At 42.1% G+C, this 102,932-nt stretch overlaps 2 protein-coding genes, 1 long non-coding RNA gene and 2 other non-coding genes across 13 annotated transcripts; 2 read left to right on the top strand and 3 right to left on the bottom strand.

The window, feature by feature from the left end:
• The first annotated feature begins 3,081 nt into the window (after window positions 1–3,081).
• On the top strand, window positions 3,082–57,886 carry TEX2 (testis expressed 2). Of its 5 annotated transcripts, XM_055726748.1 has the most exons (13): window positions 3,089–3,239; window positions 3,864–3,993; window positions 26,460–28,114; window positions 35,590–35,790; window positions 37,447–37,783; window positions 39,012–39,259; window positions 41,688–41,834; window positions 43,231–43,330; window positions 47,981–48,113; window positions 52,545–52,667; window positions 54,432–54,641; window positions 54,876–54,996; window positions 55,856–57,886. In XM_055726748.1, the coding sequence occupies exons 3-13, from the start codon at window positions 26,486–26,488 to the stop codon at window positions 55,976–55,978; spliced, it is 3,372 nt and encodes a 1,123-aa protein (XP_055582723.1). In that variant the 5' UTR covers window positions 3,089–3,239; window positions 3,864–3,993; window positions 26,460–26,485; the 3' UTR covers window positions 55,979–57,886. The 5 variants fall into 5 exon arrangements, with proteins under 5 accessions (XP_055582714.1, XP_055582723.1, XP_055582697.1 ...); XM_055726739.1 differs by lacking the exon at window positions 3,864–3,993 and having other exon boundaries at window positions 3,082–3,239; XM_055726722.1 differs by lacking the exons at window positions 3,089–3,239; window positions 3,864–3,993 and adding an exon at window positions 3,570–3,746.
• An 853-nt stretch (window positions 57,887–58,739) lies between these two features.
• LOC114016395 (small nucleolar RNA SNORA76) lies at window positions 58,740–58,874 on the bottom strand. The gene has a single exon (XR_003560826.1). It is a non-coding gene; the product is annotated as a small nucleolar RNA SNORA76 (small nucleolar RNA).
• Window positions 58,875–59,055: 181 nt separating this feature from the next.
• LOC129735298 (small nucleolar RNA SNORD104) lies at window positions 59,056–59,118 on the bottom strand. Its single transcript, XR_008730723.1, has one exon. It is a non-coding gene; the product is annotated as a small nucleolar RNA SNORD104 (small nucleolar RNA).
• Window positions 59,119–61,093: 1,975 nt separating this feature from the next.
• ERN1 (endoplasmic reticulum to nucleus signaling 1) lies at window positions 61,094–102,314 on the top strand. 4 transcript variants are annotated; one of them, XR_008735125.1, is made up of 23 exons: window positions 61,094–61,267; window positions 71,007–71,118; window positions 81,421–81,454; window positions 82,466–82,538; window positions 84,148–84,220; window positions 85,304–85,426; window positions 86,229–86,330; window positions 86,855–87,116; window positions 87,746–87,824; window positions 88,595–88,757; window positions 90,049–90,167; window positions 90,502–90,693; window positions 91,288–91,543; window positions 92,312–92,402; window positions 92,774–92,963; window positions 93,487–93,586; window positions 94,020–94,219; window positions 94,462–94,609; window positions 95,044–95,171; window positions 96,398–96,521; window positions 96,758–96,825; window positions 97,031–100,052; window positions 100,087–102,314. XR_008735125.1 is itself a non-coding variant. In XM_055726761.1 (22 exons), the coding sequence occupies exons 1-22, from the start codon at window positions 61,196–61,198 to the stop codon at window positions 97,235–97,237; spliced, it is 2,916 nt and encodes a 971-aa protein (XP_055582736.1). In that variant the 5' UTR covers window positions 61,094–61,195; the 3' UTR covers window positions 97,238–102,314. The 4 variants fall into 4 exon arrangements, 3 of the variants coding, with proteins under 3 accessions (XP_055582736.1, XP_055582745.1, XP_055582751.1); XM_055726761.1 differs by having other exon boundaries at window positions 97,031–102,314; XM_055726770.1 differs by lacking the exon at window positions 85,304–85,426 and having other exon boundaries at window positions 97,031–102,314.
• On the bottom strand, window positions 88,736–93,540 carry LOC129737369 (uncharacterized). 2 transcript variants are annotated; one of them, XR_008735142.1, is made up of 3 exons: window positions 93,420–93,540; window positions 92,651–92,896; window positions 88,736–89,877 (listed from the first exon to the last, which is right to left on the bottom strand). It is a non-coding gene; the product is annotated as an uncharacterized LOC129737369 (long non-coding RNA). The 2 variants fall into 2 exon arrangements; XR_008735144.1 differs by having other exon boundaries at window positions 88,736–89,874.
• Window positions 102,315–102,932: the final 618 nt, after the last annotated feature.

The following is a 102,932-nucleotide window of genomic DNA, read 5'->3' as shown; positions in this document are numbered from 1 at the left end:
GCAGCAGCACTGCTGGTCCGGGGCTGGGGTCAGTGGGTGGGAGAAGTGACGAGTCGGAGGCCAAGGTGGGCAGATCTGCGGCTTACAGAATTCAGGTCCAAAGGCTGGGCAGGGAAAGAATTGGGAGGTGCTGAAGCCGCTATTGTATTGGTGTTTGACAAGCACAAGATAGGCACACAAGCACTGTGGAAGGAGTGTGGCATTTGGGAAGTTCACACTCTCCTCCATACCTGCAGCTGGAACCAGCTGAAGCCCACTGGGAAGCTCTGGCCTTACAAGGGCTTGTTGGGTTGCTGTACGCATTGAGTGGGCTGGGGGACTTGTTTTTTCCATGCTAAGCCTCTTTCCATTGCATTTCACATTGTACAGATAACAAACAAACAAAGTAACAGTAAAGCTGTTCTGGTATACACAAACCCATGCGTGCCAAGATTCACATGTTCAGGCGCAGCTGCTGCCTCATTTGTTTTAAAGCTGCTCAGCACACAGCCGCAAGCGGGCCTGTCCTGCGGTTCTCGGGTCTTCCCCAGGAGGTCTGACGGCAATGAGAATTTTGTGAAAACCATGTGGAAACCCATATCTCATGTAATGTTATTTTCTCACAAAAGTACAAGCTTTAAACTGTCCTGAGCTGTGAAGTTCTGATGGGGGCATTACAGAGAAATGAACTGAGCCTCACAGTAGCTCTGGGAGAGAAATATTACTTCTTATTTTACAGCCTGCTGAAGCACTGCTTTTAAAAGACATTTAAATGTCTCCCTCACATAGTCCAAAAGATTGAAGTAATTTTTTTCAAAAGCAGCTCCTGACTATAGATACCTATTTCTAGAACTTGCACGCCTGTTGTTTCTCAGACTGACTGCATATTTATACACAGGACACTGAAATATTAAAAATAAATAGGCATTTTACTTTATTCTCTTGTCTTCTCGTAGGATGGGTGGGAAGATAAATTATCCAACAAAAGGATGTACTCTTACGGCACTGAATGATTCAAAAACTCAGAGATTATTCCTTCTTCCCTCTGCCATCTGATCAGGACTTGCCTTTAGAAGAGGATTCTCAAGAGGCCATATACACCACAAAGCTCAGAGGCAGGTAACGGGGTCAGACAGCTTGTGGCTGGCAGGCTGGCTCCAGCCTTTGCTCAGCATCTATTGCTCTATGGAAGAAGCCTCTGCTGAGCACCTAACTTCAGGTGCAAAAATATTCCTTTTGAGGTCAGGCCTTTTAGGCCTTATGTTGCCTAAGTCAGGTGCAGATAGAGGGGAGAAAAAGCTTCAGAAATTCTAGTGAATTGTTTGTCGTTTAACACAGCTAAAACCAACCCCCCAGTCACAGTCTCTTTCCTGTGGTGAAAACCTGCTGTTAAGAAAACACCCGTTATCTTATCTTTAGACTTTGGAAACATTAACATCAGCTTTGTATAATGATTCAGAGGTCTGCCTACATACAATGACAGCTATGAAAGGAATCATATCCTAGATGATTGCATACACTTGTACATGCATCTAAAATACAATGTTGTCTTTTTAAAAATTAAAAAAAGACTGCATAAGAAATAAAAGGTGATGCAGTGATGCTCACACAATGCAGTCTTTTGTTGGGTTCCTTCAGCTCAGGGAGACTTAAGACTGCTAAGCTTAGTGCTCGGACATCCAACAGCTGGAAGGATTCAGCCCTCCGTTGGGTGAGCTCAGGCCTTTCCTTACTGAAACAGATTTTGCTGGGTGCTGACCACTCCCAGTACCTCTGGTTTCACAGTTACATGCAGGAACCCTGGTTTTAAAAACAGTTACTAAAAGCGCTGAAGAACTCCAAGATGCCTGGTAATAATTCACTTCCACAAGCACCGAGTTGTCCCTGAAAAGTAAAGAGAAAAGCAGGATGAGTGCTACCTGCACCTACTTTTTAGCCAGACTGCAAAACCTACCATCTACTGCATACATAACGCTTAGTGTAACAGGACCCCAAACCTTGGCTGAGCTAGAGCTGTAGATAAGATAGTAAATTATTTGAAAATCAGTATTATATATTTAACTCTTTGCATTAGCTAGTTTGGAGCAATTTGAATTGCGCTCACGTCTCCCATTAAATGTTGGCTAGTAAATACATTAACTTGTGCCTCATCACCTCATAAAGTATTGTACATTGAGCACCGGTGTGAAATAGCGTCTGAAAGACCTCGTAGAATCCTTCATGTTTTAATTCAAACTGAAATTGTTAAAGCAAAGGGAATTGACACAGCCAAATTAATCCACGGGGCAGCTAAAGACACCTGGGCGCTGGGGCCGCCACGGCTCTGACCCAGCGTGGATGTGATCTCATTAGTAACTGTCTCCAGAAGCAAGAGCAATTAAGCGAAGGGTAAAAGCAGTGGCAAGGCTGTAATTTATTGCCCGAGACCATTACTGGGCAAGCAGCCTTTTGACAGAGAATCCATTTTTTTCCCCTCAGTCTGCCGCAAACTGGGGAATAGGAAGGGTAGCTGCAGTGGCCCCTGACAGGACACGTTCCCAGGATAAGGCCGGGCTGGGCGGCAGGGAGCGTTTGCCCCTCTGTAACGCTGTGGTGCCCGCCAGCTCCGCTCTGCCCGCTGGCACACCCGCATCCTGCGGGGCCCGCCCGGGACCGGCTGCCGGGGAACGGGCGGTGACACCCGCCGCGGCGGGACCGGCACGCGGCCCCCGGGGCACCGGCTCTGCGTGGGGGCCCGTCCGGCGGCCGGGAGGGGACAGGATGTCGCGGCCCCCGCGCTGCCCGTTTAACCGATCCCCGAGCGGCTCCTTGCCTTAGGGAGGCGTCGCCCCTCACCTCACCGGCCGCCCGAAACTTTGGCGGCGGGCCGCCCCCCTGAGGGAGCGGGTCAGCCCGCCGCCCCCGCCGCCCCCCTGAGGGAGCGGGCCAGCCCGCCGCCCCCGCCAACCCCCTTAGGTAGCGGGCCAGCCCGCCGCCCCCCTGAGGGAGCGGGCCAGCCCGCCGCCCGCCTGACGGACCGAGCCGCCGCGCCGCCCGCCCGGCCCAGGCCGCAGCCCGCCTCAGGCCGCCCGCGCCCCGCCCCACCCCTCCGGCCGGCGCTGCGGCGGCTCCGGCAGGCCCGGCCCACCGCGGGGCCCGGATTGGCGGCGCCGGGCAGCCCCGCCGCCTCTCCTCCCCCTGCTGCCGCCCGGCGCGGCGCGGGTGGCGCGGGCCGGGGGACGCCGGGGCCGCGTCGGGCAGTGCCATGAGCCGCCGCTAAGGTAAGCGAGGCAGGGCGGGCCGCGCCGCGCCGCCTCGGCCCGCTCCGGGCAGCGCCCGCGCTCCTGGCCGCGCCCGCCGGGGCGGGAAGCGCCGCCGCAGCGCCCGGCGTGAGGAGCGGGAGCCCGGGGCCCCCCGCCGCTCTCGGGCTGGCGGGAAGGGGCGTCCGGCATCGGCGGGCCGGGCCTAGGGCAGGGGGGGCGGCGGCGGGCGGTGCTGTGGGGCCGGCCGGCGGTGGTCGGGCGGGCCCGCGGTTGCGGGAGCTGCCGCCGGGCGGGCCGGGCCGGGCCGGTGCGGGTTGGTTTGTGCCACTGGGCACGGCCGGGCGGGCGGGAGCTCTTTCCCCCGCACGGGTGTAACGGCGCCGGAGCCTTGCCGGGGGGTGCAGTTCGGCAGCAGCGCAGCGGGAGCAGCAGCGATGCCTGAACAAGCAGCAGCAGGGCAGCGGCGGGAGTGCTTGTTCTGGCCGGAGCGGGGGGGAGGATTCCAGCTGGCTGCTGGTGTCAAAGGCGAGAGCTTTTCTGTCTCCTGAGCTTGTTTCCTTCTCCCTTGCCCTCGCTGTCGTGCCTCTAGCTGCTGCTTCCCTTGTCACCCTCGGTGTCATTTGCATTTTGCCCCTCTTGCAGCCCAGTGTCAGTCCGTGTGCGCTGAAGTTCCTCCCGAACGCCCGTGCCCAGCTCCCCGCCGTGCGTGTCTGCCCGCAGCCGCCCGGGGTGCGGGGGCTTCGCTGGACGGCCGAGCCTGAGCTAAACTTCTGTATGTCGCTGTCATATTGGAACTGGGAGATAAATCAGTGTGAGACTTCGGTGTTGTAAGATTATCGCCTGTTAAGATGCTTTGTCATACTCCTGTGTGCTCGCACAACTCCTCTTTCAAGAGGATCTTGCCCGCATAACCCAGGAGGGGGGGAAGAAGGCAGGGTCGCGGCCTTGGGGGCATATCTTTTTACAAGAAGATGTTTGTTTTGGTTTTTTCTTAATTTTTAAAACAATGTCACGTTCCTAAACTGAATAAAATTCAGGCAGTTTGACTGAGTGCCCTGTTTCACTTTCCTCTGAATTGAAAATGTGCTGAACTAGAGGTAAAAGCACTTGTAACTTAAGCAAAGGAAAGCAAGCTAATGTTTTGGATGTCAGAATTGACTTTTAAGGACTCTCACATCATGTTCTTTTTTCATGAGAGGTTACTGTTCTGATTGACTTTGAAGCTGATCCAACAAGCTGTTCTGTTGTGGGTGGCACAGTAATAGTAGATGCTGAGGTCTGAGGTAGCAGGGCAGGGTAAGGCGCTTTCTCTCTTGAGCAAAAGACTAAAAAGGTAGTTTTGTGCTCTTTTTACACTGAACTCCCCTGGGGTAGGGTGTCCCCTGTGAATTGCATTTCTCTGAGTACTCCTCTTGTGAACTTTGCTTTTGGTCCATGCAAAGAACTTCTTTAAATTACATACCTTGCTTTTATTTCAGAAAAGAAAATCAGTTAATGAAATCCAAAGTGAAAACTTTTAGAAGGATACAGCTCAGTAAAGTATATATTAATTGCATAGTTCTTTTTGCATGGGAACGACGTTTAGTAGTTTCAAATATTAATAGCAAAAGCTTAGTTGTTTCTAACTAAAGAACTTGAGGACAACTGTTTTACAAAGTAAAGAATGTGGAGCAGGAAACCTAGACAGACTATATAGTGCCAGTAATTTCCCTGTTGTGTTAGGTGTGTAAACAAAGTAATGGGAGATAAGGAAACTTACCTAGTAAATAAGAGGTTAGTGTAACTGAAATGAATTCAAAATTGTGTAGCTAGAGGTCTGCACAGATGCATTGTTGTATTCAAACAGCTTCTTAGTTGGTAGATGTGGCAGCTGCGCAGGTCTAACCTCCTCTTTCTGTGTGAACTCGACCAAATCCATTAGATGAAATCAGAAGACTTCTCTCGTAGCATGTCTGAAAGGCCACCAACCTTATGTTGTGTGAGCATACGAGTGACCCGTAACAAGCATGGCAGGGAACATACGTAAGGATGTGTGTCATGTGCTGTTGTTCCCCTGCCCTGTTCTCCGTGCGGTGTGAAGGACAGAGCTTTAGCCTGCGCATGGCCCATGAGGTGAGTAAACTGTGGTGCTGAGTGCGCAGAGTGTAGCTGATACCTGCCCAGGAGCCCAAGAAAAATAAGCGCTGTTTATTGGGATAAATTGTAGGTTTCAAGAGAGTAGAAGAGGTTGGTCTTAATTCTGGTCTTAAACACGTTCTTGGAGCTTGGAAAAATCCTTCAAACCTCTGGATTTCTGTTCTTTTGCTTTGGTAAGCTAGAAATTGGTATCAGATGTCCACAGTAATGTTAATTCAGTGTGCTCTAAAACACTCTTGAACAAAGATACCGTGTTCTGGAGGCCCTTGCTGCCCTAAGTGAAACAATCAGATGACAATGTATGTTGGAAAATAAGAGTGTAATATAGGCTTAGAGATTAGAGAAGTAAAGAGAAGAGTTAATACTGTGACCTTTTGTGTCTTGGTATTAGAAGAAATGTAATGTATTCAGAGTAGAAATGAACTCTGGAAATGTGTAAGGCTGCCGTGTGTGCCCAGTAAAGAGGATGAACAATGACTTTTCTTACTCTAGGTAATGAAAGGGGATGCTAGAAAGGATGTGTTGTAACTTCAAGAGGGAGGAAGGACGGTAGAACAGTGAAATACTGGGAGGACAATGCTGCGTCTCGGGACAGCTGAAGAATGCAGCATTAGGGGGTAAATGAGGGGGTGAAGTAAGGCAGTGTTGGCTTTGTGCCTGCTATCTGGCGAGAGACCTGGTTGAAGAAAGGTCTCCATACAAAGTCTAAACTTTGACATACTGTCTTGCGCTGATGGCCCAAGTTCTCTGACAGAACAAGACTTGCAATGCTCCTACAGCTGACCTTATTCCTGGTGTCCTCTCCTTGATGTAAGGCTAGAAGTTGACTCTGCTTTGAGCAAGAGGTTGGACCTGACTACTTCCAGAGGTCTCTTCCCATATAGATTTTGTTTGGATTCTACAGCAGTTACAGGGCAGAAATGACGAGCATAAAAGTAACTCCCGAGCTACTTGCAGGGCCAACATATTTGTCAGATTTTAACATTCCAGGTAATAAGCAAGTAAGTTGTTGATGTTAAACTTTCACTTTTGTTTCTGGGGAGAACAACGTATTTGCACTAGCATGTGACATCTTAGGAACCTTATTCATGAAACACTTGCTGTTTTCCAAGGTGCTGTACAAGGATGGGGAAAGATGCTCTCTTCTCTGAAGAGCTTGTATTTCAGGAGACAACAGATGACTAAATGAAGGAAATGGTGACACAATATGGACAGGCAGTGATTTCAGCGCATTAATAATACAATTACTAAGCTTTTTAAAGGCAACATGACAAAGGAGAGACAAGAGAATTTGGTGGAGAGCAGTTTAGTAGTATCTTTATTGATTCCTGCAGTCTATCTTCTTCACTACCTGTTGTGTACAGAAAAAACTCCTATTCCAAGTGCCATTTTTGATTGGTTATTAGTGTTTTTCAGATTTTTTAACCTCTTTGTGAATTTTACAAAGCTAAGTTTACTTGAAGGCTTGCTCACACTGAGTAGTCTTTCTTACCAACACCTGCAGCTCATATGGCTGTAGCTCACCAAAGTTAAGAAAACAGTTTGCAGTTTGAGATGAAAATCACTACATTCACAATGTGATGTAGTGCAAAAAGCATCTTGTCTGTGGATTTACAGAAACCATGCTAATCAGCTTTTCAAGGGGAGTGTGTATTCTGTAAAGGAAGATCTTCTGTGGGCTTTTAGTTTTGTTTTTTAGCAGTGTACTTGAAGATAGGAAATGCTACGTTCTGTGTACCAGATATGTGGTTTCTGGTACACTATACTGTTAAAACAGGATGTTTAATTACCTTAGTTCCATCTTCATCTCCCTTTTGTTTTATGATAGAGATTTGTCAGTATGCCACATAAAAATCCTTCAATGCTGGTGATTAGGAGAATGCACGGCTCAATATGGTGGGAGAAAGGACTCCGGCAAAGTGATGAAGCAAGCAGAGTGGTCCATCTTCATGGTTCTCAAACCATCCTGATGTGAAGGCATGGACATCTTGTGCTATTTCTTCCTAGTGGAAAGCTGGGTCCCTGTTCTGAGAAGTAAGCAAACAACTGGTATGTGCTGTGGAATTAAGTGTTAGTGTTGAGGGAAGGAAGGGATATGAAGGAGAGGAGGAGAAATGAGATTGCTCAACTAGGTTAGGCAGGAATTATTTTTTTTTAAAGTTATTGTTTGAAGAGGTCCTCTGGAGGACTCTTCTGAGAGTCGGCTGGTGGGAAACAACACACAAACTCCAGGTCTGCCAGGCTTCTTCATGCTTGGGATCTTTTTGTTGATGTCTCTTGCTGTCTCAGATATGCTATTTCCTGTCTGGATGTTGTATTTTTTGGAAATTGGTAAAATTTGTGACACAGTGACAGTTGTCTTGAGTATTTTCTATTGTTGCTTCACTGTTTCCAAGTGTTTTCTGTTGTTGCTTTATGCCTCTATTGTGCAGGTCTGTAGGGGAGGCAGCATCGTCATTAGGCATACTGGAAACAGACATAGAATACAGAAATAGGCTTGTATTTGCAAAATCTTTTCTTATTGCAGACTGGGATGGAAACTGCAGTTTTGAAGATACGTGCAGACTGGGAACAATTTTTCTAAATTCAGCTGAGTAACACAATCCTAGCTTGAGGAAAAGCAGTATTTAACATTTAGGGAGCAAAGGCAAAATGGCAAAGTAGAGAGTTGTCCTTGCGAAATCTCTCTCTAGTGTAAGAGCAACTTGGAAGCCCTTCAGAGGCACTAAGGTAAATAGTGAAAGCTTTAGGATTATCAGTTAGTACTCCCCATTCTGTGTTTATTCCTTCAGTGCACTGGTGCATATCGTTATGGCATGTGTAAAGCTGTTGTTGATTGCTGATTTTTTCAAAAAAGTGTGCCACTTGTTTCATTGTTGTAGAGAATTGTGGTAAATGGTTCAGATTCACAAAGTAAAGGGTCTGTTGTGGTGGGTTTTTTTTTTTTTTTTTGTAATAAAGGGGTTGAATTCAGCTTCTTTTCTGGATGTGTAGGGACAGTCCCAGTTATTGTGTCATAAAAATATACGCCCCACTGTTGGCAGAACTGTGAATGATCTGTCCTTGGACAGCTTAACTTTTTTTTTAAGCTTCTGTTATCATGACAAGCCCAGAAGGTTGAAGGCAGAAAGTTAATAATTATCGATCAAGATCCCATTTCCAGCCAGAGCCAACAAAACATGAAGATTGCATGTTGGCTAGAAACGTTTAACTTCACCCAGCAGCCTTAGCCTCTGTGCACCTGGTCACTTGGGAGCATTGTGAGGATGAAGATTTAACTACCCGGAGACTCAGCACCTAAGTATTGTCTTCTTCTGAGGAACTGGAAGTGAATAGAGTTGTGTAGGTCCAAAAATACCTACTTGGCAAATGAAATTTTAAGTCTTCTAAGATGATACTTAGGTTCTTTCACACAAGTCCTTTACTGGAGTAACTTTGCACTGGAGGCTGCCTTACGCTAACTTTAGTTTCATGAGTTTTGAGTATGCTTACAGAGCAAAATCCCCTCTTTTTGGCAAGCATAGTAACCATATGCCCCATCTAGTGTAGGACTTGCAGTCAGACCAGTTCTGTAATGCAGTATTTGCCTGCATCACCATTTTCTTTAATGGAGACCTTGACGACCAGTATCTCTGGAAAATAAAAAGCAAGTGCCTTAAGTTGAAATTACTCAATTAAGGCATCTGAGAGGAGTTGCTGAGAGACTTCTGTGTTAGCCAAGGCTAGTCTTTCCCCATTGGAAATCCCGGGAAATAGGAAGCAGAGGAGCAAGTTTTGACAACAGAGAAGATTAGAGTGGCTGAAATATCGGCAGTGTGCAGTAATCTCTGTCAGTTTTGCAGGTGTTCTTTCTTCCAGCTTCACCCCCTGCGAGGATAGGAGTTCTAAGGTGTTGGGTTATTTACCAGTCATCTTTTTTCTCTGGATACTCAGAACTATTGTCTCTGATGAAGCCAATTGTTAAGTGTCTTTGGAGAGACATGAGAAAGAATATAGTAGTAAAAAAGGGTTTATTCTCTGATCTTGCCTGTCTTTCCTTGCTGCTTCTCAAAATTCTGAGCTCTCAGTGTGCTTTCTTTCCTATTTAACTGTCTCCTTTCCAGACAGCAAGGTGTGTTGTTCTGCTGTGCAAAGTCCAAATCAATAATATAGCACAGCTTTTAAGTTAGTGTTCTAAAAGACTAGGTGACTGATGGACAAAGGATAACAGAAGATCAATAAAACATACTTAAACAGTGGTGTTTTCTCATAAAAGCCAGGAGAGTAGCACAAATGAATCGTCATTTGAACTGGGCTTTAATATTCATTACCTAGTGTCCCTGTGGTTTGTAAACTGTTGTGGTCTCTGACCCCACTGGTGTTGGATGACGGGAACATTGCAGAAGAGTGTCCCTTAGTGCTGGTGAACGTATTGCATGTCCTGGACCACTTACCCTGTCAATGTGGGATTGCTGTCCTGAAGCTGTGAGAAGATGGGGATGGTCAAGCTTGAAAGAGGATTGCTTAAAAGAGTATGAAAATGCATATTCAGGAACTGGGGATCTCTTCTAAAAGAGATGTTTTGAGTCTGAAACATTGCAGTATTGGGTTTTAGTAGTACTGAAAGCTGTAAGACTCTAGATCTTACTCTGGATTTCATGTGTTTTGTTTCAAGTATACTTCAGTTATGAATTAGGGTGCAAAAATATAAGCACAAACCAAGCTACGGTGTCCTTTCATGCTGGGAATTTCAAAGCAGATGCCAGAGGATGAAACGTAGGCACAGGCTGTTGTGAGCTGCAATGAAGTTCCAGTCTGGAGTTAGAGAGCTGCAAAGAGAGTTTTGTTTTGCTGGAGGTCTGGATTAAGACAGAGGAAATAAAAATGTCTCTTTTATGAGCCCAGACAGGCTCAAAAAATAAGGCTTCTTATTTAAGAAGGGAGATAGTCATGCTCAGACACTTGTGACTGTGGTAGCTTCATTAGGAAATACTGCTTGTGATACTAAAGGCAGACAGTGAAAGTTGTCATCTAAGTTTGGTGTGCTCTGCCTGTTGACTTTAGTTGCAGTGTGTTGTGTTTCCTTTTCTTCTGAAACTTCTGAGTATTGAGAACCTGCCTGCACGGGGCTCTGCCAGGTTTCTGGGAGCATCCTCTAGATGAGGCCGGGCATGATAATCTCACAACCAAGTCGCAGAGTTCCCATAGCTTTTCCATACCCCCCGCTGCCTGCCCACCGGTCACCTCCCACTTCTAGTTCCTGTCCCCTTGCCCCAAAGTGGCCAATACATGATTAAGATTTCTGATCTGGACGCCTTCCAAGCTGGGTATTTCCATTCTGCTTGCTTAATACGTATCTGTAACTTCTGTTGCCTGGAGGGGCTTCACTTTCTTTCCTAATACTCTTGTGTAATGTTTGGGCTTGGGCGCATACATAAATGTATTTTTGTGGTAAATGAAAGTGATCCCTACGTTTCTTCTCCTGTTTGTAGCTGCTGTGAAGTTTGATAAGGCTTATCTTTGCAAGACTTTCTCAGTAGCAGTTCTTTTTGTCTAATCGCTTTCACACTTCTTCCTTTTCAACTTGACTTGAAATATTAAACAAATGAATTGGGACAAGGGGGAAGAACTCAGGAGGAGATAATCCGAAACGTCTGTCAACTCAGAAATATGCTAGTTAAATAAAGGATTTGCCGGGTCTTTAATAAATGTTCTGAGCAAACGTGTGACAACTTTACAAAGGTGTTTTTATGGGGGCAAAAAATTGCTACTATTCTCTTTATGTTATTTTAGTGAATAACAAGAGATGTGGCTGTAGAAAGGACCAGCTTTCTGTGCGTGCAAAGTATCTCGAGTTTTGTAGTTCCCTTGAATTACAAAATTACTCCCTTTATGACAACAAGCTGAGTTTTCCAAGATGCCTTAACACTGTCTAGAGGCTATAAGTGAGCTGAAGATCTGTACTTAGCAGTTTTAGAAAACTCTGCGAGTGTCTGAAAAGATTCTTCTAGAGGTGTGTTGTATTTAAGAGCATAAATATTTGGTTGTATGGATCTCGATTTCTTTTGATGTGCAGCTTTGAGATGTGGATGTTTTTTGATTATTGAACTTTTTTTGAGCCCTTGCTTTCTCATTTATTGGCCAGATTTTAAAAAAATCTAGCTAGACATTTATTATTCTTTCTGTTGAGCTGAAACTTCACAATCAAAAAGACAAAAAATGAGTAAATCACTGTGCTGCACCATGAGTGGTGGTGTAGTACTTTCTCAGGTTATTATTTTTTTAAAATCTGCTTTTTGCATCTAGATGCCCTAAGCGGTGTATTTACCAGCGAAAACTGCCATGGGTTGACTGTCCTGCGAATTCCTTTCTAGTCACAAAACAGGTACGGTGCGAACAGTGGCTTTTCAGGGTTGTTCCAGTACCCCAAATCAAACAAATGCGGGTTTGTGTGACCCGTTCAGGTCTCACACTGTTCAAGAAGGCACCGACTGTTGGGATCGCACCTCTGACTCCCTCATGGAGTTCAGGAGAACTCTTGAGGGGGTGTGGAGGCTGTTCCCTGGTTGAACAGAGGAGCTTGTCTTGTGGTGTGGTGGTGAATGCGAGGTGAAAAGATTTCCGTCCCATGCCTGGATTTCCACTTGTACTGTGTTTTTCAGTTTCCCCAAAAGAGCAAGCAGGCTTGTCTCTAAAGCCTTGTAGCACACAGCGTGGCGCAGACGGCTCTGAGGGATGGGTGCAGCTTCCTCGCACGCCAGTCATTGTGGTTTTGTCACTGTATCCTGGAGGACAACTGTAGCTGCCACCTAGGCTTGGCTTCTCTGACTTGACCTCCCTCAGCAATTAAAAGCCTCTCTTAAGCAGCCATGCCTCTGATGGGTGGGGATGTACAAGGACGTGAGTATGTATATACTCACAAACTTATTAACGCTGTATGTAATTCAGAGCTTCTATAGCTGCATGACTCTATTTGATAAACAAATGCGTGGTGAATTTATTAAGCATGTGTATAAGAACATTGCCACGTGCGTGAAATTAGAATTGCCTGCATAATGCTGTAATTGAAGAAGGCGGGATATGGCTCAAAGACACTTATTTCCCTTTGCTCTTTTGAATCCATTTGGTGGCTTTTGCAGTTCTTTTTATCTCCCAGCAAATCAACACCTGAAAACTGATGACCTAAAATTCATTTCCTTGAAACTACTTTAATGACACTTCTTTCTGTGGATGTGCATGCATAAAATGTAACCCACATACAGTGGAGTTTATTTGTTCTTACCTATTTTACCAAGTAGTTGAGACCATAGACATAATTTCTGTCTGCAATAGCAGAAACTTTTACAGTGCTAAAGGCATTTGCTGGACAACTGTAACACTGATAATACCTGGGTATGGAATAGCAAATATCATAGGATGAGAAAGGAAAGATTTTAGCCCTTTTTTACAGGGAAATAACTGCAAAGGAGAACAACAGTGGAGAGCTTGCATGAATACTACTTGAATGTAAAGCAGAACTGGGATTCTTCTTAGAAATTCAGTAAAAAACATTTTTAATATCTTTTTTTTTTTCATATTGTGTTATGAATTCAGCAGGCAACTGGGCAATTAGGGTATGCATTGCCACAAGACACCCACCTCCTGACCTTTTAATTTTTAGCCTGTGGGGTTATCCGATGAAATTCCTGGAGACAGTTACATTATCATTTGCAAACGTAGATCTGTGTGCGTGGAGCATCAGCTCTATATGTAGCTGATCAGAATTTAGTATGTGCATCTCTGAATTAAAGAGGCCTGGAGGAATATTTTCATTTACAGATGATGTCCCATCGTACTAGTCTACCTCAGGTCTACTTTCCACTAAGATAAGGATCTCTGTCTGTGTCTGCATGCTGTATGAGTGAATTATACTGTACAGAAACAAATAATTGCTTTCTGAGCTAAGAGAGAATGAGTAATGAGTAATGGCTGTGTTCTTTCCTGCATTATTGATCTTTGGAAACTACTTCTCACCAGAGGCAGTGAGAACACTTTTCAAGGAGTACTGAGTTCAGAAAACTGTTAACCAACTTGAACTTTGGGTTTTTTGATTGTTTTGTGCTGTGTTTTTAACATTTGTGGCCTGATTCATACAGTGAAAGACCATGCTGGGGTAGATCCCTGCTGCCAGAAAAAAAAGAGAGCACTGTTCGTTGTCTTCCTAATCTTTACTCTCTTTTTTTTTTTTTTTTTTTTGAGAGTATGACGTGACAAATTATCTTTCTAGGTGTGTTAACAGTACCCACATTTTGAGAGAGAAAAGCAGAGTAGGAAGGATCCTCTCATATTCTTGTTGCTGAGGGGTGTGAACAAAAGGGCTTTAAGGTGCATAAGGACATCACTTTGTCATCGCAGTATACGTTCTTCTTCCTTATGAGAAATGTGATATCTTTATAGCTAATTTTATGTGAAATGATCCTGTTAATTCAGGTTGCTGTTGAAGCTGTTTTTTTCTTTCATGTATCTACCTGCCATAGTTTCTTAGCGATTAGGGTTGAAAAATATGTTGTGGGAGGTGCTCAGAATTTTCTGACTCAGTTGATTTCAGTAACAGTCAAGCCTGTAAAGCAGCTGTTAAAGGCCAGGCAGTCTGTGATTGACCTATCATATGTTGCAATTAAAATGTATCACAGTTTTTGGAAGCAGGAGTTACCTCAGGTGCTCTTGGGGGAAAAAAAGAGAAAAAAACCCCAAACACACAACAAACCACCAGAAAGCTTTAATACATTAAACTGACCCATTAACTATTGCTCTCTTCTGTGTCTAATGCAAGAAATGGAGGAGAATACAAATCAAGCTAGTGGCTTTGATTTTAGTAGCCTGTGTTTGGCAGGCACCTCTTTCATATTCTGGATAACAAAGTCCAGGGAAGATTCCTGCGGGTGTCTTGTCAGTAAGTTTACACCTTGAATTGTTTACAGTTATAAATATTGTATGAAAAAAAAAAATTGAAATGAGATCCCATGTGGATACTTTTGCCACATACTTCTACTTCTTTTGCATTCATACTTTTGTGGATTTTGTATGTACTGTAGTAGATTGACTAGGAATTTTTTGGTTGCCTCAGCCCTGTGCACTTGAGTGGGTTTTTTTGCATGTCTGTCTCTCATAGTCCAATATTTTAAATCACAAAATGCTTAAACCACTCTTTAGTGCAAAATTAATCTTTGAGAGACTGTACTGAAATGTATATGATGGCTGCAAGGCTCTAAAAGCTTTTAGACAAGTTGAAAAATACCCAAGACCCCTTATGTCTTGATAGTGAGTTGGGAAGCTGGGAAAGTCTGGGTTGTCTGTCCTAATGGTTTTAATTAAGCCTCACTTAATAGCTTTGCTCAGTGATGTTTAACAGTGTTGCTGTGTTGTGCATTTGGGTTTGTGTTTGGTTGTTCAGGGAGTTTTTTGGGTCTTTTTTTGTGGGTTTTTTTTTTTGTTTGGTTGGGTTTTTTGGTTGGGTTTTTTTGGTGGTTTTTTTTTTGTTTTACAAGCCAAAATTTTGTCTTTAGCATGGGAAAAATTTGGGTTGTTAAAAGGCTGTCTAGGTTCTGTTTCAGTCTTGGGAAAACTTTGCTATCTTGGATGTTCTCCTGTCCCCATCATTCTATACTGCATCATCCAGTTGGAAAGCTACAGTGCTGCTGAACTCTTGCATTTTGGTTTCTAGGTATTTGAGCTGGACATAAATCTGAATGAAATGAGATGAATGTTGCCTTAAGCAGAGAGAAATGTCTGGTACTTGCCTATTTCAAGTTTGACATTTTGTTTTCCTGCTATTCTTAGGACAAGGTTTCTTCAGAGTTGACTTTACATTTTGTTATCCTTCTATGAATTAGAAGTTAAAGGAATTTAAAGCATAGAAGCTGTTGTTAGTGGTTTATGATCTCTGCATGTTTCTTGCTAGCATAAGATGGGACGTGTGATTTTTCAGCTGGTTTAACTCCTCTCTTAGTCTTTGCTATTGCCGTCTTAAGGAGTCAGTGATTCTGTACGGTCTTACTTGTCCAAAGTGCTGTGTGAACACTACTCTTCAGTGAGGCAAGTTAAAGCAAAATTTTTCTCACCCTCCTAATAATAATAAAACTCAAAATAACGTGGTTACCTGCTCAGGGCTTTGAGGAGTCTGGAAATGCAGTCCATAAGCCATTTCCTTCCAAAATCAGATCATGAAGAGCTTTTTTGTTCATGTGGTGCTGATTTACGTTTCTTGCCTTTGCAGTTTCCAGGTGGTAGGGAATGCTGGCGATACCTTTCTCCATTAATTTTTCATGGAACCGAACGACAGGCAAGACTGCGGAATGAATGGCACAGAGCTGCTGGTGGGACTGCCTCTGAGTGCTGGGAGCAATTCTTTTAAGAAACCTTGCAGAACAGTCTGAGAAGTGGTGGGACAAAAGTAATTCAACCTAAAAGTCAGACTGGAATGCAACTCTGCAAAGAGTTGAATGTTACGAAGTCCTATTTATTGACCTTTCCCTAAGCTTTTCGGTCCTTTGGACCCAGTTGGGGATTGTGCTTGCAAAAACTTCTGAAAAATCTTACTCTTTTCTATCTGGAATGCATTTTCTGCATTTATCAAAGGCACTTTTTGCTTTCCTTGGGTAGATGAGAGGCAAATGTAATCAATATGCCCTCTAACAGTAGTTCCCTGTGTTAATAGTTGTAGCTTGCTATGTATTTTCAGGTACCTTAGGTTAATTAATTTTCATGTGTAGTACATGAAGTACAACTACCTCTCTAGTTAGGTATGCATACTTGTTTATTTGTATTAAATGCGGGTGTAGCCCTCCCCCTTCCCATAAACAGTTCAAGCTCTCTGAAAGTAGCCTTGCTTTGATTAGTTGTTCTGGTTTTGCTTTGTTGCCAACTGCCTGGGGATCCAAAAGTTGAAATCAAGTACCACCAGAGCTGGAGGATGAGAAAGATCAGAAAGCAGATAATCATGGCATAATGACTGCATTGTGCCTGGGGCATGCCAAGGCACTAGGCATGTGAAGTCATCTACATTTCTCTGGGAATTCTGTATTTCTTGCATTTCTCACAGGGTCTGGCATGGTTGTAAAGGCAGCAGCAATGACGTGGCTGAGTTGGAAGAGCTGGAGATAACGTGCTGCTTCTGGCTGAGGTTACCTTGGTAGAAACCCAGCAGACGTCAGTGTGAGTAGCCCGCAGACGACAGCATAGACGTCTGTCTTAGCTGAAACGTGTTGACCCATCCATTCCCAATACGCCTGCGAAGGTGCATTCACAGGCGTGTGGCACTGCAGGGTGGCAAAAAGTCCTGCAGACAATGAAGCTGTAAGGACTTTGCTGGTAGAGAAGAGGGCTCGTGGAGTGTCGTGCAGTGTTGCAAAGCTACTCCACTTGTTTGAGCTGGTTTGTGCGAGGTTGAGTGGAAAGATTCCCCACCCCTTGTGCCTCTTCCCTGCTCTGCCATTGTGACGGTGTGGAATATGCGGCATCACTGGTCCATCATGGTTCTGTGGTTTTTTGGGTTTTGTTTTTTTGTTTGTTATTTTTTTAAGAGGTACTACCTCGCTGCTTAGGGATACATGCTTGGTCCAAAGCTAAATACTTTCAAGTATTAAATGCTTTAGTCTTTTTTAGTTAAACCAGAGAATACCCCTTTCTCTAATGTTGAAAACATCTCTCAGAAATAAGGAAACTATTAATTGTGTACTATGTTTTGTCCTGTTGGGTAAAAAAGCCTTGAAGCAGCACCTTCCATGCTAATCCTCTACAAAACATGAAATTAGAATGAAGGTTATATATATGAAATAGAATATTTGATGAATCATGACAAATATTTTGAAAAAAATTACCTCTTTAGATACCTATGGAGTATGCTTTGTAAATCTGTGGATTTCCTTTTTTTAAAGATCTTTCATAACTACATTTTACATGGGGACCTAGAGTTTGAGTTATTAAGTGGTGCTGCTCGTCTGTGTTAAACTTCATGTGGACAAGCATATTTTTAATATCTTTTTTGCTGTTTTCATATGAAGGTATACGATAGTTGTTTTAACTTCGCGGTTGCTGTGAATATTGCCTGATATTTTTTTTTTTTTAGTGAAATGAACGCAACTGTTAACAAAAAAAATAATAATAAAAAAATCCTGGAAGGCTCACTTGCTACCTGTAGGCAGTTTTACCTATTGATGTGCATTTGAATTGTTGGGAAAAATGAGCCTGTAATACACTTCTGATAAGCCTTTTTTAATTTAGGATTCAAGGCAGCTTATTTTACTTCATTTTGGAAACATGTTTTTCTATAAGTCACTCTGTCAAAATTTCCCCTAAAGATTGTATAGTGACCTTTCATTTAATCAGTTATGTGGACAGCATTTTCAGCTGTGGACTAATCCACAGAGGTTTTAGATAATCTTTCATCAGATTAATGACGACTTGATTTTTTTTTTCCTTTCCACCAAGATAAGAGAGAGTTACAATGCTACATAGTTTTATATGCCACCTCACCATTTACCCTCTTGATAGGATGTAATTTTTTGAGTAAGCTTTTGATGTTTTATTTCTGTAATAATAAAATGTTTTCTGTCGAGATGCAGAACTTCTGCAGCACCTGCAAATTCTGATTTAGTCTTTCCTCCCTTTCAGAAGAGAACAAATGCAGCAGTTATATATTTATTGCTCAGGATTGCTAATGAACCAGTGGTTTTTTTACTCCCCTTTGGCGTGTAAGAGTGACTCTGAAGAGAGTGCTTCAGCCATTGTAGTGTAGCAGTTTAAGAAGAGGAAAGTGGAAAAAGCTGGCTTTAGACTGTGACAAAAGTTTGCCTCTCCATCTGTGAGTATGCTCTGGTTTTAATGCGTTTATTTCTAAATCCCTTACGGCAGCAGTTTCAGATCTAAGTCTGTAAACCTTTGTTTTTCTGAGGCATTCCTCATCCCACCCACGACCAAATTAGTTTTTTTGGGTAATTTTGATGCCAGCAACTACTTACCTGGAAAAATAAGTATTTGAACCTACTTCTTAAAGACAGCAGTACATGATAGAGGAAATGACTAAATCTCCAAAATCTGTGATGGAGGGAGGGAGAGGGGATTTGGTTGTAGTTTTGTTATTATTTTGTTTTGTTCTGTTGTGGGAATTGGGGAACTAGTAAAGTAAAAGGTCCCTTTGAACTGTTTAATGTTGAGTGTGTTGGAAGGAAATGATGCTACTTGTTGCTTGCAATTATGAGTGATAAATAAAGAAGAATAAAGTAGTTCATAGGAGGCGAACATGTGAATGAAGAAAGTATAATGTGCTAGAATTTTTATTTGTTCTCTATGTGCCCACTGGGTGTAAATGTTCTTTAATGAAATTACACTCTGGTGCAGTTTGAATCTACTGCAAAGAGCAGAGGAATAGTTACTGAAAGTGAGTAATCTGGAAAAAAATGTATTGTAGTTTATGAGTTGACTATATGGTAAAAGCAGCTCTTTCCCGTTAGAACAGTTCTTTTCACAGTGGTTTACTAACACTTATAATACTCGGGGTATTGAGGAGCTTCACCAGTAGTATTGCAGTTCATTGGGAAACAACCGTTAGTGGAGGTTTTGTTGAAATTGAGTTCTTGAAGAGCTGCACATTAAGAACCAGTTTTGGGACTCAGCTTCTAGCTAACGTTACCGATACTTGCACCATACTCTTCCAGCTTCTCCCTTGAATTTCACACAAGCAGTTCTGTTGAAAAATAAAATTAGACCTATAGCAACTGAAGAGTGCTACGCTGATATGATGGCAAGGCAGGAACCTCTGTCTGGGCGTGCCAGCAGGTTTGTCAAACCGCAGAAGTCCTTCTTGCCTTGGCGTTGACAGGTTCCAGCTCCCAGCCCTGGCAGCCTGGAAGCCCTGTGCTGGCTACCCTGGGCATGTTCTGCTAGCCGCTGGTTTGTCTCACACTGGAGCGGAGCTGCTGCTGCCCTGGTCTTAACCTAGCGCTGATGCATGTTGCTTTGCTGGAGCTGGGTCCCCTCGGGACCGTGCCAGAGGGACGAGGAGCCTGTCCTGCAACTGCGAGTCGTTCTCTTTGCAGGAAACTGCCATTTCTGTGCTTCTGTATGTTCTTTTGAAAAGAATAAATGTCACAATATGTAGCAAAATAAAGTGACTCTTCTCTGCCCACTGTTCAGTGTTCTATGAGTTACTCCTTGTTTTGTTGTAAACCTTGATTTAAATTCTTTTCATTTTCTGTTAGGGGAAATGTTCAATTTCTTGTAAATGTCTCTTCACAGTCTTCAGAAAAGCATTAAATAGGAAGAAGTTAATTTTTTCTGAGTTTCTGGACATTTTTGTGTTTGTCAAACACAAAATGTACTGTTGTAGTGCAGCCTTATGAAGTTTTTGGTGTAAGTGATGTGTCACGGAAGGAGACTAGGAAAGAATAACAATTAATCTTTTATCGGTGAAGACAAAGAAACTAATGTGGTAGGTGACCTTTCTTTGGGGAAAGTGTTAATATAGAATAGACTCGCTTAGCTAATGTTAAACCATTTTAAAATTATTTTTGAAGCATTGTAAATACAGGCTTGTATTAAGGACCTTATTAGCAGTGCCTGTCTTCAAAAAAATTCCAGTAATTTTGAAGACTCCTTAGTTGCCCTTGCAATTTTACTTGACGTTTCTGTCCTAGACTTCAGTAAACAAGCCCTCTTATTTGTCTTTTTGATAGGTTTATATTTTTCATTAAAAGTATCATCTCATTAACAATACTTAAAAATCTTAAGATCTTTCATTTAAGTATCCCTAAGCATACCTAAGCACTGGTTATTTAAATTTGGATTATTCTTACCTTGAAAGCATTTGTACAAACTGGTGGAGGTATTTTAGCCGTTGACCAGCTTGGTTGTGATAACCTGGTTGACCTCCGTTAGAGGTCCATGCTGTGGAAGGTCTGTGTGTGTATATTATAGCCCCTAGTGGGGGGCATCATCTGTTTTGCTTCTGGTCCTAGTGTTGAATTCTGTTGAACACAGTGGACTGTAGTCTTTTAATAGTACTGGACATAAAATTTGTCATTTCTGTGCTTAGATTTAAAACAGGTTTGGGATTTCCTTCTGTGTCTGAAATCCAGTTCTGTGAGCTTGAAAGGTGAAACAAAACTTCTTACTCTTGTTGCAAAGTCAGCTTTAAAGTATTATCTTCAGGTGAGGTAACTGGATCCCTGACACGAAGATCTCGCAGGGCTATTGTATGGTGGTAATTACCAACACTGGCTATGTAGTTCATTTAGAAGTAATGAATAGTGGATGTAAAAGGAATAAGAGATGTTAACCATGGAATACATTAGCTTGTGGAGATGCCAGGGGAATTTAATTTGTCGTACATAGAAATTTGAATGGGTATAGGAAAGGATGTTGACATTTGGGTTTTGTATCATTTTTTGTCTCTTATGATATAAATCTGCTGAAGGAGATGGAAATTTACGTGACTGATAATGTCCTGCTAGCTGTGCGCTCTGCTTCAGTGAGGTCGTTCTGGGCGAAGTGGGAACTGACTTTCTAGACAACTGCTGTGGCAAAGTAGTGGTTGCAGATTATTGGAGATACAAACTTCCGATGATATAAAGCACTTCTTAAATAAAGACTGTCATTGGTAAGGATCAATAATACTGTGCTTTGTTTTGAAGCACCTGAAGTAAAGGCTTCTAGCTCTTAACAGAAGTTTTATCTGATGCCGAGAGCTCTGTTTATTTTAAGTAAGTATAAAGAATAACAACAGTCCTTCCATATCTCCCAGTGCTGGAAGGAAGATACTGGCTAGGCCTTAGTAAATGAAGTGGAATCTATAATTTCTGAGAGCAAATACTAATTTCAGATCGCATTGGCTTGTGCAGGAACTCCCAAACAGGACGATTTGGCATGCTTCTAGCCTGGTTTGGGAACAGTGGCTTAATGCATTAGGGTGGTCCTGTGTGTTAATGTACAATCTTCTGTAGCTCTTCTGTCACCCCACGTAGGGTGGGGTGTGGGTTTGTCCGCTGCAGGGAAAAGGAAGAGGGTTTGCACTCCTGGAGAAGGCTGTTTATGCTGCTGGGCAAAAGGATGGGTTGCTTGCTTGGCTGTTGCTGTAAACATTCCCAATTAGTCATTCCTCGTGTAGATAAGGGCACATGTTGCAGAGGGTGTCATGGCCTGACCCGACGCAGCACTGCCCAACACCTGGTCTCTCCCGGGGTGTCCCTGTCTGTCAGCCCCTGCGTCACGGCGTGGTGGGGACTTCTTGTCATCTGGGTAAAAGCCCGTCCTCAGCTCCTGTGCCACGCTGCCTGGCTGCCCAGTGGGGCAGGCTGCCTGGGAATAGACAGTATTGCACTGTTGGCCTGGTTTGCTGTCTCTTGTTGTTGTAGCGCTTTAAAAGCAATGCTTGTAGGTGAGGATTATAAACTGCTGTTATGTGGGTGATGGGGGTGCAGTGCCTTAATGTAAGAACTGGAAGTGGCAGCTCTCTCGTTCCACCCTGCAAAAGCATCCAAAGTTCAGACCTTTGGGGGAAAGGAATTATTTTCCCAGCAGCCTCCTTCCCTTCCAGTTAATGTTTTGAATCATTTGAAGCCTGAGGATCTAAGATTATTATTCAGGCCTGCCTGCCACATAAATAAAACTGATACCTTACATCTTGAGAATCAGCAATAACCAGAAAAAAAAACCCTAAAGTGGCAGCCAGAGAAGGTGGGAGCAGTGTGGCTTTCAAAAGAAGGATCAATGAAAACCTATGTTTCTGCAAGTATCGGTGTCCTCTGCAAGCAGTGGCTTTGGAACCGTGCCTCTTCAAGCAGCGAGACCCGGCTGGGAGCGCCAGGTCTTCAAACAGCTGGGAGAGGAGCTGAAAAAGGAGCAACGAGTGAGGAAAACATAGCTGAAAATCAGTAAGAAGTGAATCTGTTAGAATGATTTAAGGGATAAAAACATATGGTTCAAGTATCTGATGAAATATCTTTGTTACCAAAATGGAACACCTAGGGGAAGAGCTGTCAGTAGCAGTAGCAGCAGCAGAAGTCAGGGATGCTATTGTTGTATTCTCTATGGAAAAGCTTCAACATCTACTTTGAAAAAAACCCCACAACCCAGCCACCAAATCCTTTGCAATAAAAAAGAGAAATTGTGCTCAGGAATGGATTGGAAACATGGGTCTACCCAGAACAGGGGTAAATTTCTCCCCCACAAACACAGGATGGGGGAGCTTAGTAGGGTATCTGGTGTGTTGAGGGGTGTTAGAGTTGTTAAAAGCTTGGAATAATGTAGAGAGAGAGCTACTGCTGTAATCCCAACTGATATGCAGAATGCCTGTAATGAAATATCTACTGTTAGCCAAAATGCGTGTGCTCTCTTAAGTAAATAGCGTTACAGCATTTCTCCTCTATTTGTACAATATTTTTTTAAATATACCAATTGTTTGAAGATTTGATACAAGATACAGCTTTGAACAGCTGTGCTTGGGAAATGCATGAACTGCCTGGCAGCAAACCCCACCTGTAAACAGGGTTGACTTAGAAAGTTCCAGCAAGATCAAAGGTGGCTAAAAATTACTGTTTGGCCGAATAGGAATGGCTGTTCCTAGAAACGAGTCCCCTCAACAGAAATATCAGTTGGGCCAGATGTTTTGGGCGCTGGATACTTCAGAGTTTTCTTGTAAGTCATGGGCAGAGGATGCCAAAGTGCAAGCAGTTGGTTTATGTTAATGTTTTGCTGCTGCCCTGTTGATCGTGCATTTAAGAATGTGCTTTTATAAGACATAATTCATAGTGTAGTAATACGTTTAAGAGTAGACAGATATTGGCTAATCAAGAATTTCCTTCCTTTTTGTGTTAACTACTTAATCATGATGTAAAAAGACCCCTCACTTGTTCAGTAAGCAGTGAAATCTTTTTTTCAGTGTATTTGGTGTGTGCAAGTAAACTTCATCTGCTTCAGGTAATTAGCATTGCATTAGCACAACATGGCAACTGGTGTTTAAACACAAGGTAATTAACTGTACAGTGTAAACATAGTGTGCTAAAGAGCAAACCAAACCCATGAATTTGTAGCTGATCGAAAATAACACACTAGAAATGTTATTTGGAGGTGGGGGAGTAGTGAATCTAGCAACACAGGAGAAAAATATTATTGATACGCAGTTAGTGCTGAATGGGCAGAAGAGAAAGAGTCAGACATTTCAAGCTGATGCCAACAGCATTATGTGCAAGTGCAGCTCTTGTGTTGTTTTTTTGTCGTTGTCTTGTTTTTTCCTTCCTTATAACCTGGAATATGTGTAGTGTTTTTTGTACTTTCAAATTTTGGTTTGCTAGTCTTGCATTTTTACAACTGGCACAAAATGCTGCAGATGCATGATAGCTGATGGCCCAGCACTAGGGAAGTGGAGATAGGGTTGGATACATATCTTCTCCGGTAGGAGTGTTTTCTCTCTCCAAAATAAATGTGGGTGCATTTGTCTAAAAAACTGGGACGTTTGTGGTTTGAACTACATGAGATAAACTGTGCCCATAGGAAGCATGGTGCTGGTGGTTCCCAAGTGTGCTAATCCAACAGGGAAATGAAAGACCAAGTTTCTTACTGACTGTAACGCTCACCAAGTTATATATACATATGATTGATAAATGCATATCTAAACTTCTGAATAACTGAGAATTCTGACTGTTGGGGTAAATAACTACTTAACCCACAGATGTAATAGGAAAGGTAACTGCTGAGCCCTGAGTGGGCCGGAGGTGCATCGCTGAAAGGGAGTTCTCCATTTAATAGTGCTACTTGGATGTGTCAGATGGATTTTTGGGGAGGGACAGAAGAAAACAGTTCCATGATAAATGCTGAAGCCAGAAGTTGAAGCTGATCTTGAGACAGAATTTTTCCTCAAGCAGTTTGTCAGAAAAATAGTTAGGTGTCAATCGAAAGCATGACTGAGGTCTGAAAGCTGCTTTTGGTTCTTTGAACCCCAGCTGGCTCCCTGACGAATGCAGCAGGACTGGGACTGAAAACTGAAATTAAAATTTCTGGCAGCTTTGCATGGAGCAGGGTAGAGTCGAGCTCCTTCTGCGCAACCTGATCGGAAGCACACAAATGCTAGAAGAAGCAAGGAATAAATGAGTCAACAATTTAGGAGCCATAACATGGACAACTGTAGTGAGTAGGAAGTTGTGGACAGATAGTCGCTTCTGTTCGAACATTACTGGATGAGCTGGGTGGCAACTGTGGTTTTAAAATGTTTAACCCAGCTCATTTTACTGACAGGGTAAGAAATGTTTCATGAACAGCTCCATTAGCAAGTGTAAAGGGTTACAACCTTTAGTAGGAAGATGATGGCAAACAGGTGGCACTGGCTTGCTGGATAGTACAATGTGATATCACAACTGCTTGTGAAGTGCACATTTCTTCACCACCACATCCTCATTCTTCTGAACTGCTCTTTAAACGTCAGCAAGGGCCTCTCATTAATTCAGCTTGACAGTTTGATTACAGCATTTTAACAGCTTCTGAAAAATAATTCAGTTACTGAAGTGGTAAACTTGCTGTCTTGATAATGAAGATAAAGTGCTGCCTCAGAGCCGGGGAGGCTGGGCTAATCTTGTAATTCCAGATCGATCTTTGTGTGTGGTCACCAGTGCCTTGCTTTAAATGTGTGATATTTCCTCTCCGTGTAAATATATGCAAAGTCCACTTTCTTGGTCAATAAAATGCTTGAGATAACATGTAGATATAACTGATGTCAAAGGCAGGTATGTTGGTGTATCTATTACATGTATAGCAGTCTGCGTGCACCCATGTGAGCAGGGATCAGTGGTTTCAAAAATACTATTGCTGTATCAGTGAGAAGAACGGCTGCTTCTGCTAAAGTACTTTCTTACAACAAAACTGCTAGCAGTAATACATTCTTCGGGTATATATGTTATCTGAGGTAGATCTCAAACATGCTCTATCTGAAAGTCTGACATCTTTTTGACAACAGTTAGTGGATGCAGTCCGTTACTGAAGTGTTTGAAGCTACTTCATCTTGCTGTACTGGGATTCTGCTACAGTACGTCTGTGAAGGGTGTCTAGTTGTAGAATTCGGGAGGATAACGAAGTTCTGTCCGTACTGTGTTTTGCCTGCAGTTACTGGACCATTGCGTATCCTGATTGTTTGTCCATAGCTTGCAAAACCTGGAAAGACAAAGGCTTCATAGAATCATTTAGTTTGGAAAAGAGTGTTTAAATGTGTGATAGAGTCCAACCATAAACCATGGTAACAGGCATGATAAAATACAATTTAAATCTCTACTTCCTATAGACCAAACAGGTATACAAGAGGAGGTACTGTCCCACACATGAAGACTTTTACATATTTCTGAGCTTCCTTTGAGTTTCAACTTTCTTTTGTTTAAAAGAAATAGAAAGCATTGATTATTTTATGTAGAAGGAACTGAGAGTTAGTGAAGAATTGCAGTATCCTGGGGTGAGAAGGGTCTTGAACCCAAAAATGCATCTAGTGGAGAAAGTAGGAAGGTGCATGAGAGATGAGCTAGCATTTTAGAACACTTGAAGGCAATTTTAACAGCACAGCACTTCTTAATATCACCATTCTGTGCTATGTGGAAATATGTTAACTAGCAAACAGTAACCTAGATCTGTAATTTGGAGCATAAGTGTCTTCTGCTTATTGTTTTCTTGTGTGGGTTGGTTTTTTCCTACCTAAAATTGTGTCAGATTGTTCCTTCAAGATCATCTGAGAGGGTCTAACGCTCTCCACGCCTGTCCATGATTGCCAGTTGTCCTGAGCATGTTTTTCTCCTTGTCTTTCTTTGAATCTATTTTTGCATTTGGTGACAGTAAGAATGAGGTAGTTAAGCAGATGTGAAAGGGATATTAACTAAAATACAGGTACGTTTTCGGTGATGAAATAAATCTACCGTCAATTTCTTTAGTGCAAGTCTATAATTTGACTAGACAGCTTTAAATCCAGTGAGATCAAGAGTGTCCAGAGGTTTTTAATTTTCAACTGACCGACCTGTTGCATGTGACCTATCTCTTGTGTTTGGCTTAATGCTTGAAAATAAGGGTGTTAGAAGGGGGAAAAAATGTGTTTAACATAGTACTGCGTTTTCTTTGCAGACTCTGACACATCTCTGGGACCTGCAATGACAAGTCAGAACAGTAGCCATGCAGAGAAAACTGGTGAAATGTCCTCAAAGCAGTCGGCACCAAAAGTGCAGGTCCAACGATCTGTCTCCCGAGAAACCATCACTATTCATTTCTCTGCATTTGGGAAGGAGGAAGAAGAGGAGGAAGAGGAGTTTAAGGAATTTCTCGATGAGGAACTAGATGACCAAAGCATTGTAACAGCACTTGAAGCCAAGGAAGACCTCTGCTTTGAGCATACCGGCCATGATTTTTCTGGTCCAGCTACCTCGCTTAACGTGGCCAACTCTGCATCACTGCTGTCCTCATCTCCTGCAGTTCTGCCAGCTGCAGAGACTGTAAAGCTGTTGGATTCCCCTTCCACATCCCAAGTATTCACTGCAGTGCCACTAGCCTTGTCTCCATCGTCATACTCATGTCATACAGTTAGCATGTCAGGTGCATCACCACCTGTGGAACAGAAATCCAGCCTGTCGTCTTCCCCATCCTCATCCCCTTCCAGATCAGTTGTCTGCTCTAGTGGATCATCCACGGTTTCTAGTTCAAAGCCTTTTAAGGGTTTAGTCAAGTCCCTTTCAACAGATGTGGAACCAAAAGAACCCACCCCACCAATGCGACATAGACAGTTAATGAAAACCTTAGTGAAATCTCTGTCTACAGACACTTCTAAACAAGAATCTGAAGCTGTGTCTTACAGGCCACCCGACTCGAAACTGAACTTGCATCTGTTCAAACAGTTCACTCAGCCTCGAGCCACAGGTGGTGACTCCAAAACTGCCCCCTCCTCTCCATTAACATCTCCCTCCGACACTCGTTCCTTTTTTAAAGTACCTGAAATGGAGGCTAAAATCGAAGATACTAAAAGACGCCTTTCTGAAGTAATCTATGAGCCTTTTCAGCTGCTCAGTAAAATAATGGGTGACGAAGGTGGTAGCCACAGGCCCAAAGCCTTATCTTCAAGTGCTTCAGAACTCTCGAACCTTTCCAGTTTGAATGGCCATTTGGAAAGCAATAACAACTACAGCATTAAGGAAGAAGAATGTGATTCTGAAGGGGACTTCTATGGAAGTGACTCTCACCTGAATAAGAATGATCAGTCGAAAGTGGCTGAGGAACATGCAAAAGAGACGGAGACCAAAACCTCTCAGTCTGCAAGCACAAAGGACGTGAGTTCGAAAACTTCACTCGTACTTGAAAAGTGTTCGTTGTCTGCACTAGCAAGCAGAGAGGATGAGGAGTTTTGTGAACTGTATTCTGAAGACTTCTCCTTGCTAGAGGATGAAAGCAAAACTGAAAAACCTGCTGAAACTTTGCTCGATCCCGAGATGACTGAGGACAATGGTACTATGCTCAGTAGTGAAGATGAAAATAATCCGGATGTGCAACAGCCTAAAATACCAGTGAAAACTTTATACTTCTTCACGCTGTTAGTCTATGCTTACTTTATTATCCCTCTCCCTGGCTACTTAAGTGGACTATTATTTGGAATGGCTCTTGGATTTATGATAGCTGTTTGTGTGATTTGGCTTCTTACTCCACGTACTCGTGAATATCTCACGTTGCATAGAAGTATGAAAAAGCGATGGAATACAGGAGCTCTGGACATCAAAGAACCTGAAATACTGAAGGTGAGGTCATGGCGTTTTGTGTGTGTGTCTGTGTGTGTTATTTTGGGCAGAAGTAGTAGACTAGACTTATTCTGAAAGTGTAAATGAGCTGAATTATCCCCTTTTGTAAATAAGAGTAACGTTTTAGGGTCAGGTAGCTTTGGCAGGGGCACAAACGGTTTTGTATCCAAGAAATATGTAAGACTTTGGTGTCCTTAAGGATTAGTAAAAAACCAGAATTGCTTCAAAAATAAAAGGGCAGATGGTTTTGCTGATGGGTTTGAAATGATCCAGCTGAACTACTGAGAGCAAGTAGCGTCAAAGTCTAGTGTGTAAAATAATATTTGTGCTTGAAGCCCCATCTTGGGTGATGGGATATTTTACTGTCTAGGCAGTAATTTGTCTTGTCTGCTCAGTCAAAGCAGATTCTAAAGTGGTGTGTTCAAGTAAAGTGTAGATAGGATATGGATTCTCCTCAAATGTTAGCTAATGAGAATGGGAGGAGTAATGAGTGATGAAAGGGACGTACTAATGGGTTATGTTGTCTGTGGTTCTGCGTGCTGCTGTCTTGAATATTGTACTCATAATATGGGTTACAGTTTGGTACAGTGTGTGCCTGAGAGCTGGGGTTTAAATCAAGCTTTTGGAAAATTTATCCTCCCTCCTCTTTGCCCTTCCCCATCTCCACTTCTTGTACAGATGCTGCAGGTTGCTGTCACTTCGTACGCCTGGCATGTTGCTGTCTGTCCAGTTGTGATCCATGCAGCCACTCAGTTGCTTGAGTGGCATTGTCCATCTTGTCCCTGTCCTGCCTCTCCTAATCTCTATCTGTGGTGAATTAAAGTAATATTTTCCCAGTTACAGAATTCTGAACAATAAAGCATCTGCTAGTTTCTGATGTGCAGCAGAAGTATTTCGGAATGACAGTGGTACGGCCTTTACTTAGTATCACTTGCTTATCAGAGGATTTGTGAATGCTTTCTTCTAGTTGTGTAAATATTAAATCCATCCTGAGCTTTCTGAAGGTGCATCTCCAGTTGTGTGTGCATGCAGCCACACACTGGTTGCATGAATTTAAATTGAGATGGTATTGGTTATAAGCTGTAGAATGTGTAGTGTATTGATAGCTAATCTCATGTATCTTTAGGTAACTGAAAAGTTAGAGAAACAGGGCATAAACCCCAACTTTTGCTGAATACAGGCAGCAATTGCACACCCAGCCCTGACGCTACCTTGGTGTTCCCTTTATTTTGAATGGTGTGAGTGGTGGTCTTTATTTGCTGTTGCAGATGCAAACTGAACACGCCTGTCTGCCCAACTGATTTATCTGCTGCTTAACATGTACAGATCCTGACAAACTTCCAGTTCTGTCCTTGTTAGCTGGGTGGTGAGACCATGCATATAAATTTGCCTTGATACGTGAAAGCTGGTAAACATCCTGGTACTCATTATTGGCTGGTGTTAAGCCGGCTCTTTGAGATGTTAGCTCTTATTCAGGAACCTTTAAACCGTTTTTTAATGCTTTTATCCAGGAGATACATGTTATGAGAATGGTTGTAGGCAAGAAGTGAATTGTGTGGAGAAGACTGTATGAATGGAGATTAATGTTTTGTACGACCTGATAAGTATTTCTTGCACTCATTAACGTACAAATTGTCCTTAATATGTAAAGCCTTATAAAAGGGCTTTGTAATGCTCCAGGAGTTTAAAAAACAGCTCAGTGCCTGTATTGTAGCGGAACATAATGTAACGAGATTGAGCAGATTGCAAGTTATTATTCCCACCTCATACAACTATTTTCTATTTGCATCTGTCAAAATGAGCACTGGACAGTTTAGATCCTCTGAGAAATGAGATAAAGACTTAGTCTGTAACAAAACTCACATGAATGTAGGAAAAGCAAACTTGATGCTTTTGCATAAGATGTTATCTTCAGAACTTGTTGGTCTTGTATTCTGGCCTGGCCTGTTTTCATGTCATTATGATAAATGCTATGAGTAAGATTCCTTTATGGGGCTCGAGCAGTTGGGATTCTGCCAGACTGCTGTCAAGCTATTTTTGTACAAGTATGTGTGCATTCTCCCCCATGTAAATATTATTTGAGAAGTTTGCATTTCCCTGGTTTCAAGAACGTGTGGAAAATTACCCATGGCAATCAGCTGAAATACATGAATGTGAAGTCTCCCCCAAAATTGTTCCTTTGCAATGTGAAAGAATAAAACACTTGCGCTGGTTAGTGTGTGCTTCTGTAGATTTCTGTGCTTACTTTACTCAGATGTCTTTGGTATTGGAAGGAGAACATCCCCCTAACCAGAAAACGCACACAAAACCGCAGCATCTTCAGTGTATGTTTTCTTATCTTCTTATTCCCTTAGTTTTCAGTTCTCTGGCTTCCTCTTTTTTTTTTTTTTTTTTTTTTTTTTTTCCCTTCCTCTGCCCACTGTTGTTTTTTTCTTCTGTAATGCATTAGTCTCTTCTAACATATTGGCCTTCTCAGGTGTGCATTCCCTTGGGTTGTGCTGGCTGATACAAAAAGTTCCAAGTAACAGCTAAGATAGAAATGATAAATTTACCCTTTCTATGAGAAAGAACTTCGATGGGAGGGCTGTTTGATTTGAGGGATTGACAGTGCCTGCTGCAGAAGCAAAGCTCTCTGAGCCCCAGCTGTACAGAAAGAGGTGGCTTTTCACAGCATGCTGTTCCTGAGTATCACACAAGGGATTTCATGTTTGGTGGTGGCCTCTGGTAGACACAGGTGTCTTCCTGTTAAGGTGATGGTCACTTCTGCCTACTTTAGACCTTTTTTATCTTTAAGATTCCCCGTCAATAAAAGCTTGGGAAACTGCATTACATTTTTCCTCATTTATCAAGGAAAATACTATTGAAGTATATAAAGTATTATAAAGTAGTGATAATGATACAACTAGTGGGGTCTGAGGGATCAACAGTCTTTCAAGAATTTTGGTGCTGGAGCATTTGATTATATCATTTAATGATAAAATGGGTATTACTGATCTCTCAATATCACTAAGAAGCTCTGGGGGCAGTTTTAATCCAGATTTTGGCTTGTGTCGTAAATTTGACTTGCTGATTCTTTTATTTATGTATTTGAAAATATCATAGCAGTGATATTTTATATTTATATATATATATATATATATATATATAAAACATTTTTATTTTCACTTGCAGGCTTGATCTCTGCCCCCAGCTTTCTGGGTCTTTTGTAAGGGTCTTTTGCAAGGGTCTTTTGCAGTTGCCCCCAACCTCCCTCTCTGGTTCACATTCTGAGATCTTTAACTGAGTAATATTAAAAATTGGTGCTCTGCCGTTCTTACCAACATGTGTTGTTCTGCTGAGCTGCCGTTTGAATGAAAAATTTGTAGCCCAGAGTCATGAAAGAGGACAGGTGAGCCAGGGCTGGCCTTTTGAAGCTGTTCTATGCACACGCCTGTGTTGCCCAGCCCCACGCTCGTGGCGGGCAGTGCCGTTGGTGGCACCGCGGTGGCCGAGGTGCTGAGCTCCTCTGAAGCCAGCTCGGGCGCTGCTGCTGAGCACGGACGTACGGGTTTGTGAATAGTAGCTGTGACTTTGCTACAGAAGCTGTGCCACCCAAGGTTCCCACCAGGCACTTTTCCAGGTTAGTTACCAGCCTGATGGTGAAGCGATTTCTCCTGATCTCAGCCATGAACCCGGAGCCACTGGTGACCTTTATAAACGGAGATCACAGGATCAGTGTAAATGGGAAACAGCTGCGGAGCAGCATATGACTATGGTCATTGTCCTCCCTGAATTACTAAATTTCTTATTTTAACAACTTCACTAGTACAAAAAAGACCCATCATACAGTCACTCCTCTCCTGCACAAAGAAACGCATTGTTGTTTCAGGAGTTTGGGAAAATATATTGGTTGCTAGCACATTATGGTAACATAACTTCTCTGTTTAGATGCATTGCAAAATGGTTTCTGTAGGCTGGGAATCTTTTGTTCCAATTTCTTTTTGCAAAGAGAGGGGTGGAGGTATTTCTGCTAAAATTGTTCTTAAAATACAGGAATGAGTTTTGGAGCTTCTTGGATAACCTTCTCAATGTTGTTTTTTTTTTTTAAGCTAAATGAAACAATTTACAAAACTGAAAATTGCTGAAGTGAAAAGGTAATGGTATAATTTTCCCCTTTAACATTGTTAGATATATGAGGGGGAAAAAAATTCCTGCAGCTGGCACACATCTTCAGATTCATTAATAGACTAGAAGAAGCATCATTTGGTGAAGTACTAACATTTGACTCTCAGCCATGCAGTGTTTCCCTGTGTTAGAAAAAGAACCTGGAAGTTGAGTGCAAAAAAGCAGCAGTGCATCCTTAGAAATTGGGAAACTAAAAGTTTAGGGACAAGGAGGTTTGCAGTAATGTGGTATCTCTGTCATCCTGTTGGCTAGGTACTGTCTGACAATAAAACCCAAATGTTTGAATTTAAACTTCTTTATGTTTTGGGGTTTTGGGCTGTGCCTCAAATACATGAAGCAGCAATCTCTTCCTTGTAAACAAATCTCTACGTAGGCTGCTGTTCTAGATGATAAATGTACTTCTGTTCAGTTGGTTCTAGATTTTGAATGTTCAATACTGTAGACAGCCAGAAATTGTTGTTAAAAGTTTTGGACAAATGATTCTTCAGCTGCTATAACCCGATGGCTGTGGTATGAGAAGCAGGGTTTGTGCGGGCAGGCGCCGGGCAGGGTTTGAGAGCTGTGTGTTCGGCAGATTACGCAGCTAATCCATTTGTTTGAAGTGGAAAGCCTGGGCGCATGGTAGGGATCAGAAAAGCAGGTGGGACTTTCCAGGGCTCCTGAATGCTTAAGCAGAATGGGAATATACAAACTGAGGAAGCACAGAGATTCTCTTCTGTTTATTTTTGTCCTTTAAATCCAGTGTGTCTTGCTGCTGCTGGGAAGAAGGTGGGAATCTTCAAAAGGACCTTGTCTCTGTTGTTTCATTATGTAGGGCAAGGAAATCTGGCAGAAAGGCTGATACCGGCACTGTTAGAGAAGAGACAGGGTAGGAAAGGTGCTGCTCTAGCGGGTGATGTTGTCATGGATGAATTCAGACCCCTGTGCTACCAGAGATTCACTGGACTTGGTTAAGTCACTTAATATGTGGCTGGCTCCTTTTTATCGCAGATGGCTAGCTCAGTGTGTGCTGGAGGGATAAAATTAAATGTGACTCTAAGGGTGTTGGGTAACGGTCTTATAGCTGCTGGGAAGGTACAGCAACGTTTGTGTGTCTGACGTGTGTCCCAAGGTGTTCCAGTCATCTCCACTCTTCATCTTTAAAGCTATGTTCATGGATTTTTTTACTTCTTACTATGGTACATGGCTGTCAAGGGAGTGATGTATAAATCGCTTCTTGTTATCACTGCGTGTCCTCTGCTCAGCTCAAGTGCTGGTGCCAGAAACTCCAGCCAGTTCAGTCTCAAGCAGGACATTAAAGAAACTTCCAAGTGTGCTCTGACCTTCCTTCTTGGGTATCTTGTATACCCGGAGGTTTCAACCCTCCTACCGAAAATAACACCATAGCTTATTACGGTTACAAGAAGAGCTTGTGTGGCTAAGCTTCATACAAAGATCTACTTGCCGAGTGTCCCTTTCCCTTTGTGGCAGCTCGTGTGATCCTCGGCCGAACCACCTTGCAGAAGGTGGCACTAAACTTTGGAGGCAGCACATTTTCATCTGTACGCTTGCCCGGCTGCAGGCTCCAGACTTCGGAGTCTGAGCTAGAAATAGTTTGGAGATCTGACCCAGGGAGCAGGTGGGAGTCTCTCCAGAGATCTGAGGGCCATATGGATATTCCAGTTCTGCAGAGTGAATGGTTCACGGTGCTTTTAGGCAACTCACGTGATGTCCTTGTGCTTCAGTAAGTCCAGCTGGAGTTCCTGGCTGAAAATTAATTGCTGTCTGCTCAAAGATGTCTTGGCTTGATAATTTCTAGGAAGGAAATGGGATGTGCTCAAACATACATGAACCCTGCTGTGCAGAGCCTTGACTGTTTATAGAAGACTCTTCCTCATGCATTGTATTTCCTATATGGTAGTTGTATATAACCCTGTGTAAGCAAAAGAACCCAAACACAAAGCTCCTTCAAAGAGCATGTGTCGGTGGAGGTATTTCTGTTAATAAAAGAGGTAGTGTGCTTTGGAGCCGAGCAAAGATGATTGTCGTAATCTTTCCTGGATGTAAAAGAAATGCTAATTTATCTAGGTTTTTCAGGGTTTATAGTGAAAACAGAGCTTAGATGTTGGGGCAAGCAAAGCATAGATATCACTGTTACTATGGCACCTAAGAAAGTTTATGCTGTTTATTCTGAGAAACTGTATGGCAGTGGAGTAAATGAGCATTAAAATTTACATTTCTCTTTCTGAGTGGAAAATTCTTTAATAAGTTAAAATGTTGCAGTAATTTCTGGGATGTTTTGCATAAAGTAGTTAATTTTTTTTTTGTTTTGAAGAATACTAGGGGTGCTTATTCAGCTCTCCCCACTTCCCAGCAGTGGATGCTCTCCCCCCTGCTATGCTCTTCCCACCCCCCACCCCCCCCAGGTCTTTGTAAAGATGCCATTTTACTTTATGCTCTAGGGTACAGCTGTTTAAAGTCTTATCTCCTTCGCTTTCTGTTGACATTAATGAATACTGAGTATGCTGAATTAAGGTTTTAATGTGCAGGTAGAAGTAATTATCAAAGTATGTTGTATGGCAGGTTAAGAGGAAGATGACTTGCCCTCCATGAATGAGTCGTCTGGCGTGTCTTTTGCCCCATTTTATCATCTTGCATTTTCTGTAATCAGTTGTTAGAGTAGTAGTATCACGTACAGGCGTGTTACAGCAGGGCTGGTTTGTTTGTTCTGTTTCTTTCACTGTACAGAAATGAATGAAATTTAATCCACACGTATGACTCCTGTGTGGTGACTGGGCAGTTACACAACATGTTAAATAATCTTAAATGGTTATGATGCATTAAAACAAACTCCATTGTGGTCTTCCACTCAGTCCTTAATTGTTGGTGATTAAAATGTCAGTGCTGTCTGTAAGCAGACAGACTGTTTGCTCTGCCTTGGCTGTTGGTGATTAAAATGTCGGTGCTTGCTGTAAGCAGACGGGCTGCTCTGCCAGCGTGCCCTTACCAGCTGCCTGGTGGCTTTTCCCAGCAAGCCTGTGTCCGCAAAGCACACAGTGTTTCCTGGGGATGAGGTGAGAGAGCGCCGTGTTACCTACACAAAATGATTTAGTCAGAAAAACAAAAAAAACATTGTGCGCTTGGAATATAGTCCTCATATCACGCTCTGTCAGTTTGGTGCTACCTCATTTATGGCGTTTACTGCTTCATTGTATTTGTGCAGTAGGTAAAATTCAGCAAAAGCTTGGAAAATTATTTAAAATTTTTATGTACACGCTGTACATGGCTTTCCCACAGCTGAAAAGCCTGTTAACAAGTGTTTTCTTCTCTAGGGATGGATGAATGAAATTTATAATTATGATCCAGAAACGTACCATGCTACTTTGACTCACTCTGTCTATGTGCGACTTGAAGGAAGCACCTTACGACTGTCAAAACCTAATAAAAATATTTCCAGAAGGGCTGTGTACAATGAGCCAAAGCCTGAAGTCACGTATGTCAGCCAGAAAATTTATGAACTTACAGAGAGCAAGGTGAGTGTGCCTTACTTATATCTGATTTTAACAAAAAAAAACTTGGAAGCTTTTTTAAAATTTTGAAGTCTTTTTCAGTCTTCTAGTTTCAAGTTCTGTCATTATGTAAACAAAACTGTTGTGACTAACTTGCAGAAGATTGTGCTGGGGAGGAAAATGGAGCGGGCTTTAGAAAAATTACATATTTACACAGTAAGGGGAAAGCATGATTTCCCTCTGTTGGTTCAGAGCAGGAGTGAACACGTGGGAGTTCGGAGGATTGTTCCCCACACATTAGATTACTGTGTGACTCTTCTGAAGCTTACACCAAAATACATGATCTTTGGTGGTTGTCTCTGTCCCAAGGCAGTTCAGGCAACTTCGGCGTTTCACTCAAAGAGGGAACATGCATTTTATAGAAACGGAACAGAGGAGAGCAAGAGCTGGCTGGGACAGACACAACTTGCTGTTGGTACCCACCGCTTAGGGAAGGAGATAAGGATTTTTGCAGTTGGAAGAGTGCATCAAGAGTAATGCTGGGATGTTTTTTCTATGTGTTATTTGCCTCCCCCAAATCTGTGAAGAGTCGCCATGTGAAGTTGATTCCATTGGCATTGCATTAAGTAATACATCAATACCTCATTATTAAACGAATGGATTTTTTAAACGTGCTGCATCAATAAAGGGTCTTGGCAGTACAGACGTAGACGGGAGCTGTGCTTCAGCTGAAGGTGGAAGTTAGAGGGAGAGAGGGACCAAGGCAGCCGTGAGGAAAACCTCCCTTTGTTTCCCCGAGCCGCTATGGGAAAGCAGCTGGCTGTCAGCTCCGCTTTCCAGTAAAGGAAGGCGATGGAAAAGATTAAGCAAAAGCTTAGATTACTGCCTATTCCAGATTTGTTTTCCCATAACCAAGACAAGCGAAGCTATCACATGCTACCAGAGCACTTGAGTGACATTGGTTCCCCATGGTATCTTGGAAAAATTTCTAGTACTTCCCCACCAGCCCAGCCACATTGGTTACAAAACTGTCGAAGTTACAAAAGTCTGGAGTACCCTGACTGTAATGAACTGATGACGGCTATTCTTCAAGGTATTTACCCACAGTCCTTGGAGAACATGGGCAAGTTCAGCCCTTAGATAAGAATTTTTAACGCTTACCACTCTTCTCATCACTTGCATTGTCTGGGTTCTCTCTGAAGCTACTGAATTCGGAATATAATTGTCTGCCAGTCACTCTTACGGCTTGATTCGTACTTGATGTGACTGTTGCCAACTTCAAACACTCCGTTTCCTGAGATGGGCCTGGAAAGTTGAGTTTAAAACTCAGTTTAGATTCTCATTATCTACCCCATGGTCACAGAAGTAAGGTCCTTGGTTTTTCTGGTTTTTCTGCGTATCTATTGAGAATAAGATCTTCTAAATGAAAACTGAGTTTCTAATCCGCATGATTGTAGAAGTCTAAGCTACTTAAATGGTCTTTGTTTCAATTCCAAGGCGATGGCTCAGCAAAGACTTAGCGATAGCAGTGGATTGGACATCAACCAGCTGTAAGTTAAGAGTCAGTTAAATCCAGCAGATCCAGTATCTCCTGCATTCCTATGTTCTTTATATGAGTATAGAAACATAGAAGATACAACTGAAAAATAAATTAATTTAATCCTTTTGTTTGTTCATCAGATTTCCCTGGTTCCTAAGAGTCTGGCACGAAAACGGATTTGGAATAAGAAGTACCCTATTTGCATCGAACTCGCTAGGCAGGATGACTTTATGGCTAAGGCCCAGACTGATAAAGAGAATGTGGAGGAAAAGTTACCTGCTGAAAAAGTGGACTTGAACAATGAAGAATCCAAGAAACCTCCGGATGGAGCAAAGTACGCTAGCCAAAAGGATCAAGTGCTTTATCTCTTTGGAAGGACGGGTAGGGAGAAGGAGGAATGGTTCAGAAGGTTCCTTCTCGCATCCAAGCTGAAGTCTGAAGCAAAGAAGTCATCCAGTTTATGTGGAAGCAAGCCAGGTATTCAAAAATTATGTTCTAGTAAAAGTGTCTATTAAAAGAAACAAACCAAAGTTATGTTTTCACAGTGGTAGTTATAGCAACTGTGCAGCCATCGTGGCCTTTACAGACAAATAATCCTAAAGATACTTCTCGGCTCCTTATCTTGGCCTTTCGTTCCCACTTTCCCACCCTGCCTTTTCCTCTCTCGGCTATATACTTGGCTGTATGCCCTCAACTATTCTTACTATTTTTAGACTGTTTTATGTGAATACACTATTTTTTTCAGTGTCTGTAACAACTTCTGTAGTTTTTGTAAGGATGAATTGTTACAGTCTTCCCCGCCCCCCCCCCCCCCCCCCCCCCCCCAGTTGGAACTGATGTCACATTCGTGGTATTAGACTTAGTCCTCGTTACCTGTTCTTTCTTCTCCATCCTTCCTTCCTTCCACTCCAGTCTCCTGTAAACAATAAAGAGCTTTCTCATGGGTTAATGTCACAAGAAAAAACCATGTTACTGTTTAAATAAAAAGTCCTGTGCTAATACATATATCTGAACTAACAAACATGTTAGTCTGCAGTATTCAAGTAGTGTAGTCTACAGTATTCAAGTAGTATATCAAATGTTTGAAATATTAATTTAAAACCATGCTGTGATATAATTTAGAATCTGAATGACTCATGCTTTTCTGTCTTTATCTATTCTCTGGGAAGCTCTTTAAAAATTGGTTAACATCATTATTTCTGGCACATAACTTCTTGAAATGCAAATGCAAAATTAATGGCTAATTAAAATTCTAATAGTTAGATGTTTTTGACAGTCCTTTTAATTGTAACAGGTTATAATTAAATATATTTTAAAAAGTTTAGTTATAGGTACATTTTAATCATCTGACTTTTATTTTAGGCGTTCCCCAGCAGGGCTATTGGGGGTTCTGCCATATGTTATACATATGTGAGTGTCCATATTTAAATATGCTGTTGATCAGCTGAGTTTTCCAGTCCCACATCCTGCTGAGTGCTGAATCATACCAAATATTGACTGATTTGGGTTTAGGACCACCTAAGCACACAATAGTGGAATTTACTTTTACCCTTGAAAATGAGAAAGCGCTACTCTGAATGGTCTTTTTTCAGAATAAATTATATCTGCAAGCTGATTTTGTTCCTTTAAGTGTTTGATCATACTCTCTGCTATTTGACACTCAGGTTCCTTTTCTGTTAAATGATTATTATTCCTTTTAATTTAGGGATTTTGCCAACACACGGTAGGACCGATAGTCAATCTGGAGTTCTCACACACAGCCGAAGCAGCAGCAAGGGAAGTGCAGAAGAAATTGCATCCCAGCCAAAGCACAAGGATCTGGTTGGCAATGTGCGGCAGAAAATGCTTCTGGACTACAATATTTATATGGCAAAATGTGTTCCACACGAGAAGAAAAGCCCTTCAGGTAGTCCGGTACTCAGTGCAGATAGCAGCCCTACAGCTGTGAAAAAGGTAATACTTCTCCCCTGAAAGATGTGTCGGAGGTGGTGATGTATTTTATCTTGTTAACTGCTACTTTAAGGATCAGTTATGTAGAAAAAAAAATTAATTTCTTTAACTACAGGTTGGACCTAAACTTTTTATAAAGTCAGTGTGAGTTTTCATGCTTGCCAGTTCCCTGTTGACCACAGTTTCTTCTTAATGTAATATACAAGTTTTCCATTTATTTTAGTTTGATTTCTTATCTCCCAAGAACACCTGTGTTTTTTCTAGACTTTGCGTGTCTTGTACCGAAAAGATTGTACAGCTGAAGGAAATACGGCCGTAAATTTTTTTCATTAGGAATGCACAGGTGTGTTCTAAAAAACATTGGTCCCAAAAGAGCTTGTATCTTATGCTTAAGATTAAAACAAAACAAACAAAAGATCAAACAAAATTCCACAAATGTCATTTGCCAGTAGTAGTAAAAAGCTAAGTTTTTCTGTGTATATTCTGAAGTAGATTGAACTAAAAGTCTATTTTTGAGGTCTTGGCTTGTTAAAAACATTTAAGTGGAATTTTTAGTACTTGGTAGTAAAATTGATCTTCATTTTCTGCTGCTTGTGTGGAGCTGAAGACCCTCTGCAGTTCCTCAGTGCATCTGAGCACCTGATTGGGACAGAATTGTCATGTAACACAAGTATGAGTTGGATGCTGTCTGTAGCAGTTTTTCAGTGCAGATACTACGCTATAAAATCTGTTTTCAGCCCCACGTCTGGCTTGGCTCATGCACTCTGGATCACGTGAAGCTGTGCTCTTTGTGCTGGACCTGAGAACTGTGTTTCTGTTGCATGCTTCAGGAAGCCCTTAACCTCTTCGGTTCTTCTCAAGAGTGATTCCTGGCCCTGTTGCCATGAATAGAGTTAGGAATTTGCCTTCAGGATGTATCTGATGGTCCTCTGGCTGCGGCTTTGGTGACAGTGGGACAGTGTTTACTCCAGTGTATCTGCTGCTTGGGTTCGTTGGGGAGCAGAAGTGGAAGCGGCTCTTGGATGGACTGCAGTTGGATTTGCTGTAGCCTGTAGACAGCCCTGCTCAAAAAGGCACAAGAAATGGATGGATGGGTTGTCTGGTTTCTGGTTTTAGACGTTTTCTAAAGCAATACTAAATGGCTCATTTGTAAGTATTGTGTAGTATGTAAACAGCATAATAGTAAACAATGTCTATAGCCCTGATAGTATTAAAGTATGGCACTCTTAATACATGGATCCTTAGTGTTAAGTACAATCAAATTCATTTAAAAGATGTAATTCATGTCATGCATCTTTGTTGCCAGGCTTTCATACGATGCCCCGAAAGGAGAGGTCATCCTTGGTATACCCTAGGAATAAACACATCTTGTGTTCCTCCAGGAAAAAGTCTATTTCAGCCCCCAGCAACCCCTGAAGCAGCAGTGAGTTTGCTGCTGAACGTGGCACGTGTCTGAAATCATTCTATAAATAGCTCAGCGGGGCTGGCAGGGAACCTGCGTCACAGCAGCAGCTCCTAACGCAGCAGTGCTGCCTGCGTGAGGCTGCAGCCACTGGGAGCAGGCGCTGCCAAGAAACCGTGTTCAGAAACATAGCGTCTACCTGACTGCTTCTAGAAAGCACTGCTTTGCTAGTGGCTTCAGGGTTTCTGCTTGTAAGAACGAAAGGTGGTGAATTCTCCTGTCATTGCAGGCAGTTGAGAGATGTTAAATACGTCTTTCCTTCATGGAAACCTCCTGATTTTAATGAAATACATGGTGGCATGTATGCACTCAAAATTATGTCAGCTGCCTTTGCTTCTGTGTCTGTAGTCAGTGTTGCAACATCCGAACAGGTAATACCTCGAAGTATTTTGGAATTGTGCTCAAGTAAACTGAGACTTAATCTCTTGGACCGTAAGCAAAACCTTCAGCGCAGCAGAGGGAACAACATATATCCTGCGTCCTATATACACACATTGGAAGGAAGACGGTGTTTCCCTGTACTTTGTTTATCATCTGTTTGTGATGTTTCTGAACTGGATTTAAGGATGTAAGATTGGATCTTGCTTTGCTGTTTTTTTGATAAAGCAAAGGAAGAGTAGAGTAGCTGTTCTGGATCCTGTTGGGAAGAGCGTGTCTGCTACAGACACATTTAAATTCTGCCCACTCTGGGCTGATCTGCTTTTTCTGCCAGAGGTTAAATTACACACAGCTTTCTCATTTCATTGCCAGAGGTCAATCTATATCTGTGTAGTCCTGTTCACTCTGTCGCATGTCAGGATGATGACAAGCAAGCTCATGTCAGGCCAGCTGATGTGGCTGTAAAGCTGCACTCTGTGCTGGACATTGGCGTTACTGGCTAACCCGGGCTGTAACACGAACTTCCCAGTATAAATGAGGCCTTTTCTGACCTGGATTTGTAGAGCTGAATAACCTGCTCTGTGTTTTCAGTTACCGGATGCCCATGCGGAAGCTGAAGAAGAACAGGAGGCCTGGGTGAATGCTTTGCTTGGAAGAATATTTTGGGATTTTTTAGGAGAAAAGTATTGGTCTGATCTAGTGTCAAAGAAGATCCAAATGAAACTTAGCAAAATAAAGGTAACTGCTCTGGAGACTTGCACTACACATTCCTTACGGAGGAAAACAAGCACATAGTCTTTGAGTTTTAAAATAGTGGAAGAAGCACTGATTTCACACTTCTATGTAAAAGATAAGTAGATAGATACGATACAGAGTTCCAGTTCAGCTCTGCTCTCTGTTTCACAGTAGGATCTCAACATGTTTTTGAAGCAGTGTTTGCTGCTTCAGTTTCAAATGAACTCCAGCTACCACTGTTTGTGAATTTTTTATGTAAGAAGCAGAAGTATTATTTTATTTACTTTAGGGATAAGTAGAACTGTTTATAAATTATGAAATCTGCTTTGGGAAATAGTAGATTGCCTTTCAGATGGAGGAGATCAGGGAACCACAGTTCTGATGTGTTCCTGCTAAGACATACGTTACTTGCAGGAGAGGTCATTGGGTGTCTGTGGGGTGGTAGGATGTAATTGTGCATCAGCTGCATAAGCTCAAAGCGTGAAGGGAGGAGTGGTGCTTTTGAATGACTTTTGGGTCTTCCCTTTGCATTCGGTAACTCTTCCGAGCAGCAGCAGTTAATCACAGGCCTGTTCAGCCCCTGATGTTCGGGGAGGAGTTTCCCTGTTCCTAAAAGCAAAGGAAGATGTAGTCTTGCTGACAAAAGCTCTGAAACTTAGCTGGCAGTACCAGCTGTGAAATAGTGTTGCTTGTGTTTTGGGAAATAAGTGGTAACCTAATTCCACCCTGGCTGTTTCCACAATTATGACAGCAGGGTACCCAAACATCTCATTGGAAACAGCTTAAGCAAAAGACTGGGAATGGGGGATAGATGTGTTTTTGGTAGGTTAAAGCACTGTCTGTTCACAGGAGAAAGAATTTCTATCAATTGGGAATAATTACAGTAAATGGATACCAAAATAATTGTGATTCTGTGCCTCTCTTACACTAAAATTATGATACAGTTTTAAAAGCTAATGTGTTATAAAAAAATTTGCCAAGGATAAAAATAGCTGAGACATTGATGTAACTGCAACTATAAAATACGTGACTGATTTTAAAATCCAAACAAGTGTTTGATTTTTATTCACAGTAAAATAAGATTTACACTTCATTCTTGAGCTTCTTACATGTGTTGACTAAAAAGCATGTTGGAAGTTTAAGGTCAGCATCTGAACTTCAGCATAGTTTTAAAAACATTCCAAGTTCAGATGCTGAATTTCTCCCTAAAATATTATTTTGAAACTGATAACTGCAAAATCCTAGAATTGGAAGAAATTTATGTAATCATATTTGTGGTCTTTCACTGGTGGCTTTTCAGCTTGATCCATTCCTTAAGTTTAATGACCTTTCTTGTCTCAGGAAACAATGCTGTTTAGTTCCATAGCGTGGATTTGATTTTTACATTCTGTTCTTCTAGCTGCCGTACTTCATGAATGAGCTAACGCTAACTGAGCTCGACATGGGGATCGCAGTGCCGAAGATCCTTCAAGCCTTCAAACCTTCTGTTGATCACAGAGGTAAAACACATACTTCGTCTTCTGCTTTTGCCGGGTTCATGCCTTCACACCTGTGGAGAACAGAATTCTGATCTGTTTATCTTGTGGGTGTTTTAATCGGAGGAAGGTACGCTTAATAAGAGCTTATTTTGAGGAGATGCTTAGTGGTCTCTATCTCCAATAGTAGTAGCATCAGGCTTGGTATAAACATAAATCTGTAGATAATGGAAATACAATCATGTCTTTCTATTGGAGATAATTACTGAACTAAATTAAAATTTGCATGCAATGGAGATCTGTATCTGATACAGTCATGGACGACAGAAAGCGATGCATATCTCAGGACATCTCAAGATCTGATTCTGTTACCATAGCAGAAAACAGATTTGGCATTTGGCCCTCTTCAAGAGAAGTGGCCTTGTTCTGAAAACAGCGATTCAGAAAATACAATTGTAATAACTTAGAAGACAAGAATACAGTGTTGCTTTGAAAAGAAGCTTCAAAGTACAACACTGTTTTATTTCCTTAATATTAAATATGGATTTTGCTAAGCTGAACGACTTTCACACTGCTGCTTTACGAATTGGAACTGGTTTTTTTCTTTTTTTTTCTGGCTTGTGTGTGGTCACAGGGGTATATTTGAGGATACTCTTGTCACCTAAGTAGCTTCGCAGAAAGACAAGCTTGGGTTAGTGTTTTTTTTAGCTTCAGAAGTATTTGTTCTGCATGCTGAGGAGAGGTAGATGCCATCTTTCTTCTAAGACATGTAATCAGAGCAGTCCTGAATTTTAAATTGTTTCTGAGTTATTAAGGGTTTCTTGACTTGTCTCCTCTCACTCTATTGACTCCTTTACTTACCATATTGTTACACTGGGCTGGAGAAGTGAAAGAGGTTATTTAACTCAAGGTGGAAAAGTTTGTAATTGATCTAAAGGGAAATAAATCCTTGGAGGACCTGTTGTGGTGCAGCTATGGATTGCATGGCAAACAACTTATTTTTGTTTTAAACTGCTCTTTCAACTCTTAGGTGAAGATATCAAAGTCATTTCTAGACGGTGCTGAAACCAATAAACTGGTAGCGAGGTGGCAGGAATTTAATGAATTTGCAATACTTGTTCAGTGTTAAGGCCAGCAATGAGCCGAACTTCAGCAAGTCTCAGTAGCGCGTTTAGAACAGTAACAGCGAACATGGACAGAGCAGAGTTTGAACAGATAACTAGCTGAAAATCTGCACAGGATCAATCTTCACTAGCTCTCCTGTGCGCAGTGTTTCTAAGTGAGGAAAGGCTATCACGTTTCTTTATGTAGTACCTTCTCAGAGTGTGAGGGTATTGGACACACAGCAGGTATGTAGCACCACGTCCTTTCTTGCAGTACTGACCCTGGGGGTTTGAGGGGGGGTTTCTCTTCACTGGGGTGGTTCATCTCTTCAACATCTTAGTTCTGCTTGCTGTTCTTAAAGGTCAAGCAACCCAGGATGGAGAATTTGTGGTAGAGTTCAGCTGTGCACAGTTTCTGGCACAAGCCAGTTTCTGCTTAGAAGCAATTGGGGCTTCATCTCTGCTCCTGTTATGTAGTTTGAACCTGGTCTGTGTAAGGTTTATTTAATGTAGGTTTGATGTAAGACTCACTTGTCTGCCACTTATTACAGGACTCTTCTGTAACAGTTATCATCAGACCTTTGCAAGAATACCAGGTGCATGAAATTTAGGAGGACATAAATAAACTTTATTACTAATATTAAAAATGTTGTTCCACTCAAATCACTGACTAAAAGCATGAGAAGGTTAGTAAGCTGTAGCCTTTCTCTCGTAAAAGAGTGAATAAAATGAACTCTGGGGAATCATTACAATTCTCTTGGACATACATAACGTGTTAACTAATGCTGCCTGTGGTATCCAAACGCTATTGTTTGCCCTTATCTCACTTGAGACTTGCTGCTCTTTGGGGAAAAGCCTTATCGGTAAAACACTGGGTACTTTGCTGCCAGCTTCTTGAAAGTATGTTTTCCACTGAGCTTGATAAAAAAAGCATATTTGAAAAGAGCAAATTGTTTTGTTGTCATGAGGAACAAAAACTGTCTTTTAAGAGAAATCAAAATTGAGTAGATGGAATAAGCTCATGTGCCATCAGTATTCAGGGAACTAAAAAGTATTGCTGCTGCTTGTCATGTGCTTCCTGGGTGGGACAGCAGGTTCTCCACAGTGCTTACGACATCCTCCGGTGTTTCCAGTAGCAAAGTGGCTTCACCACTGGCAGAAATTTTATTTTGAATTATTGAAAACAAAGTGAAAACTCTAAAAATTATTACACGTATGATGCTTGCCAGGTGGTTTCATGGTTTGATTTTAGACGAACTTGCACTTTGAGGTTCCTGTCGGAGTGTTTCCCTTTGCCTAGATTTACACTTTTTAAATAATGTTCTCTGTTCTCATAACTTTAGTTGTAACCAAAGACTGTCATTCTAAGTCATGAGATGGTATTTAGAAGACTGCTGCACACTTGGCTTCAATTAATGACTGACAACTGCAGGGAGAACAATTAACTCCTTCAGTTTCTTGTTCGGTTAAACTGATAAGCAAACATTTGGGGTAGAATTTGTAATCCGTGCCTCATATTGTCGAATGACATGTGAACTCTTAGTATCTGAGTTTTTAAGAGCTTGCAGTGAATTATTACTGAAATAACTTGTTTTGCTGTTATACCTAAAAGACCATAAATAAGGGAATGATAATTGGAAATGCATGTTTTCATAAGGATAAATGTATTTGTTAGTAAGTTGACCTATGAATAAACAACACATGGGGCGGGGAGTGGGGAATCCTAAAATTTCAGGTCATTATCCAGAGCAAACACTTATAAGAAATCTATTTTTTTAAGTGTTTGAGACAGTCAGTCATTTGAGGTAGCTTTTTGTGAGGCTTTAAAATGCAGTTACTAATTGTGACAGGCTTTGTTTTGTCCATGCTTTTTTACCAGTGCTCGATTACAAGAAAATATTTTTTGATTATGTGGCTCCTCTAAGTAACTAAATTTGTTAGCAGACAATGTTAGGAAAAAAATATCTTGTTTCTGTTAATACAGTCCTATTTGGGTGACAGCATATGCTGTACTATTTACTGTACTTCTGTTGAGGCCAGGGAACCAGATAGCTCTGAATCGAGTGTACCATCTGCCCAATTCTTCAACCCCCCCCACCCCCCAGCCTTTTTTTTTTTTTTTTTTTTTTACTCGCTGGAAAATGTGTATGAACGTTTTGTGGCCAGAAGGGATTTTCCCTCTCAGTACTGGCATCCTTTGCTTAATTTGATCTTCTGTTAAAACAACATTGATGTTTCAAGCATGCTGACTCACTGGTTATTGCAAATGTCTGTTTAGCTGTGTTCTTGTTTCCGATGATCTTACTGCTGCTTGGTTACTCTAAAGAGGAAAAAACTATATAAGCTTGTGTTTGAGTTCTTGTGTTTTATTTAGAACAGCAGTGGAAAAGCTGTATGCTAGAAAAGAGTAATTTGGGTTAGTAAAGCAGCAGCTGGCCTTCGGTGCTGTTTCCACCATGTAATCTCGTGGTGTACCAGTGACCTGGTCTTTGGGAGCTGTATTTCTGTTAATATAAATGGGTGGGATGGGGACAGTGCCGTTCTGATACATTTTTGCAGAAAAGAAAACAGTCGTTCCTTAACTAAAAAAGCGTGTCTTTTCTAGATCAATCAAACCCAAAGAGTAGTTACGATTAATTGCTTCTGACTGAGTAAATAAAAGTAGAATGCATTAGTGGTTGATGTGCCAGTTACTGGTAGGGCATCATGTGTGCAGCTGCAGTGTCTGGAATAGGAAGACGCGTAATCTGTTTAGCAGCATCTGATTTCTGATCTCTGGATCACAAATACCCTACAGGTTTCTTTAATCGGTGGGACCGCAGGGTGTCATTTAAGAGGCAGGACCTAATCTTGCAGTTATTCCCAAGACAAATCTTTTGGTGATTGCGATAAGCAAATAGTCTGTCCAGAGAATAGGATTTAATTTAATACTACGCATCTAGAATTGTTCTAAGTAACGACCCTGACCTGTGAGTCTTAAGGAGAATGCCTATAGCTGAGTTACTGAGCGAACCTTTTCATACTTCTTCCATACACCGTTGTCGAAAGCAAAAGAGACCGCAGGCTTTGATGCGAGACAGGCAATATTGCTTTGGGATTTCAAGTTTTGCTTCGTTTGGACGGCGTAAGTAACATAGAGGAGTGTCCTCTTACCGTTTGGCTTGGAGCAGTACTGTAAATAGTTTTGAAGTGAATCCCTGATTGTGTTCCATTTTCTTTATCTTGATTCAGGTCTCTTAAGTAGTTTAGGTCTGTGTAAATATTTTTCTTTTTTTTTTTTTTTTTTTTTGATTGTTACCTGTACTTACCGATGTGTTTTTCAGCATGGCTTTGATTTATATCTGCACATTCAACTTTGTTCCACAAGCTTAATGTGAACAGAAAACTGGCTTTGATAAGCTGTTGATTATTTGTGAATTAATGACATAAATCAGTTGACAAAAAAGAGTTTTTCTCTTTGGAAAAAAGTGTGATGTATAGACTTTTTTAAAATGAGTTTTGGTTTGACATTAAAATAAAGTGATTGTGACTGTTCTTAAAGTGACATCTTTGTTGTTGTTCTTAATTTTAGGACTTTGGATTGATTTGGAAATGTCCTACAATGGATCTTTTCTAATGACCCTAGAGACCAAAATGAACTTGACCAAACTTGGTAAAGAGCCGCTTGGTGAAGCTCTTAAAGTTGGAGAGATTGGCAAAGAAGGGTAAGGTATTACCATGGTGGAACGAAGCGAGAGCTTTCATAGTGAAAAAGTGGGATTTTCCTTGTGCGCGTGCAGCTTTGGCTCTGCAATCGATTGGAAGGAGTTGAGGGGGTTGCACACATGTGAGTGTAGAACTTGGCCTTTCTGTGCCACTTTAGTGGGTGATTCCACCATTGATAATTGTCGTAATATAAGGTTTTTGTAGTACAATCATTTTTTTAAATATGTATTTTATTAGGATTTTAAGATGTTGTGTGACTAAAATTTAGTTTTGTCTTATGCTTGACTTAGTCTTAGCCAGTAGGACTGGAATACCAGAGATACACACCTGCAGGTACGGCGGTAGACACATGTAACATGCTACTACAGCGTGGCACAGCTACAGTTGTAAACAACTGTAAACTGTAAACAACTGTGGAAGGTAATAAGCTGTAATTGTTATGCAAAGACTTTTTAAATAGTTTTTTGGCATCGTGGGAAAAGTCACACCCCTGCTTTAGTCTCCAGTCCCACTTCTGTTTACCAGCTATGTCTAAGTAAAATGCTTTGTAGAGGAACTAATTAGAAAACACACATATTGTAACTTAGCTAACTTCTATTTGTGCTTTCCCTCTTATTTTTATAATGTTTGAATTTCATCAGTCTGTCCATTTGTATTAACCTGGTGACACCTGTCAAATATCCATCCCGTCAGCTGTGGAGTGTTGAGTCTGTTTGTGCTCTTTTTTCTTTATACTTAAGAAACCTGCAGTCCCTGAACAGTAGGTGGTCTCTGATGTAGTGTACAACCACTGCCAACAAATCAAGAAAATATTCTCTAATTCTGGCCATTTTTTAGATATGAATAAAATGTTGCGGTCTTTGAGAGTTAAGAGATGCTTTGTATACTCGTGTCGTAGCTCTGACCACTTATTTTGAGGTATGGTGAAGTAATACTTACAGCAACGGTATTTTATAGTGCAGTCATGACAAGAAAATAAATGTGAAAGAACTAATGGCTGAATGATCTCATACACTGGTAGGAATGCAGAGGATTTAAAATCAACCTGCTCGAAAACAAATATCACTGCTTGAAATGTTTCTGAATTTGTGTCGGTATAATTAGTGGGTGTGATTTTTGAAAATTCCATTTCATCTTTTCCATCCAAAAAATGGGGCACAGAGAATGAAATGTCTATATAAGTTGAATTCTTGCTTTTCTTCCCCATCCCTTCAGGATTTTATTTGTGTCTTTTTTTAGATCTGTCCAGTGAAAGAACAACCTCAGAAATAATTAGTGAACCCATTGATTTCATATTTAAAAATCAGCTTGATGCTAGCTGAGCAATAGGCCCCCAGCAACACAAATGTAAATGTCTGTAGCTAAGCAACCAATTACTTGAAGGTATATCCATGAACCGTATTGCTCCCTGCACATGGCTGGGATGTTGCGGATGCTCGGGGCAGGTACCATGCCAGCTTTACATAAAGAGCAGTCTAATGCATTCCGGTTTTGCATGTGGTTTTTTGGTTGCTTGGTGGTTGTGGGTTTTTTTTCCCTTAAATAAAATGAATATTATAAACAAACAAACAAAGACTCTGAGGAGTATAGAGCAGTTTGATCCTTATCTATGCTTTCCATTGTGTTAGTTAATTTTACTGACTTTTTTAATTATCAGCTGACAATTGCTATGACAAATCAAACTATTCTGCACGTGCTTGCATCCACAGTCGCGATGTCTGTAATTGATGCATGTTGGTTGCTTACGCTCATTTCTGTCCCTCAAGAGCCTGGAACAAACCGCCTCTTGAGATGCAGTAACCACGAACTCGTGTGAGAAAGGCATCTTCTCATCCAGAAAGGGGGGGGAACAGCACTGGGTTTTAACTGGACTTGGATACTGTCATTGTAAAGAGAGACAAATGGTTCAGTGTTGCAGTCGATCCCATCGTTGCTGTTGTGTTACTGTTTGAAATAAAAGTGAAGTGAGCTGGTGTAGTTTGATAATGCTGTCTGGCATGCAGTCTCAGGAAAATGCAGCTCTCAAAAAGGTTGTAAAACCATTTAATTGCCTATTTTATAAAATTAATACAGTAGGAGGTTCTACTGTACTGGAGATTAGGCAAGTGCAGGCAGGCTAACCCAAAGTTACTGCAGTTTCTTACCCCATCTTTTTTTTTTTTTGCAATGTTGTACCATGTAAAAACAAACTGACAAATGGCAATTCATAAAATATTGTGCAATCTGCTCAGGAACAATACTGTAGCTGCAAATTGTTTTTCTGCCAATGTTTGTGTCGTATAAATGGTCCATTGTGTGCGGAGATCCCCTGAAATCTCACTCAGGCTTATTTATTGTTTGCTTTGTTTAATGCGAGGAAATCTTGAGGTTTTAGCCAGTCAGTGCGTGCTCGTGGAGGCACTTCAGAGAGCCCTGTTACCTGACAAATGAAACACCTCCTTGCAAGAAGGTGCCACCTTTGAGAGCCTTGAAAATGCACTGGGCATGCTTTGAATGGGGTGGTGTCACATGCACAGGAAAGGGAACTGAGGGTACCCCCAGGTAGATAATGCACAGTTTGAATCTGACCTAAAAACATGAATTTCTCTATGAGAAGCTGCTCCAGCATTGCTGTTCGGGTCAGTGACGTGACCCATCCACACACCTCCCGAAGTCCTCGGGGAGGTGGTTCATTTTGGTGTGGTGCTCCACTCTTCTGCAGGTACAAAATGCATCTGCGGGTGAGAAGAGATTTACCGTTTGGATCCCATAGCCTGGGCAGCAAATCCTTTGGTGTAGAGAGGTGATGGGGTTGCTGCTTCAGTCCTTAAACAGGCAGTTAGGAAGGAGTGTTGTGCATTGTGAGATGTACTTGAACTGTCCTTTTACATTAGGACTTTGTGCAGCAGCTAACGGTTTGTTCCACGTAAGGAATAGTGCAGTAGTCTCAGTCCGTGCGCTGTGTGAAGTTAAATGCTACAAATAAATTTCCAGGAACACATGTGCGCGCGCGCACACACACACACAAAAAAAAAAAAAAAAAAAAGAAAATGCAGCTATAAACTGTATTCTGAACAGGCTGTAGAATATTACAGTCCTGGGTATAGTCCCTAGGGCTAAACCCGTGTCCTTTTCAAGCTTGTCATGTGTAACTCTTTCAAGCTCTTGCATTCGGTAGAGATCTGTTAATACTGAAGTTTTTTCACTGCATCCTTCCCTAATTTTAATCTGTTTGAAAGATTTGAAACCTTTTCTGTGATTGTGTACATAAATTCTTCCATAGTCGAAGTCTAGGAATTAGTTGCTACTGTGTGATATTTTGTACCCTAAGAGCAGCACTTGTTTGATTTTATTACTTTATTTTTTTTCCCCTTTTCCCTGTGACATTCTTTGCTTTATTCCATCTTGGACCATCCTCAGAAAAAAACCCACAAAATCTTAAATCCTGTAAACAGCATTCATTGTGTCAGAGGAGTTTAAAAATTCACAACCCCACAGGTCTATTTCCCCACAAATACAGCAGTATTTCCAGCAAAGCTACTGAAGGGAGATTATAGCCTAAATTTTTATGGGACAAAAGTATCTCTGCAACACATCTGAGAGATACTGCTTCCCAGGGTTATATTAGACTACTTCTGTTTGTAAAATTACCTTTTTTTCTGCATGTAATTGATAAGTGATGACACACACTGTAGCTACAGTAAGGTGAACTGCTAGTTTGAGACAATTTTGCTCTGGCAGTGCGAGCGTTGTGCATTTCCTTTTGGAAGCAGATGACAAAGATCGATCCCCTTGTGCTTTGCATGTGTTACCATTGCTGGAGATACGTCTATGTTGTAGAAATTGTGTGTGTTGAGTAGACAAAATGGAATTTATTGATTTGGGTTAAAAGTGCCGTGAAGATAAGGTGTATATATATGCTAGTACCTCATTTAACATCTCAGAGGGATTCAGGGATTCAATTCGTAGACGATGTCATTTTAAGTTGGAGTCCTGTGTTTGCTTTTAGTACAAGACAGAATCACATGTTCTCACCTTTCAATGTAAAAGCATGTCTTTGTCAGAGTTTTAAAAACAAACAAAAAAACCCTGTCCAGCCTACATACTGCTCAACTTCCATGGAAAGCCACAAGCAGCAACAAAGATGCTTTCAAATGTATTTTGAATGATCTCCACGTTTTATTTGAATATGTAGAATAGCCATTCCCCTGCCATCCTTTTTATGCAGGATTACATTCCAACAAAGAAAACAAATGTTCTGTTTTGAAGCTCGTTCTGACAGACTGGTTTCAGAGTGATTTTGGTTTTGCTGTTTTAGATAAGTTTATAAAAAAAGAGGAGGGGACATTTCAAAGTCCCCAGTAGAAATACATGTAATGTCAGCCAAAGCTGTATGTGATGAATAGCTACTTAAGAATGTTACATTTGACCTGGAAATCGCATTGTTTCAGTTTCAGACCAAGGGCATATTGCCTTGCAGACAGCGATGAGGAATCCTCCAGCGCAGGGTCTTCAGAAGAGGATGATGCTCCTGAACTGGCAGGAGAGAAGCAGGTGACTCCAGGAGCAGAAGGGTGAGCTGTTTGTATTTTTCTCCCAGCCACATTCCTAGACTTAGTATAACTGATACCTTGTTCCCATCCTACAATGCTCATTGCCAGGCAGGATGTCAGAGTGCGAGTATATCCAAGCAATTAAGCATTTCTAGAGCAAAGAACAGCAATCAAACCTTGTACTACAAATTGAAAGGAAGCTGCTGTGCTGAGTGTTTCACCATGCTGGGAGCGTTGTTCGCCATACAGTGCTCCTGCACAGTGACCTGTACAGAGCTCTCTTTGACACCTAGCTTCTTCACTCTTAAATTACAGAGAGCAACAAGTCTTTGGGCCAGAGAACCTACAGGGACCTTCCCCAGTGGGTCATGCCTGGTAGCAGAGCCAAGAACAGGATTTTGTGTGTCAACTTGAAACAATCTGTTTGCATGCAGCATTATACCCGTGCTGATCCTGCTGGTCCCTGATTTCCAGTGTATTCTTTTCTTTAAGAAAACAACTGTTATGTAAGCCTGGCTGTCTTGCTCTGGGGTTTGGGTTGTTTTGTCTTTTATTCTTTTTTTTTTTTTTTTTCCCTCCTTGAAGGGCTTTGAGTGTCTGGGCTATGCAATACTGCCCTCTGATGCTGTGCAGGAGTTTCAAAGAAAATTTTCCGACATGAGTTTTGCCACATCATTCCCTGTTTTGGTTTTGCCACATCATTCCCTGTTTTGGCTGCTGCTTTGATTTTTGCTTCCTGCATCTGATTGAAATTATGCCATGCAATGAGAAAGCTGGAGTCAGCCTGGAATGTCTCAGACAATCACAATGTTTCCTATGTCTGAACGCATCTCAGTGATTTTACAGTGAATATACCAAAAGGCTCCATGACATACTCAAAATGTTCCTTAGAGTTTTCAAAAGGGTTTAGGAGTAAATAGCTGTAAAGAATTGTTGGAATTATTTTATGAGATGCATTTGATATCTTCTAAAAATACAGAGATCATATCAAGAACTCTTTTATCAAGAGAACAAAGAAGGAGAACAAAGAATTTTTAAGGAATTATTAATTGGGAAAATGTAATTTCCTTAGCAAGGCGCTCTCTGCTACAAAACATTAAGAGCCACAATTAGGTATAATATGGTGTGTGGAAAATACCAAATATGCTGTTAGAGTGTGTATTTCCAACATGGGATAGGGGTGAGAAAAGACATATTCAGTCCTTAAAGCATCTGTTTTGGAAGCTAGGATGCTATCTGACACAATCGCCAGGAAAAGCAGCTTCTTTTTTGGATTATCTTCCTGCCCACTGCCAAAATTTTCTTCCCCTTCATTTTCAGTGTCTTTATACTTGTTGTAAATGCAATAATACCTTAAAATAAAAATCTCTTTGTTCAGCATACACTGTTAACTAGATTACACATGATGGCTGGGCTTTCTATGCTGATCATGTGTGCGTATGTCTTGGTGCATCAGTGTCTTGACAGTTTTGTTGGAATGGTAATAGACAAGTTGTCACTTCTCATGCCAGCTTGCTGGCATAAATGATGTAAGTGTGTTTGCAGTTTTGAAAAGTGCTGTTTCCAGTGCCATGTGGGAAGGAGTGTTCAAACTGGACAGAATATCTGCCAGACACTCACAGCTGACAGAATACGGCTACTGTGTGCAGGTCCTGGTGTAGGTGCTGCTTAGAATTTTTAGATCAGATACTCTAATGACTTTATAGGAAATTCATGGGTGTCTTAACAAACAATAGGGTTAAGAAAATTACCTTGATGTGCTCTTTTTCTGCTCTCTATCTAAAGGTATGTAGGAGGACATCGGACAAGTAAGATCATGAGAATTGTGGATAAAATCACAAAGTCAAAATACTTTCAAAAAGCAACAGAGACTGAGTTTATTAAGAAGAAAATTGAAGAGGTCTCCAATACTCCATTGCTGCTAACAGTTGAAGTACAAGAGTGCAGAGGAACACTAGTAATTAACATTCCACCTCCACCTACTGACAGAATATGGTAAGAGGAACTTAGTGCAGAACTGGGCAATGTTTCAGGTGTGTGCTACCCAAGGGATTGCAACTGAGAAAAAAAGGTAAAGTGTAGCTGAAATGGGTTCTGCAAGAGGTGCAGTACAGACTAGTTGTAAATGAGGTAGGAACTGCTATTAAGAGAAAATTGACAGTTAAGCCACGTAAGTATATGCTTTGTAGGAGTGTTTATAATAAAACCTGTTCTGTGTACTCTCCTAAGGTATGGCTTTCGAAGACCTCCCTACCTGGAGTTAAAAGCTCGGCCAAAACTTGGTGAGAGAGAAGTGACTCTGGTTCACGTAACTGACTGGATAGAGAGGAAACTAGAACAGGAGTTTCAGGTGTGTTTCATTTACATTTTCATGTCACTAATGATAGTTTTTGTCTATTAGCGGGGTGTTTCTTTTAAATTTTTGCATGTCCCTTATGTCATTCAAAACTAGTTGGTATCCTCCACTGCTCCTGTTCAGTGGAAAGGATGTTAAGAATTCCGCTGAAACTGACTTCTGGGATGGTCTCAAGACCATGTGTAGACATGGATGGAAACCTGTTTTAGCACTTGTCAGAATAATTTTAGAGCCAAAAATGCCCTTTCTTTGAAATAGGTACCATTTGTAGTACTTAAATAAAAACATGATCCTAGGTGTTCTTAGATGATAGAGGGCCAAACTGCTGTCTAAAATTTAGAACAGATGAGGCAGTAAGGCATCCCGTTACTATTTCCTTTAAAACAATTTTAAAAAAAATCACGTTGACTGTAGTGCAAAACAGGAAAAAAACCCTCCAAATTTACAATTACTTATAGGACAGGGAAACTGTTTACTGGCCCAGATTCATTCTGGATCTCAACCTGTACCATCGACCAGAAACCAAAACCGCTTATTTCATTAGAAGCAGTTTGAAAAGTAGGTGGGTAAGAGCTGAGAAAGCAGCATAGTTAAGAAAAGTGGTACATTTCCTGTAGTGCTATTTCAGTTGAACAGAAAGTGCAGAGAGCTTCATTTACAACTGTAACGTTTACAACTAAATGGCTCGAGTTAATGGACAGGGTTACGGCTTCAGTACCGGCATTAACTCAAACAACGCTGAACTCAAGAACCTTTTATTTGCAAACTTGTTGCATTTTTTAACTAAACAAATCGGAAAACTAAGGTTTCAAGTGGCATATGGAAATGTAACTTAATTGCATCTTTTTCACAGAAAATCTTTGTCATGCCAAACATGGATGATGTTTATATTCCTTTAATGCACTCAGCCATGGATCCCCGCTCCTCTACATGCCCTCCTAAAGATCTGAGCACGGAGGCCCCTGATCAGCCATGACATGTGAAGACTTGCAGTTTACAGTATTATAAAAGTTATTCTCATGGTTTTATAAACTGTGCTGTAGTTCTCATCCTTAACTTGTGCCACAATGCAATTCCCCCCCGCCCCAAGGACTGCCTATAACCATACCTTTGTGCTCACTTGCCTGGTTATTGTTCCTGTGTACTTCAGCTACATGAAGTTTCATTCCATTAAGCAGTTGATTTATTTTTGTACTGGCTGCCATCAGGATTTTAACTCAGAGGCTAAGATGACCTGTTCTTTGGGGGAGGGAGGAGGAACCTAACTGTAATAGATCAAGGAGCTTGTTGACACACCTTTTGTTCAGCTTATGTTTTCATGCTAAGTTAATGTGCATTAAAGCATTGAAAGGTTGTTTGGCAGCAAAGGAACTGTGTGCCAAATGGAAAAAATCCTAAATAAGGAATGAATTTATAAAACTGGAAGAGTATTTTTCTTTCTCAGGCAGTTGGAGGTGTAGAATGAACTGTTTTATGTTCTTTCACTTCTGCAGTCAATAGCTTGTGTCAAGCAATCGAAATATGAAATGATTTCAGGATAAAAGAATGTAAATTGGATGTATAGGTAATATTGTGATTCAATGTGGTATAGACATATTACTTTTTTTTCATACAGAACCTTGTGCTTTTTTCTGGGGAAGCAAGTAGCCATAAAACACACACAACTATCAGTGAAGGTGGGATTGTCAGATTTTTTGTAAATGAGTAAAGCCATGAGACCAAACATTAGCAAGCCGCCTTATAGTGAGGTACAATCACCTTGGTTCATGATTAATTCTGAATGTTTATAAAAGACATGAGCACACACAAAATGTCAATACTGCACATTACCAGAAGTACTTAGTTACCCTACTGTGTATAGAGCCTCTTGCTACAACGAAACACCGAGTTTTTCTTCTAGGAGAGTTTGTTGCTGTCTTTTCCATTGCACTGTGTTTACACGCAAAGCATGGGACCAAATTCTCAGGTCACAGCTGTGCTGCTCCGGGCATCAGATGACTTTGATAGTGGAAACAGCCGTGACCAACAGATTTTGGTGCCCATGCACTGGTTTTTTGGACTTAGTGGAATAGGAATCCAAGCACTGCAGTTATCCAAGCCGATTGTGATTAAAGACTTTCTGCTAATTAATGGCCAAATCCAAGGGGGGAGGGGGAACTGCCTTTTACTTCTATCTGGTATAATGATTTAAGACTAAACGTATGCAGTAAATTCAATATTTGAACACTACATATCCACTATTTAACACATGTAATATTTTTCTGATACTCAGTGTTGCCAACTGTTCATGGATGTCAGAAAATGTTTTAGTTTACAAAGGTGAGTTTTGGCTCTCCTTTTATAACATGATTTGCTTTTTTTTAGAAGTAATTTTTAAGAACTCTTTTGTACATTGTGTTGTCACATTTGATGCAAGTCAAAATTTCCATGTGTAACTTGATGATTTACCATCTCTAAATGAAGCTACTATATTGAAGGTTTTTTAAACAGCACCTTGCCTGAAACATAAAAAGAAAACTAGCATTTAATATATTTAAAATTAATTCTATATTTGAACACCTATTTTGGTTACCTTTAATTGAAATCTTAGTAGGTTATATTTGTTACCTGAACTCCTCCTTGACCATTCCAGGCTGTGTATATTCTGGGGTTTGCCGATTACATAGGCATTATTTGCCTTTCATGAAGTCTGCATGTCTTGTACGCAGGTCTTTTATAGGATTTAATTTCTATGTGCAATAACTAAAAGTCAAAGGACTAGATGCACTAATGTGTAAACAGATTTAGACTTATTACACAAGATTGTCATATTGCACTTCAAACTGTGGGTAACTACAATCTGCTTGCTTTGTTTTGTTAAATAAATTTATCCCATGTCAAATGATTACTCAGTTAAATTTTATTTCTGCAGAGTGCTTAGCCACTATTTTCTGCAAGTTGTTTCGGTAACTTTATTAGAAAGGCAGCTTGCCAAGATGACATAGCATGCCATTTGTTTTTCAGATTTTTTTTTATATGCCTGGAGTTGTACTTGGCAGTTATGGCATGTGGCGATTTTAGGGTTCACCAGTACAGAGACTCTTCTAACTCTGAAAGGGCAATTTTACTGTAGGGAAACCAAAGTTCACTGCAGCAGTCAATATTAATGTGAGGAACATGCTTTAAAAACAATGTTATTTTTCCCATTTTACCACTGTGAAAACCTTTGAATTACTACCAGGGCTCACACTGCAGTAAGGGCACACACTATGTTCTATAGGTTTAATGGCAAAAGCCTCTCAGCTTAAGCGTCTTCCTTTATGGTTTTGCTAGACTTGGGTACTAGTCTTGTACATCCAGGTCTGTCCTGGGCCTGTGTAGAGGTGCAGCTTCTCTAAAGAAAACCCTGTGTGCCTCTGCCTGCAGGACAGCACCAGTGCAGCTGCTGAGGGCAGGGGCGCAGGCCCTGCCAGCCACCCTGCTGCAGCCCTTATCGGGCTCGGATCCCCGCTTTGGTTTCAAGCGGCTTCGCTGCGCAAAGGCCCCCCCAGCACTGGGTGCTCTCTGCTGGCTCACCCTCACCCGCTTGCATCCCTCCTGCAACACCCGGCGGAGCCGTGGCACTTCAGCCACCAGCGTCCCCTTTGCAAACCAACCCTCGACCACCCCCGGCGGCATCAGGCTTTGAAGCTCCACGGCGCAGGAGCTGCCTTGGGGCCCCGCCTCAGGCCGCCATTTCGTGCGGGCAGGCCCAGGCCGTCTGTCACTTGCTTTTAAAAGCGCCACCCGGGTCGGGCCGAGCAGCCCCAGTTATGAACAAGCGCTTCGCTCTGGCACTGCAGCTTGGCCGGCGGCGCCGCGGGGAGGGCACCCCGCCGGGTCAAAGGCAGTGCGGGGAACGGGCGCGGACGCGCGCAACAACCAGCCGGACACATTCACAGGGTGCACACAGCTTTATTCACCGAGACCGCTCGCCGCCGCTCGCCGCGCGGGCCCTGCAAGACACGGAGGGAAAACGGGAGGTTACAGACGTAGTGTATCGCGGCCGCCCCGCCGGGTGTCGGCAGCCTGGGCGCTCAGTAGTAGGTTTGCTTCATGCATGTCAGCAGTCTAACACGTGTCACGAGACATCACCGCGGCCCGGCCTGCCTGCCCGCCCGCCCGCCCGTCACGCCACCAACGCTCACCTCCGCCCGCCGCGCCGTCGGAAAGGCCGAGCCCCCGCCCCGCTCTGCTTTATATCGCCGGTGGCGCCCCGCCCCTCGTTTCGCCCAATAGGATACAAGCCCCGGGGCACGTGCTGGTCCGGGTGCGCGCGCGCGGGGTGGTTGGTGCGCGCGCAGCGCGGCTGAGGCGGGAGCGCGGCTGAGGCGGGAGCGCCGCGCTGGCGCCGGGCCGAAGGAGGTAAGGCCCAGGCCGAGCCTGCCCTCCCCCGGCGCCTGCAGTGGTTCTAGTCGCCTTCCCAGAAGCAGTTGTACTCTTCTGTAGTTGTTTGTTCTAGCACTTTGCTGCTGTTAAGAAACGGTGCTTAACGTTAAAAACATAGGGGCTCACCTCTCTCGGACGTTGAGGTAGTTCCTCAGCTCCTGAGGAGAGGTGCCAGGGCAGCGGGGGCCTTCCCACTGCCTCAGCACCTGCATTCGGCAGTTTTCCTGCCTCCTGCGAGGCCACTGGGAAGCATTTCTGTTAAACGGCTATGATTTGGTAGGGGCATACGCAGTGTGTGTGCAACTGGGAAACTCCATAACATAGCATGGCATGAAATTCACCTTAAAGCTAATAAAATGGTGTGTGAGGAGGTAGCGGTCCCTAGCAGCTCACCTGCCAGCGTCCAAACTCAATGGCGGGACAGTGCTGCGTGCTTAACCCAGCTGCCTTCCCAGGGGAGGCCCATGCTCTTGCACAACACTGTGGCTGCTTTTTACAACCACCCGTCTTAACCGTCGTCCTGTAGGGTTTCGAGGGCTTTCTGCATGCGTGGCAGAGGTCTGGACGTGTTCCTCGTGTGTGCTGCTGCCACAGCACTCACAAAGCAGCACGTTAGGTGGTCTGCTGGTTCTCAAACAGGGGATGCTTAGAATCCAAGACCACCTTAAAGCAAGCCGTCTGTTAGTACCAGGGAACTGAATCACAGTGGTGGTTCTAGCTCCAGCATGGTTTTATCTATGCAGATTGGCAGGTTAGCTCATAACTGTGTCTCCTGCCCATGTAATCAAAGGCACGCTTATTCAAAGGGGAGCTGCCAGGGCTGATTTGTTACGTGCATATTGCACACTTAGTACTCTGTGTGCTCTGCGGCTCCCTTAATGGTATCGGTATTAAAAAGCAAACAATATGTAGCAAGGACAAAGTGGCTTTGTGTTCTATAAATAGGTATCTGAAAGCCAGGCCTTTGCCAAGCAGTGTAAATTTACTTTCTTCTTTTTAAAGCTTCTTCCATTTGATTCCATATTTTTTGTGTTTATTTTTACCTGTTCAGAGGAGCTTGGACCTGGGTTTTGGTTCAGTGGCACCTTCTTTGTTTTCACGTTTATTTAAGGCCTTGCAAGGCACACCAGGGTCAACAGTAACTTTGTCAAAACAGGAGCTACGCCAAATAAATTTGGCCTGATCTGCTTCGAAAGCAAAAAATCAATAGGGAAATTGTAGCGGGCAGGGTACTGCTGGAGGAGGGAGCCTGTTGCTTCAGCCTGAATTTACCCGTAAGGGTTTTTTTTTACGAATAAGCAGCAGCAGCAGCTGGCTAGCGTTGCTCCCCGCCGTTTAAAACACTGCCCTTGCCCGAGCCCCCCGGGCAGGCCGCTTTCGTCGGGGCTCAGCGCAAACGGGGAGGCTGCGGCAGCGGCGCGAAGCCCCGGGGCAGCGCTGCCCCCGGTCCCGCACGGCCCCCGGTCCCGCACGGCCCCCGGTCCCGCACGGCCCCCGGTCCCGCACGGCCCCCGGTCCCGCACGGCCCCCGGTCCCGCACGGCCCCCGGTGCCGCACGGCCCCCGGTGCCGCACGGCCCCCGGTCCCGCACGGCCCCCGGCCCTGCCCGCGGCGGGGGGCGGCCCCGCAGTACCTGCGCGCGGCCGGCCCGGCCCTCTGTGACGTCGGTGGCCCGGGCCGGGCGGCCCCGCCCCGCGCCGCGCGGGGAGCGCCGGACACGCCGCGGGCGGCAGCAGCGGGCGGGGGGAGCCGGCCGGGCGCCCCCGGGTCCCCGCGGGGGGCAGCTATGGAGCCGCTGCGCCGCCGCCTCAGCCTGGGCGCGCTGCTGCTGCTGTCGCTGCTGTCGCCGAGGCCCGGGGTAAGCGAGGCGCGGGCCGAGCCTGCCCGCTTGGCCTGGGGCGGGGGCTCGTCCCGCGGGGGACCGGTGGGCAGGGCGGGGGCCGGTGGCAGAGTCCCCCGGCCGCAGCGGGGCGGGGTGGGCGCGGCTCGGCGTGCTGCGGGGGCGGCAGAGCCGGAGGGGTCCGGGGGAGGCCTTGCCCCGCGCAGGCCAGGCCCCCCGGCGGCGGAGAGCGGCGCCGGGGCTCCTGCGGGGGCAGCGCCAGGAGCGGGCAGTGTGGCGGAGCCCCTTGCCCCCTGCGCTGCCGTTGATGCCCTGCGTGGGGCGGGGGGCTGCGGCGGCCGAACCCTGCCCAGAGGCCGTGGACCTGTCTCTGCGCCGCACCTAACGCCCTACCTGAACGTAGAGTGCATTTATTAATGCTTGAAACATAAAAATACCATGAATTTCCCGTAAAGTGGTGGGTGGAAGCAGCACAGGGAAACTTGGAAGTTGAAACTATGTAGGTGGATGGAGAAACTAGTGACATGTGCTAGAAAATCTATGCTCTGGCCCCCCACAACTGAGGGGGCTTGTTTTCTTCCTGAAAAAGACCCCAACACTGTATGTGTGTTGACAACCAAATACAAATGACCAGCTACATACCGAGATACTGCAGCATTTGGATCATCCTGTTTCCAGAGCAAAGATAGCAGCGTGCACTGTGTACATATGGTTGGTTGGTATCCAAAAGAGACTACAGTCCTAAATTCAAAGGTGAAAGACAAAGTGCACAAGTCACTGCTCTACAGAACCTCTTCAGAAATAACCAGGTTGGTTGTAAGGTACTGCGTGGAGCAGTAAAAGCACAGGGAACGGTGAAACTGGTGCAAAGCAGATGGCATGCTGAGCAGATTGTTTTCACAGAGGTAATAATTTTAAAGTGTACTTTAAAATGGGTGCCGTGTACTGCATCTGTAGAGATGGAAAACTAAGTCTTCAAAAATTCAGTTCTGAAAGGTGCTGCTCTGTAAATTCTCAGGATCAGGAGGCAATGAAAAGGCCAGCTGGCATTCGCTGTTTCCATTATACTGAAGCGTAGAAGAGGAAAGTTTTAAGTTACGTTCTCGGATGGATTGTTCATTGTTACCTGAAAATGCTGCTGTAATATATGGGGGTATAGTTCAGGTTAAGCAAAGCTGAAGACTTCATTTTTCACCTGGATATAATAGCTCCACTCCCCTTCTTCAAAAGTAAACACTTTTAGTAATGAAGCTGTGTAACATACCTGCTGTTGTTACTTCATTGGAAAACTGGAAAGAATTAAATGCAGGCTGTAAGCATGGTAGTGTGCTCATGTCTTTGTCTTAGTCTGGACTATAAGGTTGGACTGAAATCTCCATGGGGTCCTGACAGCTTTGGGGTTCAGATTTTGTAGGGAAAACTGTTTTGCAACTCATGAAGTTTTAAAAATAGTAGTACTAATAGATTATTACTAAATTTTGTGTAATTTTACTTGCATAGTCACACAAAAACCTAGACTCAGGCCCAGGTAGAATTCGCCCCCTTTTTTCTCTAGATTTCTCTCTCCTGGTCTCCCTGCCCTGCCATCTTACCTCAGATCAGTGTCTGATCTCGCATTCTCCATTTCTGTTTCTTTTCTTGGCGCTTACCCTAGTCTTCTTGCTCTGCCAGCTGTAGTCCTCACCGTGACTTCCAAGTTGAAATCTATTCCGTACTTCACTCCCTTTTCAGAACTAGTTTTAATTTCTGTGAACTCAGTCCCAGTCATCTCACCTGTGATTAACCCATTTAACTGGAAAAGCTTATTTAGTACTATTAATGTCACTTGAGTAATAAATTCCCATGAAAAAGGCTGGCGTACAATTCTTGGTATTGAGGTAACAAGAAAAACATGACATTGCCTGAAGATTTGCAAATTGCGTTTTATATAGATTTCTTTAAGGGTACTGCTCTGCTCTGCCTTTTCTTTCTTTGATAAATGCACTTTGTTACTTTATATCACAACGTTAATACTGTTTTCCTTCAGTTTATAAGTTCATACAAGGGCTTCCTTTCCTGTCTTTGTAAGATGAAATGCTGTCTCTTGTTATTTTAGCTCTTGGAATTGCCCTGGCAATGTATGGGAACACATTATAAAAGGGTGACATTTCAGATACAGCAATGAGAAAAGCAATAAAGCTGTAAATAAACAGTTACTGTAAATATTATACAGTAATGATTTACAGTGCTCACTAGTTTTAAAAAGAAACCTCATTTTTTGTGAGCCGTGGACGTTCCAAACTGTGCTTGTTTCTCTTTTAACATGGAGTCAGTTTACTCAAAAATAACCTTTTGGGGATTAAACTGGCATTTAGGACATGGGTCTGCTCTCTCCTGCAGCCTATGGGATGGGTTTCAGTGCTCTGGTACATGGTGTGTGTGAGCTGCACCTGGCATGGGAAAACCCCGGCCTTAGCCAGATGTCTTGTTATCTCAGCTGGAGGTGTTTGGCCACTTAACTGATTCGCATGAAAACCTCTGTGAGACAGCAGAAGGTTTTAAAGAGGGCATCTTCAATCATGATGTTAACTAACATTTATGTGTTTTGAGTTGCAGATCTCCTTGTTCACTCAAAACCCCAATATATTAGGGTTTGGGGACTGCAGACTTGTCTTGCACAACTAAAATTAATGGACAGCTTTGTCCTGGAGTGTAAATTCATGTGTTTATAACTGTGTCTTGCTTATTTTGGTTGCTGGTGTTCCTGTGAATATTGAAATAAGTTTTGGCTTTACAGAGAGAATCAAGTCTGAAAACCTAGCTGGGACGTTGTGATGTGGAGCACCACTCGCAGTCCAGTCAAGTCAGAGGGTGGCTGGAGTGGACCTCCTGTAGTTTTCAGTTTTTCCTCTTGCAGTTCGTACGGGCATATGAATGAAAAGTCGCTGGAACTGAGTTACAGTGTTGATGAGAAGTAGCTAAAGAAGACATGTTGGAATTTAGTTTAAGATTAAAAGATCTGTAGGTTTGATTTCACTTTCTAAAGAAGATAGAACTTAATTTTTTTTTTAGCTCTCTTTCATGTATTAACTTTGTTATCAGCTATACTGAAAAACTTCCTCCTCCCTGTCCAGTAACTTACTGAATTTTACAAAGAGTTTCTTCATGGAATGGTTTTATTATGCATAGTCAGTTTTAGCATCTGGCCTGGCAATGAAGCTAGAGAATAGCTGTCAAAACCATAGACTGTGATGAATATGCCAAGTGCTTGCAGCGTGTGCTGATGTCTAAAAATATTTTGCTTTGCATCTGTATTGGTTTACTGATTGTGGTTTCAGTAGCCTAATTATGGTATAGGCCTTTTCTTATTTTGAGGAAAGTGTCTGGTGCTGTTAATGCCAAAGTTATTTTTAAATACTTTTTTACTAAAATGCAGGTGTACAGCTTGATGTATATTAAACTAATTATCCAGTGAGGAATATAGATTTATTTTTTTCTCTCCAGCTTGAGTGATTATATATCTTGTCAACTTTTTTGTTCAGAAAGCCAGGTGTTACCAAAGAAATTATGAGGATGTAAATTCTAGTTAGCAAACCATCCATCCTTTGTCATCCATCAAACCTTACAAATTAAGTTTGGTGCATATGTATTCCAACTTAAGACTCAGAAAAGAGAAAATTATTGTCAGGTGACACTTGGCACTGTGATTTGTTTACTACCGAGCTTTCAATTATTTCTATGGAATGGGTAACACTGCTCAGAGTCAGCACACACCATCACACATCCAGGTCACTCTGAAATGTTTTCCTGTTACTTATTCATACTCGAAGAACCTCCTGTGGTATCACTGCCACAGCAAAACATATTTCTAGGTTACAGAACGATAACCTCAAGGAACTGAGTGGCCTGGTTTTCTTTTTATCTGCTGCTTCTACTGACTTCAGTGGGATTTGTGCATACTTGGTGACCTGCATTTCAAAAGTACTGGTTTTAAGCAGATAAATTAATGGAAGGGATTATTTCTGTGGAGACTGTTTTCTTCTAACACAACAAAACAAAGTAGGGCATTGCTCTGCTAATCCTTAAAACGATGTGAAATGTTGCTGTGAATGAAGAAGGTACTGTCTTTGACATTGAACTGTACCATAGCCGTATACGAACACACCAGAACTTGTCCTACAGCTTCCCCTGACCTTCGTTTGACTCTGTGGGCCCTTCAGAATTGCTTTGAGTCATTTTATTACTTTGATTTCTAAAACGTTTTAAAGATGTGGTAGATTTGGACTGAGGGAAGATTCTTCTGCAAGCATTAATTAGTATTTATGAAATGTGTTTCTATTTCTGTTTATGAAATGCTGTTTCTATTGGACAGTATATTTCTATTGTAGCTTAAAAATGCTATTTTCTGTTTAAACCCTAATCTTAGGCTGTTAGAGATTATTAGCAGTCGGGCACCCTAAGAATGGTAGATGGGAGTGGCGCCTTCCCCCCCCCACACCACAGGGGAACTTGAACTACTATGAAAAGCTTAAAAGAAGCTATAGTGATTTCTTGATCTTAGTCGTATCTGAGAAGTTTCTAGTCATTCTGCCTGTGGGCAACATTCAGGTGTTCATCTGGTTTTCTACACAAGCTTGTGTGAATACCTGCTTCAGCTATGGTTTTCTTTCCTTATCATTTGGCTTCTAAATGATCTGGAGGGTGCATGTATGGAAAAGCGCTCGTACTCCTGTGACTGCAGGATGTGCAGAGGAACTCTTTGCACGTTAGCACTTTCTGTTTGGTCCCAAGTACTAGCAACCTTCTAAAATGTCAGTCATCTGGAAGACCACCTTGGTTAATGATGTTTTGATGAGAGTTCCAGAACAAACATTTAATTCTGTAATTTCTATAGCCTTGATGCCACAACAGATAGACATTCAAATGCTAAATATGAAAATACTAAATCTACAGATCTGCAAGTAGTGTTCCATGTACTACATGTTACTGATATCTGATGCCTGACCATAATCATGGTGGTTATCTTACAGGCACATTTTTTTGTGAAAATGGTACAAGCTTTTATACTCTTCTCAATAAGAAGACAGGAAGAGAGCTTTCTGGAGAATATACTGATTCTGTAAGATAAGATAAAAGATAAAAACTTGCACAGAGAGTAAGATCTAGCCTAGAAAAACAATTTTAGTCTGTATACATAGAAGATGTGGTAGATTTGCTGTATGTTGAATTTTATTTGCAACTAAACTTCAACAGTAGTCATTATATTCAGGGTGTTGAATTCCCACCTGTGATCTAAAGGAACTTCAGTAATTTTCACTTCCTGCCTTTAACAGTTGTATGTTCTTGCTCGACTTACTGTGTTTCACTCTAGGTGCAGCTTCACTGTATTCATTAACTAAAATGATCAGCTTGAGTAATGGATGTTTTTGGTGTATCTTTTTTGATAGAAGAGCAAACAGTCATTCCAGTCTTTTAATTTAAGTGCTTTTGTTCGTGGAGTGGGTTTAGGGTAGATAGATTTTTATGAAGAAACAGGTATTTTTTGTGTACCCTGTGGTGTATAATGTACAGGATTTATACCATATACATGGTTGTATTAAAATACTGCCTAAAAATATTTTCTGCCTGATCTACAAATCTGATCAAAGAAGACTTAAATTCTCTGGGATAGGGATTTTTTGTGAGTGAAGTGAAGATACATCTGCAGTGAAGATACACATTTGATATGAGAAAGCTGAAATGTGCTTGTCAGAAGTTTGAGTAAAAAACCAATCAAATTAGATTTAAATTAAAATTAATTTAACTAATAAATAAGAGTTTATAAGAAGTTGTTCAAATGTTGTAGTTCATTGTGATTTCTTTGAACTTGCACGGATATGTAGTATGCACTTTAAACAGCTGCCTGGTGTTGAGCAACATCTGGCAGTTGAGAGCAGTGGTTAATTACATAAGGTTAACCTGGCAGGCACGGTTTGTTTGTGCAATTAGTTGAAATTAAGAGCTGTACTATTAATTCAGTGTCTTTGGTTCATGTGTTTTGTTATGTTTCTACTTTGTAAGCCCAGAGCCCCACTGACAGCTTTACGCAACTGAGGCTTTAAAGTTATTTCATTTATTACAAAGCTTCTCAGGTAATATTTAAAGAAATCAAATAACTGTTATGTGTTATCTAAAAGAAAAGCCTGGGAAAAAATATGTATATTTGTGCATTAACTATATATTAGTTTAAAAGACTTTTCAACATCCTTACCTATCACAAATCACTGTTAACCAGAATTGTTTGCGTGTTTTGGGGTTTTTTTTTTGGGTAAAATGTGTTGAGATCTTCAAATGAAAATTAATATAAGAGTGTAAAGTGTTACTGCACAAAAGCTAATTTGGAAGTAATATTGACCACCATCCATTACTTCTGGTTTTCATCAAAACATTGTTTCCAGTAAATTTTGAAGTGTTTTCCCTTTCTTAACAACTTGAAAACAGAATGATTAATAATGGCTGGATGAGCGTCAGTGGGGTAGTATGTGGCTATACTTACATACATGTTTTTGAGGATGACTGCTGTCAGTTATGTCTCAAGATCTAACCCCTGTACAAAATGAGTTTGGGAAGTGAGCTGGCATTTTGTGCCATGCCACGTGTTGGGGTGTTACCCCACCGTTACCTGTGTGGGGGAGAGGTGACTTTGGTTCCATGGTAAAGAACAACAAATAGACAATTCCTTCTTCTGTTAATCCCAATTGTTTGTTGAACATTAGAGCAAACCAGAGAGCTAGGATGACTCTGGTGAAATTTAATGTCATTAATTTATGAATGACAGATTCTGAGAGCCAGAGAAGTTACAGTTGGGCTCCACTGCAGCAGTAGTGCTGTAAATGGAATTTGGAAAGACTGAAAATAAAATCATGAGCAGTATATATTACTGGAGTCACCCAAAGAAGTAACTCCATGAAGTAAATGTTCTAAGATATGGAGGATTTCCTAATAGTTGTTCCTACTGCTGGTACCCTATTGAACTGAAATGTCTCCTCATGCTTAAATAGTTTATGCACGATGAGATCAGTATAGTCTGCAAGTCTTCTAAATTTTCTGAGCTCGAAAGTTGTTTGTCCTGCAAAGGGAAGGAAACCTGTTTAAGTGCAGCTTTTTTCACACTCCTGGTATTCCTTGAATTGGGTATCTTTTTGGGGCCTCATCACAGCCCACTCATGAAATATTCATATTATAGCTCTGCATTCACACCGCTGTCAGTCATTGCCTCACACCAGTGATAAGGCTGAGGGAATCTGTCAGTCTGATGCAAGACAGCATGTTAGAAGTGAGGAGCGTTGACACTGCTCAGTTCGTGCCTCACTCGCTCATTAGTGTTAGGAAGATCAGTTACTCTAATTCTTAGATTATTATGATGTTCTGTGGGAAGCAGTGCTTTGTTTGCAAAGAAGCCTTATCTTTTGCATAAAAGCAGCTATAAAGATATGTACAATGCAACCCCAAGCTTCCCTTCTTGTTTTTGTTCAAGGGTAGTTCTATGCAGGCAGCTAGATAGTGATGGATTTAAACAGTAAATCTTCTTGGGGAGGCAGACTGACCTCACGGTCAGATGGCTTTTAGCTCCAGATGGATGTGATGATGGACTGTGGGTTATCAGTTCCCCCGCTTGTTGCAGAATCAGTGGGTCTGGCTTGTTAAATGCTGATTTAAGAAGACGGGAAGACTAGACAAGATGATTATAAATCAACTACACCATCCTAAGTTGTTTTGGGAGTTCATGTACCAAAAGACCTAAAGGGCAACATTTTCATGAATTACTTTGATGCAGTGGCTACGGTAGTTTGCTTTATCAAAAGTTATAATACAAAAGAATGAGAACTTGTAACTTTGCAGTACAGCTTCTCTTTGCTCTTACATAAAAGTCAGGTCATTAGGCTAGAAAGATACTCTTAAGTTCATTTCTGATTAGTAACATCTTGAGCTGCATATTCTATAGGCAAGCATGAGAGGAGCTGGTATTCGGTGTCCCTGTTTGAATGAACATTGCAAAGCTTCATTCCAGATGCAGCTGTAAATGTTTTATTTAAGGGCAGATATGTTTGCAGCCTGATAATTTGACTACTTCAGATAATGAAAATTATATTTATGGGTTGCAATAAATCTCCTTTTTTTCTGCACTTCCAGCAGTTACCTCTGATCTATTGTTTGTGTATTGTTGATTTGTACTTTCATTTTTTCTGTACTGTGTGTTTTACAATTGTCTGCTGCAGCTGTTTTTGTTACGACTAGAAAGAAGCGCATAATGTTTGTAGGTGCGACCTGAAAGTTGGCTAGTTATTACTTTATTATATTATCCTTTTAACTTTATGCTTTACCTGAAAGTCTAATGCTTTGAGTGGTACTACAAATGTATAGTTTTCCAAAGAAGTTTACCCCTATATCCATGCATTTTAATTTGGCAGTGGTGTATTTTGCTTCGCAGTAATTCTAACATGACTGATAATTGTTTTTTACAGTTTAAATCATTTAAGACATTATTAATAATGTAAAATTCATACACTTCCATTTCATGAACCATGGTAGGTTAAGAGTTATTAACTGTGAAACTTGCTAAACATGGCAGGTGGCACGCAGGTGAGCAGTGCAGATACAGTCTATGAATTACCAGTTACTTGAGCGGTAACTTGAGACTTGATAAATGGAAATGGGTCGGTCTTGGGGTGTATGGGATCATCCTTAGCCAGGATGAGAAGAGCAGACGTTAAATGAACATGTTTCTGCTTTGTGCTGTGAAGCACCTTGGACTTAGCCTCACTGTTCCGGTAACAGCTACATAATTCTGAGTCCTTGATGGTTATATGACGCCCTTTTAATGAAATTGCATGCTCTGTGATACCCAATCTCAAAAGTTGCTTGTGCTGTAGGAGTGACACCAGGCACCAAACAGCTCTGTACCCATACGTGTAAATACGAAGTGATGTGTCCCCGGGGGCAGAATGATTAGAATGTCAAATTGAGGTTTGAATCCTGCAGCTAACTGCTTTCTAGGAAATGTCTGTGGATGTGTTAATATATACGGACTTCCTTACACAGCGTTATTTACTACCTACTGCAGAAATACGGTATTGGGAGACGTAAGGTATAAAAATCCAATTAAGTGGTTTAACAGTATGGATCTTACCCACCCTTTAAGCTGCATCTATCCTAAATATTTTGCTCTTGCTCAGAGAATTTACATGCTTGCAGCTCCATCCTGTCTCTCAGCTGCAGTCACCCTCGTAGAATATTGATCACCTTTCAGTTTTATTTATCCATACTCTATCCAGTCAAAGTCTTTTGATCTTTAGGGAACTAAACCCTGGCAAATGTTATGTTCTATTTACTTGGTAATAGCATGTTTTTGACATTAACACTTAGGTTCTCTGAGCTGCTTTGAAGTCCCTTGCTCTAGCTGACTTATCACATAGTCTTTGTATTAGTCCTTTCCTGTCTCTGTCTCGGATTTCTCCCAACTCTAGTACAGGAAGACATTGATATTAAATTGAAAGTGGACGTTGAGTTAAAGCAGTTTATCTCTATTTATCTCTAGGGGAACTTAGCACAAGAAACTGTTCCATAATGTTAGGGTGGGGGGGTGGGGGTGGGGAATCACTTTAATTCAAAGGGCCAAGAAAGTCGTCCACTTGTGTGATTAAAAAGAAGTGATGTTCCAGACAATGTACTATATGGGACTTACAAGTAAACTCTGTAGTAAATAATTACCTTCAATGTATGGATTTTTCTTTTCCAGAACACCAGCTCAGTAACTGTGCCAGAAACACTGTTGTTTGTTTCAACCCTTGATGGAAGTTTGCATGCCGTCAGCAAGAGGACAGGAGCAATCAAGTGGACTTTAAAAGAAGGTGAGCAGAAAGTATCCTGATGGCCTCTACTCAGTAATGGTAGTAACGTTCAAATCAATTGATAATTCAAACTGTTGTAGGGCCTGGTAATAACTTTATTTTCTTTCTTAATTTTGCTTTTGCTCCAGTATTAAGCTGCAGTGTTTCTGGAGTCATGTTCATCTTCATATTTTCACTTTGCAGATTTTCCCAGGTTGATGTTGGGGTTTTTTTTGCCAGAATGTTTAAGCTGTAGTGGTGTAATTGGTAGGTATCCTGTTTTATGGGAGTGAGTGCAATTATTTAAACAAGCATAGAACAGAATAGATGGCAAATGAGAGTGTCAGCTGGTGGAGCTGGTGGCCAAGGACTTGCGTGATTGTGTCTCTGGAATACCCTACATTCACTGGTGCAGTGGATATCATGCAAACCTCAGGTCTTTTTTCTATAATAATTGTTTGGAAACAGCAGAGTTTTTTAAATAAAAGGACTGCACTTGTATAAAGAAATTTAACATTGCTCAGTGACTGGAAGTGATTTTGTAATTTTAATTACAGAGTAGAGATAGCTCTTTATGTCTTCGTGAAAAATTCAGAATTTAATACAGACTTGTTTTAGTGGGACTCTGATTACATATGGTGGAGAGATAGTAGCACTTTCTCTTCACTTCTGGAAATAAATTGGAAAGCAGGTGTAGATGGAAAGGAGTCACAGTGATTGCATCATTCTCTCCTGTATTTTTAAACCTGATGTCAGTTTAGTAAGTGAGCTGAAATGGTAGGGAATGGATTGTGCATATCTGATACCGGCAGTACAAACAATTTTTCTTATTTGTGAAGCCATTCATATTTGAATAGAAATCTACCCGACAAAAAGTTAACTTCATAAATGAGCAAAAAATGCTTTGGTAGCTCCTTTTGGAGTAAAAAGGGATGAACAAATATTTTCTTGAAGGATCTTGATTAACAGGTGTGATCACATTTTCTTCCCTGTTTCCTCTTTAAATTTAGATCTCTCCTTTCCCTGAACAGGCTTGAATAGAAAAATGTTAGCAGCCTCCTCCTTTGTTGTTGCTATAGGCTGCTGCGGTGTTGAGAGCAGCTTACTGGTTTTTGCTGGTCGTTCAACTGACATGAACATACACCACATAGTCCTGTCCTAGAAGGGTATCTTAACTGGCAAGAGTCTTTTTGAGGAAGAAAGGAACACACTTTGGTAATGAAAAGGATCTTAGAGTGTATTGCTCAAGGAACTTCCCTTATTTAAAAAAATAAATAAATATTGTGAAACTATTGTTGGTACAGTAGAACTGCCAGACTGGATAATCTAGTTTTATAGGACTTCTTTTTTCCCCTCTCTGTTGCTAACTGTGCATTATTCTGCACCTTATGTACATGAGGTATGTTCACTTGCTTTTGGCAAAGCACTTACTGCCCATTGGTTTATTTCTGTATAATAGAACAACACTCAAGGGCCTATGGGAAAAAAATAGTGGTAGTTATCATTGTTACAAGATGTCTCATGAGTTAACTTAGTTAAGTGTACATGGAGCAAGGGCCTGTACATATAAATTGGTGATTAATTTGTAATTGGAAGGTTTTTATTTATTTTTGCAAAACTGTATTTGTTGGTGGTCACCCTGTGGGTGGGAAGCCCAACAAAGATGCGACAGTGTTGGGAAGTAACAGCCTGTGAAAGTCCATACCATCTTGCTGCGCTAAATCCCTGGAGAGATTTAGTGGTGCAGAATTCAGTATTAATATTAGTGTCTAAACACCATTGTTCGGTGCATTCTCTCTGTCAACAGTAAGCTGTATTGCTGCAGAGAATTACCCAGTGGGAAGCTGCATGCATTGCAAGCAGTGTTCTTTGCAGGTGCCATTTTACCCTGATTACCAGTGAGCCATGTATGTAGTTCACGTGCTTTGGGAAGCTGTGGAGGTCACCTGAAGTGTTGCAGCAGCAGCATTCATCAGGAGGGGAATGTTTTATTGCTGCACTTAAGCAGCAAGGTATTTAACAAAGGAAAATTCATATATGTTTTATTTTTATTGGGGGAAAAAACCAAGGTAGCATTCGTTATCAGGTGGTACTTAAACAAACATGAAAATCTTGCCATGTGTGGTTTGTTTTAATTGAGTACTGAAGCTTATCTTAGGTATGCAAAGTAAATGAGCCAGTGGTTATCACCACGATAGTATGTTTGGGTTTCCTGCCTTCATCTAGTGCTGGCAAGAAAGGCAGTCTGAATACTTGTGCTCCCCATAGAGCAGGCAAAAAAAAATGGGTCTGTTAGTAATAGGGCTCTCCAGCAGTTCAGAAATAAAGCTGCGTTCCCTGCAGTTACAGGTAGCCTTATTTGTTGAGGGTGCTTTATACCCTCATTTCCTGTTAGCTTCAAAGGGTCCTACTATCCAACAGCTCTCAGGTTTTTTCAGTGGCCAGGTGACTGATGCTGCTTGTTCCCTGGGCCTTGGAAACCTGGAATATGGTTGGAAAGTTTATAGAAAAAACCCACACTCTTCCTCTCTCCAAGTTTCTGAGAGACACCTTTGCTTCTGCTGTGACCCCACAAAAACTATGGTATTGAAAGGCATTTGTTTGAATGGGTATTGAAAGGTTGTGGCACACATTTGAGATCAGAAACTAAATAAGGCTCTTGGTGCCGTCTCTGAGCAGTAGAAGGAGCTGTCAGTTCTAAGTGACAGGGTGATCGTCTCCCATCTTTTCTGCACTTGCCACTAGTAAGGTATGTGGTGAGCGTCCTCAGTAAGATTACTTAGGTTGAAGTAACTTCCCCAAGACTGCTGGAAATGAAACTTCTTCTGTCATTCCCTATAGATCTCTTCGAAAGGTACCAGAGTGCAGCAATTTAGGTTTGCTTTTACATGCGGACAAGAAAGTAGCCAGATGGTGACATTGGCAAGCCAGAAACTGGAGAGTGCTTTTCTCCTTAATGTCAGACTTCGCATTTACAATTCTGATTTCAGTGTGAGCTTTAAGAACATGATTTTAAGACTGCCCTGTTCTCTCACATCTTTGTAAAAATCATCCTGTACATCTTTGTTAACCGGAGAACTTAAGTTAATGAACAGAATGTTGAACTTTGAGATGTTAAGAATGTAGTGTTTCAAACTGTACTCTTGGACAGAGTATTTCTCTGTTCTTCTCACAGTCAGTCCTGTGTGTCCTTCTGTACCATTCAAAGCAATCTCCTTCTCTTCGTTCACCAGCTCCTTAAAAGCTTTTCCCCTAAGAACTAATTCAGAGTAATTTGCCAGAAGAACATGTAATATATACAGATTTGGATCTAGATTTAGAGCCAGCAGAAGTTTTGTTATGATCTTCAGTTCCCTGTAGCAATCAAAAAAACAATGGTCCACAATGAATTTAAAAGGTTTTGATTTCTGATACCTTACTCATAACCTATGGGTATCAGTGGTCTGGTCATGGTAAGACAAAGATACACAGACTGTATCTATCAATGGTATGCATTCTGTAGATTGTAGAGGGCAAATCTGAGATCTGTAGGTCCTGCTCCAATAACAGTGGTTATTCCCAGGTAAGAAGCAATATCTTTATGCATAGCTGTAAATCAATAAGGATAATCAAGACAAAATGATTGTAGAACGGTACTCTTTCCAACAAATTCCAGAGGATAGTTTGTGAGTGTCTCTAACCTCATTTGGTGAACTTGCAGCAGCATGTGAGGATGACATGATCTTGAACTGGCCCATTAGCTGAAATCTTATGGTAGGGCCTCAAGTCAGTAAACCGTTTTTTCCATCTGGTTCCAGTGGGGCAGCAACTTACTCATTTGTTGTTTCAGAATCTCCCACTTCTCCTTTTCAGCCGTTGGTTCTACCTGAGGGCACGTTACAGCAGTGAAAAGACGAAGTCTATCTTGCACATTAAAAAGACTTGGGTTTTGGTCAAAGGGCAAATTTTATCTTACCATGTGTTTGTGAAATACGGAGAAAAGTCAAATGTGTTATATTTAGCATTATGGTTGGTTTCAAAAATTGCATGTATTTTTTTTTCCATATATGTATGTAAAATATGGATTAGAATTATTTCAGAGTAATCTGAAACGTGTGGTATACTTCTGCCCACTCACAAGCAATGGATAGAGGCACAAATATTTTCTGGCCATGATGCAACCAAAACTGTATTGGGACATCAGCCTGCTGCCAGGTCAAAATGTTAATTTCAGCAAGTGTAACTGAACTCAGTAATTTGCTAAATTACTGGACAGTCATTATGTTCACAGGTTTCTAGTAACTGCTGTCATTGTGAATAAACTCTTAAGAATTCTAGAAGAAACCTTTATAATCTAGTATCAATGTCCTTTAAATTCTTTTTTTCCTAACACAGTTATTTTACAGATCTTTTTATTAACTTGTAAAAATGAAAGCTTTTGAGTTCTTACAGGATAACCTTTTTGCAGTCCCACAATGACAAGGCGAGGTATCAGCTATCTTTGTAATGGCATTTCTGTGCTACTGATGCCCTTGAACTCCCTGTGCTTGTGGGCATTAATATGCGTTGCTGAATGAATTTAATGAAGAGTGGCAGTGGCAGTAATTTTACTAACAGTGTGTGCTTGTTTACGCACAGGTGTGTATTACCAGATCAGAAAGCTAAAGCTTTTGTATTATATATTATGTATGTGTGTATATATGTGTTAATATGTATGAAATTGTAGGATTTTAACGTAGGAATTATTAACATACTCTGCCTTAGTGGAGGCTACAGGAAAAACAAATCGGAAACCCATGGAAATGTTTGTAGAAATCTTGATCTTCCCTTCAGCACAAAGGAGAGATTTACAGGGTGATGTCCTGCTTCCTAACTCACCCCCGCCATACTGCATAGTTCTTTTGGCATCTTTGCTTTCTTATTCTAGAAAGAGGAAAGCTTTTGTGCAGTTATCATGCCAAAAGCTTTATGTAGGACATTACAAGAAGCTGGCTTTTCCTCTGCTGCTGGAAATGGAAGCTTAAGGGAGAGGTAGATGTATTTATATCACAGGTTTATCACATTTTCTCTGTAAAGTTTTTTGTTCCAGTACAGAATACTTCCTGCTTTGTTCAGTGGTTACTATCGCTGTTGTTGGTATTGGAACAGATTGGGCCTGTTAGAATGACTTACCTAATCACAGGGAACTGCAGTTCAGGGAAATTTTGAAAGCAGGATGACATGATTACAGTCTCAGCATGTTAATACTGGAGTGCTGAGCGGCTGAAGAGAAGATAAGGCCTCAGTTCTGACTTTTGCAAGAACTTTTACCATTTGACCTGTTGTGGAGCAGTAGATGACTTCAGTTATAAGATGACTCATCTTCTCCTAGTCTGTATTCAAGCATATGAAAACTATTGTAAGACCTGACAACAATAAATTAAACTCAAGATTCTCTTTTTATCTCAGAGTGAGTTCTTATTTCAAAACAAACGTTGACATAAAGTTGGAATATGTGCCAAACCACATGAAAGTAAGTGTGAAGAGTTCATTGTCTGTCTTCAAAGAATCTTTGCAGAGCTACAATCTTAGTTCAAGAGGATGAAAGTGTTAAGAAAATGAGAAAATTTAGGTTACCCCAGTGGTAAAGATGTAGAGAAATGGCTTTCCACAGCCTGTCTTTCCAGGTGGATGGTGCTAGTAGTGAAAGGAGAATTCCTTCCACTTCAGAAAATAAACTCCTCTATCCGTTTATGTTGACTCTGAATAGTCTAGTGCATAGAAATGAATCAGATGTTGATACTAAATGCTTTCTAACAGTTCATACAGAACACTTAGGTGTTGCAGGAAGTGTTGCAGAATTATCAGTTCTGGTTCATGTACCAGTAAGTACTAAAAAAAATTCCCTGCAGCTTTGTAATAACATCCTAATCTGTTCCATCTACCTCTTTTTTTTTTATCATTGTTAGCAAATACAATTGCAGTTACTGAGAAAACAAGTAAAAGCAGGAACTTTTCCACTTCTGATGAAGCACTGTTCTACATGTTTAAGATAAATGGTATTAAAGAAAAGGTAAGGACTTTGTCATGAGCATGATGCTTCTGTGCAGCACATGCTGAACAGCTTGGAACTTGTCATAAAGCTTTCGTGCATCTCTTCTGATATGCAAGAGTGCTTCAGAAAACGCACAGCACAAATTGAAGAGATTTTCATGGAATTTCTGGCATCATTTATTAAAGTGTAGGATAGATACATTTGTTGATGTAATAGTTATGTGACATTTTTCCAACAGCTTTCAGAAATATAAGCTTGGAGGTAAAAACCTAATGCAAGTAAATATTGCACACACATATATGTGTGTGTGTGTTGTCTTTCACTGTTATGGTACTGGTTGGTCAATACAATCATGCTTTTGTAAAAGTAGATTGCTCAGTCTTAGAAAATCATGCAAAACCAAGTTTATTAGTCAGAAAATGCAGTACTGTATTATTACTCACTGTATTTTGGGGGCAGAGGGAAGCTATAGGAAAGCATTTCTTACCAGGCTCTCCTGCAAATGTCATGGACAAACCAGGATCAGTTGCTAGAAAACATAATACACCTTTTGAGATTTCCTGTAATTATTCAGGTTTTCCTGAGCATTCTTTGAAAAAAACCCCTGAAATATTAATATGTTTGAGGAAATTGCATTCTGACCTGTTCTACTGTAAGTGCCTGTTGTGTTATGTCAGTAACGGTGCAGTTAGAAAATTTGGAACTTGATTTCAGATAGCACTAGTTTTATACTGTAATTTCATATGACAACTTTATACCTCCATTTAATTCAGAGAATAAGGAGTCCTTTTATTAAAATGAAATTTAAAAGTTTCTGAAGATAATTTGGACAATAAACTATTTTCTTATGCTTTGCCTAGGCTGACTAGAAAGTGATTTTAAAGAAAAACTGCTTTACTATACTTAAACAATGTATATGCAGTCAGTTATGACCAAAAACAAGTTGTGCAGCATTGTTATCACCAAATATCATTTGAGGAGGAGATGTTTGTAGATAGGACGAAGTTGCTCAAGCACTGTTGGTGAAGATTGCTGTTGTCTAGCAATAGTCATCATCACCATAGGCAACAGTTTACTTTTTACCAAGTGAGACTCTCTGTGTAATCAGCTCATCAGGAGACACTTAAAAGTTCATTTGGCTTTTGCCTTTAGCAATGCTTGTAGCATTTGCATTAAATTTTACTTTAACTGAGGCAGGTGCCATTTTCTGCTGATTTATGATGCTGTTTCCTTCTCAAGACTGTGAGAGTTTGCCTTCCCATGAAGCACTTATTATCAGAAAAACTCTAGCTTGTGATCTTTAATGTCTTTTTTTCTTTTAGCTCACTTCACCTAGACTTGTGAATACATTGAGTGTATAAACTTGACGTCAGCTTTTAGGAGTTCAGCTCCAGATTTCAACTGCTTTGTATAATGGTCACCTAATGCCTTTTTTTTTTTTTTTTTTTTTTTTTTACCCTTGCTTTTCTTTTGTAATGGAGAGCTGATGTTGTAAGTCACCATGTGTTGTGTTAGATATTGTAAAGCTCATGGAATACTTGAAGCAGACACTGAGAAATAATTGGCATATAATCAACTCTTGGGTTTGGAATGAGGAGGGTCCCTCCCAGCATATCCTGAAGTCAGTTTCTTCACAAGGGATAAAATGAGTTGCTTGATGTAGTTAATGAATGAAGATCTGACTAAGTAGCACGGTCTGTAGAGACAGCTACATAATGATGAATCACTTAGCTCCTTTGTTTGAATGTTAATTATTCTTAGGGCCTTTTGGTGTGTACTTGGGTTTTTGATAAATTAAATGCAGTTGATGATATAATGTGGAGCTCTACACTTGCATAGCATTCCCATCTTACATCAGTGAACAGTGGTAATGGTGATAGCTCATCATTAAGAGAAAAACTGCTCAATATAGGCACTTTTGCAGTCAGTCTTCTATGACTACACGTCAGTGTTTAGGACTGTTAAAGAGTAGCAGCTAAATTATCTCGGCATTCTTGTTGCCTTGTGTATGAGGCTCCAAGTACAAGGTAACAGGACAAGGTTCTGTCTGTGCTGTCCAGTGGGTTGCTTTCCAGAGCTGTGCACAGCTCTGCAGGGTCCCTGCATTAGAGGAGATTTGTTGTGATGTGGAAGGAGACTGATGTGTCCGTGCCACGCAGGAGATGCCAGTGCAGTGGTGAGTAACTGTGTGATGAGGGAAACGGGTAAAGTGTGCAACTTGAAAAGTCAGCTAAGCAGCGAGTTTGCTAGGCGTAGTAAGATTCAGGGCTTCAGTAGAGCACTGCTCCCTCTCCAGTTAATTGGGTTGTTCCCAGAAGCTTAATACGCTTTTGAGTAGTTTACTGTGACAGCTTTGAGGATGTATCTGGAACGGTTTTTAGATTTGAGGGGAAAAAAAGAAGAAAAGTAGTTAAGTTTTGAACAAAGCTGCTCTGAGAGCGTTTACTATTGTAAAAAGGAATCAATGAAAATAAAAAATGGCCTTGCTGTTATTCCTCGTATTATGCTTTCTTTCTGCCTCTGATAATGTATGTGCATCTTTTGGTGACTGCCGTTTTCAACTGCATTGTGGCTAAAGGTCTGTTTGGGTAGGGGTTTCTTATGTTTTTTAAATCTGTGGTATAAAACAAAGGGACATCCTCCTGGGCTGTTATCATCGTTATCATCAAAGCCAGTAGTTTGTGTGGTGCAACATATGCAGGGTGGTAGAGACTTTGTAAGACCCATGTAATGAACCCTGAATTTCATGTTCTTGTCTTGCTTAGCTCTGCAAATATCCCAGTACACTAAAGCTGTCCCGAATCTGTGCCAGTTTCCCAACCAAAGCCTCTCAAAACATCATTGTTTTCATTCTTCCTTCCTTCCTGCTGTGTCATGATGTTTGCATGGAGACAGGACAGGTGAAAAAACAGTGTTTGTTTGCTTGGTCATCTTTCATCTTCTTACTTGGGCTCATTCTACTGTGATGGTTTGATTTCCCCTGCGGAAGTGAAGATACCTTGCATCCTCTTGACTTCTGCATTACTTTCTGCCAATATACACACAAATAAGCACACGTTTGTCTTGGAAGTTGTAGTGTATGTCTCACAAATCTGGGAACTTTTGTGGTTTTGGCATCTGGATTGCAATTCCCATGATTCAGGATTTTTTGAGGCCTCAGATAGTAATTTCAAGGTCGCATCACCTTAGATTAAAATCAAATCATTGAATTTACCTTTTAATATGTAAGGATTTAGATTTAGCACTGTCAGGTTTTATTTCGTAACTTCTTTTGTTGATGACAGCTAAACTGTGATTCTGAACCACTGAAAATACAAATTACTGTGAGATTGTTTCCAAACCTTTTGGTTTTTATGTAATGTGGATTCTTGGATAAATTTTAGCGGGGAGATTATTCAAGTGAAAAGATCAAGGTTTAGGTAATTTTGTATAGCCCTTGACAGGCTTCTGGTTTTATTTTCAGTGACGTGCCGATCATGGAGGTTTTATCTTGGAGTAGGAAGTGGAACTAAGCTATTTTTTTCTGACTTACGTCAGAGTCTTGCTCTTAAGTCATTGGCAGTCGTCCTGTTCATTTCCGTAGGTGTAGCCCTGAGCTTTTTTCAGTTTGAACGTTGCATCTTAAATGTTGAATTGGCTGGAAAGCATACACTTACCTGCCTGGTACAGGGGCACCTGAGACATAAGGTAGCAGAGGTTCAGAAAACACAGATTAAAAAATATCAAGATACCTACTTTTGTATCCCTGTTCTCACAGTGCCTGCAAACCTCCATTAGCTGTAGCGTGTTTTTTAATTAAAATTGGTTGTTGAAGCCTGCAGGGTGGAAGCAGTTGCTGCAAGTTACGGTCTGCTGCCTCCTGGGCAGCCAGTGCCCAGCGATCTCACACACCTACGGGAAGCAAGAGTTTTTATTAAGAGGTGTACAGGTGGTTCTAACAGACTCTATGTGCTCTGACCAAGTGAGAAATAAAGAAAAAACTCAAGATACAATAACTTGTGAAAACAAGAACTGCTGTCTTCTCAGAGTCCTCTCCCAGGGGGTGGCTGGGGAGCACTGTGGATAAAACTGGGCAAAGAACTTCAGGAGGTTTAAAACTTCTCAAGTGCTTTGTACTTTCCCATTTTATAAACCTGGTTTCTAGACCAAACAGGAGATGGCTGCAGCTGCTGAGATAGCCGCTTTCAAATTCCATGCCTCAGACGTTCAAAAAGAAGCAAATTGTTGCAGGCTTGACTTAATCCTGTGTCTAGTGAGTTCAAGGAACTGAGTTGCCAGTGTTACGACATTTTCTTTTTATCTTTATGCAGATCCTGTACTCCAGGTGCCAATACATGTGGAAGAGTAAGTCTGTTTCCTTTATCTCATTTACTGCTTGTTCGATTTTCTCTGACATCTTGAAATTTGGTTTAATTTGACCTAAATTATCTATGTACTAGAAAAGTTGCATACCTTGCATAAGTCAATTTAAGGTGGTTTAGAGAGCAGATACAAAAAATAATAGTTCTGTTATTTGTAGTGCTAGGAAGAAACATCATGTCTGCAGACAGTTCTCAAGCCCTTGCTCAGGTTTAGGGATGAAGCGTGCTGACTGTGCCACAATCTTAGTTGAACACCTTTGAAAATGGCAGAAACAGCTTGGGAGTGATCTCTGGTCTTTGCGCTTATGCTCTTCAAATGAAAGACTAAAAATAGTGAAGCCAAAGAAACTCCAGCTACCACCACCACCAGAATCTTCAAATGAAACCCTCGGGCTGTTACTGCAGAGTAGTTCCTCCAGCGCAGCAATCTCACATTTAGCTAGAAAACCTGGGGCTGTAACTTTATGTCACTGAAGTCAGTGGTAATATCCTTTCTTTTTTGTGGTTTGTTTTTGATGTTGGGGTTTGGGTTTGGTTGTTTGGGTTTTTCTTCTAGTTTGGAGTGGGAGGGTTGCCTTTACCTCTCAAATGTACATAATTCTGGCAACTCGTTTACTGTTCCTTGCCTTCCTTATGCTCTCTGTTTTTGTTTATTTGTTTGGTTTGTTTTTAATTGCATTCTGTGGCATTTTAAAAGCATTCAGGACTTGTTTAAGAGCTTTCACCCAAGTGATTGTCTGCCATATTCGGATCTTTAGATTTTCAGATGTATTAGTAATCTTAGGTTATATCAGTTCTGAAACAACTTCCTTTTTTTTCTTTTTTTCTTTTTCACAGTTAATAAATTAAACTTAAAAAAATGGGTAATACAAAGTAAAAAATATAATGTCAGTTGAACTTCTCTGTAAAGCCAGTGCTGGCCATAGTTGCTTTCCTGTTCTCTGAGAAGCATGGTACGTCTTTTTATCGTTTATAATTCCTGCTTAAATCCTAGGCCAGCATTTCTTCCAGACCCAAATGATGGCAGTTTGTATACACTTGGTGGCAAGAATAGTGAAGGCTTGACTGTAAGTATGTTTGTTAAATTCTCTCCTCTGATAATTTGTAGAAAAGTGCCCTAACCAGACTCACACGAAGGACAAGTCCCCAAGGGAGCTTCCCGCTTTCTTGGCAGTACTGTAGTTTGGCAGGTTTTTGTGCTGTTTAATGGAAGTGTACCAGTTATTTGGAAAAGCTGGGTCAGACTAGCCAAAAACTAGTGTCCACTGCCTGCGCTGATGTTAGGATACAAGTGTTTGGGATCACAGTGGCCTATGTTATGTTGCTAGCACCTTTGCAGAGTGAAAACATACTGTATTTTATGAGAGCAGAAAGTTGCCACTTTTCTTGCAATCATCAGGAGATAATTTCTACTTGAAAATACCAATACCTGATATGTTTTGTTCACTTGTACTATTTTTCTGTAACTTACTAAAATAACGATGATGACAGATACTGAATAATCTCTGTACGATTTGTTGGGAAAGTTGTACCCAGCATAATACAAAACTGATACGTCACTTTCACACAAATACATAATTTTCTAAAACCATCTGCCAGAAGGCAGGATTAATAGATACTTTGTGCTGACACCTTTAGATGTCTTTGTAAGATTTACTAAGCAGACAAAAATACTGAACCTTATCAAAATAGTCACCAGTCCATGTCACCCACAGATACTAGCTAATACTTGACTTCTATTTTTAAACATTGTGATGATACTCAGACAAAATGTTTGGCTTCTCACAGGTTTCTTTTCTCTGGCAGCTGTTATGATTTCCTTCAAGAACTTTAGTGTTGTCAGTAAATACTGAAATATTTGACTGCCCCCACCCCCCAGCACAGCCAGATCATAACTTGCAAAATGATTCTTGGTTCTTTTCCTGGGTGAATCCATGAAGCAGCAATCTATTTGAATCTATTCCTTTATTCTGCTAATCTCTCTTTCTGAATTAATTTAATTTCTGTTTAGGATCATTATTATAGAAGTTTTAAGCAAGAGTGGAGCAATTTTAGCATATTCAACTAAACTCACAAAGGCCTGATGTTTATTGTTGGTGCAGCTTGTGCGTTACTCTTGTGACCTCATCCCAATAGGAGTCTTAAAACTTAGCAAGGTTTGTCACCCATTCTGTAAGCGCAGTGCGGGCTTGGCACTATCTCAGGAACTCTTCAGCTGGAGATTTGCGCTTCACCATCTTAACAAATTCATTTGTCTGAAGACATCTGGCCTTTGTAAGTATTACTGAATGTCCTGTGCAGAACCATTTTATACTCGTTATAGGTGAGGCAATTAAACCATGGTATGTTGAAGCCCAGGCAGTTCGTACGTGGTGATGGTAGACCTTAAAGCCACAGAGCCTTGGCCTCCAAACCTCCGAGCTGCAAGTAGTTCTTCCATTCTATATACATATTTCCTGTGGTAAGCTCACCGAGACACACTCCTCTCTGTTCCGGGTTTGCAGAGCAGGGCCTTGACCTGAAATTTTGAGTTCTCAGGCACTACGGTAATATAAACAATAAAACCCTGTCATTTGAGATTTCTGAAGTTGTCTGACTTCCCTTTTCTGCGAACAAATGCGAAGACTGTCACACCAGTGTGAATAAGCCTATTTTGTTGGGTTTTTTCTTCCCTAGAAACTGCCATTTACTATCCCAGAGCTGGTGCAAGCATCTCCCTGCCGCAGTTCAGATGGGATTCTGTACATGGGTGAGCTCAAATTTTCTCTCTTTTAGATTATAAATGTTGAGTGTCTATAAAATGTAGAGACTCCCAGACAGACTGCATGGAAATATGCTTTACTTTGGGTTTTAGTTATGGGTTTTCGTGAACCTTTCTGATGTCAGAAAATATGATCAATATAGAATTCAATTACTGTTGGAAGATTAAAACCCACCTACTTTTCCTGAAAGAGAAAATAGCTTTTCTAAGCAGTGAATAGCCTGTATGGGGTTTTTTGGTTTCTTGAGATGCTATCTCTCAACAAAATGTGACTTCTGCTTAAAATCTTCTTATGCTTATAAATGTCACTGCCTCACAATTATAATTAAATTAGAAATCCCGTTGCATCACAGTTAGACATCCTCCATTATCTGAGGTACAGGCAGTTCATTTATACTACAAATAATAATGAATTTATGGCTCACTGTCCTGACTCGTTCTAATTGCAGATGGATTTGGGAGGAGAAAGGGAGAAGAAAGGACAGTTATTTCTTCACACATTTTACTGTTGTGATAAGGATCAGGATGAACTTAGTATTGTTTTTTTTTAATCTCTTGAAGGGCCAGTATCTACTTATTGTGTCTGTCCAGTAAAGGAATCAAAACGTTTATTTGAAGTCTCTAAACACAACACACATGTTAGTGTCAAAGAAATACTTAAGGTCATAGTTCCTGGAGTCTTGAATAGGATACTAGAATTATAGTCCTTGAAATCAATTTGAAATGTGTGGACCCTCATAATTTTTTTTCTACCTACTGTCCTTCAGCATTAGCAGTTCAGTCTCCTTTGCTGCGGGCTGACAGGATCTTCTACACTCAGAACTTCGTTAGATTTTTAGAAAATTATTTTTTCACATCGATAAATACTGTATTTTGTTTTTCTTGTCAATATTTGGGGTTGGCCGGTAGTGCTAAAAGATGAAATTAAGCCTGACTGAGAAATTGTTTTATTAAAAATGCTGTATTCATGCTAAGTTCATGAGCTTACTAAAGAAAAAAGAAGACTGAAAAGCTTGATGGAAGTGCTGTTTTTCCAGCTGAATGGTAACGTGGCTGAAATTGTGATTCCAGGTAAAAAGCAGGATATTTGGTACGTGATTGACCTCATGACTGGGGAGAAACAGCAGACCTTGACTTCCTCATTTGCAGAAAGTCTTTGCCCGTCAGCATCCCTCCTGTATCTTGGGAGAACAGGTCATATGCTTTTTTTTCTGCAGCTTAGAAGAAAATTTGTTGTCATCTTTGTTTTTCAAGTTTAGGCTCTTAACAAATGACCTTGTGATCAGTTCAGGTTTTCAAGTTGACTTCTTAGGAAAAACTTCTGCACATTATAATTTTGGACTGTACAGAGACAAACTATAACAGCAGAAAGATACTGTTTTTTTAAAACTTTGGCAGTAGGCATCGTCCCTTATTGTTCTTGGTGAGTAAGTGGCATTTATATGCCGTGTAACAGGGCATTCCAGCAGCAGCTGTGAACCCAAGTTTGCCCTGTAACATACAGCTTTTATAAAGAGTGTTTAAAGAAAATGGAGATATAGCATATCCACTGAAATCACAAATGCCGTATTCTAAATAACTGGTAAAATTAAACCAACACCATATAGCTGTTGACTAGTAGAAAGGAGTAAGTGTCAGACTTGTTCTTTAACGTCTATATCCATGCGTTCTTTTAATGTGATAGTTCAGTTACAGAACACGGTATACTGAATTTTAGAATACAGGGTTTGGAAACTTGTAAGTAAAACAAAAGTACGTCAGAAGCAGCTGTGCAGTAAAAACCTTGTCCTGAGATTCCTGCAGATCACTATGTGAGTGGATTGGGTATTATCTTTAACAGCTGTGAAATATGTATTTATCAGGAGTGTTGGGAAACTGAAATGCGGAGAGCAGCAAGTGGTGTGTGTGGTGTTTTGAAGAGTGTCTCAGATTTGAGATGATTGATTCTATTCTCTCATAGGTTTTTTTGCTTCACAGACTGTATATTTTTTAACAGAGTACACTATCACAATGTATGACACCAAGAAGAAGGAGCTGCGGTGGAATGCCACCTATTTTGATTACGCAGCTACTCTGCCTGACGAAGACATAAAATACAGTAAGAATTTAACTGCTGTCTTTTGTTGTTGTTCTTCCCCTTTGTTGTTGTTCTTCCCCTTCTCCATATATGTATCAGCTGTGAGGTTTGCATACGGGCAAAAAAATTCTGATTTTTTCTGTAATTAATAGATCAAGCTGTCCTGTCTGAGTTTTGTGCAGTTGATAGGCATCTGCCAGCTTTTATCCTTCACATGCTGTAAAATCTACAGCCTTCTAGGTAGCTTCAGGTAAACTGAATCTACGAAGACAACGCTTGAAGATACGACTCGATAAAATTTAGTGGAAAATAGCAGGAGAGGAGTTGAACCTAAACTGTGGTGCACGCTCAGAAAAAGCTATTGCATTGCAACTGAACCTCTATTAACCTAATTCTGACAACTGATTTGCTGATCAGCAATTCTTTTGCAATGTAAGGTGTAATGGACTCCACAATTAACATAAGGCTTGAACTGTTAACATGTATTATTAAAATTGCCCATCTGCAGCAATCCAGATATTCTCCTGTGTATTTGTGTATTGCAGAGATGTCCCACTTTGTGTCTAATGGAGATGGGCTGGTGGTGACGGTGGACAGTGAGTCTGGGGACGTACTGTGGATTCAGAACTACGCTTCTCCTGTGGTAGCCTTTTACATCTGGCAACGTGAAGGATTACGGAAAGTTATGCACACTAATGTGGGGATAGAAACTCTGCGGTACTTGACATTCATGTCTGGGGAGGTTGGACACATTACCAAGTGGAAATACCCTTTTCCGAAGGAAACAGAGACCAAGAGCAAACTGACGTGAGCATGAATATTCCTGTTGTTCTCACTGTCTATTCGACAGAACTTTGTTGTGAAAACCTCATTTATATACATTCAGTTATGGATTTTTCTACAAATTTCAAGGTGGTGAAAAGAATACATGAAAGCAGCTCTAGTTCTCCAGCCATTATTTGCATCGTATTTGATCTCTTACTGTCTAAAGTCAGAGACAAAAAAAACCCCTCCACCTACCGTAAACTTAGGAAATGTATATTCATAACTTTAATCAGATGCTCTGTGTTTAATAATGTCTTACAATGTGGAATGTAATTGGTTTTTGTAATGTGAAGCCTTTCACGTTGTAAATATGTGCGTGGCATTTTGGCAAATACCAGTTATTGAATAATGCAGAAATAGACCATGAGTTCTGTCAAATGAGTAATTCTGATGTGAATAATCAACTAAATAATGCTTTCATAATGAGGAAGAATGGCTTCATAATACAGCAGTACTTAAAACAATTTTACAGATCCAGGCTTTTCAGGATATAAATATAGATGATTTGAGAAACTTATACATTAGTTCTACAGGATTGTGTTGCCAAGGTTTTAGCTAAGATGGCAAAACATCCATTTGTCTGCTTTCTGACACTTACTGTTTTTTTCCAGACCAACTCTGTATGTAGGGAAATACTCCACAAGTTTGTACGCATCGCCATCAATGGTGCATGAAGGAGTAACTGTTGTGGTAAGTTGGGAGCTGCAAGAGCTGGATGACACCTGCTGAAAAGTGCCTTTACAGAATTAGTACTGTCCTGGGCTTAAAAAAAAAAAAAAGTTGAAATGGAAACATACATTAAAATATATGAAAAAAGACAATTATGCTGTAGTAAGTAGCAAAGGGATCTGGTTAAAACAGAATAAAACACTGAAGACTGTGCACCTACAGAAATTTGGTTTTAAATTGCAGATTGCTATCAAGAAATGCGTAGCAAATTAAATATTTCATAAAACAATATAACAGTAAGCCTTAGAGTGCATGACCGTAGTTAGGAATCATTTCAAATGCTGCAGAGTAACTAGCTCATCAGGAATTGTGCCAGGCAAGCTTAGCAGAAGTGGACCTGAGGTTGCTACGTGGTATCGTCGGTGCATTGTGGTTAATGTTAAGATTGCTGGTTTGTTCATCAAAGTAACTCCCCATAGATAGGAAACTGCATCACGGGTTTGTTTTGCTGTGGCTGCCTGGGTAGGAAATAAAGATCCTGTTTAACTTTTCAGAAAAAAGAGAGAGTAATCTCATCTCCTAGGCAACACGTAACTGAGAAGGTCTAATGTCCAAGGCTGCTGGAGCAGTTGCTGAGGGCGTAATGGCAGTGTTTCCTTTACAGTGACTTTGCTGCCAGAAATTTTTGCTTGCCCACCAATTCTGACTTCTGGTTTTTTTATTTAGTTGCCTATTTAAATATTATAGGGGCACAGCGCTTCCTTAACGGTAACGTTACTCTCTGTCTCTAGCCCCGCGGCAGTGCCATACCCTTACTAGAGGGTCCGAAAACAGAAGGCGTCACAATTGAAGACAATGGCGAGTGTGTTATCACCCCCAGTACGGATGTGAAGTTTTCGAGTGGACTGAAGGAAAAGAACAAACTCAACTACTGGAACGACTGGCTTTTAATAGGTACCCGAGGGCCGGCCGTTGGGGCGGGATGTGGTGCTCATCCACACCGCAGAGCCTGCTGTTCAGCTGCTGTAAATCAGTCACAATCACTGCCTAAACTCAGGCAGTAATTACTAAATTCTAGTAATCGTTTCTAATTTGTCCTCTTTTCCGTATGAATGAATGTCTTTACATATATGCGTGCTGTTTTTCTCAAGGCCCCTGCCCTATTCAGTGCATAGAATGAAGAGCGCTTAGCTCAGTATGTGGAAAGTTGTTTATTTACCCCCTCCTTCAGGGAGGGGTATAGGTAACTCATTATTTACTGTAAATACTGTATTCTGGTTCCTTTGGACTTTTGTTATTGTGCATAATGTTACTTTCATTCTTATCATGGATCAGACAATCACATTTTGCCCTTTTTATGAACGGAGGCCTAAGGCATAGAGGCTGAGTGTCAGCCTGTCCTGTGTGTCCCAAATCCCCAAACTCTGGAATTGACTTTTCAAGGCATTTGCAATTTTGCTTCAAAACCGAGTAGCTGTTCAGGTTTAAGTGATGCAGGTCTCTAATGAAGTGATGTATACCATAGGATCTCTGTGGCAGGGGCGGTGTGTAACTTTCAGCTTCTTTTAACTGCCACCTTTCTCTGCCGGGGATCCCCTTCCCTGTTAATACCATCCTGCTCTTCCAGTATGTCAGGCAGCTCCCTTGAAACAGTTGGTATTCCTCTGCAACCCTCCGAGCTGAACAACCTGTGCCCTCAAGTTTTTGCCTCTTTTTTTTTTTTTTTTTCTTTCCCACTGTACACCTGAGCGGGAGTCTTCCTCTGTGCCCTCCAACTGCCAAAGCTGGCAGCACAGTAGCATCTCCCTCTTCTCACTTTGTTGGCTAGCACGAGCCAAAGGAGTGTGAAGAGCATGCCGAGTACCTGAGTGCTGGATAGATTCTTGCTTCCTTCTTGTGCAGCACAAGCCATTCCCTTCAGAACCATTTCATGTCTACAACGTGGTCTTCACCTCAAGGCCACATAGCGAGCTAGGAGGCATAATGTGTGTTCCCCTGATGGTCAGGAACCAAATCTGCAGCCAGTGCTTGAACGTGGTGTTCTTCAGGATTCCGATCATTATACCTGTGACTGCTTGAGGAGGACAGAGGGAAAAATCGTTTTTATTTGAGCTTTTGCTCTGTGATGTTCTCAAGCCTTTGTAAATCAACTTTATATACACTCTTCTGCAAAGATGCTGAAATCAAGGGTGTCTTTCCTAAAAAGGGACAATGTTTTATTTCAACAAATGTGTTCTATTTAAAGGGCACCATGAAACACCACTATCTGCTCCTACAAAGATCCTGGAGAAATTCCCAAGCAACTTACCTAAGAGGCCTGAAAACGTGATTCCAGCTGACTCTGACAAAGCCACTATTGAAGAGGTCTGTGATGTGAATAATCATTTTACTTGATGATAGTAGAAAGGAGTAGAAGTTTGGGAATGACTCAGAAGGAAAGCTACATGGAATTGCTTCACGTTTGTTGTGTCAGATTTTTGTGTAGTTTGCATGCAGAATCACTGGTATGATGATGTGTCGTTCCTTATTTCAGAATTAGGGCCTTCAGCTGCTTTTTTTCTTTTCCCCCACATGCAAAGCTTTCTTTGACTTTGGTAGGGTTAGAGGTTATTAAAAATTATTTAGCAGAAAGGCTAGTGCATAAGTGCTCCATTACCCCTGAAGATACTGAGCTAACACAGCTTTCTTTGCATCTTAGGTTATTGAAATCGTTGAAGGTTCTTCAGCAGAAGTGCCACCTGCTGTTCCGAAGGATATTGAGGAGAAACCTGCTCAGCCCATCACCCGGCCCGAGGCTCCGGTGGACTCCATGTTGAAAGACATGGCCACGATCATCCTCAGCACCTTCCTGCTTGTGGGCTGGGTGGCTTTTATCATCACTTACCCAATGGTAATGCTGACTTAGCTTGATGTGCTTTTCACTTTGGGGAGAGTCAGTAACATTTTGCAGCCCAAGAAATTATACAGGAGGTAGAAAGTAGTGTACTACAGGGTTTTTCCCCTCCTCAGAGGTGTGCAGTCGGCTGCTTTTTGTAGCAAAGGCTACAAATCTGACATAGCAGTGATTTCTCTGGGCATATGTGCCAACTCCAGAGGTACTTTTTCTCATCCCACCCGTTCTGGTTTTTGTATGTGTTACTCTTTTCACAGACACGATCTTAATACTGTTGGCTGCACTCCTCTCTTCCTCGCCTGAACCACTGTCAGGTTTCCAGCTTTTGGATCAAGCCTTTAGCGACACCTAATAGCAGTTAGCTTTGGCCATCTTAACCATCCACTGGGGTGTCTCAGCTTTGTGGTGGAAGTTCAGGATGAAATGGGAAGCGTGTGAGGGAAAGCTCCCCAGCCTACTTGGCCAGTAGTGTCGTAACGAGAGTTTTCCTCCCACCTTTTGGGTGCGGCTACCCCCAGCTAGAGGGTTCCCTTTTGTGACAGGACTCTGAGGTCCTTGCCCCACTTACGGAACTGTGGTCCTTTCTCACAGAGCGTACACCAGCAGCAACAGAGGCAGCATCAGCTGGAAGAGAAGATACAGCTCCTGCAGCAACAGAAGCTGCCCTTCCGTGCTCCCAGTGATCTCCCTCCCGAAGCAGATTTCTTGGATGCCTCCTGTGGGCGGACAGAGAGCTCGGCTGCCAGCACCCCAAACATGTCCCCCAGAGCATCAAACCATTCTGCGTATTCCAGCATCTCCACATCTGACGCTGGGAGCTGCCTCTCCACTGAGCAAGAGGAGGGAGGTAAAGTTGATCCAGTGTCTTTTATTGTGAGTCTGTGTGACGATACAGCACAACAATTAAAATACTTATTGACGATACATCCCAGAGCAGAAGGCTGAGAAGGGCCATCATTCTCATTTAGCCTGACCATTTGCAGAACACGGAGCGGCTGTGCCAAGCCCTGACTTTGAGCAGGATGATTGATCTGCTTTAGGGAAACACCCAGTTCCTAACTGCCGTCTGAGGCATTATGCGGTCCGTGGCGGTATAATCTTATAACCTGTAGCCATTCTAGGGAGAGGATCATTTAAATAAAAATATGTGTTATGATTAACTGGAATCAGGAAATAAGGGCTATGCAGCGCTTCCCGCCTGATCTTCCTGTGCACTCTTGTCCTTCCAAAGGCTGTGCAGGGGAACTGCTAGTAAACCCACTTCTGTAACGGGCAGGCACCATTTCCTAAATTCAACATCTACAAAACTTTCTAGAAAGAGTTTGTGTGTCAAGAACTGCTGGTCTCTTACACTGGCTGGAGACGTGATCTTTCCGGACCCGAGCTCCGGCGTTGTGTCCAGCATGTGTTTGACTCTGTACGTTGCATCACTTGGTCACCAGAGGGTACTTGCCTACACCGTGTGAGTACCTAATGGAGATGATCAGAAGGTTTGACCATGTGGTGTTGTTTTAAACATGAGCAAAAAGACTTCTGCATGTGGCCCAGCAGGATGTGCAGCTGTGAAGGGCCGACTGGACCCCCCCTAAACCAGCCCTTCTTGTTTTTCATTCAGATGAAGATGTGAACAGGGTGATGGTTGGCAAGATTTCATTTAACCCAAAAGATGTATTGGGACATGGAGCTGAAGGGACAATTGTTTACAGGTAGAAGACAATACGTGCATTCAGCATTTAACAGACCAATGAATGTCTTATTTGCATTCAGTATTTCTTTCTTTCTTTCTTTCTTTCTTTCTTTTATTATAAAGCTACCCAGGTATCTAATATGAACAGAATTGAAACTTTTTCAACAGTGTTTTGTGTGTGTCTGGAACATTTTCCACTAATTCCACATTTCTCCACTAGCAAAAGCTACTTTACTTCCCTTAGAAATGTTTAATCACCAAACATACCTGTTTCCAGCATGAGAAATGCTTTAATACACCTCTGTAAAATGTCTTCTGTTGTCACTCGCTCTCTACAGTCTTTGTCTGCAGAGTGTAAAAGGCTGATGTGATTTTCCTTCCCGTCTGTAGGGGCACATTTGACAACCGTGATGTCGCAGTGAAAAGAATTCTTCCCGAGTGCTTCAGCTTTGCAGACCGTGAAGTACAGCTGCTGCGAGAGTCAGATGAACATCCTAATGTGATCCGCTACTTCTGCACAGAGAAGGACCGGCAGTTTCAGTACATAGCCATCGAGCTGTGTGCTGCCACTTTACAGGAGGTGATGGGGCACTTGCAAACCTACAGAACCTGTGGAAGTCTCCCTGGAAGCCCTCCATTTCCTTTAGCTTATGTTGAAGTGCCTGCTGCAGGAGAGTCCCCCGTCACCTCTGTGACAGTTACATGTCCCTGCAACAGGGCTGTTTTCAGACCTTTAGAAGGACATCCCTGACCCTCTACTATCTACGGACAGAAGCTGTCATCCCTTTTTTTCTTCTTGTGAAGGGCTCCCTTCTATTCATCCTCCCCGTCCCACCTATCTGAATGTTGGAGACCCTCTACTCTTGCCTCTGGAGCACAGTGCCATGTAGAATTCCAGCTTTGAGTGATGTTTTAGAGACCATGAGCTTCAACCAAAGCCCAAAAGGCTCATGTGTGTTACCAGCTGGCACGATTTACCCAGTCTAATCTTTTTTTTTTTGGCGCGGAGGGGTGGTGGTGAAGGGGGTAGACTTACTGTTTATGCAGAGGGTGATGATAAGCAATGTTGTGGCTGAATCTTCTGTTTTTCTTGTAATTCGCAGTACGTTGAGCAGAAGCCCTTCAGTCACCATGGCTTACAACCCATCACTCTCCTGCAACAGACGACATCTGGTCTTGCTTACCTGCACTCCCTCAGTATTGGTAAGAATGGCTATTGTCTCGGTATGGGATAGACAGCGGTGCGTTTTCTTAACTGAAAAAAAGAAGAGAAACCCTCCTGGTGCTGGGAGCTTGTTTAATCGGTCCCAGAGGGAGTTGTGGAAGCTCCACCTCGTGCTGGCAGCAGTGGTGCCTGTCCTCTGACACCGGCCTTGTCCCTCTAGCGCTCTGCTGCACCGGAGTAGTCAGGCTAGTCGTTACCATTTATTCAGGGTGCTGCTTTTTGGATGGAAGGCATGTAAACCATGTTGACTAGTGATGTGATGAGCCTCTATGAAGGACGCTAGTTTGAGGTTAGGACTTTGGTTTAATGAACGGTGGTTCAGCCTTCTGACAGATTGGCAATGCAAATGTATTAAAAATGTACAAGTATTGTTGGGATGGGCTGGAGTGGATAAATGGGCGTTTCTAATAGTCCACAGGGACCTGAAGCCCCATAACATCCTCATCTCGATGCCTAATGCCCATGGGAAGGTCAAAGCTATGATTTCAGACTTTGGACTGTGCAAGAAGCTGGCAGTGGGCAGGCACAGCTTTAGCCGCCGGTCGGGCGTGCCAGGCACCGAAGGGTGGATCGCCCCGGAGATGCTGAGTGAAGACTGCAAAGAGAACCCCGTAAGTCTGCACCCTTCCACCAGGCTCCCCGGCGAAGGCAGCGCAACCCCTGGGTGGCACGTAGTTGCAGTCAGACTTTTAAGATACACAGTACTTGGTACCTGGGCATTCATGCTGGCTTGCAGCTGAATATGCTGAAAAGTTTTCTTCTGCTCTTAATTGCAAAATAAACTACCCTGTGATGATCAAAGTCTTCAGGGGGAAAAAATGTGTTATTGCTATTAAAGGTTGTTTATTTGCAGACATATACCGTGGACATCTTTTCAGCTGGCTGTGTCTTTTATTATGTGGTATCTGAAGGCAGCCATCCCTTTGGCAAATCTCTGCAGCGGCAAGCCAACATTCTGCTGGGTGCATACAGCCTGGAGTCTTTAAATGCAGGGAGGCATGGTAAGAAAAGCTCGGGAAATGTAAAGCGCTACAGAGTTCAGTGAACTTTCCACGGGTGTTAAAATGCCGACGGCAGTGATGGAACTGTGGCCCACAGCGATGCCCAACCTGGCAGTGGTGAAAGCCGCACTCTGTACTCCTGAAGTAACGCTCCTAAAGAGTTAGTGCCCCAAAGCGTCTCTGGGGTACGCGGTTCGGAACCCTGCGAGCTTGACTGTACAGTTATTTCATGTAGGACAGAGCTGAGCTTTGATCTTCATAATCACACCTGTTCAGCACCACTGACGGACTGTGGGTGGTCCAGTGTGTCTTCGAGGTGGGCACTTGAGCTAGCGGGGTAGTGTTCAGGACTGCTGGAGGAAGAACACTATTTTCTGCAGTAGAGAACGTTACATCTCCCTACAGCCTAAGAATTATCACCCTTTTCTTTGCAGAAGACATAGTTGCTCGTGATTTAATAGAGCAGATGATAAACATGGACCCTCAGAAACGTCCGTCTGCCAGCTGTGTGCTAAAACACCCATTCTTTTGGAGTTTAGAAAAACAGCTCCAGTTTTTTCAGGTGTGTTGACCTTTTCTGTCCTTTCAGTTCTAAGAACTCCTGTAGCCATTCTTCAAATCCTGAATTCAGTCTCTCCTAGCTGTGTGGGTGTTTGAGGTGATAGAACCCGTGACCTTATTGCAAGGAATGAAAAAGCCAAGTTTGTAGCACCTAGGTGCTACCTCGTAACAAATATTTAAGTCTTCTAGAAGATAGTTCATAGGAGGGCTAGAATGTGATGTTATAAAGTGGAGTGAGGAAGGATCGAGCAGCTACAGTAGGAGAACATGTTGCCAAAGGGTGCTGAGGGAGCTGGTGAAGGAGCTCACCAAGCCACTCTCCATGATTTATCAGCAGCCCTGGCTCACTGGGGAAGCCCCAGCAGACTCTACAGGGGCAGGGAGGAGGATCCAGGGAACTAGAGCCCTGCCAGCCTGACCTCGGTGCCGGGGGAGGCGATGGAGCCGGTCACCCTGAGCGTCATCGCATGGCACATGCAGGACAGCCAGGGGATCAGGCCCAGCCAGTGGCAGGTCCTGCTTGATGAACCCAGTCTCCTTCTAGGACCAGCTGACCCACTGAGCAGATGAGGGAAAGGCTGGACCTTAGCAAAGCCTTTGCTACCATCTCCCACAGCATTCCCTGAAGAAGCTGGCTGCTCAGGGCTTGGCTGGGTGTCCTCTGTGCTGGGTCAAAAGCTGGCTGGACAGCTGAGCCCAAATTCCTTCCCTGGAAGGGTGGCCAAGCAGTGGCGCAGGCCGCCCAGGGAGGCAGTGGGGTCACCACCCCTGGAGGCGTTCAGAAAGCGCGTAGAGGTGGTGCTTAGGGACATGGTTCCATGGTGGCCTTGGCAGCGCTGGGTTCACGGCTGGACTCTATAATCTCAAAGGTCTTTTCCAACTGAAATGATCTGTGTCGCCAGGCAGCTTTGGCAGGAACAGGGTAGGCAGCCCCCGGTAGTGAGTATCTGCACTTAGTCCTGGTGTGGGGTGGGAACTGGCCGAGGGGCTGACGTTCTTCCCAGCTGTACCTTCTGCTCTGGGGTAAAAGGCTTTGGAAGATGGTGAAAGAACTCGCTGTCTCAGGCTTCTCGATCCTGGTCCCAAGCACAAGCCAGTGTACGGCGCTTTGTCACGGAGTGAAGCAGAATCAGCTCCGTTATCTGTGATGAGCCAGAAGCAGCAATCTTAAATTGTTGGGAAAAGCATGGAACTAAAACTAGAAATTAACCTGTCTGTCTCTTCCAGGATGTTAGTGACCGGATAGAGAAGGAATCCTTAGATGGTCCCATAGTCAAGCAATTAGAAAGAGGCGGAAGAGAGGTGGTGAAGATGGACTGGAGGGAGCACATCACTGTTCCTCTTCAGACAGGTAACGGACAGGATTTTATCGGCGGGGAAAGGAGTCACATGCTGTTCCCAGTTTGCTGGGACAGGACAGTAAGGCTAACGCTGCCTCAGCGTTGGTACGTGGCCTTCACTTGTCAGCAAAGTCTTTTCTTCCAATCGAAGTATTCTGCATTGACACACATACTGTGTGCCTATTTTGAGTCCAGCAACTGAAACTGCATCGAAACACAAAAAGAAATCTTGTAATCTCTTTTGCAGACCTCCGAAAATTCAGGTCCTATAAAGGAGGCTCAGTACGGGATCTTCTGAGGGCAATGAGAAATAAGGTAAAGGCCGCCTTCCCCCAGCAACGTGCACGCTGGGGTTCTGCCTCCAGCTGCTGTTCCTCGTCTGTGTCCGTCCGGGGACCGAGCTCCTTCAGGACAGACTGACCCGAGGTCACTCTGTCCACGAGCAGGGCAGCGCTCCTTAAAAGAGGCTCCTTGAACACATGGCCCCTGACTGAGCTTTCCCCGATTTTGCCCTTTACAGAAGCACCACTACAGAGAACTGCCTCCCGAGGTGCAGGAGACGCTGGGCTCCATCCCGGATGATTTTGTACGTTACTTCACAGCTCGTTTCCCTCGCCTGCTCCTGCACACCTACAGCGCTATGCGCATCTGCTGCCGAGAAAGGCTGTTCCAGCATTACTATCATCAGGACGCTGCAGAGCGGAGCCTGGCAGGAGACGCTGTTTGAGGAGAGGAATGGAACTTTCTTCTCTGGGACAAACATTCCACGCACAGGGCTGTGAAACAGGCCTACCTTTAGCAGGGAAAAGTGGGATCAAAGAGCTGAATTTTCTCTCTTTGAAGAAGCCAAGCTTCCAAAAAGTGCCTTGTACCTCTGCCTGCACCGGATCGGGAGATTGTAGGAGCCGACGGAGCGAGCGGTAACTTCAGCAAAGCAACAAACCCTGATGATGGAGTTACTCCAAGACGGTGAAAATGGAGAGTAAAAGCTGGATATAACTGTCACCCAATATCCCTGTACTGTATGTGATTTTATAACTGATGTGTTTTATTTACTACAGAGAATCAAAATACAGTGATTGAAATCATATAATTACTAGGGACTGGGAACTGCAAATGGAGCCTTTTAGTTGTAGCAAAATCATGAGAACCTGCCATTGCACTACTGCCACATTATGCATTAGGCACACCACAGTGATTGTAAAGGAAATCGCTTCATTATCAAAAAACCCGTAGAGTCAATTTGTTGCATCAGTACTACCCTGGAAAATTAGTGTCTCAGACTTCAGCAGATACAGTGAGGTTCTAATGAATATGGACTTGAAAAATCAGGTAAAGGTTTACATACTTTGAAAATAAACCTCATTTTTTAACTATCAACCAGTATTCACGGAAGAGCGTGACAGTCCTTGACTGAAATCAGTGTCAAGACTAGATCTACACCAGGAACTGCAGAGAAAGGCACCGGTGTCAGTTGCTGCGAGTGTCCCGCGTCCCTCGCTTCCTTATGGGGGGGCAGCAGCTGCAGAGCCAGAGGTGAGGCGAGTCCTGGGGGAAAAGGAGCTGCCCAGGAAACAGAGGAGCTGCCCAGAGCAGTGCAGTCGGGGGCAGCGGTTTTAATGGGTGCGATAAAGCAGTAAAAGAACCGCCCCCTTTCTGGGGGTAGGGGTTGCTACCTGGGTCCAGGCTCGCCTGCGGTTTCGAAGATGCAGTATTGCTTATCATTGGCCCTAAAGCTGTGACAAAGCATTAAGTGTGTGCAGGATGAAGAAATGCTGAATTCTAATATTTAAAGTGAGGGGTTCTTATACAATATATTTATTTAACGTATTTATATTTATTTAATTTTTAATACAAAGTGGTATTAAATCCAAGTGGTACAAGTATAAAGCATGCCAAATCATTCTTAATCAGTTTTGTCTTTATAGTTAATGATATTATAACAACTAGAAGAGGAAAGTGATACTGCACCTTTCAATGGCACTCATTAAAGGAGAAATTACAGCGTGGGAATCTGTCTGTGCCATTGTGTCTTAAAACTAATTAATAAATTATTGATGGTGATTGTATGATCGGGTACATACAGCTACTTTTCTGGAGCTACTTTATAGAACCTTTTTTTTTTTCCTAGTCTTAAAATGTCTGAGAGCAATTTACCTAAGATGCCAACTGTGCAAGTTGTTTCTAAAGCTTGAAAAAAAAAAAAAGTAGTAACAGTAGTTTTAGCTAAGAAGATTCAAAGCCTATTTCATATTTTTGTACTTCTCATGTAAAGTTGTTTTATAAATCTACTAAATAAAGACTTGTACTCAGATTTAAAAAAAAAGTATTTCCATACCTTCCAGTGGTGATGCGTGCCTGGGAATATGCTGGGGTGCTGCCATACGGGACGGTGAGCAGGGGCAGCACAGCTGCAGCAGCACCTCCTGCCCCCCCGGCATCTGGCAGGCAGGGGCTTGCTCAGGCCTGCTGGACTCTTGCCAGGCAGGGCAGGATGGTGCTGAGGCAGGACACACTGTTTGGGGGTGAGTGCTGAGCCCCCCCCAGAGGCCCGGGAGCCTCGGTGAGTACAGCTGCAGGGCACGAAGCTGGAACTGGCTAGAATGGGCACATGCTGCTCTTACTGTTCTGAGACAGCAACAGAAAGTTGAAGTGAACTGAAAACATTAATACTACGCCGGCTGTAGTGTACTTTGCCACGTAGGAAAAGCTACCCATCAACGGGAAGCCGATACTCGGGGCAGAAGCACAGAGGGAAAGGAAGTAATTGTTAAGCTGCCTTTGCAAAGCATCAGGATTGGCAACCAGCAGGTCTCCAGGGGTACAGCACTCACCGCTTCCCTGTGTAAGAAGGACCACAAACCACACTGGACAGGACTAGCTGCGGAGGGGTGCAGAGATGGGAGCAGTTAGAAGATTTGTAAACACTTATGATTTCATAGCCCAAACAATTCCAATGTTTTTACAACAATATCCAGGGAATGTCCACACTGTACAGGACTCGTCTCTCTACTGCATACACCCGCAGCTCGACAGCTCTGGCTAACCTGACTTACTGCTGTGAAACACAAAGGGGTCTGTCTCGGCGCTGTACCTCCAGCCATCCTATCACATGATGCCTCTTGTAATAAAGCTGGATACTCTTAGAGTTTCACATTGACACTGATATGGTCACCAAAACTTCTCGAAAACCTGCCATACAGCTTAAATTTTTACCTTAACCTTTAGGAAGAATTACCATTTCTATACAAGCTTAATTACCCTACCTGAAGCTGTAGTTCTAACAGTAGCAAGGTATGATTTGCCTTTCCAGCTTCAGCCAAGATCTGGGCACAGCCAAAAACTGTAAAAGGAATTGCAAGGCGCTGTGAACTCACAACACAGGACGGCACCACAGGTTATTCCCTCCAGCCCCAACTGCCACAGCTGGCCCAGCAACACTCACCTCCTTCCCTGGCCTTCAGCCTGGGGGACAACGGCAAAACGCTCCCGGAGGGCTGCGCCTTGTGCTTGGGGAATCCCGGCTGGCAGATTGCACCAGGGTTAAGGAATGCCAAGGGGTTAAGCAGACCACAGGCAGCTTTCCCCAAGGTTACCTAGGCAGGGCACTGGAAGAGCAGACCTGGCATCTGAACCGCTAGGAGCAAGAGACCAAGCGCTAGAGAAAGGCCCCTGTCCCCTACTCTTGACAGGGGGGTGGGTGGAAGGGGGTGGGTTTTGTTTGAAAAGTTAATTGGGCTAAAGGCAGCCTTAGGTCTAGCAGGGGGCAGAAGGACGGCTTTACACACTTGTGGAAATGCACAGGAGCTAAAGGAAAGCACTGACTGCGTTAACAGTTTGTACCAACTACTCAAATGCAAAAGCACACCTTCTTTTCAAAAAGAAACTGTTAACATGGTGAAAAATTAAAAGCCAGACCACTGGGCCAAGAGACCAATCCTGCACCTTAGCGTCCTTCCTGCCTGCCAAGAACTGGCTCGATACTGCAGCCAGCGACCCCAACCCTGCACCACTGCACCCCACGCTCTTGCCTCCGAGCGCTAGAGAAGGGCTCCTGCTTTCCAAAACCTCCCATTTCTAACTCTTAGGAAACAAAGGCTTGGATCCAAACTCTATCTCATCAGGGCATTATAAACACAATCCTTCCTCCATGCCTTGCAGAAAGACCAAGATTTAGAGAAAACGCCTAAGCCTCCAGGCCAACACTCGGGGTCCCAAGCCGTACAAGGCAGAACGCGCAGCACTGCTCTTTACTCTTGACCCATATTCCAATTCACCAGAGTCCAATAAATCAAACTCGGGACCGCCTTAAGTGGCCAGGCAACACACAACTGCCCCAGCTCCCGCTGAGGACCAAGCGGTCCCACTTCTCAAATGCCCCCTCCGCTTTCCCTAGAGCCAAAAGGGCCAGAGGACAAACTCCAGTGAAGAGGTCACGCAAAGCAGGAGCCTCCTAAAGCGTCCTCTACTTCGTGTCAAGTTCCTCTTCATTACACACATCCAATTCAAACCAGCATGAGTTGGTCCAGGTAGTGCAGCATTAAAATAATGGATTTATCTTCCTTTTACCACCTTTTAGAAATCAATCTATGTGTAAACAGTGAGACCAAGTGGCCCAGCACAGTAATCCATTCTCGTCCTGCAGACAGGAGTTGCAAGGACACGCATCTCTCCAGCATTCTGCTTTAAAACAGTTCAGAACAGACCACTCCACAGCATGCTCGCTCTACCAGCTTTCATGAAAGTGTCAGACATTTTCCCTCCATACTCCCCCGACTATTCCAGCTTATCTTCCAACTTAGTCAAATTTTTTGTGTAGTCAGTTCAGCAGCAGGACAGCAGATCAGCAGCAAAAGGAAGTTACAGGTTAAGTAGTCAGGATTCATTTGCTCGTCTCCAGCTACAGCTCACACAACACACAAATGAGGTTTGTAGTTTATATAACAACCCGAGAGCTAGCACAAACTTACTCAAACCCAAACATGAGTGAAGATGGACTTCATACTTACACGCACTTTGCAACAGTTAACATTCGTTGCAATAATAATTTAAATAGGTCCTCAAGAAGAGAAAAAATACACAGAATCAGTGGTTCACTTCTCTTTAATCAGAGGCTGTTACAAAGCGGCAGACACACATTACAGCCGTATATATGTGCAGTGACCATTCCTGAAGCACACAGTTCACAGAAGGCTCCCAATGGATGCAAATGATGTCAGCTCTGTACTGTCTTTATATCTTCTTTGTAAATCAAATGCTATAACATTAAGCTAGTTGCTATTATTTGCATGCATTAAAGTGATGCACATACTTACCAGTCTCACTTTCTTGAATTAAATTCAACACCAGTATTTTGCCACCTGTCTTTTAAAAAAGATCAATGGTCTCATCCCTTCCATAATACTTCCACAAAAGCAGTATCAAGTTACAGCAAAAACCTTCACGACACACTAACTTCTGTGGCTGTACTGCTACCGAGAGGGGACATAATTCAGTCACGTGCTTTAAGGTACTTTTAAGAAGGTTCTAAAACCAGTTTGGAGTCTGGGTTTGTTGCACAGTGACCGGAACCTGTGAAGAGGTGATCTGGAGTCATTAAGCAGAAGTCTATGGAAATAGTGTGAAACGACTCACTGTTCCATATATAGCCTACCAAACCGGGAAGGAGGGCTGCTGGACCGCTGCTGCAACCGTGTATCAGAAGTTGAGCTACAACTTCAGACTGCTCACATGGTTCTGAAAGCTCCCATTCCCAGTGTTATTTTGGTCTTTGTCTCAAAAGAAAATAAAATTCTGGTAGAATTTAGAGTACCGTAATTAATTGCCATAAAAAAAGTTTCAGAAAGAGATGATGTTCTACCAGAGTTCACCTATCCTGGACAAATAAACCTTTTGTTCATAAGACACTAGAAACCACCACTACCCTTTATTTATCCGCACTGGTAGCCAAGCTGGTGTACAGGTAGTGCGGGTCAGCACCAAACCCCTGTCAAAACTAAGACTTCACAAAGTAACTGAGCAGCCAAAAGCAACCAGTTGCTCATTCCAACTTATTACTGAGCGCTGCATCAAGTACCAACGAGGGCGAACCACAGAAGCTAAAAGAAGATGCACACATTCCGTTAATAGGATAATGGCCCCACAGCAAGGTATCCCTGTTATTCATGCACATCTGCCATTAAGATTTAGGAAATACAGGCAAAAGTTACAAATTTTGTTACACAACTTTCCTGTTTGTTTTTTTTTTTTTAATTCTAGGGAGAAACACCTATGGAACGTTATTCAAAAATCTGCATGTAGGTAGTTTTGCATACAAAGAAATATTAAGTGAATGACTGAGAACTGATGTAGAGAAGATGCCAGGAGATGGGCTTCAAGCATAACTATTCTAAAACCTGGAAAGATACAATCCCGTGGGAACT

This window comes from Falco cherrug, chromosome 1 (assembly GCF_023634085.1).
Source record: "Falco cherrug isolate bFalChe1 chromosome 1, bFalChe1.pri, whole genome shotgun sequence".
NCBI lineage: Eukaryota > Metazoa > Chordata > Aves > Falconiformes > Falconidae > Falco > Falco cherrug.
This window is presented reverse-complemented; position numbering and strand designations above follow the sequence as displayed.

What these genes read in the sequence shown, in the direction of transcription:
- ERN1 (XM_055726761.1), top strand. Translation starts at nt 61,196, where the DNA reads ATGGAGCCGCTGCGCCGCCGCCTCAGCCTGGGCGCGCTGCTGCTGCTG. An exon ending in TGACGAAGACATAAAATACA is followed by an intron (nt 86,331 to 86,854) that starts GTAAGAATTTAA and finishes TGTGTATTGCAG; the next exon opens with AGATGTCCCACTTTGTGTCT. An exon ending in CACTGAGCAAGAGGAGGGAG is followed by an intron (nt 91,544 to 92,311) that starts GTAAAGTTGATC and finishes TTTTTCATTCAG; the next exon opens with ATGAAGATGTGAACAGGGTG.
- TEX2 (XM_055726722.1), top strand. Translation starts at nt 3,656, where the DNA reads ATGCCTGAACAAGCAGCAGCAGGGCAGCGGCGGGAGTGCTTGTTCTGG. An exon ending in TGAAACTTAGCAAAATAAAG is followed by an intron (nt 41,835 to 43,230) that starts GTAACTGCTCTG and finishes CTGTTCTTCTAG; the next exon opens with CTGCCGTACTTCATGAATGA. An exon ending in CCACCTACTGACAGAATATG is followed by an intron (nt 54,642 to 54,875) that starts GTAAGAGGAACT and finishes TACTCTCCTAAG; the next exon opens with GTATGGCTTTCGAAGACCTC.